Source organism: Brachionichthys hirsutus, chromosome 4 (assembly GCF_040956055.1).
Source record: "Brachionichthys hirsutus isolate HB-005 chromosome 4, CSIRO-AGI_Bhir_v1, whole genome shotgun sequence".
In the NCBI taxonomy this organism is placed as follows: Eukaryota; Metazoa; Chordata; class Actinopteri; order Lophiiformes; family Brachionichthyidae; genus Brachionichthys; species Brachionichthys hirsutus.
This window is the reverse complement of record NC_090900.1, coordinates 5,834,092-5,974,860: the sequence shown is the minus strand read 5'-3', so window position 1 is coordinate 5,974,860 and position 140,769 is coordinate 5,834,092. Positions and strand designations below refer to the sequence as shown.

The following is a 140,769-nucleotide window of genomic DNA, read 5'->3' as shown; positions in this document are numbered from 1 at the left end:
TAGCGCAAATCACTCTGACAAGACATAAGAGAAAGCTATTTTCCAGCAGAGTCTGAAAGCTCATTAGGATTCAACACAACGAGCCCAAACACCAAACATATTTTTATGCTGTTACAATTCTCTCCCCGTGTGCTGACGGTGTTTCTGTTGTGACTCAGATTCAGGGAGAGCAGATGGAAAGAGGAATGCAGAAGAAGGAGAATTTCCAGTCCATATTAAGAAAGGAGATTGCACAAATTAAAAAGGGGCATTTTAAATCGATGAATGTTAGATGAGAGATTAAAAAAGAGGCAGGGAAAGATGGATAGGAAACACTCTTGGCAATTATGGCAACTGATTTAAAAGCTGGCATGTTTGCTAGAGATGTGACAAATTGGACCAGACTAAAGAAATGAGGGAGTGAAAGAAGGGATGTAAGAGGAGTTTGCTTTATTAACAGCACAAGGAAATGGAAGATAGGGCACAAATAATTCTACTATATTTGTATATAGATATATATATTGTGTATACATTTTACTGCATGTATATCCCACTGCACACAGAGTATCTTGAAGCAGCGACTCAACATTTGATTCACAATTCTTTAATTCTCAGAAAGGAAGCTAAACAGTGCAGCAGTTCTATAGATTGATAGGAATTATTATAGGAGCAGTTCTATGGCTAATCAGAAAGATGGAGCGAAAGGAAGGCAATATAAAGGAAATATAATCAGCATTCAGTGTGGAAATAAAATTCTGAAAAACATTCTACAGAAGTACAGAGACTGAATGCTTCACTCTTCTATTATACACAATGAATTCTGGCTTTAGAGCCTCACTTTAACACTGAGGCAACCCAGACTTGTTGTATTACAGTTTATCTCCTCCATACCGGCCTTCCTTTTGCAATTGACATCTTAATGTTGTCTTTAATATTAAGATTGCTGATTAAAATGGCCTTAAAAGAAGTCATGCTTTCCAGTAATTCTAGATATAACTAACAGTTTGACAATGTCAGCTTAAACTTTTGAGAGGAGTATATAACTGTGTCCAAACTTTTCAATGGTGCAAAAGCAAAGTGAGTGCAAAATCTGTACGTAATAAACTTTCCAAACAGTAAGGATTTGTTGTGTGATATTTCACTAAAGAGTAAAATGCAACAAATGCATAAAGCAACTTGCGCTTAAATGGCTTGTTTGGTTTCATTTTATTTATCCAGCTCAGTCATGATGAGGTTCAGTCTGGATAAGCCATGGCGTTCATTTCACATTCTGTATGATTTAAAAGCATTAGTTTCACTCTGATTGCATATATCGTTTCATGGAAATCCTCCAATAATGAGCTTCAAGCCTGAACTGTATCCTTTACTATTTTAATGAGACAACCCACCATAACAAGGCAGAGAGGGAATGTAGGCTGGCCTGTATTTCTAGAAGAACATGTGCAAACAGGTACAGAAATGAGCAGACGAAACCTTAAAGGAATCAAATCACAGGAAGAACAGATACCTAATTGGATTTAGATTTTACAAGATATGAAGGAGACTGTAATACCACAGTTTAGGCTATGAAATTAAAATGCTTCATCTATTTTGTTTCCATTTTTGTCTATTACTGAAGTCCGAGACTAGCTAGTACACTTATGGGCCTGTAGGAAATTGAAATGAACTCATATATTGGCTGAGAGGAAAAAATGGAGTAGAACACAAAACCAATTAACAGCAAAAGAGACACAAATACCAAAGTTGAAGAACATCAGGAAACAGTATTAATCGAAGGGACAAACTCCCTGCTGAAAGAAAGGAAGAGACAAAGGCAGCTTTTTAAATATATGTTTTTCATCTGCTTTGTCTATGTCCGGTAGCCAGATCTGCAACCTGAGGCTAACCCTTAGATAGCATCTTAATTTCTAAGATAAAATGGATGAATCACTCTAACCCCCCTGCATTGGAGGAAGTAGCAAGTTCAATTACCAGATGGCAGATAAATTAGTGGGAAAATGTAGGGGGTGGAAGGAGACATAAAACATATGAAGGGTTTCGTTAGAAGAGTTTTCGGTTACAATTGAACCCTTTCACTTATCCTCACCTCATCCTCAGCCCAATTAATTTCTCATCCACCTCCCTTTTTTGTATTCTGTCTTTCACTCCTCTACATTATTATTTTTATTTTTATTTTTTTGACAACTACTCATCCCTTCTCCTCATTATGTTCTCTACCCTTTTGCTTCTGGTCAGTAACAAGGTGTTTTCTCATTTATCATTCTCTAGCTCCCGTCTTCGCCTCCCTCCCCTCACTCTATCTCTCCTCTGTCCTTATTTACATGTTGTCATGCCTTGTGTCTTTATATCTGTCTGAGGCAGAGGAGACTGCTTAATGCCAGTAACTAATGGACTCATGCAAACACAGACAGTCATGCATTACAGTCTGGAGAATGGTGGAAAGAGAGGAGGGAGGGATTTGGATTTGTGTCCCTGTTAATGATAAAATACAGATGTAGCCTAAAATACCACTCACAGATGTCAACCTTGTAATATGACAATCAACCTATAATAGAAATTCAAATATTTTGTTAAGCTACATCCTGAAACGTGTCCCAAAAAAAAGTGAGAAATCCATAAGAGACACATCAAATTGATGAATATTAATAAAACCAGTCCAGCACTGAATGATTTGCAGTTAATGTGCCTTGACAGTAAGAAAAAAAAAATCCTGAAAGCCTAAATAGAAGAACAGTGAGACACATGCAGAGACTCACTAAGTAGTCACAGAAGAGATGATTTCCTCGGTTCCAATCACTCCTTTCATGGACTGCATGACCGAACACTGACCTTCAATGGCAAACTCATTGCCAGTCTCAACGTAGAGCCATCAAACTTCAAGTCTTGCGTACCTGCAGCCATTTATAATGAAGACATTAACATTCAGCTCAGCTCTGACTTTATGTTGGAGGCAGGTTTCTGGGAATGGATGCACCACTAAATGAATTCTCAGTTATCTTGATGACTGATCTTACCTTTCCCACTGACAGGTCTTTGTTTCTGAATGGCCAAGCCAAACAAAAGATACACCATTACATGACAAGAGTGACTGGAAAAAACACTCATGGATCGCATGCTAAATCTTCAAGTTGGTTAAAGAAGGATGGTCAAGAAGCATTACAATGACATATGCTTTAAAAGTGTTATATTTCACAGGACCAATCAGGCCATGTGATCTGGAAGATTAGTTTTATCCAACACCAGCTGCTCATTTATCCTTTGGAGACGCATGGATTGCCATTGTGAGATAATGGCACAGGATGCCAGTCAGCTCTCTCTCTCTCTTCATTTACTTTTGTAATACGGGACTCTATTTTCAGATCCTGCAGGTAAAATTTATCCTGAAATTGACATTGTTCTCTGATAACTAGCAACTGCTGGAGAGAGAAAAAGTCACACAATTTAATTACCCTTGGGAGGCAGCGTTACAGCAACTGATGGTGTGGAAGCACTCGAGCACCTTTTCCACCTGTTGCTGGAAAAGCAGGAGTGTATCAGTTATCATTTCCTCTCCTTGCCTAATTCTTTCCCATGGTTCCAATTAAAACTCCTCCAAATCTGATGCCACCCCTTCAGCATGAGCAAGGCTTTTTCTTTTACCATCAAGTGATATGATTTGAGGCTTCAATGATAATTCATTCTCAGCTTCTCGGTGATGCATTGAACATGCGTTTAATCAGGCTTGTACACGGTCAAAACCGCATTGCATGTAAAATGTTAACATGATATTCAGAATCCTGCCTTTTAATATCCTTTAGTTATGTACAATTTTGCTTTTATATGACTTTTTTTGGGGGTTGAGGATACTTTTATTTACTTTTTTTTATCTACAGTCTTGTCTTGCTTATTCTATAACAGTGCATCATAGTTAATGTTATTCATGAAGTGGCGCTGTCTTTTAAAAACAGCACATTTCTAAAGGGTCAACTTTCAATGCGATTTTTGGAAAGTTGGAAACAGCCCACATGTAAGCCAGGTATTTAAAATCTGACATTTATTTTGTGTCAATACGATTTTATTTAAAATTCTAGTCAGTTTAATTATCTTTCATTTTCATATCTACACAGGTGAACAATATGTCACGAACTTCACTGGAATGTTCACTCACAGTTTATGTGATCAGCAGACTTTCGTTTTTCACTTTCCACTACACAAACAAGGACAATTTGAACTATGTATGATCATTAAGCACTTCTCTAAGCACCCATAAGCCCTTTCAGGTCTGTAAGGTCAGAGTTCACAAAAAAGACCTATGCCCTTTAATGACTTATTATTTTATGAGATTCACTGATTTAATTTCTTGCAGCTGCGCTAATCTATCATGCAAGCATTTATAATCTAATTGCAGTTTAATTGTAAGTGAAGTAGTTGACTCTGCCGATGACCTGGTCCCAGGAGGCGACTAAAGTGTTGAGTCAAGGGGGATGATTACCGTGATGTGGTTTACTTTGGCAGCTAAGAGCCTTGCAAAGCAGAAAGTTTTAATTAATTTGCATTCTTCTTGACCATTACTAATAAAGCTGCCAAATAGGATTGCTCCATAGGGTGTCTGGTCTCGGGCAGGGTGGGGGGTTATTTAACTGGAAAGACCTTGTGGCCAGTTACTGATCTTCCACTATGAACAAGGTGGCAGGAACATTTCATTCAGCGTGTCCACTGAGGGCAAGACGTTTTGAAGTCATGGTTGACACAATCATGATTTTCTTTTTACTGATTACAATACTTGTCTCGACAGACAAGCCATCAATGGCACTAGAGCAGGGGTGGGCAAACCTTTTTACTTGCGGGCCACCATGGGTCCTAAAACTTGACAGAGGGGCCGGACCAAGAACAGATGGATGGAGTGTTTGTGTGAGCGAATATAAATGACGCATGAAAGCTATAGCATTAAAGGATTTGGCCTTTTACAGGTAGCATTACAGGGAAAAGGTCAAACGAATGAGGTTTAATTATTATACAATTTTATTTAATGACATAATTTGGACAAGTTCGGCGGGCCGGATTAAAAAGACCAACGGGCCGCACGTGGCCCCCGGGCCTGGGTTTGCCCATGTCTGCACTAGAGGCTAATTTAATTGTCTCTTACCAGAATAAGTACTGCTGATGATTACATCATTAATGGGCACCAATAAAATGCCAGTGGCATATATAATATATATTTAATATATTTGCATATATTAAAATAGAAGTGCTGTAAAAAAAAAAAATCCCTAATCTGGCTAGTTTGAATAATGTATTGCATCAATGTACAGTAATAATGTCGGCCAGAGCCTGCTCATGCATGGATGGATGGATGGATGGTGTCATCTGATCTGCAGATAAAATTTCTAGTAGTTGATTTTAAGCACTTTGCTTTTAGCTTTATACACCATAGAAAATCCTAGTGTGCCAAAATCAGAATTCCACGCACTATTTTGTACATAAAGTAGTTGGAATGGATATAGGAAGAATGAATATGGTGCCTGAGTGTGTCTTAGTTACTCTGTTCCACAGAGAGAAACTAACTGTGAATGCTAAAGACCACATTTATGCAGTCACAAATGAACTGGCACTGCAGGGAGAGTGGGAGATGGAAAGCTCTCTGGACCACTTTCATTTCTGGATTTTGTCCTGAAAGCAGTTGCATCTGCGGGCTGCATGCAAATGGAGACAAAGTCTGTCTGTCTGCAGAGCTTGAGCAAACTGATGGTGTTTTATGTGCTGAAGGTCACTTTTTTTTGTAATAACACAAAATATTCCAGGTATTAGCAATGAGCTTCTTGATATGCTTATACTTCACTGAGAACTGCATGTTCAGCTTTTTGCATTTCATTTGCAAGTCTGAAATTGCCATGTTTAATATATACTGTTTATATGTATGCTCACTCTGTCGCTGCTGGATTGTTCTGACAGATTTAACTTTCCTCTCTCCCTCTTTCAAGCTGTTTTCTTTGTGCAGCCAGCTTGACAGTATTGATTAGTTTGCTATGTTGTTGTTTTTAAGATCACAGCAACAGAAAATAAAATGCAACAATAAAGTGTATTTTGCATTAGTTTGAAACTGCACGTCAAACTTCTTGCCCTTGTTTTGGTTGTGTGTTGTTTTGTTTGTTTCACTTACAGTAGGAAAGAATATCTAGGCTGAGAACAAACATGAGATGACAAACCATCTCTTTCCTCCAACAAAGGAGTTTTAATAAAGACGTCTAGATATCTTTTCTCTGTTCGTGTGTTCAGCTGTCTGTGTTTACTTCTTTCTATTTCTCTCTTCTTTCTTTTATTTATCATGTTCGCCCTGTTAAATACTGCATCAGGTCATGCGGAGTGAATTTAATTCATGTAATTGGAAGCCTGACGAGCTTTGTCTTTGGCTTTATTGTGGACTCCCTGGGTTCCACTGTTGATGCTGTGTTGCTGGGCAATGGGGCAAAAGTGGGACAGAAACCCATGACATCACTATGTTGCGCTTCTGTTTAAATGGATCCCACACTTGAATGTTCCAGATAGAGCTAAAAGGACAAAAATGTCCTCCATAAGCTTTTGGGTATAATCAGGGTTTTCATTTGATTTATAGTTTAATGCAATAATTTATTGTCCTAATGTTTCACTCACTCGGTTAATAACGAATGCAGTTTTGTGTTAACAGGCTGGAGTAACTACACTAGCATGATACCTAACCTGTTATTTAAGATAGCTATTACCAAGCATCATGTAACGAGGCGACAGCTAGCTCCTCCAAATTGGTGATTTTATCATGATTAACACTGACCTATTCGTAATGTATTATTTGCTGATTATCAACTTTGAAGATGCAAAACATTTTATAGCATATTTTATATTTCCTAGCTAAGGGTTAGTTTATAACCTAATGCCTAATTAATAGTCAAATACAGCTTGTAAAAGTTTCATTGGAATACATGAAACACCCAGAACATTCCAAGCCCAGTCAGCCATTATAAAGCAGCGTCCAGATTGTAATTAAAGGGAGAGAATGAATGGAGAATACAGATTGTGTAATGTTTTCGAGGGACATTTCACTCGCAACATTTGTTTGAATGCAATGGTGAACAGTTTAATTTAACGTGCCTTGCAGCATGTAAAACGATCCCATGATCATGAGTGGATGCATCTAGCAAACGAGAAAAGTGACAAAATCGAATGTGTTCTTTGGCGGGTCATGTTTTCACCCTTCAACTGTGTTTTGTGAAAACTGCAGTAGGAGTTTTTATATAGCTTAGAAAACGTGTTCCTTCATTGGATATCATGTGATGAAGACAAGCTAGGTTTTATTGAGTGTGTGTTCATCTCCTATTAAACACATTAAACACTTCTGAACACTGTTTTAAAGGCTGGACTCAAAGTGTCCCACCTTTTAAATATACAGTGCATTATTATGAGGCAATGTCCCTTCCCTCTTTGTGTACTAGAGATATACTGTAATACATTTAAATAAATAAATAAAAAAAGATTCATACTTTTCAGAAGCAGATAATTGAAAGACCTCATTATGAAAAATATAGTGGAACAAAATAAAGAAAAAGAGAGAGAGAGAAAGAAAGAAATTCTGCCAGATCCTATTAAGGCTGGCATCTTAGTTTTGGCTCACTGATCCAGCTCAGATAATCTGTCTCTCGAACATCTGTCTCCAATTACTCCTCTTTTCCACTATCGAATCTCTCATTGGCTTAACGGGTTATGAGCAAAGATTTGCATACAGCATGGCAATGGGCGATTAATTTCTTTCTTTTTTTCCCTTCTTCTTCTTGAAGACACAAAGAGGCTTAATGACAACTAAGGATAATTAAATAAAAAGAGAAAGCAGATGAGAAGGAGCAAAGAAGTTGTCATATTGCATCTCAGGGGATAAAGGCAACTGTTGCCACTGAAGCAAGCAGTTGGACAGAATGTCTCATGAGGGATTGATGCCACCTGCATGGCAGGCATTTTCCATCCGAGATTCATCCACCAGTAGCTTTGTGTACTGTCTTTATATTTTTTTAGAGGACATGAGACATGATATGGCTGAGTCAACAGTCTTGCATCTTTACAAAATAATGGCAGGCCATTAACATGTTAGCCAAAATTCATACTGCCTGATTTAGTGAAAAGACTGAATTTATGCCAAGCAAATAAAATCCTTCACAGATCCAATCCTGGTCAAACCAGGATTCCCTGTGCTAATGATATCCATGGGAGTCGAAAATATTGATGGGTAAAGACTGGCCACTGTGTACCCAACAATGAAATAATGCATGGACAAAAACTGGTAAAAAATATCCTTTTTTATGGCCATGAGTTCATGCTTGAAGTTTTTTAGTGCTTTGCAGCCATTTCATCAGTGTTTCCCTACTGGAATGAGCACAGCAGTTAAATGTCCCTTGTGTGAATGATTTCACTTCCATTGCTTAAAGGCTTCAAAATGAACATTTAAGAAACTGACTTCACACCCGGGCCCAATTTGTTGTGTGCAACATGAAAAGTTTTTGTCATCTAAGATGTAATTTATGAATGAGGGAAAAGACTGTTTTTGGTATATCGTGGATAATACTTAGAGAAAGATGAAAAATCTACTATTCCTTTTGCATGTTTGGGTGCCCTTTAAGGCATGTCTTCCAGGGACGAGGGGGGGGAAGAGATGAGAGAGTGCACCCTGGAGTAGTTTATCCGTTTTGAAGTTTAAACATGGTTGGGCTCTGAAGCTAGGCTGTTTGAACTGTGGATGAGTTAGATGAAACTCTTGAAACCGGCCTGCATGGTCATTGGGTCCGTTCTGTTATAGAATTGGAAAGCATCGTCTAGACTAGAGTCAGAATGTATACGAGTTCACTTTGAAGAGTACAACTATGTATGGGATAAATGGGGGGCTTTCTTACACTGAGGACAACCTTAAAGTTCAACTTTCTAATTTTAATCGAATCTTCGGCCTGCTACTTGTTGTTTCTAGACATTTTCTAACATCATTTACATGTATTAAAAGCATGAAAGAATTCCTATAACTATTTTTTTAATTTGCCAATATGTTTTCAGTCAGTTTTCAGTATGGGTGTTTCCACATATTTATGTATCACCTTCGGTTAACTCTTTCAGTTCCATTCACATCTCAAGACGTTTTTATAACCCAAACTTTCACTGCCAACCCTGACATTGAAATCTGCCTCTTTTCAACGGCCAATAATTCCAGAACAGAAAAATGATATGAACACACTTTTTTTTTTCTGATGAAAGAAGATACTTTAATCTTTCATTTGGTAGGCTTGGTGTTTGCATAGTCATACTAAAGAATATTCTGTGAGGCTTGGAAAATCGGGACAAATGCATGAAAAAACTGGGGGAGTCAGCATATAGCTGAGTTGAAAATGGCTGGCACTCAATGAGTTAAGGGAAACAGAAAATTAATTGCTGTCAGAAATAATAACAAGGCCACAAACTTCAATCAAGATCAGTGTAGCGAAACTTTTCTGATGTCTTCAAACATTAATGAACTAGAAGGAAACGGCTTGACAATTACATTTCTGTACTCATCTTTCTCATGACTACAAATGATGTTGAACTCTCAGAATGATTTATATTCATACTTTATCTGCCCTTTGTTTCCTAATGCCAAATCAGATGTTTGTGTGTGACATAACCATATATTTATTATTTGTGTCATCATCTATCTGTTCTGTAATTGTAGTATTATTCTCATTATTAAGAAATTAATGAATCTTTATTTTCTTTTTTTAGCACCTTCTCATGGAAATAATAACACAAATCAGCCACAGTGAAAATAAGTTGTGCTCACAATTTAGCAATTAAGTCACAGAAATCCTATAAAATCAAGAGACATAAAACATCAACAGTGATGCAACAGCAGGGCTATGAATTAGACATTGATGTCAGTGATGGAATAAAGAGGAATTAGAAAGGATATTGTGATTAGAGAGCTCACCAATCATGAGATAGAAAAACAGGGTCCAATGCAGTGATTAGGATTCATAGGTGGATGGCTTGATGTTTTTTGATTGCGTGGTCTCAAAGGCTGCATCCTAATTTGCTTCGGTTTGTGTTTGGAGGTTGTTTTTCTGAGTGTGTCACTGCCAAAGTGTGTCTGTCAATGTCTCTGAGGAAAGAAAACAACCGATAATTTATTTGGCACAAATGGAGACACAAACCTGGATATGGAAGAGATGTCAAATTTGTGTGTGTGTGTGTGTGTGTGTGTGTGTGTGTGTGTTACAAGTGGGACATATTTGAGATGTCGCTAGTAGCGTTGAGGGAGTGGGGGGAGCATTGCTTGCATAAACATACTGCGAGTATATGATAACCTAATCTCAAAGCACAGACATTTTCATGCAGGTGAAACCCTCAAACTGAACACATTTATGGGGGCTTGCTTGTAGAAAAGCCTAAAAGCAATACCACAGTTATTATTTGACTCCAAAATATAATAACAGTGCTCAAATCGACCTGCGAATGAAAGTGCTATCTAATGATAGCAAGGATAGCGTGCATGCAACTCTGATCTTTCATTCTCATCATTCTCATGAGCTGATCCTATGATAAGGATTTACACTTAACTCCAAAATGCTGCTTTCTAAGTATTGGTGGGTACCTCACCTTGGACCACAGTAGGGCACCATTATTCACAATTGGATTTGTTTGAGGAGTTTGTTTTGTGGTTGAGCACAGAATGGCACAATGTGAGAGATGAATTTTAATTTAACCAGTTAAAACCTCCTTAAAGTAATTGCAAACGCTTGTGGTTCCCCCTGCAGCTAAATCTCTGTCATTATCTTTATATTCTCAAAAATAACCGGTCATTTTTAGACACACCATGATAATTCGGACATTGTTAAAAGTACAAGATCATGGAAAATTGACTTTTTGTGGTTTTAAAACTAAAATACCCATCCCTAATCTGTCTAGATGTCCCAGACATGAGGAAAAAAGTTCTCCCTTTTTTGCCTTGCTCCTTCTATGAGAAAATATTTCAGATCTGAATACAATTATGACATCACAGTAGGATTCATACCTCCTCCAAGGTGGAGGCTCTACAGGTGCTCAGAGTTTTGTTCTTTCCACACATACGAGTAAAACGCTTGAAAGCCCAAGCCACACCCACTAAAAGCCAATTCCACAATTATCTTATTACTTATATTGTCATTAATCTTTTAATTATAAAAATTAATACTGTGTATTTTAAGAGGCTTTATTCAATGAAGGATTTAGTAAGTGGAAACTTCTTTGCATAACTTTTTTTTTCTGTTTATTCATGCAGTATTACACCATGTTATTTTAAGTAGAAACATGGAAACACTATTATAGGGTGTCAGAAATGCATGAAAATGTTTTAACCTGGACCACACCTTAATTGCAGTATGGGTCATTACAGGTCACATTATGCATGCAAGCATGAGGCATACAGCTCTGCTATATAATCACAGAGACCTCACCAAAGTGGACAAATTACCCACCTAGTTTGCCAGTGTCCTTACAAGACCTGTGACAATGAGGGCAAATAAAAAGAGCACTAAGGGTGCTCTCAGAGTGTTCTCATCGTGTAAAATAAAATAACATGTTTGCGGCTCGTAAATTCTAAGCCGTTAAAAGGTGCAAATTTAAATTGAGAGCTTCATCAAACATTGTTTATGAAACACAACAATGCAGCTGCATAGGCAGGAATATTTACCCTTCACAAGCTCCAGGATCATTTTCATTGCAGGAATAATTCCTTTTTATGTGATCGTATACTATCCTGCCAATGCTAAACCAATTTTATTAAGTCCGGCTTAATTAGACTAAAACTAGAAGATGCACTGCACTCGAAGGTGATGACTATTTTCATGAGATTAGTGCAGCTTTTGCTCTGTTTTCCATTTACTGACCTCAGAGGTCACTTAATGTTGTGTATCACGATTGTCCTCAGCACCCTTCAACTAAATCTAGTGAAAGAAACCGAAAATGTTCGGTTCTTTGCTGAACTCTAATTTCTTTTCAACAAAGCCCAATTCAAAACCAATAATGAAAAGCAATAGAATTAAGAATTACTCTTGAGGGTATTAAAGTCCTCTTTCCATGTTTTTTTAAGGTTATAAGAAAGCGAATAATGATTCTCATTCCCTGCAGTAAATTACTGCCCCCCCCCACACACACACACATACACACACACACACACACACCATCTGCACTTCAGAGGACTGCAGACTGTAAAATTACCTAATCAGAGAAACTTGTTAATTCTCAGCCGTTAGTCATCACACATAAACAAGGTGATACACACACACACACACACACACACACACACACACACACAAAGGCAAACGCATACACAACCACAAAAGCAGAACATAAACCTCTATTAAACCAGATGACATACCAAATGTAAAATAGTGTTTTGGAAGAAATGTTTGTGTGTATGAGTCCATGCGTGCATAGTCTCTTCCCTATCCCGTGAAAATAAAGAGTTGTTGATTGTTTATGAGTTCTTTACATATATTGGATACAGACTGAACAAGGCCATGCAGATCAAAACGTAAAACGTATTGTGCCAATACTACCCAGACAGGGCAATAATTTGTGAGCAACAAAGCATTTTAAATTTGCCGTCCTGCAGTAGTTACTGCAGCGCTGCAGTTTTGGACTAAAGATGCCAATAAGCCGTGGTAATGAAATATCTGTGAGCACTGGCGATGCAGTCGTAGTAGACCATTTCTGCAGCATCTATGCTGATCTGTATCTGTTGCCTAACTACATTGCCTTCGCTTTTCTTGTGCGATAAAGTTTTCCCTGAATGGAAGAACATAATCTTTATCGTGTACTATCATAAGAGGTTGGCTACGGCGCTGCCAAGTCAGGTTATCATGCAAAGGTTCTGGCAGTCATGGGTTTGGGCTTTTGGTCTTGTTCCTAATGTGCTGCTGCCTGTTTGGCCTTGCTCTTTTCTCCCATTTCTCTCATCTCATCCAACAGCCCATTAATCCATATTTACATCACCATAAAGAGGTTGTTCAGCAACAAAAGTGATCTGGTGAAAGGTCCAGCTGCAGCTTCACAGACTACATGACGCTCCCCTCCTTGAACCAATGGCTTTGGAGACCTTCAACTCGCCCTTTCCAGTGTGGATCATGTAGTATTTGTATGTTGTAGCTACTGTAAGTCAGCAAATGGACCAATTGGAGATGATGCACAAACAATAAATTAAAGATACGGTTTTATTTTATAGACATTGACTTATAAATCAATCGTCAAATTGAATCACCACACTCGAATCACAATGTGATGTACAATGTGTTCATGAGTGGTTAGAATTAATTTATGGCTGCTAATATATTTGCTATTAAGGCTCAAGGAATCCAGTGGGTGGCTTAGGGCTGAAAGTTCAACCTCAATTGTCCATAATATGGAAAAAAGAAGAGCAGAGACGCAGGCCAGAGATTTTAATTAGAACAAAGAAATGAGATGCATAAGGATCCACATAAAATACTGCTGTAAGTAGGTTTGTGGCACGCACTGTATCAATAAAGGTTTGATCTACATCAGGCAATAAAATATGGTGCCAACACACAAATATGGGCCAAAATGCAGTAAAATATGCCCCCATTTAATTATGTGTTTGCATAATTAAGAGACATAAATATGTATGGGTAAATGGTAATCCTGATAATGCAGCAGGACGTTTAGTTGAGTCACAACAGATTGCTATCGCCTGAGGTAAAGGAGATGCTTCTGTGAATATAAATGTCTCCTTTTCTTTTCATTCAGGTGAAAAATGGTCGTTTTGGCTTCGTATGGGATGCAGCGGTGCTGGACTACGTTGCTAACAACGATGACGACTGTTCATTCTACACCGTGGGCAACAATGCACCAGACCGGGGATATGGTATCGCCATGCAGCACGGCAGTCCGTACAGGGACATTTTTTCCCAGAGGTAAGAGATATGACAGTAACAGTCGGGAGTGACCTTGAATTCAGTTTATTATTTGAAGGACACGGCAAGTTTCATTGTCCTTGTCGTGATAACATTTGTTGTTGTTGCACTGAGATCTCCTTAAAATAAAAAAGATCTGATCTTCAGAGGAGCTCCTGAATATTGCTCCAAATTCATTTCATCCGAATAAAAAGAATTGTCACTCGCATAAAGTTTGCCCCCAATGCTGCTTGAAAATCTCCTGTGTAGGTCAGACTCCAAGCACAGGGAAGATTAAATTGTGCATCTATCTTCCGGAGGAAATAAGCGAACAGCACTTCTGTGTGGCTAAGCAGCTTAACCCCAGCATCAACCAGCGGTTCGCATTGAGGTTAAGAGAGTCTGACAACACCAGCTCGCAAATAAGTTAGCAGTCGACAGCACAGACTGATCCAAAGTGATCACAGTCGTTCCGCTGGAGTTCAGTCGGGGTTTGTTTGCTCAAAATATCTCATGGAGCAAGAAAATTATTCCTTCATGCATTCATTATTTTTTCTCCCCTGTGACTATTAGGATGCTTGATAACCGTGCAAAAGTCATTTATTCATTTACTGTCCTCCGTTATTTGTTTGCATTGATCTTTAAAACAGTGCTGTGACACGTGGCATCCCCAGACTCCAGGTCGAGTCATGTGGAGTGTTTCTTTGGAGGCCACATAAGCATCGAGTTTGAAGCTCGAATCCCGACAGAAAATCCGGCTTTAAAAACAGGCTTTATTTGGAACTAGCATAAGAGCGTCTTCATTAAGCTGCCATAACATTATACAGCTGATTTTATGTAATATAAATATATTACATGAAATAATCTGTCAGTATGCCATTGCTCTTGTGTCAAGGATGGGTTGATAAAATGCTGCAGGATCAATACTTTGATATTCGCAAGATACTCATTTGAAATGTTTTTTTTTTATCTCTGTTTATAGCTCCAAACCCAGTGAAGCGTTGTGCTCCAGAATATTGCCTCCTGTGGTTATTAAAATCAACAAGCAATTAATTGACAGAATTTATTCCAATTCCCTCTTATTATTTTTGGTGCGGCGTCTCACTCTCTCGGGAAGACAGTTTCAAACAGTTTATTCACACTTGTCCCTAAGGGTCACAGAAAAACACAGACATTATCAGGAGGAAGAAATGGTCACAGAAGTATAATTTATTTGTTTGTCTTTGATCTAAATTTTACATTTTTTTATGCTGATACTGTATCATACAGATTAGTGATGCTCTAACGCCAGAGAATATTTCAAGATGTTTTATTATATTTGTTGGTTTTTATCAGACTGGAGACTTGTTTGATATTTTGGCTTGTTTCTTTGTTTATCATCAAAGATGTTAAAAAAATATGTTGTTTTTTTTAAAATTATGGTGGAAAGGTGTAGCACAGTTTACACAACAACATTTTGTCTACATCAGGAAAGCGCAACATTCTGTAGCACGAACAAACCCAGACAATCCGCATCTGTATCTTTGGTGCTATTCTGGCCATAGTAGGCCAAAAGAGCACCAGTTGTGTTTTATCACAGCAGCCTTCCAGCCAGAAGCCTGTTTTCAAAAGTTACAACTTCTGTCCCCAAAAATGGTGTTCTTGTCTAAACAAATGGCTAATATGTAAAGAAAAGCTTTTTTGTCAATAGATTCAACAAAAAAATATATATAACTTTTTACAGTGCGCTAAAAGCCAAAGAAAACAGAAGCACATTGACAGTGTGACTGACTGAACTTTTATGGTTACTTAGATGGTATGTTCCATCGCAAAAACTAAACAAGCATGATCATCTTTAATATTGAGGATTAAGTTATGGATTACATCTACAATGGTTTCTGCCTGGTTACCGGTACTTTGGAGTTTGGATTGTTAACACTCCATTAGTCACGGCTGTAGAGACCTGTAAAAGAGATGCCTTTCATTTCCCTTTGATACCAGCAAAAATGATGAGGTTGTTCCATTATTAAGGAGCCAATCACAGCAACAAGCCGTGATGGCATCTGTCCAAAATAGAGAGGGGAATTTTTGTGGAACTAGTATAGAAGCCGGAATGTTATTTAGTCAACCGAATGACACGGCCTGTGATATCTAATGAAATGAGATGCCCGTGATTTTGCTGTGAATTTCTCTATAGATCCACTAAAAGTGGGTTTCTAAAGCAATGACACACATCGCAGCACGGATGAGGAAAGAAGCCAGCCGAAAATCACTCGAGTTGATGAAAGGAATTAAATCTGCTATGCCTGCACTAACCTCCTCAGTAAAGATGCTGCAGCTTCTGTGTCAGGGATTTTTTTAGACTATTCAAAACTTATATTTCAAGACTTGACTTGACATCGCAAAAGAAAATATCATCAACCTTGGGCTCATCTTTAATATTTTAGAGGAGCATGTTCTATACCAACATTACTTTTGATTTTGTCTATCACAGCATGTTCTCAGAAAACGAGCTCTCCATGGATGTATTATTGTAGTTGTGTTGTATTATAGGGTAACATGTAAATCAAACACAATTATTTGTAATCATTTGATATTAACAAGAAAAAAAATCAATATATAAATAACAGAAGACATGAAATTACATCCTCGATAATAATACAGTACAATACTAAAGATCCAAACAGTGAGTGATTGCGTTCGGTAATATGAGAAAGAAACCCCTGAAGAGTTATTTGTGTGCGTGCATTTATTCGTGGAGTCTGCATACTTGAGGAGTGTTTACCTTCTACAAATCCCTGGAGGAAATATGAGAGATGAAAAAATAACTTATTTTCTTTGACACTTTTAGAATAAAGAGAGACGGGCAACACCTGTGGAAAGAGACAAACCGCTGCAGCTTCATCGCTTTCTACCACTTTGGTTGTTATGCAAAGCCATTGCCGATGTACAAAGTGCAGCACCGTCTGCCTGTTCCTGTTTGTGTGAATCTGGCTGTATTTGTCTCCAATGTTGAACAAATAATGTGCGGCAGTGGACACGCTTGCATGCGTGTGTGTGTGTGTGGGGGGGGGGGGGGTGCCTGGTGGTCAGCGACTGATGCAGACAGCCTGCAGATTTACCAGAGTCAGGAAGCCGTAGCGTAAAGCGTTAGTTTGCTAATTTAAACTGACAGCTACTGACAAGTTGTTTTGAAGTGCTGAAGGGACATGATTGTGGGGAAACAAAAGTAAGCCTCATCTCCTGGGCACATATTGTTTTGATCTGTGTTATTCTGCAGGCATGAATGTGAACATTTACAATGGGATATTTCATCCATAGCAGATGGACATCTGGAGGCGACTGCCATCTCAAAAGATAAACTGCAGGCCAGACATTTCGTCGTGCATCCTGAACATGATCACTGTTTAGATTTCGATTCTAAATGGACGAGATGCCACTTTCTTATTGTTAATTGTCAGGATTTTAGTTCCGTGTTCCCAACAAATGTATTAAAACTAAATGATAATTGCCAGTTGGAATGAACAGTTGAATTAACTTAATTATATGTGGGGGGGGGGGGGGGGTGCCGGTGATATCACCGTGCAGTGTTTTTTCTCAATACTATTTTTAATTGTATGAATGAATGATTCCACCACTTGTCTCACAATATCGCAATTACATTTCTATTTTATTTTCTGGCTTTAGGCAAATGTCGCTTATAGGCTGAAGGCTGAATGGTTTTAAATTAGAGCCGCGGTGTGCTGTGTTTCCTTCAGGAGCCACGGTATTGCACGCAACGTGCTATAGTTGGGAGCCTAAATTAAGCATGCAACAGCAACAAATCATACTTAGAATCCTAGACACAACAACACCTCGGAGATCATGGGTTACGCTGTTGTAGTGAGCGCACGCCACAAGTTGGCTTCACTTTGTAGGAAGGACTTTAGCCTGTTGTCCAGCGACTCATCGCTTCCCGGCCTGGGTTGTATGACAAGTTAAAAATATTCTCCATCAGGTTCTGGGCGAGTGAGTGACGGCTCAAAGGAATGGAGCTTTTTAGGCCTGGAGTGGTTCGTGTTATATCTTATCTTGGTCAAAAACACATGTCCCTCCACATAAAGGGGATGGTGGTTTGACCAAAATAGACACGTTTCAATCCGAGATGAAAAACCTTAAATTAGAGAGAGACTGATGGAGTTCATTGCAGCGATGTTAAGTATGTTGTATGGCTTTCATACAAGCCTTGTGACAGTAAAAGGGATCATTTACTGCTGATCCCAGCTAATCTCTCTCCCCTTTCATCACTTTTTAAATAACGGGAAACGATGTAACGAGGGCAGAAGGCTCCAAATGTGCATGTTGGTGATAAATATTCACCCTATTTATTTTTTTCTCGCAAATTTTAAAGGGAGTTTAAAGGTTGTATAAATTAATATAGTTTCAACACGTTCTACATCTTGGATAAAAGATGTGTGTTATAAGTTTTTTAGAATGCTAATCCTTCATTATTTGTGTGTACGCATGGTCTGAGGAGGTTCTACATTTGTTCGTAGAGGAGTAAGGACATGCTGATGAATCAGATTTGTTTAACTTTTCTTTGTTGTTTAGCAAGATTCATCTTCATAATCTTCCCCAGATCAGCCACACACTGTGCCTTAAAGATGCTTAATTGAAAAGTTTGTTAACAAAGTGTTTGACATTGAATCCTGAGAGAGCGCTAATTGGGCTAATTAAGCTTTGCAAATGTTACTTAAGAGACCAAAGTCCCACGAGCAAAAGACCTTCTCTACCCCGTTGCTTGAGCTTCAGTTTAGTGGCATGCTGTTAATTGAAAGGGCATAATAGTGGATCAGTGGTTTGTGCCTCGCAGTAGGACAGTCTTTTATTAGAACATTGACCCCGCTTCGTTCCCTGTGGTTATTTGTGCTCATTGTAATTCCATGTCTTTCAAGGAATACATGTTGAGATACCCTCCATCAAGTACACTCCTGGACCTCTGTAGGGTCGGTATCTCTGTTTCACTCAAGAGACGAAATAAAAATATATATGAATTGTCTCTTGATTGATGATTTTGTCAGAAAATCTTTGGCGCTTGACTATTTTGAGAGCTTTTGTCATCAAAGAGCATCTTCCCTGAACAGCACCAAGATAAATCCCCCCAACGTATCTAGATAATGGTGGTGGTGGTTGCGGCTGAGACCAATGATGCTGATGAAATAGTGAATTTGGCCAAAATACAAATACTAGGAGCTGATGGGGAGATGTTAGGATTGCATTTTACAGTAGCATGAATGGGGAACAATGGAAATCATATGTAAAGCAGCAAAATTAGGTAACAACGAAGATGGGTTGCCGTGCGATTGGGTATATGTAGGGGGGAAAAGCAGTTTAACGAGACTGAGCATCTTCATCTCCACCTCCTGTCTTTTCCTCACATGTATAGGGAGTGGTTATAGGTAGATTATTATCACTCCACATCAAAGCTTGCATTCATATCTTGTGTTTGTGATGACCTAGCTCAGCGGTCTCGGGCCATTGTAGAACAGCACACAAGTCATCGTCTGATGCCGTTGAGTTTCCAGATTCGTTTTTTACGGTTTCATTGAATTTATGTTGATATAAATGATAACAAGCATTCCACCATCTCAGGGTGGGGGCATTGGGTTGCAGACTTCCTTACACGGTAGTCAGTCCAGACAGTGCTTAGAGTCTTTGCTCTGGTGAATCAGATCTCGATCAGTAGCTTAAACTTCGGCCCTCAGGTGTTGACTCATTCGTCTTAAGTCCTATGATGTCCATGTTGTTGAGAAGCAGGTTACCAGCAGGTATTTTGAAGATCCTGGTCCCTTGTGTGGATTCTTCGTGATGAGCCGACATAGCAAAAGGCAATAAGCTCATAACGTAATGCTTTATTGACTCTCCCTCACGTCTACAAAGCAGGCCAGAACTCAGATTCAGCAGACAATGTACTCGTATTGATTCAGAGTTCAAGGATACTTCACTTATTTACTGACGCAGTTGCCCAAGTTCAACTCTCAAGTTGATGATTGGCTTCCTTAATTCCTCCTTTTACTCTCTTTCCCCAGAATAATTAAAACACCTGCTGCCACGTAAGGAATCACCAAAATCTTTTCACACAACAACATTTTAATTCATCTGACCCTGCGCTCTTCAGAACCACAGAGAAAACTCCTTTTAGAGATGCTATTTTGACTTTATAATAAGAACATGTTTTTCATGTTTTCCGGCGAGGCAGCCAGAGACCACTGGTGTTGGCAGCTTTGTGTTAAACTAGTAACTCAGCTGTCAACTCAGTGTTCTTCTCATTTAAGGAGCTGACAGCCTGTGGTCGTCTCTGAGCATTTTGCATAACACCTCTGTGTCTCAACCCCCTCCCCCCTCCCCCTCTCCCCTGCCCATTATATTTGACATTATTTTTCAGCTATTTTTCTATGCATGTCTCTGCATTCCTCCCCACATTGCTTCTCTTATCTTTAGGCGTTACTTCCCCCACCCCAGCGCATCATCACTCTCTTCAATCCTTCCAGAGTTTTGGTGAAAAGGCCTCATCGCAATCTACCCCCTTAACCTGCCATATGCTGCAGCAAAGGCAAAAGCTGCCCAGCATGATCCCTTCAGGAATTTCAAACTCCTTTTACAAAATCAGAAGACAGCATCTGTGAGGATTGACTATCAATGACTGATGCTTCACACATCACTTTCATGGTGCGTGTCCTGTCCTGCATCAGTGTTAAATCTCCAGCTTGCAACTTTCTGTTAAAAAGCTGCTGCTGGCTGGCTGGCTGGCCTTCCCTTTTTCTCCCATGTTGTCGTCCATCCAAATGGACTATTTTATTGTCAGCCATCCGTCTCTTTTCACTCTTTCTCACTCAATTTGCATTCTTGCCACTCTCTCTAAGCCAGTCACATCTCCTCTCCCTACTGTATTGGTGTTCTCTTCCCACCTGACTCCTCACTGCAACTTCCACTTTTCACTGTATCTAAATTCGAGATGTTAGTGCTGCAGAAGTGACAGGGGAATCATAGTCAATGCAAAAGAGCAAGACACATTGCGCTTTCCCTTAGGTAGTATTTGGCTCTGTGATGATGCAGTACGCCTCATAACCTCTCTTAGAGAGACTTTGGAGGTCTGTCTCACAACTTTTCCCATTATTGAACTGTTTCCTGTCACGGTTGTTCATCTCACCGACACCACTCTATAGTTTAATGGATACAGCAGCAGTAAATACCTGCTATACTGGAAAGAACAACGCGGTGCATAGCCTACATTGACTGGGGTCTTATGGATGGGGCCGGGTATGACTGCAATCAAAACTTTATATATGGAGTTATTTTCTGCCCCATTGCATAAAATAACTATAACATAACTAGAGGGGGTTTAAAGCTGACTTGTTTTGATACCAATGACTTGAGATAACAGCCTTTCAAAACTGACTTTATATCCTATTGTCTGTCGGGAGCAGCTCTACTTTCTTTCTTTTCTTTTTTTACATCAAAAGTTGCTCCCGGCAATGGTGCAGCACCGTAGTGATAAACACTCTGGACAGCCTATTTTCACTCCAGTGGGGGCATCGCTGGTAACATTGTATCCTAATTACAACCGTCGCAATTAGGATATTGTTGAACATGAAGTTACATGAAGTCCTAAATGCTTATTGTTACGGTAATAAGGAGACACGCAAGTCCTCATTCAAATAAATAAAGAATGCAAAAATGTTTTTGTTTGGAAGAAATTTGATGCCAACAGTTGAATTGGTATTGTGATATGTGTGAACATTATGAACAAAAAAGTTAAAAATAAGTTATTTTCAGTGTCCAAAAACCCCCCCTCAACCTGTAGGTTTGAAGCTCCTTGTAAAAGACAACATATGTTTATTTATTTTCTCTCACAGGAAAGAGAGAGTGAATAAATGAAATGTACATTTATCTTCTGGCTTTGCGGAGGTGTAAATGGCCCTGACTTCTGGCTCTTGTTCAACTATCTCTGTTTTTTGTGTGATGATCATTCATCTTGAGTGGCCCCCAATGTTACCAGCTACATCCCCACTGGAGTTAAAACGGATTGTTCAGAGATCATTCATCATCATTCATCATTCTTTCTCTCCCTCTCTTTCTTTCTCTCTCCACTTTGTACCCTTTGATGCTCCAGTCCCTTTCTCCATAATCCATATCCCCATGGTGTCATTTTTTTTGGGGGGGGGGCTCGAGTCAACTAATAACATGTGATCATTTCACCATCAAGACTGCTGCCATAGAGTTGCCATGGTAACATCCAGTCTTCTCAGTAACTGCCACTGCAGAGAGAAGAGGGAGGCATAGACAGAGCTTACACACACACACACACACACACACAGCAGTCGCCCTGCACCACACGGGCATCCCTTGCTCATTTGCTTTAACAGCCAGTGGGAGTGTTAAAGTCATTACAGATTTCCCCAGTCAAAGTCAATGATCTCAAAGCAAGGTGATAACTCATTACACACATAGAGTTAATGCAACTCAAAGCACACCAGCTGTTTCACAGACCTGCTTACATCCACGGGGAGACGTGCTTGCAGACGCCACACCCGGACGCTCAATAACATTATAATAATACTCTATGTATACAGAATGATGTACAGAAGGACAGATGTTTCACTATCTGAATAGACACCCATTTTACACTTGTTCCATAATTACATTTCACTTACTGCACACACTTCACGCCCCGCACGCATGCAGCTGACAGTGACGTTGAAACTAACACATATATTGTACATTTTAGTGGATAATGATGCATTTAATTGGGTGTTAACTTGCATTGGACATCAGTATAGCAGCCCCCTTACTGTGCAGTGCCACCTCTGTTATTCAGACTCCAGTGATGCTGGTTTTGGTAATTAAAGTGATTTGTTTATTTTGCCTGATACATCAGGCATAAGTGTGCTGACTGAGGATGTAAATCTCAAAACAATTACAGCCCTTGAAGTGAAAGAAAAGATCACACACATCACTTACGTGTGTGTGTGTAGTCTCAATATTCTATACTGTATATTCAATCTGAAATTGAAGCAAAAAACATTGTTCAAAGAAAACACTATCTCTTCTCATGCTTTTTTTTTTAACTCCATAAAACCATGGTGAAGCTTTCATGGGGACATACATTGAATCTTCATCTGTACTGTTTTTAAATGCACCAAACTCCTAATGAGGTCAGTTTGTCATTATTTTCACTTAAGTAAATCCACTCAGCTGTGCTGCTGTTTGTTCACACAGCCAAGGCACAAAGTCTCCTTTGTGTTTTTCTTTAGGTGAGACAGCAGCAGACAAATTAGAGATCTAGCCTGATAGTACACTGCAGGAAACCTTTGACTCAACCCGTGTTTTTTTACCAGCCAGCTGACAGTGGTCTTCCATCCTGCCTGTCCACCATGCACGGGACAGAAGTACGCAAAAGCACATAGTAACCGCAAGCGTTTCATTTCCATCCATCCGACCTCAATCGTCTCATCTACAGCCGCTTTTCCGCCTGGCGGATCATGGGTGTTGCTGGAGCCTATCTCAGCTGACTACTGGCGAGAGGCGGGGTACACCCTGAATGCATCGCCAGCGTGTCACGGGGTCAAATTGGTGTGTTTTATTTCAGTGTGGGGGCATCGTAACCTCAGCCTGATGAACGTAATTTAAGTGCAGTTTTTTGCACATATGCGTGTGTGGTCGATTTAAGGGCCTATCGGTGAGGCAGATTTCGTATAACTTTGATAGGCCAATTAGTGCAGCATGATAGATGATGAGCTCCTCGGGCAGACGGGGTCATAATCGAGGGGAGAGAGAATCACTTTGTCCTGGCAAATCTGTTATGTTCTGTTCTCCCTTCATGTTTCACACATCCTATTCACATCCTAGTATTTCCACAGATGAAAGGCTCTTTCTAAAATGTTTGTTTTGGGTTCATCTTTGATTTTGTTTGGGGGGGGGGAAGCTATATTTTGCTTATTTTTGTCTTATTTGGCAAATTGTGATGACATACAATTAGTCAGAGAATTTCTAGTTTGTCTGATGGCTTTGTTGTTTCTCTCTGAGAGGATAATTACCTTTTCCGCTGTTTCTGTGCTTCCTCAAATGTCAACGATAAAGATCTTGTGAATAATTTTACCAAAAAGTAATTTATTGTCAGACAAATTGGGTTCAATAGTATTAAAGTAGATTAAGTCAGATAATTGATGCAGATTGTCTCAAGTGGCCCCAAACAAAAATGTCATTTGTGGCACATAAGAACAGTCAATATATGAACAGAGAACCATAAAGCCAGACTTTTCAGTCATGAAAAAGTCATCAGATCAAACAAAGACCCTTCAGACGTTGGCCAAATTCAAAGCAAGAAATCATGCCTGGATTCTTTGATAGGTGGGATTGCTTTTATTCCATCTCATTAACCTGCGAGTAATCCGTCTTCCCGTGTGTAGGGGGGGGGGGGGGGGGATCTGTTGTCCAAGTGTGAGTACTATAAACCAGCCTAGTTTGTTCTCCAGGCACTTTAACGTTCATAAAGTAACCTTTTCTGAACACGCCCGTAAAGATGCTGTCTCGTTTACACACGGGTGGCATTTAAAATCAAGATTGCAGCCATGTCAGCATGCATATTTACAATGTGTTGTCCTGCATGTAAGCATGACTGTGTCTGTTCTTCCAAGCAATCAGGCAAATCACAGACACAAGCTTTGTGTTTTACAGCACAACATTACAGTCCAAAAAGTAGCTCACTTACTTGATTGTCAGAAAATGGAGCAGGGCCCAGTGCTCTGCTAAAAAAAGAACCGGTGCATGATCAATGTAAGATGAGGGGTTTCTACACTGACTGGCTCTTCTCTGTAACAGCGAAACATATCTCCGACACTAAATCTTTTCTAATCTTCCCACAAATCTGCATTGGTCTGAACATTCATGCAATCACACCGGCAGTTGTTTGGCATGATCTCTTATTGGACTCACTCTATGGATTTGCTGTTCAAATTTCTTTTTTTTTTTATTCTTTATTATTCATGTCTCTCCTCTCCTCTCCTCCAGCATTTACAATCACAATTAGAATTTTAGCCATGTAGCTCCCCAGTTCTCCAGTCCCATCCATTCAGTTGACCCAGGAAGTGATAAGAGCTTGTCCATTAGTCTGTTCAGTGGATTGATTGTGAAATATGTTTTCGGTGTATTTTGGATGAAATTAATTTTGTAAGCTCTTTGCAGAACTCATTTGCATTTCGTGATTGATTTTAGTTAGTTTTTTGCATTCTGTATGGAGGAAGAATGAAGATGCGATATTGCCACTGTCATTTACGTCAGTATGATGTCAGTGAAACAGCAGCAGGCAAATGCCCCCCCCCCCCCCCTCCAAAAACTCTGTCCATAATTGCAAACATCTGTTTCGTGTCACTGTTTGCTTGGACATGTGTGAAGTCAAGTTGGTGACTGTGTTCATAAACGTGCATTTGCTCTGTTGGCATTAAATACTGTGGGGCCCTGTTCTGTGAGTGTTATCAGGGAGGTGCCACATATGCATAAACATGCACAACTAAATATGTTCCAGGTTGCTGTTTTCCTTTGTCTCCCCATTTCCCTGTGCCACTCTCTGTGGCAAATTGCCTTTTAAATATCCAACCAAATGCTATCAGAGCCTCAGTATGCCTGCCTCTGTGTGTACAGCCCACCTCCAAGCCAAAATGAACGACCCAGTTAAACAGTTAATCTGAAGGCTAACAGAGGGGCACCATCAACCTCTGAGCTGTATTCTCTCTGAAGCCATCAATCGTGGGACTAAAGCTCGTCTGCATAATGACATTGTGGCTGCAAAATATATTAATGTTAGCCATAATGAGTTTGACAGCCCAATATGGTTGTCAGAGCTCAGGGAGGACTTTCATCTTGCAAACACTGCCCTCAAATGGAAGAGAGGCGTTACGCCAGCAACAGGAAATGCTGCAGCGTTGTCTGGGCTTTGTGCAGTTGGTTTATGCAAATGCTTTTAATCCTGCATGATTGTTATGAAGCATTTTCAGTCTGTAATCAGTCAAATGACAGCCAGACAGCATCTATTATTATGCACAATAACTATGTGGACAGCTTTAACTTGCTCCTCTCAATACTGTTTGATTGCTGTACTTCATGCATCTACTCTTCAGCCACTCAATCAATGCCTGTAATTTAATGCACCCTTATTTCTCTTGTGTTCTCCTTCAATGGCCAGAAACATTGCAAAAACAAAACTTTATATGAATATTTAAGGACACAGATACAAATAGATAGATTAATACTGTGCCATCCTCACACACTCATGTCTTTTGTCTCCATCCTAGAATATTGGAGCTCCAGCAGAACGGGGACATGGATATTCTGAAACTCAAGTGGTGGCCTAGGGACAGCCCCTGTGACCTTTACAGCTCTGTCCAGACACGACAGCATGGAAACGCCCTGGACATCCATAGCTTTGCAGGCGTTTTTTGTGTCCTAGCAGCCGGCGTGGTGCTCTCCTGCCTCATCGCCATGGTGGAAAGCTGGTGGTCACGGAGGAAGGGATCCAGAGTCCCCTCCAAAGAGGTAGGAGCATGGATGGGTGACTGTGAGGAGGAAGCATGCTATATAAAGATGTAGAAGACTTGCAATAGAGTTGTTTTCCTATGTGTAGAAGTCTGATAGCGAGAAAAAGTCAAATGAAATGAAATAAAAGTTGATGAGGGACATGTCATGTAGCAGGGGGCAATTAGAGAGAAATGTGAAATGTCTAGGTATAAAGTATAAATTTGTTACTAGGCATGCAAAGGTGAAAAAAAATCCTTAAAATCAGGCTGCATGAGCGAGAGAAGGATTTGAGAAGTCTTCTTTGCGAAGGAGCGGTGACACCAACAGCGCTTCTAATCTTTGAAAACTTTCCATGTTAACAAAGTCACTTCCCTCGAGCTGAATTTGCACTGACGCAGCATCAGCACTACTATTCCAATCGCACAGACTGCAACTGTATTCGTTTGGCTTCTGCACATTCTGTCAAAGAGAATCCTGGAGGTGCTTATATTAGGCCTCCCGTAGCACAACTGACATTGATCATATGCAGAGTCTTCTGTTTTGGAATCTCTGCGAAGGGAAGGAAAAGTCAAACGGAAGTTGTTGTGCACAGATTCCTGTTAGTCCTTTCTAAAATCAACGTCAAATGTTCATTGCTAATTGGAAACAAAATGTTTTTGTTTATTCATAGTCCTCATTTGTCAATCTAAAGCACAATTTCTACTGGTGCCAAATAAGACACTTAATAACTGTCATGATGAATTCTGAATCATCTGACAGTTTGTGAGTTTCTCAGTGGCGTTATTGTTATTTTGCTCTTTCAGTATTTGGTCATATTATGTACGCAGCTGTCAACTCTTATTGATGTCCTGCATAAATTATTTTTAATGATTTATCAACCCTATTTTGAGGGCTTTGACTAGAATTCAAAAGAATCAGTGTCAACAGGCTAATCGATTACCTATTAATCTGAAACGTTCTTGTTTCTAGAGAAGGAAGGAACACAGACAAGGTTAAGAGCAGCAACAGTAAACAGCCTGGGGGCATTGGAATGGTGCAGTGTGCAGACTCAGAAACAGGTTCACACTTATAAACATGGATATTTATGCCAGCACTTCCACCAACACTCCACCTTGTAAATTAGCAGCAGCACCCTGTGAAATATCCAATCAGTCTATGTGCGGTTGATCACCTCGGCGGGGATATCATTTAAGACAATCAAACTTACTCTGCCAACATCGTCCCTTCGTAGAAACCCTGCAGTCTGCCGTGATGCTTCATTCCATATAGACATGAAAGGGGATGTCATCAGGAAATTTTTAAATGACAATGTCTTAAAGTTGCTTTTATGTGACTGCATTCTAATCACATGTGTTCCAGCCCTTATTCAGAATACAGCAACGCACCTTTATTTTGGCCTCTCCAATTCAACTGTTTTATCCACAGAAGGTTTTCACAAGGCTCCCATTCCAGCTCCCAACGGGACCCCCACCTCCTCAACTCCCATGCATAATTACGTACCTAAACACAAAGGGTGGGGGAGTGTTTAAGTAAATAATGTTAATTAGAAATGTGCAACTGCAGTCAAGTGCACCAAATTTGGTGTGGAAAAAACATGCCTCGAATTAAAACAGTCCGTTAGGTAAAAAAAATAAAAATGTAATCATGTCTGAAATTAATATTTTCACCTTTGGCTTTGAGTTAGTAACAAATTAGACTGAGGCATGTAGCATCACAAATTGTGTTTAGTAGGGGAAAAAAGATGACACAAATGGGATGATTTGGTGTCCAATTAATAATAATTGACTGATAAGATCCCCTTATCAGTTTTAAGTAATTAAGAAGAAAGTTTCAAAATCTTTATGAACCACAGGTTAATTCCAAGTCAATGAATGAACTGTTCTTCTGTTTTGGACAAGAAGCCTCATAAATTGTGCTGAGGAAGAACAATGACAGCTACTGGTAAAATACACATGTGTGTGTGTGTGTGTGTGTGTGTGTGTGTGTGTGTGTGTGTGTGTGTGTGTGTGTGTGTGTGCTGCAAACACCATTGAAATTGTTGCAGGCAAAAAGTGATTAATGACTTGCTGTAAACTTTCATACTGCAGTTCAGCGTGCCAACGGAGAAGCTCAATACCATCAACTTAGTTCATCTATTTATAACTTGTTGTTTGAGCTGTTTGTTAAATTGCTTTATTAATTAATTTTAAATGGATCCTATTAAATTCCTGATCAAATTATTTTTTCTTGCACCCATGTGGATTCCTCTTTAGAATATTAATGAACTAGGCTTGCAGACGTTTGCTTGTGTGGGCACAATCAGGCGCTACGAGGTCGGAATAGCGACGATAATATTGACTCAAAATACAATTTAAAAAAATTGCAGGGTGAATGTAATTTGTTCTCGATAAACTTTCTTTACTTTATTTTATATTGTGGAAGTAGATTAAATAGTAAGAATTAAACATATGTTGCATATCTGTCAGTTGATTCAGTGTCTAAGCAAACAGATATATTAACAACACAGCCAGAAATAGGTCCTTTAAATGTTTTAGATCACAAATAATTGCGTGCAATAGTATCATTACCTGTTGCAAAACTTTTATCCTATAGCCGTTTGGTTTGTGATCAGGCAGCAATGACCTGTTCTTCAGACGCAGCACACATCCTCTTCCCTCCGGCCCCCTGCTCTGTCATCATGTCTTCCACTGAGCAATCACCACCAAACCTTTGATTGAATCCAAGGTCGTGTTAAACACAGTGAGGTTTGGTGGCAACGTGCATAACCCCCCCCCCCCCCCCCCCCCGCCATCTTAATTAGCCATTAAGAGCAGCCAGCAGAATCAGCCCCTGGCTGAGTGTGCAGTGCAGTCAGGATGGAGGGACAGCAGGGATTTAAATAAGGGTAGTCTTTAATTCATATCGGTCTTATTTAAGGCTCCATCTAACAAGGTGTCAAGCAAGAAGATGACATGTGGAAAACAATAGTTAATATACTATGTTAATCCATCCTCTAAGTCATTTAGTATTTTATGTTGTTTCAAACTAGCAATTATAAAGAAAATGGTGTAAAAGGAAATGCACAAATCAAAAGTATTGGGCGAATAGTGGGAGCAGATAAAAGGGATGAGAAAAGTGCATCATTAGAATCGCTTCGCTGCTTTTCCACGGTGAAAATGAAGTCGGTGAAGTCAGCCATGAATGTTTTTGATAGTTGACCCTTGACAATTATCAAAGCACTGACCTATCGATTAGCTCAATATTAGCTCAGTGGAACCCCCGAACATCAAGGCCTCAGCATGCGCCAAACAGACCGCGAGATCATCAAACAGGATCTGACTTAATCGTTTTTCACTTGCACTTTTCTGTGTGCGGGGGCGGGGGGGGGGGGGGGGGGGGCTACATACAGTGGTTGTATAACATTCTGAAACCAACAATTCCGCAGAAATGCCAATTTCTATTTTTATTCTCCCACATAAGGAATGTCATCGCTTCATTTGCACATCTTGTTACAATAAGTGCAACAAGAATTACCGTACTTCCTTCAGGGAGACACTTCCAGCATTCTCCAAGCTGAAAACCGACAGCTTGTTTTTCATTTTGCAGAGATTTTTATTCCTTATTTCTTCCTTAAACCATCCATCACAATATGTGTGCAAACAGTGGGATTACCACGCTCAGATCTCAAACCATCTGTGCAGAATTGTTCCAAATGGGTGATCAGCTGCAAACACGGTTGGTGGGACGAGAACAGGAGCGAGTCCAGCTGGGTTCACTGCAGCATGTCCTCACTCAGCGGAGGGAGGAAGACAAATTTAAGACAAACTTCAAAATGGCTAATTAGATAAATTCCATATGATGCATTTCAACAGTTAGAAAAAAAATCTGCCTCTGCATGCCAGTTGGTCCTGGTGGAGAAAGTATTTTGTGAATGTCACACAACTTCCTTAAGTGAAATTAAAAAAGTGAGAGTCGCCATGAAGCTTGTAATTAACTCCGCCGCTTTCTGTGCGTTTCAATGACAAACTAATTTCCCTTTGCTTTACTGTCGCGGTGAGTGTCCGCGCCACTTGAGAGCATCCCACTGAGTCAATAGTGTGCAGCTTGTTTTGCATTTTTGCAAGCTTTTTTATAAAATATGAGTTTCTGTTGACCCGTTCTTTATGCGTGGGCCTAAGAACTTGGCTGAGTTAGATGCACTGGCACCAGAAATATCAACTGGGAGTGCAGACTTGCCATGAGCGCTCTGCCTCCGATGCCCTACTCCAACACAGCATCTCCCAAAAGAATGTGTATAGAATTATTGCGCAGAGAATTCAGGATATTATCAGTAGTTCTAATAGCTTCTAATTCTAATAGCTTTTTTTTCTTTTTACAAAATCACTGCATTGCAGAGAAATTCTCAACTCAACAAATGATACTATCTGGTCAATCTCCCCCTTTGGATTAAGGATCAGTCGGCATATGGTCCAGTCCTGTCACTGGGAATGCCAGATAGAGCTCACCTATCAAATGTTTGTTGAATAAACTTGCGATTTATCTGTATTGATCAATTTTAAGTAGAAAATCAATAGGCTCGCCCTCATTTGTCCTCCTTGGAGGTGACAAACAGCTTCCCCACACACCTAAAACACACACACACACACACACAATGAGCTTGCAGTCACAATTACCACGACACTTCCATCGACTCAGATATCATGAAACTCATGACTAACACACATTTGCATTTGTGAGACTCACGTTTGTTCCGTCTGCTGTAAACATGCTACTTTAGCTCTGGCGGTTTTCCATTTATGTTTTCCTCTATGGCACAGCCACAATTTAAGATGGATTCAATTCACTTAAAATAATTAAATACTGACACAAATCACGGCCGCGTTCATCCGTCACGTTGTACGGCCAGAACACCGTTCCCATGTGCGTTTCAAGCACGTCTCCTGGCACACGTGAAAAGTCACAATCCCCTGTTCAAACTCTATCTGTTTCTTACACATACTAAAACATGCACAATTACATGCTGTACATACATATAACATACATATTACATACATGCATATTTTTCTTCTTCTCACAAGTCATCCCTGCTGTTTTTTTTCATCATTCAGATGAATGATTGCAGCACACTTCAATCCTCATTATCTTGTGTTGATTATAGTCCATTTAGTAACAAAAAAGGTGCATCTTGCTTACATCTTCAGATTTTAGACGTCATCTTCTCTCTTGCGACTCTTTTCTGTGCTCCAAAAGCATCTTGACTCATTTTGGGTTGGCGACTTTGTAATGAAAGCACGTCCTATCTAAAGTGCACGTGGATGCTCTGGTGCTGCTTTTGGAACGCTAGATTTTACATGATTTTACATGATGCCCATTTCATTCATAGCAGGGAGGCTGTTTTGCTTGACCTTTTCTGACCTGTATTTGTTCTGCCAGAGTTTTGTGTGAAAGAGTTCTGTCATTGGAATCAACCACATCTCCAAAATCCAGGATTAACAGCAGCGATGCACATTGAAATATTTGCTAATGTCAGAACTCTTTCATGATGGTGATATATATATGGTGTTGACCATGTCTGGGTGTTGTTTTCTTTACATATTCCATAGATTTAGCATGAGAAGAGCAGGCACTTCCTGGTGTACCATCCTCTTCGGTCCACCTCAAACAGCTGCCCTCAGATTTTTATTTTTATTTTTGATTTTGTTGGTTTGGATGGAAATTGCTGCTCTTCTCATTCTAACTCTACGTGATAATCTGTGTCTTATGGCTCAATGCTCTCACATTGCCTTTTTGTTTTGTTTTGTAGATAAGTACTCTGTGTTGAGGGATGTAGCGGGCGAGGGGGGAGAGAGAGAGGGAGAAAGGGAGAGGGGGAGAGAGAGAGCAATACAAAATGCCATCTCCCCTTTCCAGGTATATAACTGTGTGGATGTCTCTCTGAGGACACAACACAGAACGACCTGCTTACCTGTGTGTGCTGACTGACTGCCATGTCTTTCTTCTCGCTCACTCCCAACCCGTCTGTCTCTCCAATTGTCCTTTCTCTCTCCTCCACCTTACCATCCATCCATCCGTCCGTCCATCTGCCTGAACTTGTCTGTCACACATCCCACCTCTGTCTCTGACTGTCTGATGTGTGTCGGCCTGTGTGTGTCTTTTTTCTGGCTCGTTTGAATTTTCCCACTCAACCTGCATGCCCACAAACACACAAACGCGTGTATATGAACCACTGCACACCTTTCTCCCATCACCTTGGCCCACTCTCTGCGTTCACACACACACACACACACTCGTGTGAACATCACACACTCACGAAAGACTCAGGCAGATGGCCCGTCTGCCAGGCAAGCTGTCAACCCATGCCCTCGCACCCCTAATGAGCACCCTCTTGCTCTGGGCGGTCAGACCCAGAACCAGATCCCCCACACTGCCAACACCACTGTCCCGACCTCCACCCATTACCAGCCCCCAGCATGCTGCGACATTCCCTGCGCCTTGATTGTGCAGCACTCGTACGAATCCAGCAACCCTTCCGAGCTCGCTCCCAAAATGAGAATGACCACTTTCACCACCTCGCCTCCCACTCCAAGGTTATACATACAATAATGGATAAAATTATACATTTTTGTTTCGTGATGCTTAAAGACAGATATTTCCTACGCTGTGAGATATGAATGATAATGCAGTGAGAGAAGTGATGGAAACCAGGGTTCAATGTTTGGTGTTCACAGAACAACAAATCTCTACTTGATGAAAAATTAAGCTCCTTAAATCCTTGTAATTAAAGCTGGCATGTCGCTGGATGATAATTTGTGCAATGATGCCTTTTTGCCATAAGAGGGCGCTGTCTCTCCATCTAGAAGCAACTAGATTTTCATATATCTTTCAGAATCAGAATCATTTTTGACCAGGCAGTAAAAAGTACATGTACTAAAACGTTATATACATACGTTTTACAAAGCTTTTTGGTAAATTTGTTGGCACAGAATTTGGCCTACATGTTCAGAAAAGGCGCCTTTGTGTGAGACAATAATAGAAGTTATAGATTTACCTATCTTTAGAGACGTTCAGTGATAAAATAGCATTTTGCAGAGGGCGTTATTGCAACAGGCAACATTACACCTCCCTCTCTTTCTTGCACCAGTCCCTTTCAATCCCCCCTTGCAGTGACTCATCGGCTTCCTTTCACAGACAGCAGACTGGCCATTTGTAATTCACTCTTCTTTTTCACTTCCCATCATCTCTTTGATTATAACCCCTCCTTCAAATGTGTAGTGTGTGTATGACAGTGTCACGACAGACGGTAGCGGCCCCTTGTTCTCTCCGTCCTACCGCTGTCCTTTTATTAGATGGCAACCAGGGGCCACCACTTTTGGTGCCCTCTGTTCATGAGCAAGCCACAATAGGTCCAGAGTCCCCTACAGACCCCCCAGACCCAAAGGACACGGTCAGTAAATCTACCTTTACCCCCCAATAATGTGTCTCCCTTCCTCATAAATCCCTGTTTGACTTTTCTCCAACAATATATCCATTAAATGAGACATGCCAAAATTAGACTCCTTACACCCGAGACTGACCCCCCGCCTCAGTCTGATAACGTCCACCAAGCTAGTGAAGTGCATTATGTGTTTTGTAAGCCACGTCCAGCCACATCCAACACCTTTCACCTCGACATCAACACCTCACTCATCACAAACTCAGCTCCGCTGAACCGCTGTCCACGTCTCCCTACCTAGTAAAAGCATGAACCCCACCCCCACGCTGAGTGTTACCATCATTTAGACTTGTGTGGATAAGTTATACTTAAGCATAGTCATGATAAGTTGTTTTTTTTAGACTAAGTTAAGTTAGAGCTTAAGTTATTGTCTGTGCATTGTGTTGGAGTTAAGATTGTTTGATTAAAGTTAATTCATATATGAATTCTATGACGTGGATTATGTGACCTTGTGGAAATTCACTTGAAAATGAGATATCAATCTCAATGTGAATTTTTGACATGAAACAAGAATACAGGTAACAAGAAAAAAGAGAACAATATATTTTGCATAATTCTTGAAGATTGTAATTCAGATATGGACATTAGATGTGTAGCACCTTGGAATCACAGCGCATGAAGGGGTGTGTCTCCTGACCTTTGTAGATCTGTGTATGTTTCTCTCTCAATATCCTGACCACAGCTCAGAGTGTGCTTCTCTATCCTTCCCTCCATTTTTCCTCCTCTCTTTGCTCTCCCTGATTTCCATCACATCCTTGTTTTCATGCGCCCATCAAACACGTTTTATTTTGAGTCACACTAACCTCTCATTCTGACACTTGATATGCCATGATGCGTGTCCTCGCCATGTCATCCTCCACATTGTCCAACACTATTATTCCTAACTATTTATACTGGCTGGATGATTACATCCCTATTGCTGAATACAAATTTCCCCCCATCCACTTCCTTTTTTTCAAAATATATGCTCTCTGCACTTTCTATCTTCTTTGTTCTCTCCATTTCCTTACTCCTCTATTCATTCCCCTCACTCCTTCTCCTTTGCCTCTTCTCTCTCCTCTTCCTTTTTTCAACTTCCCTCTCGTCCCCTTGAACATCTTCTGTCATTGTTCCCTCCTCCTGTCCTTACATGCAATCGCTTGGTCTTTTTCCTCTGCCATCCCTTCCTTTACTCTTTGCAACATCTTCCTCCCCACCTTAAATTCTGACCGACTGTATATTCCCTTCCTTTCAACCATTTACCATCACCACTTCCTCTCGGCCCCTCTCCTTTCTTGCCCCTCCCCACCTGCAGGACGATAAGGAAATCGACCTGGAGCACCTACACCGCCGGGTTAACAGCTTGTGCACCGAGGATGAAAGCCCCCACAAGCAGTTCTCCACCTCTTCCGTCGATTTAACACCGCTTGACATGGATGCACTGCCCTCTGCTCGCCAGGCACTCGAGCAAATCAGCGATTTCCGCAACACCCACATCACAACCACCACTTTCATACCCGAGCAGATCCAGACCCTCAGCCGCAGCCTCTCTGCCAAAGCCGCTGCTGGATTTTCCGCTGGTTTCGGTGGCAGTGGCGTCCTCCAGGACCACCGGACTGGCGGGGTGGGCCCTTTCAGGCAGAGGGCGCCAAACGGCGGTTTCTTCCGTAGCCCCATTAAAACAATGTCCTCCATCCCCTATCAGCCTACAGGTCCAGGACCCAACTTTGGCTATGGCAATGATCCAGACAGGGGCACCTCTATATGAGTCGTTGCCAAGGATACGGTTGGTTTAGGAGGAGGTATAGGAGGAGGAGGAGGCAGAGTGACTCGCATCAGTCATGGGGGGGTAGAAGGAACGCATTGTGGGCAAAGATAAATTGTCAGCAACACAGAGATCCGTGTATATACTAATCTTTATGTTTTCGGTTACTGCTTTGGTGTTTCCGAGGATGTCCAATTTGTAATTTGAGAAGACAAATGAGGTGAATACATTCCTTGTCTGCCTCTAAACTATGCTGGTGAGGTGCAAAAAAGGGAAGGGGGTGGCAGGGGCCTGTTGTGTTGTTGCTTTATTGTCGTTGTTGTGATTGTTTGGGGAATTATTCTGGGTAACATGTGTGAAAGGGGACTTCTTTTTATTCTTCCTGTTCTGTGATATTGAGGACAGCCTCACAATTCTATTTATCTGAAGGGTTTACCTGACGGTACACCAACCACAAGAACACTTGTGAAGTCCCGTGAGCACTAAGGCTTGATGAGCGCCGTTGGTGGGTGACTCATTGTGTCTTTAGCTAAAAAGCGACTTCTAGGGGCTGACATTGTTGAGCAGGTGTAATTAGTTACTTCATGAATAACACAACTGGTTTTGTCTGCAGCCCTTGGAATACACACAACAGTCCCTTGTGGTTTTAAAAAGGCTCCTGGAAGCTCCCACTTTTCCGGTTTTACTCTGCTTTTTTACATTGTGGGAGTCCTTATCTTTCGCTCGTGTTGTTTCACCATTATCTGGGTCACTAAATGTTCATTCATCTCTACACGGCGCCCAAATGATGGCCCGACAACACCTAAGACTCTACATCTGGGCAAATGCTGACACCATCATGGTGTAGCACTCTGGAAACTGCCAGTGTAGAATCACCAGTTTTGGTGTCACTCTTAAACTATCTCTGCCATTTGGTGCATCAGCCTGAAACTGTTTTCACCACTGTGATGCACACGAAAGACTCTTTGTCCGTCCCGATGCACTGTACCAGTGCCCACACACCTGTAAGTGATTGTATGTAGGTCTGACCTTTTCTTTTCTCACCTGTACTGTGCTATCTGCTTTTCAAGTTATGGTGAGGTCCTTTAATGAGACTCCGAGGGATTATAAAAAGGGATGATACAAAATAAAAAAACATGTCAAGGGGGAAAAAATAACTTGAAAAACAAACCTGAAATACTTCAAAAGGCGTATGCTTATTAAATGTATTTTATTGAATTTTATTTTGATTTTTTAAGAAAAGAAAAGAAAAAATATTTTAATGCGTGGAATGTGTTTTGGTCAGAAAGTTGAAAAAAATAATCTTTATCTGTCTACTTGGGTTATTTTTTTCTTTCATCAAACTTTGAAAAACTGCTAAATGAGTGATGTATTCTCTGGTTTTGCAACATTACTTCATTCAAAGATTTCCTTTTAGATTTTTTTTTACAAGATGAAAGCTCATTCTCTAAGGTCATGTCATCTTTAAGTTTATCAATAAGTTGTTATCAGTGAAATGAGATTAAGAAGCCATTGCCAATGGCATCTTCAGTACAACGCCTTATTTGTGAACTAGTTAGCGGCACCGTCCCGACTTCTAGTCAAACTCAAGGTTATCACGGTGCACTGGGAAAACTGGCAAGCAGCAAATCGGTGGTTGGGCTTCAAGGTCACGGGAATTTCATAAAGAGCAAACAGCCTTTGGAATCTCAATGACTGCCTTCTGTGGGAGGAGTCAGAAATATACTTCTATTTCATATCTGTGATGTTAAGGGTACTGTTTGTATAAATTGTTTTGTTTTTTTTTAAGTGCCAATTAATTAAGATGAGACCATTAAGGTGCATTTTTAAGGTACGGAAGGGGAAAGGTAGAAATATTTTGCGGGTTAAGGGGGTGGGATGGAAAAATGGAACCAAACCTTTTTCACTAACACTGTATTAATTATTGATAATGTTAGTTGTTTAGAACAAGTTTTCAGTTTATCATTAAGAACTAAAACTGCAAAATGTTGTGTGTAGAGAACTCAGTCGGGTCACAGTGTTTTGAGACAAGCATTCTTCTAGGCATTTTCTTCTTAGGCTACAGTATGGCTACTGAATGACGAATAGGACACAGACATTTTTTTATTTAGTTTAAATGATGAACACATTATAAAAAATGTATATTTTACATGTTGATGCTATTTTTGTTAAACAAAGCAAAGCGTTTATCATGAGGAGGTTGGTTTTTGAGTTTAGCAGTTACGTTACTGCGTCTTCCCTTGTTCCGTCCATGATCAACAAACACAAACTCTGCTTTCCTCACATCGTCCTGAATTCATTTTATCTTTTGCTGGCTAAATAACAAAAAAAAGTGGCAAGTTGATTAAAAAGGAAGCATGCACAAACTTGCTCTTGCGCTATCTGTTAACATTTTAATTTCATACATAGAACTATAGGATTTACTTGATAATTTTCAAAGATTTTATGATGTACAGTATTTAATATAGGCCTATTTTGTTGTATGTGTTGCATATTATTCAAATACTGAACAAACTGGGGCCTCTGTTACAAGTGGCAAAGCTTTCTGTGTATAATTTGTCTAATAAACAGGTTTTCTACAGTGGAATCGTATTTGTTGTTTTTGTTAGGATGGAAAAATTCTTCAAAGTGATTTTTTTCCCATTATGCTAATGACCGACCTTACATTTTTGCACTAAATCGTGTTACAAGCTGAGTTTTCTTGTGGTGAACAGGAGCACAGCAGCCTCAAAAGGAAACTGAAAAATATGTTGCTTTTTTGTTTTCATGTGACTCTTTTTCTTTTCCAGAAGAAATCGTTGTGAATTCTTTGTCCTCTTTCTGGTAAACTGACCTGACAGATCATGCCTTCCTCAAGACGGGCTGACTCCACCTGCAGAGATTTCATCTGGATACAGAAATATAGTTTCACTTAATCATCACGGATGGACTGAACATTTCTAAACATTTTCTTTATTGTCTGGGAACACTCCATGGATATTGAAAAGATTCAGGTATGTAATTATGGTTGCAGGGTAATGAGTGCTTGAAATTGCTAAACCTAATTCAATGAATGAGTCAAAAGACAAGTGTTTTTTTTATGTAAATGCCTGGGATCAGTTTATGTGTGCAATATTTTTTAAGTTCAAGCATGAGCTGAGCTTTTGTGTCTTTCGTTTCAAACAGGCGATCACTTCAAAGGCCTGTGTACTGCTGTTAACAGCTGGATATAGACACACTGCTGAGGACAACTGCTGTCAAGTTCAGTGGAGCACTAAATGGTAGTTGTCTATTTCAACCAGCGAGGGGCGCTATTTTACTCCATAGTTTTCCCCGTTGAGTGGCTATTTCAACATTTTCTTTTAAGCTGAATGGACAAGGTGAGATGATCAGATGTGTTAATGGTGTTTTTCATTCAACAAGTGAGCAACAATTTGTCATTACTGTACAAGCCAGAGGAGATATAGAAGTGCTTTTCAAAGCCTGAAACCTCATTAGTGTCTGCAATTTGTTCCCTGCGGAGAATAATCACACTTTTATTTGTTAGAAAATACACTGAATCTTTACTTGTGTGAGAAATATAGCATTATTTTAATCAAGGTATAGCAATGCCGCGTCATAGCAATACTCAAACATGAGTACAAGCATTACAAATGTCCTCAAGTATAGACATAAGTGGTATGTAAAGGACTGGATCAGAATGTAAAAGACACTTGTTGCACTTATGAGCTATTTGATGTGTACCAGATCTGCATATAATGCTACATCAAATAAGCTGATTATGCATTTTGTATGCAATTTGTTGATTTTCAAATGAATTTGTAATTTAAATGAGCCTATTAGATCGTAGGGCAATCTATTGATTTGTTCTGCCACAATATTTTCAGCAATTAAAATCCTTTTTAGTGCTATTTGAGACAATATAAAGATAACAACAACAAAAACATTAGTTGCGTCGCCTATACTTATTAAAAGCTACAGTTAAGTTATGAGCTCCCTTTCCAGCTCCCCTCGCTCCAGCCTGTTGTCCGTCGCGTCCCGGTCTCCCTGGAGATGGGAATGAAAAGCGGCAGCACGCAGACTCTCCTCGCGCACTGGAATGGGAGCCCCTTCTCTCCCCCCCCCCCCAGGCGTGACCAATGGAACATAGAATCTCCATTGTGGCTGCGACACTTTAATAATCGCTGGCTACAATATCCAACCTGTCGGTAGCCTCAGGAGCCCGGCGCAGGACACTGGATGGAAGGATTGTAGGTGGGAAGAGGGGGCGAGCGCTCGGCGCCAGAAGACATCCCCATGATGAATACATGAATAAAAAATAGGAAAGATTGATGTCCGGTTATCGCTGAAATTATGCGATTTCTTCCCACAAATTTTGCTTACAATTCCCAGCTGCAGAGGCCCCATGCACTTTTTGGAGAAATCTTTTAATCACACTTGTGTTTAAAAGGCTGATAGCCCTATTCTAATATTTATTCATTTAGTATTCCTGAATTATAAAAACAGGTTATTTCTCTGTACCCACCCACGCAGGCAGGACTGGGACTGGTACTGGGGTGAGCTCCTTGTCCCTTCATCATTGTGCTGCAAACATTGGGCTACTGTACCCACAGGGCTGGAGCTATTTCCTCTTATCCTAAACTGGGGCAATTAACCCATTGTTCATTTGTCTTGTCAGGCGTATAAAGTTAGCATCTCAGTAAGCATGGCTGCTTTGATCAATAGACTGCAGGTGGTTCTCTATAGTCTAATGGCTCCTTTGGCCAAAGGTTGGGCTGGCACACTCATTCATTCCACTTTGTGTCGACTCCTCTTGTTAAAATACCTTGAATTTCTGAAAAATGCAATTATATACTTATAAATATGGTCAGTTAACATTACATAACGGAGCAGGTCTATCTCTCTTTGTGTGTGTGTGTTATTTATAGCCTGAAAGAGGGGGATTTGTTGCTAAAGGACAATAAGAGATGGGATTTCATTTAACGTTGTCTGCGTGACTCAGTTCACGTGTGTGGTGCAGTTATTTAGGAATCGTAGGAAAGCAGAAATGAGACACGAGTAGATGTGAACGGTGCGAATTAAATGAGCAAATCTCACATCAGATACACAAACACATGCAGGGGTGGGGGGACAGCTGTGTGATGCAGAAGCTTGCCGGCTGTCTTTGTGTGCGTCCGGATAATGTTGTGAACCCAGACATGGTAGTATTATTTGTGTTTGTTTTCCGTGCAAACTGAAAGTAAATATGGAAATGGAAAGCTTTTATTGTCAGTGTCATGACAGTGCAACATTGAAACAAGATTCAATGAGTGAGCATCAGCTGCAGCACGATGAAAACAAGCACACCAGCTACACCCTGTCGATCCTCCTTTATAGTGTTGCCGATTTTATTTTTTCAAAGGATTTCTTTTCCCTTGTTCAAATGATGATAAGCGATGAAGGTGGATAAACCGCATTTGTAAATAACTTGCCAAAGAGGGTTACTAGGCACCTAAAAAAGTCTTCCAGCCACTCCTCTGCTTGCTGGGTTTGGGCCCCCAGTGCGCGTTATCTGACTCAGTGTGGAAGTGCTTTCAAGTGAGACGTGAGATCAGGCTGGGATTGGGCCTGTCAAGAGGGAGTTCTGGGGCTTTTTGCCTCAGCCCAGAAAGTAAGCTGATAACATATAGATCTACGCTTAAAGGAAAGCGAGGCTGAAGGGAGGGCCAGGATGACGGCGCTGAAGGGGAGATTTCTAATAGGTCTGTCAAAAAAAGATTTAACATGCCTCCAGCACTTGACACAAGGTCATTTTGCATTCATGGTGTGTTGTGTGGGAAAGATCAGGGAAGTCTTTCTGGCAGGAGTTCTTTTTATTTTCAACTCAGAGTTATAATTTGTTACGGTTTATCTTAATGTGACAAATCTGAGTGTCTGGAAACCCGATAGAGAATGTGTGCACCTGTAGAGGACGCATTTTAAACCTGTTAGAGTCTTCAAAGGCCCGCTAAGAAACATTACACTTTAATTTTTGATTTTGGCCCCTAAATGTCACTCACAGGGGAGAAAAAAAACATGACTTTACTCAACTTTTGACTTTAAATACCAACAACAAAATTCACAGGGATTCCGCAGACGCTGAGGAGGAGCAGGGGAAGCCAGCCTGAAACACAGGAGCAAACACAAGGAATCACAGGAAGGACACGCTTTTTGAACTGACAAAAGAAGTACATACACAAACTATATAAACAGGGATAATGAGACGGTGAGAAACTGGGATGAATATTCAGCGGGGAGCAGAAGAAAAGACACAGAATTAAGTCCCTCAAGAAAAATAAACCTTCAAGCTAAGGAAACACTTTCATGACAACAAACTTTGTCAATATTGTATGTTTCATGTATGAAGTTTACACAAGTTGAAGTTTACAGGACAGGTGAATACTTTCTTCCTTACACATTTAATAGCAGTCTCTTTAGTTGTAAGGTGAAGTCAGGGATTCAATTTCAATTTTATATGCACGTGTAAATGTACCACTGATTCCATAAAATAAATTAATTAAAAATAAAAACATTATTTTTGGTAGAAATTACATTATTTGTGTGCTTCCCTCAGTTTGCGTACCCCCCCCCCCCCCCCCCCACACACTGACTATTTTTGTCTATAAATAACTGACTGTTGCTTTAAGTGACATCACAAAGATTAAGTGACATCATTTGAACCTCTAGCATCCAGGAGCAAAGAAAGCAAGTTCTGACATTCCTTTCCATTCCTTTTTTGTTGTTTTTTCATGTTAGATGAGGTCCGTCAAGCTCAACCTAACCACCCCGTCACGCAATATTGAGAGGGAAAACAGATTTGTATTAAAAAATGTACACTATTAATGTAAAGAAAATGAAATTATCAATTGAAAGTATACTCACTTATAGGTCAGGAAATTGATCCCATGGAGAAAAAAGGCCATTTTAGGATGTATTTTACCAGCCTGTCACATAATTTATTGTGACGGGGTGGTTCTTCAACTCACTCACAAAACTGTCCAAATTATGTAATAATGTAGTTTCAACACATAATAAAAATCTTAAAGGTCCAATATTATGAAAAAACTCACTTTCCCCTTCTTTCTACACTATTATGGTGATTTTGGGTCCTTATCAACCCAAAACAGCAAAATAAACCATCAAGCCAATCCTTCGTAGTTTGTGTAGGTCTGTAATCAGCTCCTGAAACGCGTCTGGAAGAACTTACGCCCGCTGTGACGGCACAGCGGGCAAATGTGCACTAGATGTGCGTGCGTCCCTGTGTCTGTGTTCTGCCCGTCCACGCTCTGCTGCATTTTCCCTGCATCGAGTTTAATTTTGGTGGTAATGTTCTGGCGAAAATGGGCATGGTAGCGTGCATGCAAGCGTGCTCGATATGAACGACTCTTGCTTCAGGGTTTAGAGCGTTTCTTACAGAGCTGTTTGATACAGAAATGACGGACGCTGTCCTGCAGCATTGGTTTGCTATTTTGACCAAATCACAGAGTCATTTTGTTAAAAAAAAATGGAAATAGACTGAAATGGTTCAGAAATTAATGTTGAATAACATTCTCGTTTTGTGGACTAATGAAGGGAGTATGTTTTATTTCTAATTTTTAAGTCGATCTATATTTTTTTTGTAAAAACAATGGCACTGTTGACATGTGAAATTCATATTTCACAGATAATGATCATAAAAATGAAAAAAAACTGATTAAATATTGATGGTTTCCAAAAAAGGACATTTTACGAGCAGTAAAACATTAGATGTTATTTATTTTTTTAATGTACCATCACTCAAATAGTGTACATATTGTCCGTGACGGAGTGGTACAAAAATGGCTACAAGGTGTAAATCAAATGGATATGATTATTAAAGAATTTATTCCTGAGGTGGAAAAATATGTTTTGTTGGAGAATTAACATGTCCTTCATGTTGTGGGTTGTGCATGAAAATTTGGAAATGGCACCCGTTTTGGAGAATGACCCTGCCCTCAAAGTGGAGGAGCAGCGGCTCTACTCCGAGTTCCTCCCGGATGACTGAGCTCTCACCCTATCTCTAAGGGAGAGCCCAGCCACCCGACGGAGGAAGCTCATTTCAGCCGCTTGTACCCGCGATCTTGTTCTTTCGGTCACTACCCAAAGCTCGTGACCATAGGTGAGGGTCGGAGAACAAAGATCGACCGGTAAATCGAGAGCTTCCGCCTTTCGGCTCAGCTCTCTCTTCACCACGACGGATCTGTGCAGAGTCCGCATCACTGCAGACCCTGCACCGATCCGTCTGTCGATCCCCACTCCATCCTTCCCTCACTCGCGAACAAGATCCCGGGTACTTGAACTCCTCCACTTGGGGCAGGATCTCCTTCTCTGTTTCTGCCCCCCCCCCCCTGATGTGTACACATTTTAGCAAAGTTCACTTTGGAGCACGCTTTTTGAAGATGGGCAATCTGGCCAGCGTTCTCCTGAACCACTTCTTTTTCTTCTTCTGTGGCTTCTCTTCAGGTATTGGCCTCTGAAGATCTTCCAAGGTCCTCATGGCGTTGGTGTTGTCTTCCTCTTTTTGCTCCTCCTTCAAAGAGTCTTCCTCTTTTTGCTCCTCCTTCAAAGAGTCTTCCTCTTCTTGCTCCTCCTTCAAAGAGTCTTCCTCTTCTTGCTCCTCCTTCAAAGAGTCTTCCTCGTTCTCTGCCAGAAGGGGAGCCTCATTCAAGCCTGAGGTTCTCTCTTTGTCATTTTGCTGCGATGTGGAGGCCATGTCTTTCTCCGGTTGCTCCTCCTCTTTCCCCAACTGAAGGTTAGTCTCTTGAGGAGGAGGAGACGACTTCTTCTCCTGCTCATCCCAGCGACGTTCCAGGTCCTTCAAAGCCCTCTTAGTGCTGTTGTTTTCCAGAGTCTGTTCCACCATGGTCGTAGCGTACGTCGCCACCTCCTGTGAAGAATGATGAATATATTCATTAGATAGGATGTTAGAGTACAAGTACAGTCACACAGGAGCATGTATTACAGTACAAATAAAGTCAAACATCCTATCTAAGAGGAGCATTTCAAAAAAGCCCTTGCGTTCTTTCCGTTGAAAGTCCTTCGTACATAAATCATCGACATTTAACAACACAAATTTCACGATACAGATAAAAATAAAAGCAATGTTTAATTAAAGCCGCAAGCGGCGTTGTAGGCCCTCGCCGGCCGACAGGCCGTTGAGCTGACCCGCCGACGCGCGCCGCTTTTGTCCTGAGTGCTTCGCAAGTGTTTAGATTTGAGCTGCATGAGTAGCTCACAGTTTAGTCAAATCGTTATTTGGATTATATGGCCATCTGCCGTCAGGAGTTTCAATCCAATATGGCCGCCTTCCTGTGTGTCTGGGGGCGTGGCCACAATACATTTTTTTTTTGCCCTGACATGACGCATGTCTGTACCGAATTTCGTGGCTGTCCGACAAAGTTGGCGTCGGACCCCTCCCCATAGGAGGGGTTGCCATCGCCATGGCAACAGCGTAAAAACAACATGGTTACGATTGTGTTTTTTGATCGGGACCACATGAGGGACTTTTCTGGTAAGTTTCAATCATTTCTGGCAAAGTATTTTTTGAATTCCCATTCAATTTTTGTTATCGTTCTCTAGGGGGCGCTGTAAGGCTGATTGTCAAAGTTTCACTTTTAAAATGTCCAGGTAGGAAGGGTCAATAAGTGTTTAAAATCTGGTTTGGATTGGATTGTGTGTGTGTGCAAACGCTGACTCTGCAGTTTTTAAAATTATATCCAATATGGCCGCCTTCCTGTGTGTCTGGGGGCGTGGCCATAATACTTTTTTTTTTTTGCCTTGACTTGACGCATGTGTGTACCGAATTTCGTGGCTGTCCGACAAAGTTGGCGTCGGACCCCCCATAGGCACAATGCATTGTGATTTTTGTAGGTGGCGCTAGCGCCTCACTTTTTCATGCCCAATTTTGAAACACATAAAATAATTAATTTTTCGCCGGTTCTGACCTTGGTTCAAAGTTTGGTGAGTTTTCGAGCACGTTCAGGGGGTCAAATTGCCGTTTAAACAGCAGAACAAAGAATAAAGAAGAATAAAGAAGAATAAAGAATTAAAGCCGCAAGCGGCGTTGTAGGCCCTCGCCGGCCGACAGGCCGTTGAGCTGGCCCGCCGACGCACGCCGCTTTTGTCCTGAGTGCTTCGCAAGTGTTTAGATTTGAGCTGCATGAGTCGCTCACAGTTTAGTCAAATCGGTATTTGGATTATATGGCATTCTGCCATCAGGAGTTTTTAAGTTTCAATCCAATATGGCCGCCTTCCTGTGTGTCTGGGGGCGTGGCCATAATACTTTTTTTTTTTGCCCTGACATGACGCATGTCTGTACCGAATTTCGTGGCTGTCCGACAAAGTTGGCGTCGGACCCCTCACCATAGGAGGGGTTGCCATCGCCACGGCAACACCGTAAAAACAACAACAAGGTTACGATTGTGTTTTTTGATCGGGACCACATGAGGGACTTTTCTGGTAAGTTTCAATCATTTCTGGCAAAGTATTTTTTTAATTCCCATTCAATTTTTGTTATTGTTCTCTAGGGGGCGCTGTAAGGCTGATTGTCAAAGTGTCCCTTTTAAAGTGTCCAGGTAGGAAGGGTCAATAAGTGTTTAAAATTTGGTTTGGATTGGAGTGTGTGTGTGTGCAAACGCTGACTCTGCAGTTTTTAAAATTATATCCAATATGGCCGCCTTCCTGTGTGTCTGGGGGCGTGGCCATAATACTTTTTTTTTTTTGCCCTAACTTGACGCATGTGTGTACCGAATTTCGTGGCTGTCCGACAAAGTTGGCGTCGGACCCCCCATAGGCACAATGCATTGTGATTTTTGTAGGTGGCGCTAGCGCGCCACTTTTTCATGCCCAATTTTAAAACACATAAAATAATTAATTTTTCGCCGGTTCTGAGCTTGGTTCAAAGTTTGGTGAGTTTTCGAGCACGTTCAGGGGGTCAAATTGCCGTTTAAACAGCAGAATAAAGAATAAAGAATAAAGAATAAAGAATAAAGAAGAATAAAGAATTTTTGCAAAAACAATATAACTTTTTTTCTGAGTGTGCGATTTCTACACAAAATACATTTTCGGAATGGTCTCGACGAGGGCTACGCGTCTGTGGGGGCACACAAACACGAGTTGACGAGCTTCGCTCGTCAACTCGTGTTTGTGTGTGTGTGTGTCTGTCCGTGTGTCTGTGTTGTTTAGTGTCGATGTGTGTGTGTGTGTGCTGTTGAGTGTCGTGGGTGTGGGCGTGGGTGTGTTGGTCGCCCGATGGTTGACTCGCTGCGCTCGTCAACCATCGGAAGACAGTTACAAACACGAGTTGACTCGCTGCGCTCGTCAACTCGTGTTTGTGGATCTCTGTGTGTGTGCATTTGTGTTGTTTAGTGTCGGTGTGTGTGTGTGTGCTGTTGAGTGTCGTGGGTGTGGGCGTGGGTGTGTTGGTCGCCCGATGGTTGACTCGCTGCGCTCGTCAACCATCGGAAGACAGTTACAAACACAGTTGACTCGCTGCGCTCGTCAACTGTGTTTGTCGATGTCTGTGTGTGTGCGTGTGTGTTGTTGAGTGTCGGTGTGTGTGTGTGTGTGCTGTTGAGTGTCGGTGTGTGTGTGCGTGAGTGTGTTGGATGCCGAGGGTTGACGAGCTGCGCTCGTCAACTTTGTCGAGGGTTGACGAGCTGCGCTCGTCAACTTTGTCGAGAGTTGACGAGCTGCGCTCGTCAACTTGTCGTCTTCTGCGTTGCAAAAGCAATAGCCCCTTACGCCTAGTATAGGCGCTCGGGCCTAATAAAGAATAAAGAATAAAGAATAAAGAATTTTTGCAAAAACAATATAACTTTTTTTCTGAGTGTGCGATTTCTACACAAAATACATTTTCGGAATGGTCTCGACGAGGGCTACGCGTCTGTGGGGGCACACAAACACGAGTTGACGAGCTTCGCTCGTCAACTCGTGTTTGTGTGTGTGTGTGTGTGTCTGTGTGTCTGTGTTGTTTAGTGTCGGGGTGTGTGTGTGTGTGCTGTTGAGTGTCGTGGGTGTGGGCGTGGGTGTGTTGGTCGCCCGATGGTTGACTCGCTGCGCTCGTCAACCATCGGAAGACAGTTACAAACACGAGTTGACTCGCTGCGCTCGTCAACTCGTGTTTGTGGATCTCTGTGTGTGTGCGTTTGTGTTGTTTAGTGTCGGTGTGTGTGTGTGTGCTGTTGAGTGTCGGTGTGTGTGTGCGTGAGTGTGTTGGATGCCGAGGGTTGACGAGCTGTGCTCGTCAACTTTGTCGAGGGTTGACGAGCTGCGCTCGTCAACTTTGTCGAGAGTTGACGAGCTGCGCTCGTCAACTTGTCGTCTTCTGCGTTGCAAAAGCAATAGCCCCTTACGCCTAGAATAGGCGCTCGGGCCTAATTACTCAATTACCTGTAGCAGGGAGGCATTCTCCTCTTGGAGTTGGAGATTCTGATGACGACACTCCTTCAGATCATCTTGGAGCTGAAGAATCACTGTGTGCTCCACCTGAAGCTGGGCTTCATGTTCAGCCTGCGTTCTCTCCATAAGCGCCTGCCACTGCGCGTCTCTCATCTGAATGGAGATGCTCCGAATGTGGAGTGCAGCCCTGTCGTGTTCCTCCTGCTCCTGCTCCAGACGCTTAATCTTTGCTTGCATCTTCTTTACTTGTCTCTGAAGGCCTTTTTCCGACCTCACATCGCAGAAGGTGACAGAATTCAAGTCCAGATACTCGACTGGATATATTGTGGTTTCTTGCTTGGCTTCATGCAGCTCTCTTTCGACATGGCGCATCTTCTCCCTCAGGAGCTCCTTCTCGGCACTCCAGGATTGGCCATCTTTCTCTGCCTGAAGCTTGACAAGGAAAACCATCAGCAGCTTGCCATTGAGCTGGACGTTGAACCTCCCTGCATGTTCGCTCTGGGAGAGGCTCACGGAGTCATCCTTCAGCTTCTGTCTGAGACGGTTCTCAGCCACCGCCATTGTGTGCATTGTTTCCTGCATTTGCATGTGGAGGAAGCGAAGCAGATCCTCCTTCTCAACTTTGGTGTTGATTCTATCCGTCATTTGGTTCATTTTAATGGGACAAGTCAAGTTGCGTTGAAGGTGTGTCTTCTTCTGGATTTCACTGTTACCAGTGTCTGGACCTGAACCTGGGTCAAGCTTTAAATATATTTTAAGCTTGACCCATTCCTTTGATGTCTGGCATAAAGACATCAAAGGAAGAACCCGATTCCGTTTATGGCACAGCTGCCTTTGAGGCTTTGATATTTTTGTTGCTAGGATACCACCTCATATCAATGTGCAAAACACACACACGCACACACTATTATTCCTCATACGTATTATAATTATTACATTGTTGCAGGGTTGATCATTTCCCCGCCCCCCACTCTTTTCAGTCACGGAAATGTGAGGTCATGCCTAATCAGTGAGGCAACGACTCACCAGATTGTCCTTTTTTATTTTTTATTTTTAAATGCCTCCTGTAAGTAAATGGGGAAAATCCAGATTTCCGGCATCCGGATCATTCTCAATATTTAATGAGAACAAACAGACAGACAAACAAATAAATGCTGTCAAAAACATAAAGGTAAAAATGGATTAAACCTCCACAATCCATTCCAGATTATATGACTACTGTGTGTGTGTGTGTGTGTGTGCGTGTGTGTGCGTGCGCTCACTGCTTCCATTGGTTACTGCGACTCGTGCGCCACATTCAGCTCGCGGTGTAAGGGAACGATGTTGAGCGCGGGACCCCTGCTCGTGTTTCCGTTTCCTGTGAAGCCCTTTTTTGCCGGCATGGGCGTTCCATTCAGATGATCTGAATTGACAATGAGCGCTCCAGCTCCAGAAGCGCACACTGTTGGCCATGTTTTTCCCCTCTCGGCTGAAATTTTGTTAAGGGTTACACAGAGCACAACGTTTTATTGTGGCCCTCAACTTTGTTGATTTCCACTTCATCCCATTACAATTACACATCAACGTTTAATTGTAATGGGATGTTAACGGCGTGCCAAAACCTTTGACTAGTAGTCTGCTGAAGCCTGAAATGCAGTTTTATTTTAAATAAATACTGTAGCGAGCTCAAGGAGAAGAACCACACTGGAATTGAGCTTGTGTCAACAAGTGCCTTTATTGTGACACAGGACAAATTGACTGCACATGGATGCTGTGCTGAGGACATTCAACGCAACACCCCCCCCTCACACTGACTATTTTTGTCTATAAATAACTGACTGTTGCTTTAAGTGACATCACAAAGATAAAGTGACATCATTTGAACCTCTAGCATCCAGGAGCAAAGAAAGCAAGTTCTGACATTCCTTTCCATTCCTTTTTTGTTGTTTTTTCATGTTAGATGAGGTCCGTCAAGCTCAACCTAACCACCCCGTCACGCAATATTGAGAGGGAAAACAGATTTGTATTAAAAAATGTACACTATTAATGTAAAGAAAATGAAATTATCAATTGAAAGTATACTCACTTATAGGTCAGGAAATTGATCCCATGGAGAAAAAAGGCCATTTTAGGATGTATTTTACCAGCCTGTCACATAATTTATTGTGACGGGGTGGTTCTTCAACTCACTCACAAAACTGTCCAAATTATGTAATAATGTAGTTTCAACACATAATAAAAATCTTAAAGGTCCAATATTATGAAAAAACTCACTTTCCCCTTCTTTCTACACTATTATGGTGATTTTGGGTCCTTATCAACCCAAAACAGCAAAATAAACCATCAAGCCAATCCTTCGTAGTTTGTGTAGGTCTGTAATCAGCTCCTGAAACGCGTCTGGAAGAACTTACGCCCGCTGTGACGGCACAGCGGGCAAATGTGCACTAGATGTGCGTGCGTCCCTGTGTCTGTGTTCTGCCCGTCCACGCTCTGCTGCATTTTCCCTGCATCGAGTTTAATTTTGGTGGTAATGTTCTGGCGAAAATGGGCATGGTAGCGTGCATGCAAGCGTGCTCGATATGAACGACTCTTGCTTCAGGGTTTAGAGCGTTTCTTACAGAGCTGTTTGATACAGAAATGACGGACGCTGTCCTGCAGCATTGGTTTGCTATTTTGACCAAATCACAGAGTCATTTTGTTAAAAAAAAATGGAAATAGACTGAAATGGTTCAGAAATTAATGTTGAATAACATTCTCGTTTTGTGGACTAATGAAGGGAGTATGTTTTATTTCTAATTTTTAAGTCGATCTATATTTTTTTTGTAAAAACAATGGCACTGTTGACATGTGAAATTCATATTTCACAGATAATGATCATAAAAATGAAAAAAAACTGATTAAATATTGATGGTTTCCAAAAAAGGACATTTTACGAGCAGTAAAACATTAGATGTTATTTATTTTTTTAATGTACCATCACTCAAATAGTGTACATATTGTCCGTGACGGAGTGGTACAAAAATGGCTACAAGGTGTAAATCAAATGGATATGATTATTAAAGAATTTATTCCTGAGGTGGAAAAATATGTTTTGTTGGAGAATTAACATGTCCTTCATGTTGTGGGTTGTGCATGAAAATTTGGAAATGGCACCCGTTTTGGAGAATGACCCTGCCCTCAAAGTGGAGGAGCAGCGGCTCTACTCCGAGTTCCTCCCGGATGACTGAGCTCTCACCCTATCTCTAAGGGAGAGCCCAGCCACCCGACGGAGGAAGCTCATTTCAGCCGCTTGTACCCGCGATCTTGTTCTTTCGGTCACTACCCAAAGCTCGTGACCATAGGTGAGGGTCGGAGAACAAAGATCGACCGGTAAATCGAGAGCTTCTGCCTTTCGGCTCAGCTCTCTCTTCACCACGACGGATCTGTGCAGAGTCCGCATCACTGCAGACCCTGCACCGATCCGTCTGTCGATCCCCACTCCATCCTTCCCTCACTCGCGAACAAGATCCCGGGTACTTGAACTCCTCCACTTGGGGCAGGATCTCCTTCTCTGTTTCTGCCCCCCCCCCCTGATGTGTACACATTTTAGCAAAGTTCACTTTGGAGCACGCTTTTTGAAGATGGGCAATCTGGCCAGCGTTCTCCTGAACCACTTCTTTTTCTTCTTCTGTGGCTTCTCTTCAGGTATTGGCCTCTGAAGATCTTCCAAGGTCCTCATGGTGTTGGTGTTGTCTTCCTCTTTTTGCTCCTCCTTCAAAGAGTCTTCCTCTTTTTGCTCCTCCTTCAAAGAGTCTTCCTCTTCTTGCTCCTCCTTCAAAGAGTCTTCCTCTTCTTGCTCCTCCTTCAAAGAGTCTTCCTCTTCTTGCTCCTCCTTCAAAGAGTCTTCCTCGTTCTCTGCCAGAAGGGGAGCCTCATTCAAGCCTGAGGTTCTCTCTTTGTCATTTTGCTGCGATGTGGAGGCCATGTCTTTCTCCGGTTGCTCCTCCTCTTTCCCCAACTGAAGGCTAGTCTCTTGAGGAGGAGGAGACGACTTCTTCTCCTGCTCATCCCAGCGACGTTCCAGGTCCTTCAAAGCCCTCTTAGTGCTGTTGTTTTCCAGAGTCTGTTCCACCATGGTCGTAGCGTACGTCGCCACCTCCTGTGAAGAATGATGAATATATTCATTAGATAGAATGTTAGAGTACAAGTACAGTCACACAGGAGCATGTATTACAGTACAAATAAAGTCAAACATCCTATCTAAGAGGAGCATTTCAAAAAAGCCCTTGCGTTCTTTCCGTTGAAAGTCCTTGGTACATAAATCATCGACATTTAACAACACAAATTTCACGATACAGATAAAAATAAAAGCAATGTTCAATTACTCAATTACCTGTAGCAGGGAGGCATTCTCCTCTTGGAGTTGGAGATTCTGATGACGACACTCCTTCAGATCATCTTGGAGCTGAAGAATCACTGTGTGCTCCACCTGAAGCTGGGCTTCATGTTCAGCCTGCGTTCTCTCCATAAGCGCCTGCCACTGCGCGTCTCTCATCTGAATGGAGATGCTCCGAATGTGGAGTGCAGCCCTGTCGTGTTCCTCCTGCTCCTGCTCCAGACGCTTAATCTTTGCTTGCATCTTCTTTACTTGTCTCTGAAGGCCCTTTTCCGACCTCACATCGCAGAAGGTGACAGCATTCAAGTCCAGATACTCGACTGGATATATTGTGGTTTCTTGCTTGGCTTCATGCAGCTCTCTTTCGACATGGCGCATCTTCTCCCTCAGGAGCTCCTTCTCGGCACTCCAGGAGTGGCCATCTTTCTCTGCCTGAAGCTTGACAAGGAAAACCATCAGCAGCTTGCCATTGAGCTGGACGTTGAACCTCCCTGCATGTTCGCTCTGGGAGAGGCTGACGGAGTCATCCTTCAGCTTCTGTCTGAGACGGTTCTCAGCCACCGCCATTGTGTGCATTGTTTCCTGCATTTGCATGTGGAGGAAGCGAAGCAGATCCTCCTTCTCAACTTTGGTGTTGATTCTATCCGTCATTTGGTTCATTTTAATGGGACAATTCAAGTTGCGTTGAAGGTGTGTCTTCTTCTGGATTTCACTGTTACCAGTGTCTGGACCTGAACCTGGGTCAAGCTTTAAATATATTTTAAGCTTGACCCATTCCTTTGATGTCTGGCATAAAGACATCAAAGGAAGAACCCGATTCCGTTTATGGCACAGCTGCCTTTGAGGCTTTGATATTTTTGTTGCTAGGATACCACCTCATATCAATGTGCAAAACACACACACACACACACTATTATTCCTCATACGTATTATAATTATTACATTGTTGCAGGGTTGATCATTTCCCCGCCCCCCACTTTTTTCAGTCACGGAAATGTGAGGTCATGCCTAATCAGTGAGCCAATGACGAGTAAAATAATTGGTCCTGGGCTTCCCTTGCCCGGACGCGGGTCACCGGGGCCCCCTCCTGGAGCCAGGCCTGGGGGTGGGGCACGATGGCGAGCGCCTGGTGGCCGGGTCTTCACCCATGGAGCCCGGTCGGGCATAGCCCGAAGAAGCTACGTGGGACCTTCCTCCCGTGGGCTCACCACCCATAGGAGGGACCAGAGGGGTCGGGTGCAATGTGAGCTGGGCGGCAGCCGAAGGCGGGGACCTTGGCGGTCCAACCCTCGGCTCCAGAAACTAGCTCTAGGGACGTGGAATGTCACCTCTCTGGCGGGGAAGGAGCCTGAGCTGGTGTGCGAGGTTGAGAAGTTCCGACTGGATATAGTTGGCCTCACCTCGACACACAGCAAGGGCTCCGGAACCACCCTTCTTGAGAGGGGTTGGACTCTCTTCCACTCTGGAGTTGCCACTGGTGAGAGGCGCCGGGCGGGGGTGGCAATACTTATTGCCCCCCGGCTCAGTGCCTGTATGTTGGAGTTTACTCCAATAAATGAGAGGGTAGCTTCCCTCCGCCTTCGGGTGGGGGGACGGAACCTGACTGTTGTTTGTGCCTATGGTCCAAACAGCAGTTCAGAGTATCCACCCTTTTTGGAGTCCCTGGAGGGGGTACTGGAGAGTGCTCCTTCTGGGGATTCCCTCGTTCTGTTGGGGGACTTCAACGCCCATGTTGGCAATGAAAGTGAGACCTGGAGGGGTGTGATTGGGAGGAATGGCCCCCCTGATCGGAATCCGAGTGGTGTTTTGTTATTGGACTTCTGTGCTCGTCACAGATTGTCCATAACAAACACCATGTTCAAGCATAAGGGTGTCCATATGTGCACTTGGCACCAGGACACCCTAGGCCGCAGTTCGATGATCGACTTTGTAGTCGTCTCACCGGACTTGCGGCCGCATGTCTTGGACACTCGGGTGAAGAGAGGGGCGGAGCTGTCAACCGACCATCACCTGGTGGTGAGCCAACTCCGATGGTGGGGGAGGATGCCGGACAGACCTGGCAGGCCCAAACGTATTGTGAGGGTCTGTTGGGAACGTCTGGCAGAATTTCCTGTCAGAAGGAGTTTTAACTCCCACCTCCGGGAGAACTTTGACCATGTATCGGGGGAGGCAGGGGACATTGAGTCCGAGTGGACTATGTTTCGTGCCTCCATTGTTGAAGCGGCCGATCGGTGCTGTGGCCGTAAGGTGGTCGGTGCCTGTCGTGGCGGCAATCCCAAGACCTCTTGGTGGACACCGGTGGTGAGGGATGCCGTCAAGCTGAAGAAGGAGTCCTACCAGGCCCTTTTGGCCTGTGGGACTCCGGAGGCAGCTGACAGGTACCGACAGACCAAGCGGAGTGCAGCTACCGTGGTTGCTGAGGCAAAAACCCGGGCATGGGAGGAGTTCGGTGAGGCCATGGAAAACGACTTCCGGACGGCTTCGAAGAGGTTCTGGGCCACCATCCGGCATCTCAGGAGGGGGAAGCAGTGCACGGTCAACACTGTGTATGGTGGGGATGGTGCGCTGCTGACCTCGACTCGAGACGTCGTAGATCGGTGGAGGGACTACTTTGAAGACCTCCTCAATCCCACCGACATGCCTTCCAGTGAGGAAGCAGGGCCTGGGGACTCGGGGGTGAGCTCCTCTATCTCTGGGGCCGAGGTTGCCGAGGTAGTCAAAAACGCTCCTTGGTGGCAGGGCCCCGGGGGTGGATGAGATCCGCCCGGAGTCCCTTAAGGCTCTGGATGTTGTAGGGCTGTCATGGTTGACACGACTCTGCAACATTGCATGGACATCGGGGGCAGTGCCTCTGGATTGGCAGACCAGGGTGGTGGTCCCTCTTTATAAGAAGGGGGACCGGAGGGTGTGTTCCAACTACAGAGGGATCACACTACTCAGCCTCCCTGGTAAGGTCTATTCAGGGGTACTGGAGAGGAGGGTCCGCCGGATAGTCGAACCTCGGATTCAGGAGGAGCAATGTGGTTTTCGTCCTGGCCGTGGAACTGTGGACCAGCTCTACACCCTCGGCAGGGTCCTTGAGGGTGCATGGGAGTTTGCCCAACCAGTCCACATGTGTTTTGTGGATTTGGAGAAGGCATTCGACCGTGTCCCTCGGGGAGTCCTGTGGGGGGTGCTCCGGGAGTATGGGGTGTCGGACCCCCTCATACGGGGTGTCCGCTCCCTATATGACCGGTGCCAGAGCTTGGTCCGCATTGCTGGCAATAAGTCGGACCTATTTCCAGTGCGGGTTGGACTCCGCCAGGGCTGCCCTTTGTCACCGATTCTGTTCGTAACTTTTATGGACAGAATTTCTAGGTGCAGCCAGGGCGTTGAGGGGGTTCGGTTTGGTGACCTCAGGATTGGATCGCTGCTGTTTGCAGACGATGTGATCCTGTTGGCTTCATCAGGCCGTGCCCTCCAGCTCTCACTGGATCGGTTCGCAGCCGCATGTGAAGCGGCCGGGATGAGAATCAGCACCTCCAAATCCGAGGCCATGGTTCTCAGTCGGAAAAGGGTGGAGTGCGCCCTCCAGGTCGGGGAGGAGATCCTGCCCCAAGTGGAGGAGTTCAAATACCTCGGGGTCTTGTTCACGAGTGAGGGAAAAATGGAGCGAGAGATCGACAGACGGATCGGTGCAGCGTCTGCAGTGATGCGGACTCTGCACAGATCCGTCATGGTGAAGAGAGAGCTGAGCCGAAAGGCGAAGCTCTCGATTTACCGGTCGATCTTCGTTCCTACCCTCACCTATGGTCACGAGCTTTGGGTAGTGACCGAAAGAACGAGATCCCGGGTACAAGCGGCTGAAATGAGCTTCCTCCGTAGGGTGGCTGGGCTCTCCCTTAGAGATAGGGTGAGAAGCTCAGTCATCCGGGAGGAGCTCGGAGTAGAGCCGCTGCTCCTCCGCGTTGAGAGGGGCCAGATGAGGTGGCTCGGACATCTATTCAGGATGCCTCCTGAACGCCTCCCTGGTGAGGTGTTCAGGGCACGTCCCACCGGGAGGAGACCACGGGGAAGACCCAGGACACGCTGGAGAGACTATGTCTCTCGGCTGGCCTGGGAACGCCTCGGGATCCCCCCGGAAGAGCTAGAAGAAGTGGCCGGGGAGAGGGAAGTCTGGGTTTCCCTGCTTAGGCTGCTGCCCCCGCGACCCGGCCCCGGATAAGCGGAAGAAAATGGATGGAAGGACATTGTTGCAGGGTTGATCATTTCCCCGCCCCCCACTCTTTTCAGTCACGGAAATGTGAGGTCATGCCTAATCAGTGAGGCAACGACTCACCAGATTGTCCTTTTTTATTTTTTATTTTTAAATGCCTCCTGTAAGTAAATGGGGAAAATCCAGATTTCCGGCATCCGGATCATTCTCAATATTTAATGAGAACAAACAGACAGACAAACAAATAAATGCTGTCAAAAACATAAAGGTAAAAATGGATTAAACCTCCACAATCCATTCCAGATTATATGACTACTGTGTGTGTGTGTGTGTGCGTGTGTGCGTGTGTGTGCGTGTGTGTGCGTGCGCTCACTGCTTCCATTGGTTACTGCGACTCGTGCGCCACATTCAGCTCGCGGTGTAAGGGAACGATGTTGAGCGCGGGACCCCTGCTCGTGTTTCCGTTTCCTGTGAAGCCCTTTTTTGCCGGCATGGGCGTTCCGCGAGCCAGATCAAAAGGCTTGGGTCCCGCTACTAAAGACAAATGGAAACTGAGATTATCTGAATTGACAATGAGCGCTCCAGCTCCAGAAGCGCACACTTTTGGCCATGTTTTTCCCCTCTCGGCTGAAATTTTGTTAAGGGTTACACAGAGCACGACGTTTTATTGTGGCCCTCAACTTTGTTGATTTCCACTTCATCCCATTACAATTACACGTCAACGTTTAATTGTAATGGGATGTTAACGGCGTGCCAAAACCTTTGACTAGTAGTCTGTTGAAGCCTGAAATGTGGTTTTATTTTAAATAAATACTGTAGCGAGCTCAAGGAGAAGAACCACACTGGAATTGAGCTTGTGTCAACAAGTGCCTTTATTGTGACACAGGACGACTTGACTGCACATGGATGCTGCGCTGAGGACATTCAACGCAACACCCCCCCCTCACACTGACTATTTTTGTCTATAAATAACTGACTGTTGCTTTAAGTGACATCACAAAGATTAAGTGACATCATTTGAACCTCTAGCATCCAGGAGCAAAGAAAGCAAGTTCTGACATTCCTTTCCATTCCTTTTTTGTTGTTTTTTCATGTTAGATGAGGTCCGTCAAGCTCACCCTAACCACCCCGTCACGCAATATTGAGAGGGAAAACAGATTTGTATTAAAAAATGTACACTATTAATGTAAAGAAAATGAAATTATCAATTGAAAGTATACTCACTTATAGGTCAGGAAATTGATCACATGGAGAAAAAAGGCCATTTTAGGATGTATTTTACCAGCCTGTCACATAATTTATTGTGACGGGGTGGTTCTTCAACTCACTCACAAAACTGTCCAAATTATGTAATAATGTAGTTTCAACACATAATAAAAATCTTAAAGGTCCAATATTATGGAAAAACTCACTTTCCCCTTCTTTCTACACTATTATGGTGATTTTGGGTCCTTATCAACCCAAAACAGCGAAATAAACCATCAAGCCAATCCTTCGTAGTTTGTGTAGGTCTGTAATCAGCTCCTGAAACGCGTCTGGAAGAACTTACGCCCGCTGTGACGGCACAGCGGGCAAATGTGCACTAGATGTGCGTGCGTCCCTGTGTCTGTGTTCTGCCCGTCCACGCTCTGCTGCATTTTCCCTGCATCAAGTTTAATTTTGGTGGTAATGTTCCGGCGAAAATGGGCATGGTAGCGTGCATGCAAGCGTGCTCGATATGAACGACTCTTGCTTCAGGGTTTAGAGCGTTTCTTACAGAGCTGTTTGATACAGAAATGACGGACGCTGTCCTGCAGCATTGGTTTGCTATTTTGACCAAATCACAGAGTCATTTTGTTAAAAAAAAATGGAAATAGACTGAAATGGTTCAGAAATTAATGTTGAATAACGTTCTCGTTTTGTGGACTAATGAAGGGAGTATGTTTTATTTCTAATTTTTAAGTCGATCTATATTTTTTTTGTAAAAACAATGGCACTGTTGACATGTGAAATTCATATTTCACAGATAATGATCATAAAAATGAAAAAAAACTGATTAAATATTGATGGTTTCCAAAAAAGGACATTTTACGAGCAGTAAAACATTAGATGTTATTTTTTTTTTTTAATGTACCATCACTCAAATAGTGTACATATTGTCCGTGACGGAGTGGTACAAAAATGGCTACAAGGTGTAAATCAAATGGATATTATTATTAAAGAATTTATTCCTGAGGTGGGAAAATATGTTTTGTTGGAGGATTAACATGTCCTTCATGTTGTGGGTTGTGCATGAAAATTTGGAAATGGCACCCGTTTTGGAGAATGACCCTTCCCTCAAAGTGGAGGAGCAGCGGCTCTACTCCGAGCTCCTCCCGGATGACTAAGCTCTCACCCTATCTCTAAGGGAGAGCCCAGCCACCCGACGGAGGAAGCTCATTTCAGCCGCTTGTACCCGCGATCTTGTTCTTTCGGTCACTACCCAAAGCTCGTGACCATAGGTGAGGGTCGGAGAACGAAGATCGACCGGTAAATCGAGAGCTTCCGCCTTTCGGCTCAGCTCTCTCTTCACCACGACGGATCTGTGCAGAGTCCGCATCACTGCAGACCCTGCACCGATCCGTCTGTCGATCCCCGCTCCATCCTTCCCTCACTCGCGAACAAGATCCCGGGTACTTGAACTCCTCCACTTGGGGCCGGATCTCCTTCTCTGTTTCTGCCCCCCCCCCCCCCCTGATGTGTACACATTTTAGAAAAGTTCACTTTGGAGCACACTTTTTGAAGATGGGCAATCTGGCCAGCGTTCTCCTGAACCACTTCTTTTTCTTCTTCTGTGGCTTCTCTTCAGGTATTGGCCTCTGAAGATCTTCCAAGGTCCTCATGGCGTTGGTGTTGTCTTCCTCTTTTTGCTCCTCCTTCAAAGAGTCTTCCTCTTTTTGCTCCTCCTTCAAAGAGTCTTCCTCTTCTTGCTCCTCCTTCAAAGAGTCTTCCTCTTCTTGATCCTCCTTCAAAGAGTCTTCCTCTTCTTGCTCCTCCTTCAAAGAGTCTTCCTCGTTCTCTGCCAGAAGGGGAGCCTCATTCAAGCCTGAGGTTCTCTCTTTGTCATTTTGCTGCGATGTGGAGGCCATGTCTTTCTCCGGTTGCTCCTCCTCTTTCCCCAACTGAAGGTTAGTCTCTTGAGGAGGAGGAGACGACTTCTTCTCCTGCTCATCCCAGCGACGTTCCAGGTCCTTCAAAGCCCTCTTAGTGCTGTTGTTTTCCAGAGTCTGTTCCACCATGGTCGTAGCGTACGTCGCCACCTCCTGTGAAGAATGATGAATATATTCATTAGATAGAATGTTAGAGTACAAGTACAGTCACACAGGAGCATGTATTACAGTACAAATAAAGTCAAACATCCTATCTAAGAGGAGCATTTCAAAAAAGCCCTTGCGTTCTTTCCGTTGAAAGTCCTTCGTACATAAATCATCGACATTTAACAACACAAATTTCACGATACAGATAAAAATAAAAGCAATGTTCAATTACTCAATTACCTGTAGCAGGGAGGCATTCTCCTCTTGGAGTTGGAGATTCTGATGACGACACTCCTTCAGATCATCTTGGAGCTGAAGAATCACTGTGTGCTCCACCTGAAGCTGGGCTTCATGTTCAGCCTGCGTTCTCTCCATAAGCGCCTGCCACTGCGCGTCTCTCATCTGAATGGAGATGCTCCGAATGTGGAGTGCAGCCCTGTCGTGTTCCTCCTGCTCCTGCTCCAGACGCTTAATCTTTGCTTGCATCTTCTTCACTTGTCTCTGAAGGCCTTTTTCCGACCTCACATCGCAGAAGGTGACAGCATTCAAGTCCAGATACTCGACTGGATATATTGTGGTTTCTTGCTTGGCTTCATGCAGCTCTCTTTCGACATGGCGCATCTTCTCCCTCAGGAGCTCCTTCTCGGCACTCCAGGAGTGGCCATCTTTCTCTGCCTGAAGCTTGACAAGGAAAACCATCAGCAGCTTGCCATTGAGCTGGACGTTGAACCTCCCTGCATGTTCGCTCTGGGAGAGGCTCACGGAGTCATCCTTCAGCTTCTGTCTGAGACGGTTCTCAGCCACCGCCATTGTGTGCATTGTTTCCTGCATTTGCATGTGGAGGAAGCGAAGCAGATCCTCCTTCTCAACTTTGGTGTTGATTCTATCCGTCATTTGGTTCATTTTAATGGGACAATTCAAGTTGCGTTGAAGGTGTGTCTTCTTCTGGATTTCACTGTTACCAGTGTCTGGACCTGAACCTGGGTCAAGCTTTAAATATATTTTAAGCTTGACCCATTCCTTTGATGTCTGGCATAAAGACATCAAAGGAAGAACCCGATTCCGTTTATGGCACAGCTGCCTTTGAGGCTTTGATATTTTTGTTGCTAGGATACCACCTCATATCAATGTGCAAAACACACACACACACACTATTATTCCTCATACGTATTATAATTATTACATTGTTACAGGGTTGATCATTTCCCCGCCCCCCACTCTTTTCAGTCACGGAAATGTGAGGTCATGCCTAATCAGTGAGGCAACGACTCACCAGATTGTCCTTTTTTATTTTTTATTTTTAAATGCCTCCTGTAAGTAAATGGGGAAAATCCAGATTTCCGGCATCCGGATCATTCTCAATATTTAATGAGAACAAACAGACAGACAAACAAATAAATGCTGTCAAAAACATAAAGGTAAAAATGGATTAAACCTCCACAATCCATTCCAGATTATATGACTACTGTGTGTGTGTGTGTGTGTGTGTGTGTGTGCGTGTGTGTGCGTGTGTGTGCGTGCCCTCACTGCTTCCATTGGTTACTGCGACTCGTGCGCCACATTCAGCTCGCGGTGTAAGGGAACGATGTTGAGCGCGGGACCCCTGCTCGTGTTTCCGTTTCCTGTGAAGCCCTTTTTTGCCGGCATGGGCGTTCCGCGAGCCAGATCAAAAGGCTTGGGTCCCGCTACTAAAGACAAATGGAAACTGAGATGATCTGAATTGACAATGAGCGCTCCAGCTCCAGAAGCGCACACTGTTGGCGATGTTTTTCCCCTCTCGGCTGAACTTTCGTTAAGGGTTACACAGAGCACAACGTCTTTTTTGTGGCCCTCAACGTTGTTGATTTCCACTTCATCCCATTACAATTAAACGTCAACGGCGTGCCCAAACCTTTGACTAGTAGTCTGCTGTATTTGAATCTGCTGAAGCCTGAAATGCGGTTTTATTTTAAATAAATACTGTAAATACTGTATAAAAAACAATAGTATTGTTTGTTTGTTTTGTTTTGGGAGGGTAAGAATGCACCACACTCACACACACACACACACACACACACACACACACACACACACACACTATCAAACATGAGACGTGAAACAGGTAAGAATTCTAAGTTGCGCGTGCACGTCTCGCGCTATGCACGCTCCTGCACGTGCGTCCTGTGGGAGGTGCCGCCTGCGCGTGAAGCCACCCATTTGATTGTAAAGTTTTCGCGAACAGTCCAGCTACGGTGGCCGTTAATTACCCCTCTCGGGCATCACGGAGACTTCTCATTGGACGTCAACACGCGACCGGCGCGAGGAGGGGGGCTCCCAGGCGCGTGCCGCTTTTTAAACCGAAGTCGCGTCTTGAGACACCAGAGAAGGAGTCACATCCACGCAGCCGCGCCTCCCTCCGAGTGTTCTTTCTTCTTCTGTTAAATAAACTTTACCTCCGTTTTTGGAACCGTCACCATGGACGCCCGAAGTGTTGACGACTGGAGCGAAGGCGCAAAGGAGGTGACAATCCACGACTCGAGGCTGCAGGAAGGAGGGCAGCAGCAGCAGCAGCAGCTCGTGGAGTCCCACTATGAACCCGCGCTGACGCTCGTGGACAGCGGCAGTGACCCACGCGTCTGGCTGCAGGCTCTGGTGCAGCCTAACGGCGCCTGCGCGGCACACGCCACTTCACCCGACTACCTGGGCCACTCGCCCTGCGAAAGTCTCGGATCCTATCAGGGTGAGCAAATTCTGTTTGTTTGTTTGTTTTTTATCAATGGAGAAAGTTTAAAGAAAAATATTGCCTGCAAAATCACGAGCAACGTGTAACTGAGATGTGCAGCAACGGAGCAAACGTTCATTCTATTACACTACAGCAGTTATTTTAATGTGATGGATGCTAAATAGTTGGTTCCAGTTCATGAACTTTCTATTTATTTTTCAGAGAGTAGCTCCCCGGAGACGCACCCCAGCTACACAAACGCCAGGAGCCCCTCCTCATCCTCCTCATCCTCCTCCTCCTCCTCCTCATCTCCCCTCAAAGTCCGGGACCTTTGCCGTCTTAAAGGCGCGGTCGCCGGGCCCAGCGCGGAGTCACCCACGAGGCAGAGAGTCTCCTCTCGCAAACCCATTAACGGGGTCCAGAAGCAGAGACGCGTGGCCGCCAACGCGCGCGAGAGGAGGCGCATGCACGGACTGAATCACGCGTTCGACGCGCTGCGCAGCGTCATCCCGGCGTTTGACAACGACAAAAAGCTGTCCAAATACGACACTTTACAAATGGCGCAGATTTACATCAACGCTCTGGCAGAGTTGCTCCAAGGTCCGGCCTCCTCCAACAGCGGCGCCGTGGACGTCCTGAACGAGAACAGCGCGTTGCCAAAATGTGACGTTCTGTCAGGTGCAGCTGCCTTTGATGACGAGGAGGACAGGGTGTCCCCATCCCCGTCCCCGTCCCCGTCCCCGTCCCCGTCCCCGCGGATCGCGGCCGCCGTGCCTGTCCCAGGTAGCAGCTTACCTGTCCACGTGCCTTTCCGCGCCTCCTTCGAAGACGGCTCGTTTTCCTCGTTGGCTAAAGACGCCGCGACCCAACCGTGTTGCGCTCGGCCGGGCGGTGGGAGGAAGGAGTCCCCGCGGAGCGACGGAGAGTTCTCCCCGCGCTCTCACTACAGCGACTCGGATGAAATAGCGATGGAGTTTCACTGGAGTGAGGAGGAAGACCTCTCAGAAGTCAAGCTGCGCAGTCATCATCATCACCACCACGCCGCTTCTTTCTGAATGATTAGAAATAAATATGTTCAAACTGATCAGCCGGTATTTAAAGCTCTGCTCGGCCTGTTGCCTGTAACGAAAATAATGTCTGTAAAGTGTGTCAGTCATTTGTTGACAAAAGGCAGATTTAAAGGATAGTGTTTGCTTCTTCACAAAATTAATCTTCAATTTTAACAATATTCCTATTTTATCAACTTGTTACATAGACTAAATAAAACGATTTTATTCGATCGGCTTAATTCCTGTCAATAGATGTTTGCCTATAATTTCCAGTGTCCATGGAGACGTGGCTGGAAGACCCCTCTGCCATGTCGCGCGTAGCACTGCCACGGGTTCTCCCATCTCCCCCCGTTACTCTGACCAAAAAGCTGCCTTCCACAACATCACAATAGCATTGTTTATATTTGATTATGTAAAAAAAAAAAGAAATAAAAAATGTATCTATACTGATTTTCATTTTTTTTAGATTCATGGTTTCATTTGGTCATTTGTATCTGATGTATTTTGTTTTGCAACTTCAAAAGTTCATGATGTGCACTTTAAAAATGCGAGCCAGAGGCTTCAAACCATGATAAACAATATTGTTTTGCCTTGTTTGTTAGTGTAGTACTGCCAATTCCACGCAAATAGCCTGTAGGCTATTTAATGTAGCCATCATTGCTGCCTGCTTTTGTATTTCCTTTTTTTTTTTTTAATCTTCAGATGAACTTGTGTGTCATTTGCTTTCACTGGAAGAGATTGATTGACATGTATTTATTGATGATATTTTTCACTTGATTGCTTTTTATAACTACATCATTAAATGTGCTGAAAAATGTCGTTATTCCATGTTATATTAATATGATTTTGGGAATAAAAAAACAAACGAAAACTTATTTCTTTATCTGTTTCCATGCTTCTTTCTTAAATAACTGCAAACATATATTGTACTAATATATTAGTATTATCATTATTTATTAGTATTATTAGTATACTAATAATTATTATTATATTGGTATTTTATTTTTGAACGTAGGTGGGGAAACTTCCTCAAAAAACAGACGCACATCCAAAAAGCTAAGAGCTTTTAATTATTTATTTTAATTTATTTCGTTAACGAAGTCTGAAATTCGGTAAATTCAGAAGGCATTCCTGTTTTGCCGTTAACCTACGAGTGTGAATGCGCAATTTAATTACTTCTTTGATGACCTGCAGCGATATGCTGAAGTTGTCTGTTACTAAATGAACAGGCATTTCCATTCAGGCCCAATTACAGAAATCTAACGTGCTTGGCCTCTGTTCGTGTAATTTATAGTAAACAAACGGCAGCGTGCGACTCCTCCACGCACCACGCACTCGCCGGCCATATGCCGCAGGTATCCGCGCCCCCCCCCGTGACCCACGAGGTCATGTGACTGAACGTCGTATAGACGGTAATGCATTGATACACGTTGACGCAGATAAACGTCGTGTTTCGTGATGGCATCATCTTGTTTTCTTGCACTGATCTGCCCCGCACTCGGCGAGCGGTTTCTTTTCTTTCTTTCTTTTCTTTCTTTCTTTCTTGACCGTAGCCGTTTGGTGAATGGCACCCGCGCTGGTAATGAGGAGTGCGCATTAATGTCAGCCTATTGTTGGCCGGCTCGTGGGCCGAGGTGTTGGATGGCCTCAATGAAGCGCACGCTGTCAGCTGGTGAGCGCTGGCGGGTCCCCGCCGGTTCCCCCGAGGACTTGACTCGAGAGGGAACACACGTTTTCAACTAAAGAAAGACTATACCAAACACGCGCGCGCGCGTTTTCCTTTCTTTTCTTCTTTTTTTTTTTTACTTCTTTTATTCTTTCCATCAGGCTCAAACAAACACGCGCACACTGTGTTTTGCTGTGTTGCGTGCGTACCTAAGGCTGAATGGACTTTTCTCTTTCTCCAACTTATTTGTGACTCATCTTTAATTGTTCCAAAGCATCATGGATAATGGAGTGTGCTGCAAAAATCAAACAAAATAGACCAAAGTCGAAATAATTTATGAAGTCGAGCTCCCAGTTTGCTACCTGTCAGTGCACTCTCCCACCCCCCACTGTTTTTATCCAATCACAAGCCATGCCCCTTTGCTCGCCTCGTGAATGCATGGAATAAAGGGAATATAATGAGGATGTTGTGTTAAATTATTCACAGACTTTGCAGGTAGGGCTGTGTCTGCGCAGAGTTCAAGTTGCGGTGAAAAGAGATCGAGTTTCTGTAAACGTTTTAGAGAGATGAAATATTATGGATAAGGTATCATTCTCTCCAGATAAAAAAAAAAAAAACATTTTATCAGGCCACAATCAATGATGAAGTATTATTTTAGTTTATGGTGCCTTATTTTTGAGCTGGCTAAAATGCCATATTTTAATATGGTCCTGGGGGCGTTTTAAAATTAATAAAGTATTGTGTGTTATTCAAATAATTCACCAGATGTGACTATCAAGGACATTTACTTAAATTCATTAACCTTGTATTTAATTTTCTGAAAATAATGGCTGCTTTTGTATGTGGTTTGTCATGGTGGTAATGACTGAGCACTAACGAGCCTAATTCTAATGGTGCCTGCAGAAAGTGGGAGGTAAGATAAACAGAGCCTTCAACAGGTGGAACGCTGCTCAGGAGGTTTCTCTGTTTCACCACATAAATTCTTAATGCATGGATATTATGAAAAATAACAGACCGGGGGGAGTAAAGGAAAACCTTTCCTTCATGGGGATTTATTATTTTACTAAATGAAGCAAACAATGAAAAATGTTTTTGCACCTTCACTTTCAGAGTGGTTTCATTGCTCTATTATTTCTGTTTGTCTTGAATAAGTATTTTTTTAAAAGCACTATGTTCTGTTTTACCTCCACCCCAAGGCCTTATCAAGAACATCACATAATACCATAAACAATTGTAATACTTTGAAGCTCTGATATTGAAAGTAAAATTTGTCATTTTACACCAAACACAATAGGGTTAAGTACAGAAAATACAAGTTAAAGTACATATAAATGCACAAACAAAACAGTACATGGCACCAAGTTCATTGCAAAGTAAGTTCACAATCTATAAGAATTCAAATAACTATAATCTCCAACAGTTTTTATGCATATCAAGACTCATACAGAAAGTTCCATGACAGTCAGGAGGTGATAAAGATTCTGAAGATAAGAGATGTTCAATATATTTTAAGTTTCTAAAGTCAAGCTCATTTCATTCATTATATTCATAATATGTACATTCCACAGCTCTGTTTAATGAAAGGAAAGGGGCTCACTTCTTGTATGCGATAAGGGGAGGCGTGCAGTGTGCTGTCCAGAAAGCAACAGGTCTCTCTGGGGACTCAGAACAAAGGGAGGAACTGGGCCATAGTCTCCATCTGCTGTCCCAGAGAGAGCGAGGGAGAGGGTGGAGAGTGAGGGCACCATGGGCAGATAGAGACGGAATAATAAGTGAGAGAGAGGAGAAAAGAGAGTTGAGCCGATGGTAACATGGGACATGTTAAAGGGAGTAAGAGTAAACATGAGAAAGTACAGTAACATGTCAGAGCAGTGTGGGCACAGTTCAACTGTAAATTGGCAATCATAACTACCCCTTTGTTTTATCCCCCCCCCCTGAAATTAGCCTGAAGCCCTCGCCTCTCATTACACATATGCCTGTATCATCATGTCATACTGTAGCGTAACCTGGTGATCACACAAACACACACAATGAAGCTGTGATGCAATGAGCACCTGCTGCATTTCCTGCTTTCATACTCAGTGAAGCGATGGTTGTTAATGAGTTTGCTAAATAGTGCAGTAGTGCACACAAATTATTCAAAATTAATTAATTTTTATTTTATTTTGTTGTGACAACAACATTTTTGGGAATGCAAGACTGGACACACTGTAATGTCTTTTAGGATATTTAAAGCAAATGTATGTATAATTCAATATTTCCCCTCCTAAAACACATAAGAAAACATAAACATAAAATATAGAGCATATACAGTATAGCAGAGACATAAATTAAAATAAAAAGCTTTGTAAGTCATAAAAGTTAGACTAAAATGCAGACATATTTATATATATTTTTAAACTCACAAGATCATTAAGGGAGTCAGCCCTAAATAGTGTTCACCAAAAGCAGACAGCTAACACAGGTAGAAGAAGTCGATACAGTGAATTAAAAGTTGTGCCCTGTTTCCTTTGTTGTTTGATTAGCACTCAGGGGAAATTAAGATTTAATGTATATTATTAATCCCCATCAATAATGGGGAGCAGCTTGCGGGGTTTGGTACCTTGCTCAAGGGAACCTTGGCAGTGCTCAGGTGGTGAACTGACACCTCTTCAGCTATCAGCTGACCCCCCCTCTTGTCCCCAAGTCAAGTCCTCGTGGACTGATCTATACAGCTGACTTCTGACCAGAACACAGAAGTCAGACATTTAGTGAACTATTATAAAAATAAGAACTAAGATAATTCACCATGTGTCAGAGACCAAAACCTGCAACTTCTTTTTTGTTGTTTACGGGTGCCAAAGCTGAGAGGTCAAAAGCTTCTACAGAGGAAGTGACAAAACGCATCCTGCGGTTGCTGCAATGACAAGCAGTCCGCCCTTCAAACCGCGTTCGCCTGCATACACACACGGCAACACTGTCACACACGTAGCCTAAATACACACTGCCACAAGGAGGACGATCCTTTATCTCTGTGGTTCGCTCCATGAAAGACGTCCATGGGCGAAGCGGGGTCTCGCAGGGCTTTGTTCGGGGCAGAGTTAAGCTTTGTGTGTCCGCCACCTTCAAAGCAAATGTACATGAACACAAACATGAGGCTTCTTGGGTAACCGGGCCATTGAAGAGCAGCACAATGGTGCTACCAATTATCCACAGCGCTCAATGCTCCTGTGGAATCAGTTACATGGCTTAGTGCGCATGCTTGTGTGTGTGTGTGTGTGTGTGTGTGTGTTATTTTATATTATATGTGCATCCATTATCATTATTAACTAACTTGCCTTTTTGTAACGTTTAATCTCCCTTTATTCTACGATATTATCTAGCACATAATTATGGATGTAATTTTGATCGGTTGTTTTTCAAAGAATTACCATGGACACACCTGAACTGCAGCAGCGTGCACAGTGTGTGTGTGTGTGTGTGTGTGTGTGTGTGTGCTGTGCATCTCTAGTGTATCTGATTGTAGTGTAGATATACAGTACCTCCCAATAGGAAACACTTCAATTGCAAACTTTTCTTTATACACACTACTTCCAGTAAGGTCAGGTTACCAAAAGCATGGAGCCGGGGCTCCTCCGCTCGGGAAGAGACCACAATCTGAATGATTCCGCTCGCATGAAACAAAACCTCCGGAAGACTCGGAAGTGATTTGGCTGGAGGTGCTTTTCCGTCTTTTCCCACACCTTGGAACATGAGAGGGTTTTGAGAGGGGAGAGCGCAAAGAGATATTTTGTGCTTGTATGTTTGTATGTCTTCTAACATGTGAACAATTGTTTCTCCAACACCTACGCCCACCCATTCACTTGACACCACACGCCATTTTTACCACATATAATCTCCATTGGCCACCGGCCAGATTCACGCTTACTGTACAAACATGTGTGCGTACAGAAACATGAGTCATGTGCTTCCGATTGCCCGTCGGGTGAGTCACTTGTTTCAGATTTGTTTGGATAGATAGACAATGAATAAGGTCTATTTAAGAGTAATGTCAGGTATAAAAGCACAACATTTTGAAATAATTTATTCAGTGTTATCTTCAAAAATACATTCCTTTAAACATTTTTACTCTGATTCATTACCGGTACTTTTTTGGAATATGTCCGATCTTTAGTGTGTGGAAAAACTATCAGCAATTCAGTGAATTTAGTCTATGTGTTCTGCATAGTGAAGGATGATGTCATTTTCATTGTCCACTATGAGTCGTTAAAGACCAACTAGCATCCAAAAAATGCTTACTTCCTGTTGCCAGCAGGTGATGCTATCCATCACTCTCCCTGTGTGTTGCAGCATGTGATTAATCCCTAATTGCACGCTTTCACACTCAATTTGGCCAGTTTGAGTGCATAATTGCAGTCAAGTATGCTGTACCACTTCGCCCTGTTCACACACAATTCTGCTAAAACTGCAAAAAAAGAAAAGAAAAGAAAAATCATCCGGGTGTTGAGATTGCTTTTGCAAAATTTCAACTCGATCTGGTCAAATTTAGGAGAGTTTACAACACCTTTAAACCACAGAAAAATGAATATTAAATTAGAAATGGACAACATCCTGTTAGGTTTAAGGTCATCTTGCCAGCAATTTGGTAGATGATGCAAAATACACTTATACTAAATGTCATTGTAGTGGATGCAATAAACTCTGGGATATCAATAAGGAACCATTTTTTGGAGAATGCTAGTCTGCACAATATATATAGGTTCCTTGTACCTCTGATGCCAGGGGCCATTTGGCTGTTGGGCATCCTCAGTGTTAAGGCCCTAATGATGACAAGATTTAGGTTCAATGTACAAAATGCAAAATATCACCTGTGTCGTGCCTATGGGTTATTAATCATCCTTTAATTTAGTGTGATTGCCAAAGGCAAACTAAATAACTGAGATTTCCCAGTCAGTCGCAGACGCTTCTTTACCCTCTCCATTCCTGTTCTTTCCCCTCCACTCACCTGTTAAGTTAACTACATCTCCTATCCTCTCTTGCCCTCCCTAGACCCATTGTACAGTTGCCCCTGCAGATCTCCTTTCAGTTAGCTGCCCTACTCAGGTGAGGGATACAGTACATTGAAGGAGATTCTGCTTGTATTTGATTCCACTCCTTTTCATAGTGGTTGAAAGCCTGGCCTCCATGCCCCCCACCCTTTCTCCCTCCCTGTCCTACCCAGTTCCCAGGGGACCCTCACTCTTTCCTGGGCTGCCCTGGGTGGAACAGCCTCAGAGTGGGGCAAGTAGGGAACAGACAAGGGTATCACTTTCAGCCTCCCTGCTGCAGCCACACAGGACACAGAGCACAGACAGTGGCAACACAACCCCTCACCTTGCCTGTCTCCATCTCTCAGGTGCACTTAGACACACAGTGGCGTTGGTACATGCTCAAATTTACCTGCTCATCATCTCATACATCTTTGGAATTAGAGACATAATCCTATTATTTACAGTCTGCGCATTCAGCCAGCAATCCAGGAAGAGGTCAGACCACAATGGGGCTGTGGAAAGCCAATTCAAAGCAAGCACTTTGAATTGGCACTTTCATATCTAAGGGGAATGCAGGAGTTTAAATATAGAATGACCAGCGCAGCCAGTTGGACAAACATTTAATGCAGCAGCAGCGCTCACCACAGTAGAAACGCACACACTGAAATAGAGAATGGATTCTGTCCGGGTTCATGAACTTGAATGTCCTTGGCTTCCTGCATAAAGAAAGCCTAGCAATCACCATGAAGGTTGTGTTTTGTTGTTGCAGTATTTTCTAGACGTTCCAGACTACCACAGGGCAGGTTTAGGTTTAGCGTGGCTATTTTGATTTTTGGAAGAAATACTTTAATTATAAGCATTGAACAACTGAATAAATGAGCCAATAAGGTCAGCCGTACGCAACGAAAGAAAACCCCTTCTTACTGCAGATGCGGTAGCTTTTTAGCTCAATGACTGTTTGTTTTTGAGTTTATTTTTGATATCCTGATCTCCTCCCAGATTAGTGCTGCGGTCTGCCTGTTTTCACACCATTAACACCGGTACTAGCGGTACTTCTAAAAAAAACATACATGCTGTGAGGTAATTAGTCGACAGGGTCTGTTTTGGAGGATGGTTTTGACTGGTGAATCGTAGTCAGTAAAGAGCTGTTTCAGTTCTAATTGTCCTAAACAGCTGATTGATATTTTTGTTTTCTGCCACACAAAAATTAATTTCTTTAAAAATCATTCACTGATTTCGACAGAAATTAATTTTCATCATCTCTGTAACTTGCCACATGTCAACCTAAAGTATCCATACATCCACAAATCTGTAGACTTGATTTCATAACGGGGTCAACCGCACATAGTCTGTAACTGAGGGTACAATAGAGATCGGTTGAACTTGAGTTCCCTCTATAGAGTTTTTTGTTTCTGTATTGCCCTCATGGGAGGTCATGTTCTGTGACGTAAAAATGCACTTCCACACATATCTTTCAATGCATTGTGCTAATACTATCAGCCTTTTCAGTGTTTCTGTGTAATCTTATACTTGGTTCAATGGAAATTGCTATAGATGATCATGTTAAATCCAAATAAGAGAACAAACGTGCCATTGATTTGAAATTATTATGGAATTTATTGCGGCCAAATCCTAATATTACTAATTTCTCAGTGCTTGAGCAATTAATTGCCCCGAAAGGTACTGAATGAACATAGATGCACATACATTTGCACTGGCTGATGTCTTCCACTCTTAGGATGAACACGGACAGCGTAGTTTACTTTGACTCAGTACCGCAGTGCTGTCTGGAGTTCTTTATCAACGTCTAAAAAGAGTCCCAAAGTTTCTTCTTTTTTAAGTAAAGTTTGTTTCACCACAAGAATACTTTAGCAACATATCTTGACTTTTTGAAAAATGTTACCTTTAATGTTTGTTCGGTTAGGGGACAGGTAGATGCTGATTTTAGACATTTGTGATAATAATCGCAATGCACACATAAAAAAAAAAGGAAATCTGCAGCTGTCTGATGCCCATCTGCTGCTTTGGGTCTACCAATCGATCAGTCTACAAACCCATTTTGAGCTGCCAGCTGTAGCTCAGCACTAAATGGACTGAGTGTAAATAATGCCTTGGCTGCCCAGGACAGGGATCGCTCGTGTCCCACAGTGCCCATTTTGCCACGACCCCTCATGATGTGTGGCCATCCCTCCCTAATCATCTTATTTCCATCTTCCTCCTCTTAGCGACTTGTTGCATCCGTGTCCATTTTTTTGCACCTTCTACAGTTCTCCTCCATCTTTCTGTTCTGTATTTGGTCACTTTTTTTTTCTACTGCTCTACTTCCTTTCCCCATTTCTCCATCTTGGTGGTTGTCCTTGTCTTCCTTCCTCCCTCCCCTTTGCTCCCCATCAGTCCCCATCAGGAGGAACCTAATAGGAAATCAAAGTTTCTGGTGGAAGAATGGAATGAGGCTTTGCATTACCATCCCCTGGGTCCTCCCTGCTGAAAGAGAAGTGCAGAAAAGACTTTACTGGCACGGCAGAGGGGAAGGTTAATGCAGCAGATTGTCTTTCCCCCTTGCTCTCTCTGTATCGCTGTGTCCATTTCTTTCCAGACACATCTATTTTTTTATCTATCTTTTTTCCTACCTTACCGCGATGAACACTCACTGCTCATGCACTTTGCTTTTCTAAGAACGACCAGGTGAACCGGCTCCTGGTTGAATGATGTTTGCCAAGGTCATATCTGTGGTACGCCATTGCACTGGTTGCGGGATGGGTCTCAATGCGCAATGGAATCAGTTACATGGCTTAGTGTGTGCATGCATGTTAGTGTGTGGGGGAGTGGGGGTGGGGAGTGTCAGCCCTAGCTTGCAACCTTTCAAACTACTGCCCACGAGTAGCAATTGACTTCATGGCCCCCCAGGAGCTCAACAGGCACAATAGAATAGTCCTGCCTTAATGGATTTAGGTTTCTTGTCAAATCCGGCTGGTTGCATCCCGTCTCTATGGTTTGTTATCATATTTATCTTGTGACTATTTAATGGCTTAATTTTAGAGAAAAAAATGTCATGCGTGGAATTGCTATCGTTTAAAAGCAATTGACAAAAACACAAAAAACATTTGGGTAACATTGATATAGTAGAACCACGTTCATGCTTGCACCGATGCAGGTACAGGTAAATTGTCACATGTATCAACAAACCGGCAGAAAATTCATGCCTGGTAAAAGATTAGGCTGAAGCCTATAGCCAAGGTTGAGCAGTCCAGATCCTGCCGTGTTAAGCTGCTTAAACACACAGAGGTGGAAATGATTTAATAGTTGGAATGCTTTTGGATGTTAGGAAGCGCTGGAAAAGAGGACCATGGAGACAGTAGTCGGGAGACAGAAACCCACAAGGAAAGAGGAAGACTGTGTGTACCAAGACAGGTGATGAAGGATTTGAATCAGTTTATTCAGAAAACAAATTCCAACCCCCCAAATTGTTCTGTTACCTCTTCACCCCTACGTTCCCCTCACACCTACCCACCACCCACCTGCCCTCTGTACTCCCCACACAAGAGTTCAGATTCGTGGAAGGTGTTGGGTGTCTACAGTGTCACAACTAAACAAAACCATTTGAAAACAAAGTGGGCCGGTGAATGTGCCGGCGCAATCCAACCCCTCTCCTTTTGTGACCATAAAGAAAAATGGCTTCTCAGAATCAAGGGAATGGCGGGCGGGCAGGCGGGCAGGGGGGGGGCATGCCATTTCAGTCCACAGGTTATCCCCCTATTCACCCACTCAGACCTGCTTTTACCACCACCTCCTCTCCACCCCACACACACCCACACTTTTAAGTGCACCCTTCAAAGGTGAACACGCTATCTGAGACAGAGCTGTCTGTGTTTCTGCCTCCAAGAACAAGATACTCCTTTCCTCTCCCTTATTTCTTTGTCTTTTAAGCCACTTTCATTTACTCTGTTTCCACTTCATATTATCAGCTATCTTCTTATAATTATCGAAATACAATGGACCAAAAGTCACGTGAAATCCTTAACAACTCAATACTTGTAATCAAAACTTGTAATCAAACAATTATTTACTTTTTTTGAACTACATATTAGAGACTTTATCAGTAATTTACCAGATATCAACTTAAACTAGAAAAGCACTTGGAGTGACTCCCGACAACCAGTGCAATATGATGCCATACCGTACCAGATGATGGGATGCAATGTGATGCAATATCTTATAATGTCAAATTATAAGATGCAGTACTATTCAATACAATATCAAATGATATGATAGGATTTAGTATCAAATTCAATACGATACAGTACAACACAATAGCAAACAATATGAAATCATACGATGTAAATAAATCTCTGTGATGTCTCATTATAGAGCTGCATTTCCTGGATACTGCTTGGTCAACTTGCTGTCAGAAAAAAATTAACGTTTTTAGCACATCATACTGGGAAAATGTTGTAAGTACCAGTATCATTTTACAGTCATTGATCCTTTTATTTTGAAATGTGTAGTTGATCTTTTTTTTCTTCTTCTTCTTTATTTTAAACTTCTAGAAACACAAATAAGAACATAGGTCATTAGTCTTGCCTCCAATGCTGATGGCCCCTCTGTGTGTGTGTCAGTGTGAGGAACTGTCTGTCAATCATAGTTAAATTTAATTATTTTGTCGCCCCGCTGAGTGTGAGTGTGTGTCAGGAACTCTGACCCACACACATTCTTCCCCCCAGAGAGTGGAGAGGTCCACCAACGTCCTTCCAATGAGGGTCCACCTGACTAAGCACTGATCAGGACAAGGTAAGTGTGCACTATTTGTGTGCCTTACTGTCTGCGGGTATACATTATTTTTAATTAGTTAAATAATAGTGATAAAACTGTCAATATCTGATTATATTTTATTTCTAAATAGATCTAGAATATCATCTAAGACTGATGCGTGTGTGTCTGTGTAGGCGTGTGTGTGTGTGTGTCGTGACATTGTGTGACAAGTGGAAACGAAGAGGGGCAGGACCCCTGGGAGATCAAGTAATCCTGCAGGCAGTACAATGGACATCTATGGCTTTGGATCGTCTGACTATTGGAGGCAATACAGCGTAACCCATTGTCATGCTATAATGGCTGGTTAAGTCAGTGTTTGGGTTTTTCTGTCTGACTTTCAGAAACAACAGAAGTTTTGATAGAACATTCACTGCATGTCTGTGAACAGGCTTCCGTAGCTTGCACAGCGACGCAAATCGATGTATTATTCTCATCGTGGAATCACAGCCTTACTGGAAAGACCTCCAAGCAGCTTTGTGCGCTATAACTTTTCCCAGAGTACAAAATTCAAATGTCGTGACCTGTATAATACCGTGGCATAGTTTTTGCCTTCTGAAGAGAATATATTCTACACTGACCTCCTAAATCAATTTTCAGTTAGTACCAAACCAGCAGGAATGAACAAACCTTACCGATATGATCCAATAGACCTGGCTTCTGTGAATAAGCAATACGAGAAAGCTCATATTTTAATCGCATCCAAACAGAAAAACCTTGCACTTTATTGTCCCACAGGAGAGACCTAAAAGCTTGTACAATAACCAGCACCTACATGTGTCTGGCCCCATACACTCCACCACACACGGTGAGCTAAATTGATGGAGAGTAGCCCAAGAATGAAAATTAAAACACTGCCACCTTGTTTCTGAAGATGAAAGACGCAGATTAAAAGAAAACTGAGCGGGGCATTATTGGATTGGTGGCCGACACAATCGCATCTGTGCAGATTTGCTTCTGTGCTGTAAATGCGATTGTGGGCAATAACATGTCGATTAAGGTAGCAGGACTGAACTATTGGAGGCTGTGTGTGTGTCTCCAGAGGAGGCGATTAGATTAGTGAGGGCCAGAGTGGGAAGCTTGAAGGAGAGGGAGTGAATACTGATCGGAAGGTCGAGAGTAACCACTCGAAAACCTTATGGAACATCTGGTTTGGTTTATCTCTCATTTCTCCTTGAAAACATCAGATGGCTTGAAATAAACAATTTAGTGGACTTGTGCTTTAGTATTTTTTATATGTTTAACTGTCAACACAATAACCAATGTGGTACTTATTAGTTTTTAGCCCAGTCTTTTCCTCAAGCATCAATCCCCAGTCAGCAGATTGGAAAGGAGGAGAAATCCTGATCAGAGCAAAACATTTTCTTTTCTTTTTGCCAGAATGTACAACTACATTCAGACATAGCCTCTTAATCCTGTGTCCATAACCTCTGTACTCATGCATGCAATTTAAGTACAAGAAGTACAAATGCTGCTTCAATATATATTACTGAGAATGGCCTCAAATTGGAACTGAGAAAAAAAAAAAAGGTAGGTTTCCTTGTTGCAAAGGTAACTTGAAATGTGTTCTAGGTGGTATTATCAAACAATAGGTGTGTTACGTTCCAAGTCAAAACTTCTCAGGTTCCCACCTCCATCCGTCTACCTCAGACAACCAAGCCTCTCTGATTTGCACTCTTATCAGTCAGGAGACTGATTGGTGTGGATGAAAACATGACCCTTCTCATGTGGGGTCTCGAACAGGGAATTCTGGGTACATTGATTGAAACCGATAAAAGCTCAAGGAAGAGGATACAGCGCACTCACACAGAGACTCGCCTCCAAGTACACTGATCAGCAATGATAAAGCCATGTGAGGAGCTTACTGACTGATAGAAGCAGAGCGAGCCAAAAGGAAGTGGAAGAAAATAAAGGAACACTTGATTTGCATGATAACCTGATTTATTTAAGCTTTGGTCATTAATGAAACTTAACTTCAAAATAAATATCTTATATGCACATATGCATATTTATATATACCAGTGAGGCTTATAGGTGACAACAATCTAGCACAATAATGAAGGATTATGAAGTTAGGCAGAGGGACAAGGCAGATGTCGGTGCTGGTGAAGGGAAAGAGAGGTCAAGATCAAGATGATTGGAGAAAGGAGAGCATAATGGGGATCCAGTGCAAAGGGTTGGCTGACCCTTCATATCTGTGACACATTTAAAGCACTGGCATCTCCTATCAGAGCTCGGTAGCCAAGGATCCCTGTGAGAGGAGGAGAGGCTGAGGAAACAGAATATGACTGTAGCATGTCCAGTGGAAAAAATAATGAGAAGACGAAGGGGCGAAAGAGAAGAAAGAAGACGGGGTGGTGAAGGAAAAACATGTCGGGGTGGGTGCACACTATAAATGGCCCCTCCTCTTTACCTCACGCTTGGCTGCTCCAGGATGGAGAGAGAAGGAGAGTCAGAAAAAGAGGAGATGGGGAGAAGAATAGAGGGTCACACCACACACTGGGGGCTTTGTGGGCACTTATCAGGGAATGGAAGGCAAAGTCGTGGACCCAGAGAGGAATGGTAGTGAATAGAGAGGGGATGTGGATGTACGTTTCTTTCTCTGTGTTTTAGACTCGGAATGTAGAGGATGTGAAGCGAAATCATAATAGTAAGGAGCAGGTAGTGATGAGACCAGAAACAAGACTGGGAAAAGCAACAAGATGGAGAAGAGAATTTTGTGCACAACAAGCAAGGGCATAGCATCCTGTAGATCAATTTACCAATCTGAATGCACCTCTGGGGTAGAATGGGGAATGGATTTATAGAAGGAAGGAGGGAGCACAGGGACACCAACAAAAAGCGAGAAGGTCAAGGAAAGGTATTTGATATGGAAAGAGGAAAAAAGTGGAAGGTGGAGGCAGAACAGACCTGGAGGAGATTGTGTTACACAGCAGGAAAAGTCCAGCATCACGTCCATCTCAGACGACGTTTCACAGAGCGAGGGATGCTGCTGTGAGAGATCAGGACTCGTGGTGGAAAATGTACCGGGACACTGACAGAAAACGACTCTTTTCATTGTTGTTGTTTTTGTTCACTGTCGAGCTCCATCTCTCTGCCTTCGTTTCCCGCGTTGTCACACGCAGACACACAAACACACTCAGTCAGCAGCAGCTCCCAGATGCCCCGTGGTGCACCCACTGAGAGGGGTCATGTCAGACATCAACTCCCGTCGTGTCAGCTCTTTTTCTCCCACAATTCAACACAGCTGAGGCTGTCACCGTGCTATCCTCCCTCCCCTTAAAAAAAAAGAGAAAAAGGTCCAGACAATGCCCCCCCCCCCCCCAACAGAGGCCTGCACATATTTATGATTTACACAAATGCGCATGGACACACTCGACTTTTGAATTGATTTATGAAATACATATAATCAGATGCAGGAGTGTCCTAAAGGAGCCAGACACCTAACTAGTGTCGACCAACAGGGACGCTGATCCTGTGCCCACATTTTCATCTCAGTCATCCTATTACTTTGCACAGCAAAGAAACAAATGCACACAAAGACAAACAGAGAGGCAGTCACAGTTGGGTTTCGGATAATTTGCCAGAGGAGGAAATCTTGTCTAGTTTTTGTAGTCTGTTCCTACCCAGCCTCTCACCTCTTTGCTTCTGAAATAGTGTCTCCAGCTCATAGATCAATATTTTACAGTTCTGAGAATGCAATTTCGCGATTGGAAGTGGCTTCTTAAAATGTATTCCCTGGCTGTTTCCATTAGTGGTAATTTCCTCAAACTGTCTTGTGGTAATGTCATTGTACAAGTAAGTGTCAGTTCATTAGGGAGAGATTAGTGAGTGGGTGAATGGCCCCGCATGGTGATAGGAAAATAAGGCAGAGTAACAGAATAGTACGAGAAGTAAAGTGTAACCTGAGTGTGCAATATTTCAGAGAGAAGCTTTTCATAGAGTTTCATTATACTTACAGTGACTCCAGATATCATTTTGCGTGAAGAACCTAAACAGATTCAAGAGTATTTTCATTCCATTCTAGTTGTTACAGTGCTATCATATACAATATATCTTGACTTTTCTTGTTTGGGGAATGAATCCAGATAGGGCAACCTGGCAAAGTAAAATAATGAATTATATAGATCACAATATTACACATCTGAATGGCAAAGATATAATTGGCATTATTTCATTCAACAATTGTGGACAGGGGGACAATGCAAAGGCATGCAGTGTTTGTAAGGCAGCCTGGGGTTCAGGCATTGTGCCCCTGTCTTTCTGCATGTCTCCTTCTGTTTAATTAAAACACTATTATAATGTGACAGACCCAACGACATCATTTGCAACCACTGACCTCCACTGCCATAGAATAGAATGAAAAACAAAGAGCAAATGCAAAACTTTTACTTTTCAGAAGAGCCGTAAATAAACTTGTGTCTGTTTAGCTTGTACGACCCTTCCACAAAGTTTTGTGGATGTTGGTTGAGGTTTTTTTTTAATGGAAAATATTGAAAAGCACCCCCTATTGCAAAAAAGAGAAAAGAGGAATAAATTCCCACATCCACTTCTTTATTAAATACCGGTAGGTTATTTAATTAAGAACCCATGGCCTGACCAGATGGAAATTTGCCATGCTGCTTTTGCATAATTCATACAATACACTATTGTAGTAAAATAAGTTTGTAAATATTTGCAACATCAAAATTTAGGACTGCATGATCAAAATGTACGTTTTCGTTTTCATTATATACGGTATATATATAAACTTTGTTTGATTAGGTTTGATAAACAGGAGGACAATATAGAGGAATGCAACATGAACACTGACAAAGGTCAGTTTGACTGATGTGCTGTAAGGCAGCGAGGAGGATAAGTCATTGTCTCGTTGTGATTGGTGGGTTGTCTCGGCTGATCCCACAGCATCACCTTGAGCAACATGGGAATTCTCCCCTGCTGCTGCTGAGAGAGAGAGAGAGAGAGAGAGGGAGAGAGAGAGAGAGACGTTTCATGTGTGATGACTAAACAAAATAAATACTAAATAAATCAGATGAGTTTGTTGTCTTCCTTTTTGTGGCAATTGAAATCGTTAGCAACAAACATAATGGTATTTATATTATATTCCCATTGCACAACAAACCCTCTTCTCAGCTCATTCCATTTAATCAGACATCAGTTCTGCGCAGTTAAACTGGGTTCATACTATACATGAGTTTTGTAAGTCAAAATGACTGATGAAGTTGCCATAGTAATGAGCATTCTTTACAGTGAGTACAAGAAATGATTATGGATGAAGAAATCGTTGAGAAGACACAGCCAACATGGGCAATCTAGGCTTCATGGAGAACTTCTCTTTAAGAAATACAGTCAATGGAAGCCTCCAGGATCTCGCTCTCTCTCTCTCTCATAGTGATCCTCGTGATCATTAGTGAAAGTTTTTATGTATTTGTCCAGATTTGAACTAAAACGAAATCAACAATGACTGAAAATCATCAGGGGGACTCTGATTGTCCACAATCAGATTGGGAGATGTGAAACTGAAACCTGCATTGAAACCTGCAACGTTCCAGAATAGACTCCATCCATCCATCCATGCATGCATCCATCTATTGTTCTCATCGAAAAATAACAACTTCTAGAAATTATTCCTTGTAGTACAACTTTCATATAATATAAATAAGCACAAGTTCAGTTAGATTTGTAAAGCCTGGGTTTAGTGCTCCACCAATGAACAGTAATGCGCCAGCTAACAGAGCTTCCCATTTTCCTACATATTGTTTGAGATGATGAGTGTACATCTCTGTGCATTTCTTGGGAGTGGGTTAAAGGGGGGTGGCAACATCCCAGACATGTTACCACGGTGACAAGGTGCTCCCTGCCGCCGTCGGGTCTCGGCCAAGTTGGGCGCCATGGTGACTGGGTGGTGACTGGGTGGTGACAGACTTTGTGACGAGTCTGCTGGAACACTGTGGTTGAGTCAACCCTAGAATCGGGCAGGAACACACAATAATACATGAATTTGCACATGTTTTTACACATTGCATGCTTATTACAAGTACAGTACAATATTTGCGCATATTGATGTTTTTTGCATGTATTCTTTCTGACTATTAAAATGAATGAATGTTTTTGAAAGCAGCAGCCTGCCATGCCACCTGCTTCCATTTTGCACTGTGAATGCTTTTAATGTGGTGTTCACCTTGAACTAAATAATCAATTACAACAATCCACATAGGTAGGTGTGTGTGTGTGGGGTTTGTTTGTTTTTTGTGGTTGGAGCAGTTTTGTGATTTATATTTCTGTGTTGTTGCATTTGCGCTGCTCTGCTGGTCATACACACATAAAAAACAACAGAAAAACCACGACCCTGACAAAACTAAAATGATAAACAAATCCAAAGCATATATAAGCACTTGCACGCACACTCACGTGCACACTCATACAAACACACAAACCTTAGCCAGGAGGACAGGAGAAGGCAAGGAGCCACAGTTGCAGCATCCCACAGTGAGGGGTCACGACCCCTATCAGACTCTGTGTCAGTCTGCCTATTGTGCCCTGCATAGAGCAAAAAAAACACATACACACATATACACACATGCAAGAACTTATATGGTCTCCATAACGATGGTGAAGGCGGCAGTAAGGCGGCAGGATGGAGCCGTGGCTTTTCAATGAGAGGACCCAACCTCATCATCATGTACAGCCAGTATGCAAACCAAAGGTACAGGTCTGAGTACAGTGATGGTTTATAGCTCTGTGGGTCTAGAGCAACACGGAACTCATGCATATGCCGTGATACAGTAAATGAGTTTTTCACTTGTTGCAATCAAGTAAGTATAGAGATAATTTTGCTTATTTTAATGTTGATCACATAGAGAACATGAAAAAAACAATATGGGTTTTTTTATGAATCTTTTTTTTTTAAATCTAATTATTAGTAAATCTTTTGAGGTAGTCAGGTTATTTGTGTGCGTGTGTGGCGTGTATATGTGTGTGTGATGAAGTTGGAGTGGGATTTTCACCATTGACCATCGAGCACGACTGAAGAAAGAAGAAATGTGTTACTGTGAAATACAAAAACACAAACACAAAAGAAAGAGCCAAACCAAACGGGTCGGTTGACCTTTTCGATCGAGGTATTTTAGGGGACTATGCTGAGCTTTTATATTAGGGTGAAAAGTGGAGTACTTCAGAAATAGCTTGTAAAACAGTTGTTTGTCTTTGAAAAGCGTCATCCCAGAGATCACGGAAATAATGCCTGCCAGACACAGGTAAAGAAATCGCGCTTGCGCTCAATTGCATCAAATCTATGAGTATCTGCTGCCCTCTAGTGATAAAGTTAAAGTTGCAGAATTTTTGAAGCGTATCTTCCAACATTACTATACGTAAATGAAATTCCTCTTCCCATCCCCGACAACCAGCAGTGACAAATAATTATATGAGGCCATTTCTCTCAAACGTTTCTCTCAAGACCAGGGAGAAACCAACATTTCAATCTGTGGCTTGGCAGGACACCCCAAACTGGGAAAATGTGGATGTTACAGTAGCAGATGGAAACAAAAGCACTGTATGTACTGTACATGGATATAAAGTGAATGTAATAAATAATGTGCTGTCATCAGATGTAAAATCTCTCCATTTGAGGCTAGATACATGGCTTCTGAAATAAATATTTTTAGAGGACAACGTCTACTTGATCCAACCAGTTTTATTTCTTACAACTGGTCTGTAAGTGTGACTTTTTGAATGTGTTTATCAGGGGAAAGCATGAGGTTATGTGATTATTCTAGCCCAGACACAACAAGTGACTCAACATTGGATTTTATACTTTGAAGAGGGCACCTTTCCTTTAAGGAAAACTAAGTTCTGTTGTAAATGGTGCATTAGATACTTAACAATGGGTTCCATCATCAACTAGTAAGTCTTGGAATCTTTCCTTGCGTTAAGCTTCCCTTGCATCAGCAGTTGTACATATTATGTGTCTTTTTAGTTTATTGTTACTTTGCATCACTTCAGTAATTTATTTTTATTTTTATTGGTATTGTTACATGTCGATGAATTATGTACTAAGGACTTTCAACAGAAACAAGACCGCAAGGGCCTTTTTGAAATGCTCCTCTTAGACAGGATGTTTGACTGTACTTGTACTGTAATACATACTACTTTTTGACTGTACTTGTACTGTAATACATGCTACTGTTTGACTGTACTTGTACTGTAATACATACTACTTTTTGACTGTACTTGTACTGTAATACATGCTACTGTTTGACTGTACTTGTACTGTAATACATACTACTTTTTGACTGTACTTGTACTGTAATACATGCTACTGTTTGACTGTACTTGTACTGCTCTATTCATCATCCTCATCACCATAGTACGCTTCTCGTGTGCGGTATACTATCGGGGTGACTCAAGATAGTTCACCGTGGACCTTCATTATAGCTGTAACCGACGAGGCCTTTTAAAAGTCTAAAAGTAAAAGTAAAACGGAAACGGAAGAAAGAGACTATTTACTATCTTGACTCATGCGCGAGTTTCCTTCCGCCTCTCTGAAATCGATGAACGTAGCCGATCTGCCATCCCTCTAAGGCCGCTGGAGTTCGCGGGAAACCGGCTATGGCATTCTGGTGTTTCGAGTTTTATTGAGCGATTAGATTTCAACAACTACTGTAGAAAATGAAGCAGTGACACAGACTCAAACCACCGGCTTGCTTCCTCGGAACGTCTACCCGGGCTGCTACGCTAACACCCGGCGTATGCTAGCTTGCCGCGTCGCTGAACAGGAACGCCGAGCTTCATGCTCCAGCCAGGATAAAGAGGAATCCTCCGGCCGCCGCTGAGACAAAGGGCTTCCGCCTTCAGCCTCGGAACGGACTGCTAAAATGAGCACGTTCAACCTCGACCGATTTCGTTTTGAGAGAAAGGCAGCTGCGACTACAAAGAAAGATCGGGGTTGCGGGTCCACAAGCCCAGAGTCCGAGAAGGAGAACAAGCCAGGTAAAGTAGCCGATGCTAAAGCTAGCTTACATTAGCGGGAGGCAGAGTGGGGCAGAGCTCGGTCAACACAACGCTGGGATTCCACAGGAGGCTGAGGATGCTGTCGGGGTCGTGCAGGCCAGAACTTCCCCGTCCCTGTTTCTGAGACTCTTTCCACTGAAAACTTTCTTCCTCCTACAGACGATGCAAAATGACCCCGGCACGTTTCTGGTGCTATTCGGTCTAAATCAATTGTTTGTCGAATACATAAATAATTATGTCTTCATGTGTTTAGATTAATTATGTGATTGCGTAAATATCTGAATGTCTTTTTGGAATGGATCCAACCAGCAATGTCATTCTGTCGAATCTCCAGAAGAGAGAAACGCATCAACCAAAACAAAACAAATCCTGCCTCCTTATCGGAGAAGCTGCCCCCGACCAACCTGAAAGTTATTTTCCTTCACCCAAAAAGGAAAATTGTTTGTCAGTGTTCCCTAAATAAATTATAATGTAGCCACAGACTTTACAAATAGACAAGGCCGGCTGAAGGAGCAAATGTGTTCCCAGTGCTATTATATCTGCTGAGTTGTCTTTACCGGTTCGCTTTGCAGCAAAGGTTAAACCTGTTCCACCAAAGTCCCACCCCAGAGGAGTGGTGTTCGAGGAGGTCACGACTGTTGACTTGGTGGACGATGACCTGCGTGCCGAAACAAAGACCAAAACATCTTCAACAGGGAAATCAAAGTAAGTGTAAAGTAAAATCATTTTCACATCGATCGCTTCCACTCGGTCTCCATTTTGGTGCAAGGCCACTTAAAATGGCATGTCCAAACTCAAATGGCTTCTTTACTACCCCGTAGCGGCACGGAGCGGGACAGTGTGAGGGGTTTTATGCACCCGTCAGCGAGCTTGCAGTTGAAAACCTAAAGTAAAAAAACATGACCATTAATGCTGTTTCTGTTCCACAGGAAGGCTAAAGTGCATTTATACCACAGTGATGATGAGGATGATGAATTGGAAGAGAGAATGAACCGATTGCTGGAGATATTTCCTCACTTGTCAAGGACGGAACTACTGGAGGCGAGTCGGGCTGGACCCGGACCCTTTGCGTCTTTTTTTTTTTTTTTTGTCACAGAGCACGTTATTCATCTCGGTGCTCATTCAAAGCGCCTCGTTCTGTTGCATCTGCAGGTCACTGGGAGCACGAGTACATTTGATGGGGCTGTGGCTGCATGTCTCCTCTTGCATGGCGATAATGAAAGTAAGTAGGCGCAGAAGCACATGATTGTCAATGAGCAGAAGAGGGACTCCCTCGCAGTCATCGTTGCATCGGGGAAGATTCGGTTGTTGTTTGTCCAGAGGTCATTCAGCGATGTCCCGTTCTCTCTGAAGGCCGCTATCTGATGCAAAAAAATAAAAGAGGAAACTGTTGATGGAGATTTGCAGCAATTCCAAATACAGTAGTACCTCAGCTTACGAATTTAATACGTTCTGGGAGTAGCTTCGTAACGTGAAAACTTCGTAAGTAGAGACGCATTTTGAATGTAAATGCACTAATCCGTTCCAAGCCCCGCAAAAGTATGATATTTTTTTAAAATATTAATCTACCTGTTAGCTGTTACTTTTTGTCCTCTTTGTTTACTGGTCCTTTGCGGTGTTTTCTGCCTCGCGTTTCTTGAAAAACGGATCCGATGACGTCTGCTTTTGCCAGCTTTTGACAATCCGTCGGAAATGTGCGAGGCAGACGTCATCATAATGAGCAATAGCCCGACTTGTCAACACTTTTTCCGGGGGACACGAGGGGGACACGAATAGCGTGCTGGGATACACGCATACGCAACGGGTTGCCAGGCAGATTTTAGGCGATAGCCAATGGCAGAGCAGCTACGAGCAGCTATTTTTGACTTCGTATCCTGAAACGCCTTCGTAACGAGAGGCAATATTTTCCCATTCAGATACTTCGTAACCTGAAACTTTCGGATGTAGAGACATTCGTAAGCTGAGGTACTACTGTATGGGGTGGGGGTGGGGTGGGGGGGGGGGGGGGATACTACATCAAAGCCAGAGCATGTTGGTTTTCCCTTTTAGATAATTATGCCTGCATGGTTTGCTACTTTTCTCAGTTGCTGGCTGATGTGTCTCCTCAGGCCCAGATCAAAACAGGAAGAGAAAGCAGGACGGATCCAGCAGTTCTCAAAACAGTGGCGAGATGCAACCCAGAAAGAAGAGAAGGTCTTCAGAGGTGAGGTTTCTAGAGCTGCCCTTCTGTTTTAAGACGTAGGGGAAATAAGTGCAACTATTGTGAACCTTGTTGTTAGGGTGCCAAACTCCTCAAGGAGTGAAGCGCAATTCTCAAGACATTATACATTGCTTAATCGGTCTCGTTTGAGGAAGATTTAAAATTTCCAACGCATTGATCTGCCATTTCTAAACTAGAAAACGACAATCAGAGATTGCAGACCCTCGCCTCCAAAAGACTATTGGATCTTGTGAGACAGTAAACAGGGCTTCCGGATCAGAGGGGACAAACCTGCTCTAGCTTGCTGCTCCGGAACGTACTACAAGACTCCTTCTGGACTCTTTTTCCCATCATGCCATTCTTGTCCCTCCCTCTTAAAGTGGCAGTTTACAGCACAGGCACAATTCCAGATGTAAAAATAATTCTAGAATCTGGATCCAGATCCGGATCAACGCCATTCTCGGGGAGGACCGAGCCACGGACAGAACCTTGCTTGTGTAAAATTTTCAAGTTGATTGGGTTACTAGTTTTTGAGTTATGCGCTCGGACAGACAAACAGACAGACAAACGCACCCAATTGCAATACCCTTGCTTCCGCTTCGGCGAGGGTAATAAAAGAAGAGCACTGGGACGGGATCTCACTGCCGTCAGGGTCGGGGTTCAGAGAGTGACCCCCAGCTCCGTGCATGTCAATAAGGCTCATGTAACAATCAACATGCCTTTGGGTATTCCTTTCACTGCCACGTGTACATTTGTATCGATTTTAATTGGTCAGAGTTTGTTCCTCTCAATTTTCATTGACCTTGTTTCCTTGGTTCCTAAAGGTCTCTGATGAAGATGACGGTGAGAGCAATGAGCCGAGCTGGGAGAAGCAGGAAGCCATGGTCCAACGACTGCAGAAAAGGTTTCCTGACCAGGACAAGGAGGTGAAGACACACAATTAAACCCTGTTTGCGTCTCGATAGAAAGGAGAACGTGATGAACTGTGACTTTGGCCTGTTTATTTAACAGCAAATACAGAATCTCTGCCTCGTCTTTTCCGATGGGAATTCTCACCCATCCTCTTGTCTTGTGTTGTTAGGAGCTGCGGTTGGTGCTGCAGGAGCATGCATGGAATGTGCAGGATGCTCTGCAGGCTCTGCAGATGTTCTCAGACACTGGTGCGAACACAGCAACCGCCTTTTCACTGAAGTGTCCTTTAGCTTGTGACTTCTTCTTCAAATGCTGGTTTGTAATCCTTGGCTATCCTTCTGTTTTCAGACCACATCAGCATCAGTTCAAATGAGACAGACGGAAAGGAATCCGGTAAATCAAAGGCTGACATGTCGAGCACAAGCCACGAAAGGACGCAGCGCGGCCAAAATGGCGGATATATTAGTGAAGTAGAGGACGATACGGATGTTACGAAGGACAGCGAGGACAGCGACTCGGAAGACAGCGAAGATTCCGTAAAAAAGAAAAGTGGCTCTTCCACGCTGACTAAATGGCTGACGAAACCTTCTGATCCAGTATCCTCATCCTCCTCCTCCTCCTGTGTCAAGAAAACGACGCCCTCTTCCTCTCTGAAGCCATCCACCTCTGCCGCTACCGCTCAGCGGTTCATCAGCGGCACCAGCATAGCCAAGCGGCAGGCGGCGGAGAGCAAGATGAGAGTGCGTACCTCCAATAAATACGCCAGTTCTGAGGACGGCGACGACGACGAAGACTCAGCCGCCAGCGACTTTGAGGACTCTAATGACGAGCACTTCGGTGGGAGCGGCTTGACCGAACCGGAAAAGGAGATCCTGTCGTTCTTCCAGAACGCGTCTTTAGACGAGTTGTCGCTGATCGCCGGCTGCTCCATTAAGAAGGCCACGCGGATCGTGGAGCTGAGGCCCTATGGCAGCTGGCAGAGCTTGGTGAGACGCCATGCAAGTCGTTCCTTCCCGCCAAATGGAAAGTTTGCACATCATATTTACTCACTGAGGCCTTCTTTTTGGGGGAACATTCCTTATGATTCCACCGCGGAGATATTCACATTCTGTCTTTGTTGACGCCCCGTCATTCCAGTTTTGTCTGTTCTCTGAACGCCATCTGATCCACATGTCGGGTGGGGGGGGTTTATCTTTCGTCGTGCGTGGGTCTATTGTGGAACGTGCAGCCGTGTGTTCTTTCCTCTTCAGGTTGACGTGTTCCACAAGAACAACGGACTGTCATTCGACCTGATGCTCGGCTGCAAGGTCGTCCTCAAGGAGCGGAAGGTTGTCCGGGGGCTCATGACCAAATGTGAGAAGATTTCCTTAAAAATGGTCCAGCAGGTCACCGAGGTGATGGAGAAGGGCACGGGGGCCAGTAAGCAGCCTCGCATACTCAACAGCCAGTGAGTAAAACAAATGAAAAGCTTGAGCGAGTAGATCGTGAAGAAGTGAGACGTGGATCGGCTGCAAATCCAAAATATTTTCCGGGTGGTAAAACCGTTAACTCTTTAGTAAGTCAATCGTTTTGACATCTTTACCATCCAAGCAGAGTTACTCAAACCCGCGAGGCTTGTAACGGAGCGTCGACACGTCCTGCGTTGTCGTCACTGTCCTCTCGTTGACTGCGTTCTCTGATCATCTCCGAATGTGTTTTCACACACACTCGCGTGGCCCCGATTCCCGTTCTCATTCGTTCCCTTTTTCTTTTAGGCTCAAACTGAAACCCTATCAGCTGATTGGTCTGAATTGGCTGCTGCTTCTGCACGAGCACAAGCTGAGCGCTATTCTCGCTGACGAAATGGTAAGGAAACCCGGCGGGGGCGTCGTAGGGCTCTGTGATCTGTCTGTGTTTCATATCTGACTGGGAAGTATCCGAGTCTTTATTCTTTTCCTCTCTCTCTCTCTCTCTCTCAGGGTTTGGGGAAAACTATTCAGGCTATAGCGTTCCTGGCCCAGCTGTACCAGAACGGAATAGAAGGTCCTCACCTCATCATCGTGCCGGCTTCCACACTGGGTAACCTCCACAAATAACACTAACCCTAACCCTAACACCCCCCCCCCCCCATAAGATGTAAAATATCTCAAGAGTACACTTCTTGGTTCTTTATCAATGGAACGTCTCGGTGATTTGTGCTGCTTTCGTTCACTGTCTTTAAGATAACTGGGTCAGAGAGTTCACGCTGTGGTGTCCACGCCTCAAAGTTGTAGTCTATTACGGTGAGTCTGAATTCAGCGGTTCAAGTTCAAACGCTGTCCTCTGGATGTGACCCCTGCGTTGACCAGTCCAAATCCGCACCCGTATGGGTTTTAGGCTTTCATTTGAGTGATTACAGTTTGTGTTTGGTTCCTCCCGTTTAAACTTTACTCACCTTTCGATGGTTATTATATCGACTTTTGAAAACGACTGTTATTTGATCTATAGAAAACGAGCGCTAAACCGTGAGCCAATCCAGTGCGTGTTGAGGTTGAGACTAGGCTTGTGTGTGTGTGTGGGGGGGGGGGGGGGGGGTGTTCCTGCCTATTGCCTGCTTTTGATGCAGTGCCGTTGTCTTCTTGCCGCTGTCCTTGCTTTCTCAGTGAGTTTGTGCTTGCATGCTCCGTACAGGATCTCTGGAGGAGCGCCGCTACCTCAGACACGACATCCTAAATGAAGTTGTTGATTTCAACGTCATCGTGACCACGTGAGCGAACGCTGTCTGTGCGCGGCATCTGTGAAATGATGTTCTATGAAATGTTTCCTCTCTCGCCGATGAAGTGGTGCCACACTGTGCCTCCACTCAACTCGAGCCACCTGTCGCTCACATCTGAAAACAGTTGGTGATTTACTTGACTTTTCTTTTTTTTTTTTTTACTTTTTTCCACAGGTATAACTCGGCAATAGGAAACGAGAGTGACCGCAGCCTTTTCCGCAGGCTGAATCTGAAATACGCCGTGTTTGACGAAGGGCACATGCTGAAGAACATGAACACTCACCGCTACCGCCACCTAATGGGCATTAACGTTAGTTCACTGACATTTAGCATTTTTCCTTTGTCCGTCTATCCAGACTTGTTTTACGTGACGGTTCTTATCTCTGTCTCCCCCTGCAGGCAGAGCATCGATTGCTGCTGACAGGAACTCCCTTACAGAACAACCTCTTGGAGCTGATGTCTCTGCTCAACTTTATTATGCCTTCTATGTTCTCCAGCTCCTCTGCTCAGCTTTCCAAAATGTTTTCCAGGGCAAGTCTGAGACTGTTATTACACTTTAAACACTGGATGGATAGAAGCTTTTTTTTTTTCTTTCTGAAGCTACATGGTACCAAAAATTAACATGTACTTAATTTGAAATGGCAAGCAATTCCTCCTCCTTTCAGGTCTAAAATCATTCATTTTATAAATTCCTCAAATTATTGCAGTATTGCTTGAATTTTTATGAATTCTTTTTTTTTTTTTTTGATAATGAGGACAAAAATGTTATAACAAGCCCAATAAATATCAAATGTTGATTTACTTTTTGCTCACCTGACTGTTAAATGTTGGTTTATTTTATTTTGCATCAGAAATCGCATGAGGAGCAGAGCCCCTTTGAGCGGGATCGTATTTTCCAGGCCAAACTCATCATGAAACCTTTTATCCTCCGGAGAGTCAAGAATGAGGTGGGATGATCTGGGAATCTGCCATAAAAATCATTCTAGTGTAGCTCGCTGGTTTTAGTCAAGTCGTGTGACGCCAGAAGATGCACGCGTCACCGGTTTCTACTTAATGGTGCTTAATGGTCTGTGTTTTGTTTTTTTCCAGGTCCTCAAACAGCTGCCAGCCAAGCAGCAGCGAGTTGATTCCTGCGCAATGAGTGACAGGCAGGAGGCTCTCTATCAGACCCTCTTTGAAAAAATGAAGGCGCCCACCAATGGCCAGAGTAGGCTCACTGTGCAGCACAGCTCTCTTATTTCTACCAATAAATGTGGTTAATACTTACCTTCATGCCTTTTCTTCACAGAGCGCGAGTTGTGCAACGTGATAATGCAGCTGAGAAAGATGGCGAACCACCCTCTTCTTCACAGACAATACTTCACCACAGAAAAGCTCAAAATCATGAGCAAACTCATGCTAAAGGTCAGGCCTGCTTCCTGATTAGCCGTTTTAAGCTTAGTTGTTCGCTCTATTCATCTTTCTCTCCCACAACAGGAGCCAACTCACTGCGATGCAGATGCCGCTCTGATCCAGGAGGACATGGAAGTGATGTCAGACTTTGAGCTCCACCGTCTCTGCCAGCAGTATTCCTCCATTAGTTCCTACCAGCTTGAAACCGATCTCCTCCTCGACTCGGGAAAGTTCCACCGCCTCACGGAGCTGCTGGCCTCGTTTAAAAAGAAGGTAAATTCAGATGTGCTGTTCCAGGTGGGCCACATTTAATCCGCTGTCTTGGCACAAATGTCACAGACCATCCATTTTATCATTTTAATCCTGCAGGGAGACCGAGTGGTATTATTCAGTCAGTTCACCATGATGCTTGACATCGTAGAAGTGCTGATGAAACATCTGAAGCATCGTTACATCAGACTGGATGGAACCACGGCCATAGCCAACAGGTCAGAGAAGCACAGTTTGTCGCTCTAAACTTCACCGAAAGCTGGTGGCACCCACCTGAAAATGTAACCCAGTGCAAACAGGCATCTGGGGTGATGCCATATTGTTCACTCATCTTCTTAAATGTAATTTCAGTTGTGTTTGGTTGTAATGTTTCTGTCTAATTGATTTATCTCTTGAATAACTCAATGTGGCAGTGAGTTGGTAAATGACGTGTGTTAAGTGAAGTGGTCTCAAAATAACGGCCATGTTTGGCAGCACATTTCTGACGGCATACCGTAAAGCCAGACGCGCTTGATTTCTGATGTAAATCCTTTACCCCGCAGGATTGTGTTGATTGATGAATTCAACACCGATCCGGACATATTTGTGTTCCTGTTGTCAACGCGTGCCGGTGGTCTGGGCATTAACCTGACCTCGGCTAATGTCGTCATCCTACATGACATCGACTGCAATCCCTACAATGACAAACAGGCAGAGGACAGATGTCACCGTGTGGGTCAGACCCGGTAAGCTGACACCCAGAATAATATTATTTTAGGCCATAGGAATGAAAATATCTTGTTTGGAATCTCATAAACTGAATGACTGAAACCTGATGAGGTCTGGTTGTGGAATTCCCTGTTTTTATATCTGTAACTGGACCTACAACAGTTTAGTTCCTTAACTTATTCAATGCCATTGACATCTTATTAGCTTTGAGATTGAATTCTGCCTCTGTTCAACGGCCAATGACTCCAGAATGAAAAATGATAGGAACATACTTTCTTTTTTCTGATGAAAGAGGAGACTTTAATCTTTCATTTTGTAGATTCGGTGTTTGCATAGTCAGAGGACATAGTATTCTGTGGGTCTTGAAAAGTAGGGCAAATTGAGCCGAAAACTGCTGGCATTGAGTGAGTTAATCAGAGATTAAACGGTCTCCCTCAGAGCCCTTTCTCAAAGTATTGATTCATCCCAGTGACTAATTGAATTTGCTCTGGGTGTCAGAACTGTGCAGGTGATCAAGATGATCACGAAGGGCAGCGTAGAGGACTGCATACTGCAGCTGGGCCAAAAGAAATTAAAGCTGGAGCAGGACATGACCGGTGCCGATCAGGGTAAGGGCCCACACACACACACGCACACACACACGCACACACACACACTCGCTTTCTTCAGTGTGTAGATAAATAAATATAATATATTGTTTGAATTATACCATGCAGGTAAAATTAAACAGGAAAAGCAGTGAGCATATCGATGGGTAGTTTTGTCCCAATCTCTGTTTCGTGGTGTATTGTAAAGCCAAAATGCATTTCAAATCTAAAATTTGTTCTGTATTCCAAATCATTACAACTGATTAAAGTCTCAGTAATCCTACATTGTGTCAACAAAATTCTGAAGGTCACAGCACACAAATTTACAAGATAAATACAAGATAAATGCTAGAAACCCGCAGTGTGGAGAAAAAAGAAAGAAAAAAGACAAACAAATGAAGACATAAAGCAGCTTTTAGTTCTGTAAGCAATGCAACTGTTGCTTAAGGTCAGTACTCGGTTGTTTATCCATATTTCTCGACGCCTTCTGTCTGGACCGGTTTTGATGCAATAAAATAAAATGTTGTTTGTGCTTCAGGTGATGAAGGAACCATAACTGAAGACATGGCATCTTTAATCAAAGCCTCCCTGGGTCTTTGATGCTTGGAACTTTAGACTTTACAAGAACATTTTCTAATGGTGTTTCTGTGATTCTGGGCAGGCTTGAATGTTCTCAGTGAACACACACTTTTTCTTTATAGTAGAAAACTACTGAAAAACATATGCTGCCATTTAAAAACACTGACTTCTGCCCTCCTTTGATCGTGAGGGCAAGCAGTTCCATTCTATGCCAATGATATTCATATTTGTCAGTGAATTAATTCCCAAAATAAATAAGGCATTGAATACCTAAACAAATGTTAATATTAATTGACTAGGAGATGGATCTTTAAAATAGATTAAGAGTCAGTTCTGCATGCAGCACTCTGCTTCCACTCATGATAAATCCACCCTTTTCACTGATCGGATCTTGGATCGCTGCAACGCTACAAACATTCCACAGCTCATCTGGATTTGAGCAGTAATTCACATTACCGGTACATGCCCGACGGCGCTGCTTGTTTTTGAATGCAGATGCAGCTAGTATGGGACAGCGTTTCCCTGATGTACGGTTTGGGGGCATTATGAGGTTAGAGTCCCTCGGAATGAACAATTTTAGCATTTGCAAATAACAACCTCCTGAAATACATGGAATAAATCAATTTAGAAATAAATAATTTTGTATTGAGCTGGATTTGCTTCTTGATAGTCGTATTTATTGCCTCGTATTTATTTCGGGAATTGTTTCATGATCATTTATTTACAAGGTAGGCATATTTAAATATTAAACATGTGGCGAGCGATTTGCAGGGACGTGATGAGGTTAGCGTGAACCTCCAGGAAGGCAGGATGTGTTGGAGAACATCACTGACCTTTCTCAACATTCTAAACGTAAGCTAGTCTGGAACAATGGATGAAAGACTGCTTGCATAGAGACATCCCCCCCCAGCTATTTGACAAACATGTTGTGAAAATCTCATCACTCATTGATGGTTTTCTATTTTACCAATCCCGTTCAAATCATTCTGACTAACGAAGGCATTTCAAGGTTTCTGAAGAATGTTTTAAGAGAAGCGGACTGACCTCTTTTGATATGTGGTTGTGTGGCTGTAGTTGATGCATTTAATATACAAATGTTCCAAAATATGTGGGTGTCTTGAATAAATATGTCATGTGAATTGATTACTTCTACTCCTTTTGTATTGTCTTAATAACTAAGATTTCAGGAAGTTGATTCTGTATTTCTGTACTGTATCGGTGGTCCGTTCTGTTCTCTTGACACGTGTTACTGTTAAAGCTTTTATAAACTCATTTGTTTGTTTATAAGGTTCCTGTTTCAACTGAATAATAAAAAATGGAATAAATGTTTGTGTGGTGATGATGATGAATATATTTATTAGATAGATAGATTCAGCATTCAGAGGAGCCCGTCAAAATGAAAATGTTCTGTTCTTGTGATGATACTGTATCAAATATTATGAATTAGGGAAGCTTAAAATGCAAAAGTAAGTGCTGTTGCCTCGCAGCAAGGAGGTCGTGGGTTCGAATCTGACTTGTGGCCTTTCTGTGAGGAGTCTGCATGTTCTTCCCCATGTCTGCGTGGGTTCTCTCCTGGTTCTCCGGCTTCCTCCCACCAACCAAAAACATGCAGCTTCAGCGGATTGGTGACACTAAATCCATAGTGGGTGTCATCAGAATATTTTTTAATGGGAAGGTCCTTGCTCTAACTTTGACCTACTTATGACCAACAAATGGGATGGATGGCTATGGCTTCCGACCGACCTTTTCCTGGTCAATGATTACGTCCATCAGTTACGTACACTGAGGGGTTGTATAGCGCTCTACGCAATCTAGTTAATCTTTTAATAGAAGTTTAATGACATTCCGTTCCAGAGACGAGATGAAATGAAAGAAAGTGTCCTCTTTGTATTAAAGGAATTTAGGTATGAATATTGAGTAGCTCATAAAAAGGGTCAACTCAAGGTGGCATTCAACCAGAAATGTTTATTCCAAAATCACTTCATTTTGATGTGTAAAGTGGGTTAGAAAAGCTTTGCCAAACTGTGATGCATTAATACATTTACATGGGACACAACTGGCAACACTGTCGGGACATCCAATCCAATACGTTGACAGATGTTTCGTCTTAAAATGCAAGTCAAATATTTATATCAATTCAGTGACAATGAAAATCTGATGCTTTAACATTAGACTTTACAAATGGAGATGATCATTAAAATCAGTGAGACATTGTGGTTCAGTAACCTATGCGGTGGGAGAGTACCGTCCACACCTGAAGCCTGTCAAGTGAGCATCGCATTTGATGGTGTAGGTGTAGTAGAGAACACCTCTGTTCAGCCGACAGCTTACAGATCGAGTTCCACGCTCTGGGAAGATGAAGCACGTTCCCGCCAAATCATTGTACAACACATCTCTGTCCCAGATTTCCATCCTAAGCTCCTGACCCACTTCCACGGAACCAAAGTCATAAGTCGCATTCCACACTGGGTTATCATCGTCCCTCACCGTCTCCGTTTCCTCGTATATGTCATGGTAGAAGATCTTCACGTAGGCGTCTGTTTTGGTGAAGGTGTCTGCCTTCAGCCCTGAAGCTCTGTGGATCGCCAGTCTGAGCGTTCCCCTCCCGGCCCTTAGGGGGCAACAGTTATAGTCCAGGTTTGGAGTAGGGGAGCAGTTCTTCATAGCAGAGTGGTCCTCTATCAGCTGGCTCGCTTGAATGTGCTCTGTGACGATGCTTCTCAGATTAGCACTGATCTGTGGGTCTTCTACCAGATGATGCAGAGGTAAGATGCCATAAGAGACCACATCGGGGACGTTGTGGACCCTTTTCATCCAACCGTCGTAAATTTCAGATGGCTCCTGCAGGTAGAGGGCGTTGGGAAAGTACTGCTCCCCCCCGATAATCTCAACGTTATGAGACATAAAGCTTCGGTAGAAGCCCGTGCTCATGTTACCGTTCAGCAGGGTGTCACAGATGTTGGAGAAGGATGCATTGATAGGGAGGAAGCCTAGATCCATTTGGAGTTTAACGTTTAGGCAGTTTTTGACCACTGACTCAGACAAGCCCGTCAGAGTGGTCAGGCAAGTCCTGAAGGCAGTGACTAGCCTCACCCTACCGCCCAGCTTGACCTACGGGAGAGACAAAGACAGACTGAAGCCTCCATCGGCTCTGACATGAGGTTCACAATGATTGCCCGACACTACTGAGTATGGAGGGTAGAAAGACACGGCGTCAGCCCCTGACCTGGTTGATGTAGTGAGTCCCGTAGGTTTCTATCAGTCGTCTGTATTGGGCTTTGTCCTGGCTTGTGTTAAAAGTCTGCGGGAGTCTCTTCAGATGTCTTGTGAACTCGGCACTCAGCTGAGAACGATCAGCCAGCCTGTAGCTAAAGAACACAAACAAAGGAATACAGACTCCACCTATAACACGATGTTCTAAACGTTCAAAATCAAGATGTTGCAACTTAATTTCATGTTTCCCATCCTCTTCAAACAATCTTTTTTTTTAAATATCTAAGTTTTAATATCTGGGTTTTAATTGATTATTGATGAGGGCTTTCTTCTGATAATATCCATAATTGGTTACATTGAATATGCAAATGTTCCTAAAAGGTTGTAATATGTCCGAAGTTATAAAACGTCAGTTCTCTTTACCTGTAGCAGGCGCAGCTGATTTCATGTAAGGCAAAAATAGCCTTGCCTACACTGTGACCTGAACGAGCAAATTTAGCCAAGTCCGATTGGCTTCCTTCCAACACTGCACTGCCGATATTCTCCAAACTCAAACCCAGACCCCAGTCGTTGTTGAGCAGGGAGGTGGAGCTGTGCACCAGTGATTCCACGGAGTGGTGGAGGGCACTGGAAAGCTGCTTGCTGCAGCGGCTGATGGGACGCCAATCAACCACTGCTGCTGGGAGCTTCTGAATCTTTGGGATACAGGTGGGGGGGGGGGGGGGATGGTTAAGGAAAAATAGCTTGGATAAAAACAAGTAGACATTTAGACAGGCGGAGGACACTACTAAAAGAGATAATAGAAATAAGGTCAACGTTTTTCACCTGTTCTTGGAAAGGGTTTTGACACAGTGTGCAGGTGTGGTTGTCAACTAAATGACCTTTGACATTGATGACATACGCCCCAGTTCGACGCATCCGCACCACATTAAAACCTTCCCCTGCGAGGTTGTGGCCCGGGACAAAAGGAGCCTTCTCACACTCTGACTCTGATCCAGTCTTACAGTCCCCGGCACTGCAGACCTCCAACATACCCAGTGAAGCCAAGGTAAACAGGACATAGTGGCTCCACTGATATTCTGAGGCTGGCATGGTAACCTGAATGAACAACAGGCAAATAGTAAGTCACATTATTTGCCTTCCGGTTTACTAATGCGTTGACTGCAGGGATGATGGGAATCTAACAATAAAAGATGAATGTTGACATATTAAACTTGTATAAGCTTTTAATCCCCTCTTCTCAATATATTGGACTAATCCTGCCATGAACATTTTAAAAGCTAGCACATCAGACAAGAAGACAGATTTGCTTACCTTGGATGGTTTTTTTCTGTTTTTTCAGATTGTGTCTTTGTCTTCTTGAAGGAGTTGTTAGGGTGTAGCTCTCACTAGATTCCGACTGCTGAGAAAAATAAAATTGGCGTGCCTCCCTCGCTTTGCTGACCTCTTTGATCATAAACGATGACTCACAAACTGGCTGAACTTGATCCTGCTGGAAATGAATTCCCAGTTGAGAGGGTTTTGGCTTTGCACTGAAAGCCTACTGCGTGCACACTTCTATCCGTCCGCTGCTTTATGAAAAAGGACGAGGAGGGCGTTTTTCTGCTTCAAGGCCGTTTCCACCCCTCTTCCTCTCTCTCTCTCTCTCTCTCTCTCCCTCAATGCCCTAACAATTTCCTCAGCATGAGTGGGTTTGTTTTGATGTTCATGCCCCGGCTCTATGAATCCCTGACAGCTGTGTATTAGTGTGTGCATGTGGGGGAGGGAGATTGCTGTACATTCATGAGAGGAAAGATGCGCACTCGTGTGAGCACTGTGTACGAGAAATGGCAATGTGTGTGTACGTATGTGCACTTGAGTTTACAGCGCTTCTATGAAGTTCGTGTGTGTTGGGGTGGATGTGTGTGTTTTTATCTGAGCCAGCCTGTCTGTGTAGTGATAACCTTGTCAACACTGTGGGGTCAGCACTGGCAATGGCTATTTATGGGTATGGGTGGAATGATGTGGGTTTATCAGCAAACTCTTGTACTCTGTGCAAAAGATTGCATTCCTGTAGACTCAGAGGAAGATTGGCCGTTTTATTTGGGGGACGATTGTGTGTCCTGATACCACCTTTACAGATGCAAGGATGTTTTCCAAGAGCAAGTGCACTTCAGCATCTGATTTATTTGTTCATGAAACCCCTTTATCGTGGATTGTGGAGACATGAAATGTGTTTTAATATGCATTAATAAAACATGGAGTACTCTCGTAAGCACTCTGATGATAGATTAGACGGGGCAAAACAAAATCATGTCCCGTTCCTCACAGTGTAACAAAATGTATCAGCAGATCATCCAGTGTTTTATAACGGCATAGAAATGCATAGCATAAACTCTGGCGATGATGTCACCAAGATGATGTCGCTTTACTCAGAGCTGCCAAATGCAATGACACCATCAAATTTTTTGGAAACCTTATTTCGAGCATTTGCAAAACATATTATTGAAAATTCTGATTTTCCATTAAGTTCTATTTATTGATCTATTTTATCTTTGGATAATGCTAACCATCTCCTCCCAACCGGAGGAGCAGGTCAAAGGCTCCACATTCGGGTCATCAACTCATTATTTTTACAGTCAACTAATTTGTCTGATATTTTAGCAATTAATGGGTTAGTCTATTCGTTATCCAAAAATAAATATTAGAAATGCTCATGATTTTCCACAATTTCCACAACAGTCCCAAACTCACTGTTTTAATTATCTATAGCAACAGGTCCTTAAATGTAATCATCTAGACCAGCAAAGGTTTGACATTGTTGCTTGAAAAAGGACTGAATCTATTAATCCTTCATCAAAATCGTACTTGCGTTCATAATTAGGAGCAGCAAGGTGCTACCCACTGTGCCACCGTGCTGTCCTACTTAAAGAAAAAGCCGTAAATAATTAGGAGTATTTTATTAGAGGTGTTTTGCAGTGCAGAACAATTTAATCAACACACATTTATAAATCATTTTTCTTTTCATGGTTAATTCTTTTTTCATTGACATTCCACATATTGGCCTCACGAGGACAGCACTGGTTCACTGCGGCTCTTTGTGCTTTGTGTCCATTTGTAATTTTAAAGCCTGCTTTAAAGACAATGACAAGAAACCACTTGACAGATCACATTCCTCTTCCTCTCAGGTATTTGTTTTTCTTACACTTGCTGCCTTTCCTCCTCTCTGGCATACTCTTCTTCCATTCCACTTATTTCCTCATAGCCCGCGTTTCTCCGAAACCCAAAAAGCCTCCTCCTCTTCTTCACCACAAGCACTGCTACAATGACCAGCACCGCCACCATGCACATCACTCCAATTGCCAGCCCTGTCTTTTGTCCATTTGTCATCCGACTATCTTCCATCGGAAAATTGCTCTCCATTTCTTTGGAATCCTCTAGACCGACGAGTTTCCATGTGTTGGTTGGCCCTGCTCTGATCCAGTTTTTTCCTCCTTCACTTGTCACCATTACTGTGTTCATATATTGCGTGCTGACAAGTGGAGGAATCGTGAAAGGAGGCAGATTGACTGGGAGTAGCTGTCCACCTGTGAACACTCCGGATTGGACACAGTAAAGAATTTCGCACCCATCACTCACTGATGCGAGATGCTGACTGAACTCGGGAGGGCAGCGATGTTGGGACCCAGCCAGCGGGTTGCTTGACTCGCAACTGAAGAGGCCTCCAAATTTTACAGCGTATTTGGTACCAGCTTCGTAGTCGTCGCTCACACAGATCACTTGGCCATCTGACAGAAATTTCAATGGAATAAAATTTGGGGGGCAGCTTTTGGCATTGGTGATGGGGTTCAAAAGAGAAGGGCTGTATATGCCTCCAAACAAATACCCTGAGTTTTGTGGGCTCTCTGTGGTTACAGAGCACCAGTAGGTGTTGACGCGAGCAGATCGGACATGGAAGTTGTCTTGACACACTTGACGGTGGCAATGTGAAATATGCAAAACTCCACAACGATAGCTTTGGTCATAACAATCGTATGAACTGTAACCCTCCTGTCTGGTCTCTGATCTCAGTAAAGTTGGAGAGTATGGCGAATGACAAGAGAGCTCACCGGTTGCAGGGTTTTTATGTGTGAGGGCATCGCATAGTGGATCTGCATCTGTAGTGAGTTTAACGCATTCTTGGTAGATACCACCAAAACTAAGGTTTGCAGATGCCCCCTCACAGGATTCATCATTAAAGTTAGCTTGGAAGTTGAAGTTCTTGGAGTTTACATCAACACATCCAGGCCTCGTGTTGATCTTATAGTATCGCCCTATGGCCTCACTCACCTCAAGAGCCACTTTTCCAACTGTAGGCTGTGGCAAATCAGGAAAGGTATTGGCATTTATAAAGTAATGTAGAGGAAAACCTGACCGATCAATAGCAACCAGGTTGTTCCTGATGCTTTCCTGCCAGTTCTTCAGAGTGATTCCAGGATAGAAAGGGGTGCTACCATGGCTTTGGACAAGAGAGTACTGAATGTTGGACTGATAGGCTTGAAGAGATGAGCTCGTCTGAGTCGCCTGGCCACTTATGTCAAACTTGAGTTTGTCAAAAAAGTTGAGGCCTGCTTCTGCTTTAATGGCGGAGCTTTGATTCTCTGACACGTATGAGGAACTGAGATAGTCTTCTTGCACCAAAGTAGCCCCGGCATCAACACTGGTGATGACATGGGTTCCGTAGTCCAAAACCATCTTCTCTGAGAGATATTCTGCATTCTTTGTTTGGTTGTTAACAATTGCATCCGCTATCTCTTTTGCTTGTTGAACAAAGCGCGCGTCCAGAGAGAAATCTGGATTGACTTTAACTGTGTAGATTAAGTTACGAACCTTTGAGAGAAAAAGATAACATGACTTTTATTAGCATCTGCAATACTTAATTCGGTTCAATTATGTTTAATTTATTTTACTCGTTTGCTTCAGGAACTCCTGATAGAAAAGTGATGCTTACTGTTCGCCATATCCGGTAAAATGCTTATAGCCACTTAACATTTTTAAGTAATCCAAAGCAAAATAGCGAAATATTTCAGATTGCATATCAAAACAGATTTATGAACTTTTTATTTTATTCATCCAAACTATTTAAAATAAAATAATTAAAAACTCACTTGCACTCTGCTGGTAACTGAAGAGTCTTTGACCTGATGGGTCTTCATCCTCTGGTTCTCTGTAGAAAATTTACCATTCAGCAGCGAGAGGAAGGACAGGTCCGCATTAATGGTGTGCGATGTGGAGCTTTTCTGTTCTAACCAGGAACTAATTATCTCTGAATTTGTCTCCAGTCCTGTCTCCTTGCGCGCAATGACAAATACCTCATCTGGGATGAGGTACATGTTGTCCTCGGTGGTTCGGCACTGGAAATAGCTAAAGTTCATCACTCGACCCGCATCCATGTTCCTGAGGTTGTCCCAGCCTCCGCCGGGCAACACTTCCAGTGCTAAGTTGGTGGAGGTTTGACATTGCCGGAGCCCGTTGGTGGAGTGGCTGAGAGGGAAAGAGCGAAGAACAAAGAGAACCAGGAGACTCACTGCTGCCTTCATGATTGTTCTGTCATTAAGATATGACAAACTAATATACTGTTCAACCCAGGTTGCGCCTCCTCTAGTTCGCTCACATGACCGATCTTGTTGGGCAGGTCGTCATCCTGCTTTCTATTTCAGATCTGCATTGTTGTTCCTCATTGTTGTTCCTCATTTTTTTACTTGAGACCTACTTGCGATTGTTATGTCTACCTCTAATAAAAGGGAACTAACAGCACATAAGATAAAATAAGTATTATATAATGTTGTTTATTTTGCACATTTGCAATCACGAAGCATGTCCGCAGAATATCTGAATGAGTCGTCGCCCATTATTTTACAGATCATTATTCAGTGTTTGAATATTTGGTTATGAGAACTTTTATACGTATCACGAGAAAAGCACTTTGAGAGCGCAGACCTTCGCCAAGCAGCTCATTCTCTTCTAAATTAGATTTACACATCTACACGGTGATCCGGATCGTCATCAGTTCATAAATTGTTCTTGGTATCTTTATGCACCAAACATGAAAAGTAAAAGTGAATTGGAGTTTAAGTGCATTTTTAACTCATTTCTGAATCCGTAAATTGGGTTTTCAAAGTTAAAATGTTATATTTTAACCCCACCCATGACTTACAGGAATAAAGAACTGGATCAGAGCAGGGCCAACCAACACATGGAAACTTGTCAGTCTAGGGGATTCCAAAGAAATGGAGATCAATTTTCAGACAGAAGATAGTCGGATGACAAATGGACAAAAGGCAGGGCTGGCGCTATGAGGAAATACGTGGAATAGAAGAAGAGTATGCCGGAGAGGAAGAAAGGCAGCAAGTGTAAGAAAAACAAATACCTGAGAGGAAGAGGAATGTGATCTGTCAAGTGGTTTCTTGTCATTGTCTTTGAAACAGGCTTTAAAATTACAAAAGGACACAAAGCACAGAGTGAACCAGTGCTGCCCTCGTGAGGGCAAAATGTGGAATGGCAATGAAAAATGAAAACCTGTTTTAACCATGAAAAGAAAAATGATTTATAAATGTGCGTTGATTAAATTGTTCTGCACTGCAAAACATTTCTAATAAAATACTTATTATTGCTGTCCCTTTTAAAGATTATTCTTAAAGTGGGACAGCACGGTGGGTAGCACCTTGTTGCTCATAATTATGAACGTGAGTACGATTATAATTAGCAGCCAACCATTTTGATGAAGGATTAATCGTTTCAGTCCTATTTCAAGCAACAATGTCAAACTCTCAGAGTCCAGGATCTCTTCTGGATCATCACATTCCCCAAAACAAGGAGAGTAAGAATAAGGTTGAGGCCACCCGAATCCTGGACTCGTTTTGTATTCGACTTCCTGGTGTGTGTGACGTATTGCCCCCCCCCCCCCCCTCGCCCTTCAAAGCATGTGACCACGTGGTCTGAGTCAGCGCACCAGAACAGATTGGACACACTTGTGACGCAGAGCGCAGCTTCGGAGAAACATAGACGCGACATAAAGGCCGAGCCGCAGCAACTCCGTTCAGCCCTTCCGTCAACATGGACTGCGGGATCGTAACGTCCAAGACCATCCTCCTCTTCCTCAGCTTGGTGTTCTGGGTGAGTTTGTTTGTTTGTTTGTTTGTTTGTTTCTCTCCAGCTGCGGCTGATTGGATCCGCTGTGACGCCTTTTTTTGTCGCTCTTTGAGGTAGAACTCGGCACCGACTCGATTAAACAGATCAATCCGCCATGTGTAACATGGACTTCCTTATTTCTAGTGCGCGTTCACGCGGCTCCAATCTGCGCGGTTGATCAAGAAGAGTAAAAAAATTAAATAAATAAAAGGAATCAACTTCAACGTTTATTGAAGGCGTTTCATCCAAGAGACGTTAACTCGGCCTGAATAGCCCAGAACCCACGCAGACGTGCGTGTTTTTTTTGTTGTTTTTTTTAGTACGAAAAGTGTGACACATTTCTGGGAATTGTTGATTCCCCCTCCTCTGACCTCCAGAGGTCACGGTCCCATTCCTCAGGCCACTTGCCATGTAATGTGTGTTTTTCTGACTGGGCAGCTGCAGGCAACATATTAATACCGTGTAATGAAAAGCTTCCATATCCGGAGTTCCACTGGTAAAAACAGAAAGCTACACTGAAACATGATCCCACAGCTGAGATCTCATTAAACTATCAGCGACCATCCACATAAATTTGTCCGATTCAGTGATTAAATGGCGGTTGTATTCTGTGAGGTCTGGCGAGGGGATGTCCCCATTTGTCATCATTATTGTGAGATTAGTTGAATTAGCCTGATGTTGTTGTTTTTTGTTTTTGTCTGTCTGGCCTTCCTACAAACACACAAGTATTTATTTCAAGTTTTTTAAGTTTCCGGATTTTCTATGTGGATACATTCAGCCTTTAAATTGGAGGAGTCTTGTTTTATTGGATGAATTTGTGATTTCTCTGTGAGAACGTATTACCGGTGGTCTTCTCAACATCTGATTTTGAAACAACTGTAAGGGGAAAATCAAAGGTCTCCAAGGTGAATGTTGTTTGGAGCAATATGAACACTTTCTCCCAGTTTTAAGCGAGTTTGAAAACCTGTTCAAATATTCAGCAGTGCATGTCTCCTGCTGGGGCCCACTGAACTCGCCCTCGGCATCGCCTCAGAGGTTTCTTGCATTCCATCGTACCGGTCTAAACGTTAACGGGCCTCTTGGTGCTGCTTTTTAGGCACAAGATCAGAGTTTCTTGAAAAAAAAGATGAAGCAGCGGGCGGGGGTGCATCCCGTGACTGCAGTGATTAACGATAGTGAGTCATGCGGCTGATGTGGAAGAGCAGTGATTGTTTGGCCTCAGACAAAAACGCAGGCTTTCATAAGAACAAAGAATCTATAACTTAGCATTGCAGAGGAAGTAAAACTCAAAATGGCAAATGTTCAGACTGTTGTGAGAATTGGTGCTTCCTCTATTTGCTACTAATTCAGTCGATTGGGGTTTCCTATACTCAGATTCTTGATATTCCACTTTTATAGAAAAGCGGGGTTTTCCACAAACAGCCTAATTTGTCAGTAAAATCCTTTTCGTTTTAGATTGTTTGAATTACATCGATTTTAGAATGGCAAATGTTTTTTTTTCTTTTTCGTTATTCTGTATTTTCATCATCTTGATTTGACAGGAAGTCGGTCAAAGGGAAGACGGGACAGCTACTGATCATTTAATCAATACTTTCGGCTCCCCGTTTTCTTTGGGACCGAGTTGTGGGACTGTGCTTTTTTATTTTTTGTACTGGATCAAAGAAGGGTCACTAGGACTGCACTGCAGACCCCCCCCCCCCCCCCCCCACTGGTCTTGTGATTGGTGGGCTTGCTTTGCGTGACTCTTAGAGACCCGATGATATGACGAAATACAAAGTACTAACGGTGACCTTTACAGCTTGTGTTTGTCACATGAAACCACAATTGTGAACAAAAACAACCTTATTTCTTTGTGTTATCAGACATGATCCGCTTCCGTTTCTCCATCTTGACATTTTGGTTTTAAGGCTGGAATAAAACGTGTCGTTGCAGGACAGGAACAAATGATCCGGCAAAGCTAGTAACGGTATTCATCAACGAAGGACTAAAAACGGCTCTTTCCTGGTACCTTGTTTGGACTTTAAATACACGATATGATGCTTTGAACTACACGAGATAAACACAGGTGCCCTCCATTTGTGTCAGAGGGTTTGTTTTTTGTACAGTTTTCCTTATGAGGATTTTATAAAAGGTGAATATCTTTTTATTTTTGACTCTTTGGCCACAGATCTGAATAGTTAGAGCAGAAATTGTCTAACACAGGAGAGCATGCCTTATTTTAGCTCTTAGCGCTGTACCTAGCACATTGCTTCAGAGGGGGGGGGGGGGGGCTTCACAGATGAGCACTTCAGCAGGACTCTCCTCTTTTATAGATTTAGTTTTAACCAAACATTTGTGTAAAATTCTCGTGGGGTTTCTTTCCCCTTGCTAAACACAAAGGTGAAACACTGACTGCAGTCGTGTCGGTTGTTCGTCAGCGTTGTGACATGTGACCCATCGACGTTTTCTCCTCCCTCCCTCCCTGCCTGCAGGCTGCAGGCGCTGCACTGGCCTACGTCGGGGCCTACGTGATCAAGAGCTATGACAACTTCAACAGCTTTGTTCAGGACCGGTACAGCCTGGTCCCGGCGGCGATCATCATCGGCATCAGCGTGGTGATGTTCATCATCGGCCTGGTGGGATGCTGTGCCACAATCCGGGAGTCCAAAGTCGGCCTTTGCTTTGTGAGTTTCTCTGTGTGTGCGTGTGTGTGTGTGTGTGTGTGTGTGTGTGTAGTTCTGTTTTCTCTTTAGTCTTTGCACTCAATTCTCTCACTCACTTTCCTCACCAAGTTCTTCCTGATCATCATGGGGATCTTTGTGGCTGAAGTGACGGCTCTGGTATTCAGCTTCATCTACCGAGGCAAGGTGAGTCCCGGGAACGTTCTCGCAATGCTTGCTGCTGCGCCGCGTCACATGGCTGCCTCTCTTGTATGTCCTTCTGTTTAGATGAGTGACGACCTGGAGCGTTCGATGAATGCAACCTTTATCAAGTATGACGGACAGAACACCGAGTCCAAAGCTGTGGACTACCTTCAGACTGAGGTCGGTGTTGCTGGACACAAATAACTTTCATGCCTCTCCTGCTGACTTTCATTTCCCTCTCTTCTTCTCTTCAGTCAGTTTTTACTGCCTCAGATTTGGACAAGTGATTATTGAGTAGACGATCAATCCTATTGTTTTGGGTTTTTTTGCCTGCCCTGATGTCGAGGTATTTTGTAAAACATTCTGAGAGTCTTCAAAAATAAATCTTACATTAACAGTCATTGCCTTCACCCAAAATGTTCAAACACATTGAAGTAGAAAATAAAGCGATGGGCGATGGCATCGATTCAAACGACGCAGAGCGTGAGTGAAGTAGACGTAATGTCACACCTCACTGAATATCCTCTTCACCGTGGCTCACTCGTCATCATCATCGTCCGACGATACGGTGGTTCTATTCGGCTGTTATTTATTCTTCTCGCAGCCTCGCGCGTATTCCGGAGCGCCTCGAGTCTTGTGTGAACTTGTATTTCTTTTTCTCTTTGCCTCCACACAGTTGCGGTGCTGCGGCGTTGGAAATTTCAGCAGCTGGTACAGCACTAACTGGTTTGCCAGCCACAACAACATGGTCCCTCTGTCCTGCTGTAAAAACGGCACCGCCTCCCAGTGCACCGGCAGCCTGGCCCAACCGGGTCTGCTGAATCTGCAGGTAGGTCGAGCAGGACGCCCCTATGTATTTCCAAACGTCGACGCACAGCGCACGCCACTCCCTCTGCTTTCCTTCTCACTTTGCAGGGTTGTGAGCCCAAGCTGAACGACCTGTTCCAGCACGTGTTGACTTATGCCATGCTGGTCGTTCTGGGTTTTGCCATCATCAAGGTAAAAATGATCTTGTGTGATGACGGGGAACATCATTCAATGGAGCACTCACTCGCCTGCGCATTCGAATGGAAGGGCACTCCTGATTGGCCTCGTTAGATATCGTGCAATAACGGCCTCGTGATGTAATGTTCCTACGTTTGTCCTGTGAACATGCAAAGTTTCAACAATGGATTTAACAAAGTTGCGCCTGGCCTTCATCTTTCAGTTCTTCGGAATGCTGAGCGTGTGCGTGATCGCCTGTAGGAACGGCAACCGGAGGGACGGCTACCAGCAACTTTACGCCTAAGCCCGCATCATCTCCTCGTTTTGCCTGACATGCAGCCGGTCACTTACTCAGCGGGGGCACAGAGGCATCCAGTTTTATCTGATGGCACAAAAAGCACACGCACACATACACAGGATGCAGAGGAACACACTAGCGCGTACATTTTTGGGGGTATTGACTGTTTTCCTCTTTGTGGACATGTATATGATCGATTATATCTCTATTGATTGTCTAGCTCAAATGTTATGTTCTCTTTTACGGGCGTCCTTTGTAGTTTTGAAATTAATTCAAAGAGAATGTTAGACTTTGTTTTTCTGAGACTTTTTTTTTTTTCCTTTAAAGCATCTTTTAGCTTATGCTAAAACCCAAGCACAGCTGCCATCACCCTGAAGGACACACGTGTTGACTTGGTAGAAGACTCTTCTCCGGGCTTCTCACTCTGCTACGTCATGTAGATATTCTTTTAAAGGCAATTATCTTTGGAATATGCTTTAATAAGAAAGGGCTTCAAACTTTATTTTAAGCTTTTTGTGATTGAACATGAGGATACTATTTTGATCTCTGGGTTAGGTATGCATAGAGGTAAACATGATCAGTGAACTGTTGAAGATGTCTACGTGGTTTGACTTGGGTTGTTGTTTCTAAATTAAATAAATGAATATTTCTGAGTAGTTTGGTGCATTTGTCACATTATTGTTTTTTTTATTTTATGTTTTATCCGTGCCCGAAATGGGATGCTTTTCAGCTGAAGGATTAGACGTAAAGAAGGTAGAGGACTTCAGGTACCTCGGGTCAACGGTGCAGAGTGATGGAGAGAATGTGGAAAGGAGGTGAAGAATCGTGTGCAGGCAGGCTGGAGGAAAGCATCAGGTGTGCTCTGTGATGGGAGAGTCAGCGAGGATGAAGGGGAAGGTCTGCAGACAGTGGTGAGGCCAGCCATGATGGACGGCTTAGAGACGGGGGGGGGGGGGGGGACAAGCCGAAAGAACAGTAGTAGAAGTTTCAGCTGAGGGATGTTGCAGAGTTTATATTCAGAGCATCACGTGGAATGTGTCACACCCTGCTTATCTCGCACCTCCTGACTGTTGATAAAGAGAGCCTCACTGCCATACATAGAGTCCTCTTCATACTTAACCCTTAGAGATCCAAGGGCCTTACTTTCAGTGCTGATACAGTACATGATCGGTCACCTGTTGATAAGGCTGCAGAACTATCACCCATTTTCAGCAATCGGTTTTATTAAAATGTTGAATTTTTTTCCTGCTTACATTGATAATACATTCAAAACTCATCTCTCACATTTTGCATGTCAAGGTATCCATTAGCGTTTGCTGCGAACTGCAACATTGTATCGTGCTTTGTAACACTCGCGGCTATGACGTCGTTAAGGTGCAGTACCGAGAGCATCCAGCGAGTGGTGTCGGAGAGCAGTCTAAAGTTTGAAGTTGCAGTTGTGGCGGCGACGGGATCAAACCCACATTTAGCGGGGTGTAATATATTTATATTACATTACATGTGTATAGATATACGGGACGAGTTTCAGGAGTGCACTTTTCAAACATTGCTTTACTTGTGGCTTTGGGAATTAGCTTTGACTGTTCTCAAGAGGTTTCCAAATTCCATGGTATAAATATTCATTCCTGATAAAGTTTTATATTTTGTTTCATTTAATTTTTCCATGAAATGGCTGTAATTGAAATAATTGAATCATAAATCCACGGTGGAGTCGATGAGTTTTTACAAAACTTCAATGTGAGATTTAACTAAAGCTATATTTGATCGGCTTTGGGGGGGGGGGGGGGGGGGGGCATGTCTCATTGTCATGTGTCTGGTGACGTCACTGTTGCCTCCTTTTTGCCACCTTCTTTCAAACCCCAGCCTTCCAGTTTTGAATGCTGGTATTTAACTTTAATTCTTATGAAAAACATTACTGTATACATAAAACCTAAACTTACGAACTTAGTTGTCCTCCTGATTGCTTTTGTAATATCATTAGGCTGCATCTTCCTTCTTGTGCTCATATTCTGCTACCTTAAAGGTAAACATTTGGGAGTGTATCCACTGGAATTAGCCGCTCATGCACATGATTTGTTGCAGCATTTGCTCTCCGCTTATGTAACCTTTGCACACCTGCAGATGACCCCCCCCCCCCTCCCGTCTCCTCTTTAGGCGATCGCCTCATTCAGCACAAATGAACAGCAAACAAACCGATTAATCCAGATGTTGGCACACGGAAACGTCAGCCAGACCTCTAATTTATTTATTTATTTTCCTACTTAGACGAGGATGTTTGGGAGGAAGGTAACCCGAGGTCGACACACACACACACACACACACACACACACAAAACACTGCTTCTGCCAGCTTGTTGTAGATCGACGAGAGACCCGAGAGTTTCTGTGTGTCTGTGCAAAGTTCCCAGAACTCTAGTTCGGTTAATTCCTTCAAGTCTTGCTTGAAGTTTCTAATAATAAATGCTTTTTCTGGATTTGTTTTGTTGCGTTGACATCCGTTTATCTGTTGGATGAAGGACTTCTCTCCCATTTAAGAAACCACAACACAAACTAAAAGGAACCGGTTCACTGCCAACGTCTGGAGTTCTTCCCATTCACCTTTCTTCTCAGGTCAGATGAGTAAATGATAATATTCATCGTCAAGACCAGGAGCAGGTGGTGCTGACTGTGTTTGTGTGTGTGTGTGTGTGTGTCTGTAAATAACCATCCACCACTGACACTGTTACGTCTCCATGCTATCAGATGCTATCAGTGCTAATTAGAGGGGGCAGAAACAGACGCAGAGAACAAAGAATAAAAAGAGCAGCTGCACTGTCACAGTATCATCTATTATCCATGTAATCCAGTTAAAACGTTTCATCTTCACCACTTTGAGCCTTTAAAGAAAATGACTGCTCCTCCTCCTCTTCCTGGTTCCTGTTATTTTCTTTTTCCGCTTGTATTTTCTCTGTTTCTGTGTTTACCATTTTTAGCAGTGACCAGGGATCTTTGGAAAGCCACCAATGGCCAATGACCTTTCCTTTACCTCCAGCTGCTATTTGATTTGAAGTACTGATGAAATAACCTGCTCTTCATCATGAAGACTTTATTCTGGTCCGTAGAGCCTTTTACTTTCTGTAATGTTTTTCTCATACGACGTGGGAAGGATCTGTGATTGAAGATACACTTTTGAACTGCTCAGTCTGTGATCACAACGAGACCTTGGATAACACATCTAGCTTCTTATGTTTGGCAAATGATTCATATCAACTTCTGAATCACACCCATAGAATCTCTGCAGAATCCCTGCAGCATCTCTGCTCCAGCTCGTATAGCACCTCTGCATGCATTATCACATTCACTATGATCTGCTTATTCTCTCTCTCTGCAGATGCTCATCAGAACCCAAAGAGACCTCGACTAACCAATGCAGGCTACGGCCTTTTATAAGTCCACAGACTGTTATGCAACACAGCTAGAAGACATTGCAAACCCGCTCCCATCTTCACAAGGGTGTATATAAATGGTGCATCAGTTCTCTCAGCTTTCTGGAGTTATGATTTGGGCAGAAGCAAAAACATCAGGCAGTAATTAAATACTCAAAACGTGCAGTGGTGGGGTTGTGAGAGGATTATATTTCTTAGAATATCATCATAGGGTTTCTGTCTTTTGTAATCAGTGATTTAATTGATCAAACAAGGGTGCCTATAATCAGAGAGCGAGAGAGAGAGAGAGAGAGAGAGAGAGTCTGGCGGTCGGTGTTTCAGCACCGGGGTTATCTCCTCTCAGATCCCTCCCAGTCCCCGGACAGGGCGAGCGGACACCGGACTCTCCGCAGCCACCGACCGCTGCCTGATCTCGTGTCGGCGGATCGTCCCCGGCGCAGACTCGTTCCACCGGAGGATCGTCCGAAGCACCGATCGCCTTCACACAAGAGAGGGATGCGATCGTGTTTTACTTTCTTTGCCTCCAAGGATACCCCCCCCGGATCTGTTTCTGCGCGCCGGGCTGTGGCTGCGTGCGCGCGGATGCTGCTGCTGTTATCTTTGCGTGCGTTCTTTCTTCGCCCTCTTGTTATCGCGCACCGCTCGGATGCCGAGATAAGATGATAAGATGATAACGCCGAGCTTCTTGAATGCAAAAGAAGACGCGCAGATCTTCGTGTTCAGGTAAATACATTTATTCTTTCTCTTTGGAGATTATTTTTTTTATGTTTGACGTTCCGCTGTTTCTGAGGCGTTCCTGCATGGAGTCAGCGCAGAGTCAGACACACAAAGGCAAAGCCGCCTGAAGGATGATCGATGATCGATGCAGCTTCTCCCGTCTGAACCAAAGCTGCGATGTGGAGCTGCGACGGGTCGAAGCGCACCTGCGTACCGACCTTTTGCCCTTAACCTTAAAGGGCAGCTTTAACCTGGGGTGATGTTTCCTAGAAAGTTCACTGTGGATCAATCAATGTGTTTCACTGCAGCGCTCCCAGAAACTTCTAATGTATATCCGTACAGGATTAAACGATGAAACCCACACAGAGAACACAAACCGCCATCTCCAGTGCTTATGAATTATATATAAGTTAGCTGAGCGCTGCACCTCCACCCAGCACCGCTGTCCCCCCCCCAGGCTTGAGTTCTTGCAAGCATGGGATCGGGTGTTGCGAGACAGTTCATCTTTTGATGTTTTTCTGTCACTGTGAGACCTTGGGGGGGTGAACATATGAGTCAAATGTCAGGGGTGGGGGTGGGGGGGGGCTGTATTCACTTCAAATTAGACAGAATGACACGATGCAAAGCGATCCAGTTCTATTAATAATAACCACGGCTGTGATAATCGCTTCCATCCTGAAATGTTAACTGTGTCATGCTGCGAGATTATGAAGCGTCGGTGAATTAATTTTCTGAACCCATTGTCCTGCTGATGTAGGTTAGGGGTCCTCTGTCATTCGTCGTCACTAATGCACCCTCTCTGCTGCTGTGTACACCTTGATCTTTATCTTCCAGCAGCAGATGTGAGTCTGTCTCCAGCGATGCACCCACGGCCTGATGCTGACAGCCCTACATTCAAGAGAAGGCAACAAGGAAGATTAAATACATTCACATGCAGGGAGGACCACATTTCCAGGCTTTGACTGCCAATCTCACGGTGAATGGACTTATCTTCATGACAGGCTGACTCTGCTGTATTATGGAAGAAGAGGAGGACTTTATAGAGTCTCACTGGATATAAGTCACACAAGCCAGTATCTTTTATTTTCTCCTGCCTCGCTATCGGAGGCTTCGGCTGCAGGGTCAATCAGGATTATAGCAAACGCCACGGAACGCAACTCTCCGCCCGCTGCTGTCCCGTGATGCATCTACTCAAGTAAGAGCAGGATCAGCCTCGCAGAGGGCTGTTTCTATGGATACCCCTGCCCTGGGTTGTATTAATAAGACTCACTGACGTTCTGTGTGTGCGTGAATAAAAGGCATTGAGAGATTATGAACTCATTCCCTGCAGCGGGCCGCGGCGTTCATTGGAGGTGTAGAAAGTCATCACTGATGTTTTTTTTATTTATTGTGGATGCTCCAACGGTGCCTTTTTTAAGCAATCATTATGTGTTATAAGACAACAACAAAGCACCTTTAATCAAGCTTGAGGCCCTGCAGGAATCCTTCTGTCATCTGTTCTGAACAGCTCCAGATTGAGTTACCATGGCCAGACAAGACACCCCACTCTTCCTCCGTGGTTTTGACCTGGGTGTTAACTTCGTCGACCATCGGCCTCTTGGGACTGGAGCTACGGGCCTGGTTCTCTCGGCTGTGGACCAGCGCACCGGACAACGTGTTGCAATTAAAAAGTTGGCGATGCGTGACGCTGTGACGGTCAAACATGCTCTACGGGAGGTCAAAATCACCCGGTGGCTGCACCACGAAAATGTGGTGAGGGTTCACGAGGTGTTGGCGCCGTATGGTCGCCCATTGACCAGAGACCCCACTCAGCTCAGTGCTCTGTACATCATCCAGGAGTGCATGGAGATGGATCTGGCTCGGCTGCTGGAACACGGACCATTACAGACAGGTACAGGAAGCAAAACTGGAATAGAAAACTTAAGCCTTGTACTGAAACATGAATTTTCTTAAATTTTAACAGAAAAAAAACCCAAGTTGACTGCAGTGTGGTGCTTCATGTTGACGTTGTTTTGTTGCTGCGCTGCTGGTTTTGTTACCTCCGCCGAGGAGGTTATATGTTCTCACCTGCGTTGGTTTGTCTGCCTGTCAGATAGCAAGATAACTCAAAAGGTTCTGGATGGATCTTCATGAGGAAATGTTGCAAATCTTACCAGCAATAGTTGATTAAATTGTGGTGATAATCCAGAAAAGATCTTTGGACCTGATTCCAGAATATCCTCTGTGCTTTATCAGTATTTTCAGGTTCTACCGTTCTATGTGATGACCTGTATTCCCTAGTTATATCTTTAATACCTGAGTCAACAGATCCAGTTGAAATCGGGGTACATTTTCATAACAGAACAATTTTGTTTTTGGACACTTTCAATAATATCTCTCTTATCCACAAAGGAGGTTCTGTTTTTGCTGGCTTTTACCAAGACACTGTTGAATTAGTCATGGGCAAACGGATTTGTTGTATCTCCAATAGCTACAGATCTAGATCCAGAAGAATCCATCATTACTGAAAGTGTGACTAATAATGAAATGAATGTGAATCCAAGGTTTGTTTTCATGGATAAGGACTCTAAAAATATAGATAGCACAAATGTAGGTATATTATTTTTGGTGTAAATCACAACATAGGGAGACTGAGGTGCTTGGCGGAGGTCTGCGCTCTCTGAGTGCTTTTCTACTTTACAGTGTAATTTACTGGATTTAGTCACAAAGCTTTTGAGAGACTCACATAACCAATCAAGCTGGAGTAAAATGGCAAAAAAGGGGTAAATGTTTTTTATTTCCTTGAATGCATCGACTGTTTTTGAGCTGCTATTTAATTACAAGCGTGAGAACCGACGCAGTCTGCTGCATGCTGATATCGTTTTGCCCCCGAACAGGACACGCCACTCTGTTGTTCTACCAGCTGCTGAGAGGACTGAAGTTCATCCACTCTGCTAATGTCCTGCACCGAGATCTGAAGCCTGCCAACATCTTCATCAACACAGACCAACTGCTGCTGAAAATCGGAGACTTTGGACTGGCCAGGATAGTTGACCCCCACTATTCTCATAAGGTGAGACAGAGAGAAATGGCTTTGTGTTTACTTGCATGCAATGTGGCGTATTTTCATTCTCCACGCTAAATAGCAATCTGACTTCAAATACTGGTACACGAACAAGTACTCTCTTAGATTTTTTTTCATTGTAGTGGCTTGAATATTATTGGTTTGGCGTATTTCTGTACTCAAATAGTTGGCCAATTGCTCAAAGTGATTTTTGTGCGGCAAATTTCGAGGCGTTGCCAAGAGTTCCTATGAGCAGGGATATGCGTGTTTGTGCGTGGTCATGGAGAGGAGGTCTTATGAAAGGCGATCTTTGTCAGTCCAGGACACGGGAACATGGATCAGCTGGGTGCAGACACAGGGGTGCATTTTGAGAAGGGGGGGGGGATGAGAAATATCAAGACATGGAGGGTTGAAGGAAGGAGAGGTGCAAAGTACAAAGGCAGAAAAATCATTGTCAAAAGTGTGAAATGAAAAAGGAAAGGAGAAACATAAAAAAAAGTGATAAAGGCAAGGCAGGATGTCAGGTTTACAAGCGTCTTACTCGGTCCCCCATTCTATGTGTTTGTGTATTTGGATATCTTTTATCTCACACTGTATCTACAGAAAGTATTTGTGTTCGAACCCAATGTTCCGGGTTGAACTGTGCCATGAGAGAGACAAATGGATAAATAGATTGATGATAGAACTATTTATCTGCCCTTTTCTGGTGCTCTTCCTTTCAAGACTGAAGTTCGAGTCTTTTTGTTGTTGTTGTTGTCACAGTTTCATCAACACGTTACGATTGCGGTGCGTCACAATGAGGCTGTTTGACAAGCTGTTGAGATGTACGCATCTGAATACAAGGACAAGCATTTGCTCTGGAGAGAAATCAGACTCAAAGATTAAGAGGCGAGAGAATGAAAAATGGGGTTGGGGGGGGGGGGGGGGGGGGTGTTGTTTGCCGTCTGCACCAGTAGAAACTTGATGCATTTATAAATGCGTATGTGTGAGTGTCACCTACTGAGGCAGTGCTGGATGTGCCCAGAAATAATTCATGACCTGGATGAAGGAAAGAGAAGACAAAAAGGGGAGGAAAGCAGAAAGAAAATGGAGGAAGTACGGGAAAAGACAGGTAAAAAGATAAGCAGAGCAGAACTAGCTGTTCGAGAAAGAGATGGAGGGATGAAACAGGTGATAAAAGAGGTGAAGTGTGAAGAAACGAGGAAAGGGAAACATTAGCTGCTGAGGTGGACGCAGAAACTCTGAGGTGAATTGATATAAATAGAATGGATGCAGGGCAAAAATTTTGAGATGATGACACCTTGGAGAGCAAAACAGAGAAGGGGGGCTAAAAGGAAGAGAGGAATCATTCTTTTAATTGCGAATAACTGATTCCAAAGTGAAGCTCAATGCTAAATATGCACTTCTTCTGCAATGTTCAAATCTGTTTGTATAATTAACCATTATAGTAATATTCTGTCCTCTACTTTTGATAAAAAATATTACCCCCCCCCCATCCCCTTCAAAGTCACTGGCTATTAAGAGCTTGCTATGAAGCAGAATGATCAGCAAAAAGCACAGGCAGTTAAAGGCAGTAAGAAGACAAGGTGTTTGTATGCTGGACAGGGCAAAAGTCAATATGTTTTGGTCAGGGAATATTATGCAGTGAGTACAAATATTTCAAGACTTTGTAAGTTTGCAAAGGAGCCATTACCAGAGTTGGAGATAGTTTGATATACACGGAGGCAACAACAGGCAGGATCCTCTTTACCATCTATATTAACACACCTGCCTTCATTTAAATGTGCCTGCTTGTGTCTCATATCCATGCACTTGTGCTATTCTTGAGACCAACATTCACAGTGAATGTAAGTCTGTTAAAAGCAGATGTGGGGGGGGGGGGGGGGGGGCGATGACATACTCCGTGTAGTTACAACAGCAGAGCATCAAAGGCATGATGTAACTAGTGAACATTTCAGGTAATGGATCCAGAAGCCAGCGCCAATCTTCTTTCAGATGAATTAAAATGTTAAGATTCCCAGTGGGGTGCTTCCACCCCAGCAGCATCTGGACTGTGATTAACGGTGGTAATTTGTACACCTTGTATACGTGCACACAGTCTCACAAGTACACGACTGAATGGCAACAATAAACTAATGAGTTGCATGCTCATCAGTAATATATCTACAGTATGTCATACTGATGTTCTTTAAATGGGGCTGTTTCTCTGTCTGTCCCCCCCCCCCCCCCCACCCCACTCACCCCCTCACCCCCTCACCCCCCCTCTCCAGGGCTATCTATCTGAGGGTCTAGTGACTAAATGGTATTGTTCACCCCGTCTGCTCCTGTTTCCCAATAACTACACGAAGGCCATAGACATGTGGGCCGCTGGCTGCATACTGGCTGAGATGCTGACTGGACGCATGCTATTTGCAGGTACTTCCACTCTTTTTCAACCTCTTGCGGTCAACACAACTCTGCCATCGTAACCTTGACGTCCTGCAGAAATGATCAGAATTGTTGATCAAAAATGTGTTTGTGTAATCAAAATTTGAGCCATTGGTATTCAGTGGAAACATGACTAAAAGTACTAGATCTTTCTGGATGTGCTTCCAGCTATTTCTTTTTAATATTTATATTTATGCTTCTCATTTTTGGTGCAATAATTAAATGTATCTGTGCAGTCACATTTAGTGAACTAAATATATACATTCAAAGTACTTTTTAAAGGATTAACATTATAATAGCTCACATATATATACACACATTATTAATTTCTGTATTATATTATAGTATTACTATATTAATATTATAGTAATATTACTATTACTATAGTATAGTATTATATGGTACAACAATTTACCTTCTTCTTCCTCCTTCGGCTTGTCCCGGAGAAGAACTTTGCTGACCTGATGGCCCAGGCTGGTGTTGAAGCGATTCGATTAATGCAACACCAATTTACAATTTGCCTATAAAGCCTAAACGAATAAGAACATTGACATCAGGTTTTGTTCAAATATATTTGCACAATCAAATCAGTTTTTGAATCTTTAGGTCTCTTGTTAAAAAATAATTTAAGCAGAGATGTAAAAAAAAAGGTGCCAAAGACTTCATCTCAAGGTGACATTAAGGGAGCGCTAAGGAGTTGTTCTTTCCACAGTGTCCTTCACCAAACATACTTTATTCTCTCGCTGCAGGCTACTTCTTTGTCTGACCAGAATAATAATGATGATGGAAATATTCTCGCTGTCTGAAGCAGACGTAGTTCCTCCTGACAAGCTGATTTGACCTCCACCATCCCCTCTACACCACAGGAGAAATGGCACCATGAACACAATGGGGCCATCTGGTCCAATGGTGTTGCTTCCAGCTAGACTTTTCACAAATAGCAGAGTAAAGACGCTTGCCTTCATTTTGACTTAACTGCCAGAGTTTACACGGCACAGCACATTTTTATTACCAAAGGGGGGAAGCGTCTGCCACAGCCACTTGCTTGCTTATTTCCACAGGGTCGTTATTTGCTGCTATAACACCACCTACTGGCAATCCAGCAGCTTGAGGGCGACTTTTTCCGAGCAAATCTGAACTATCCCATTCATGGGAAAATGCCGCCTCACTGGTCGGCCCTGAGCTGACAGATTCAACCAGTTGTATCTCTCGTTACCCCACAATCATGAGGTTTACAGTAGTTTTTCCTCTGTCAGCTGCTAAAAAGGCAGCGTTAAGGTCAATGGCATTTAATTCCTGCTCAAACAATGATTATTGAGTATTAGCATTGGGTCATAGCAGATTGGATAAGTGTCTTGTAATATTAGAAGGCTGTGGGATATGGAATACAATCTTTGTTATGAATCTGACCAGAAAAACGGTATCCCTGAAATCTCAGCCTTTACTCTGCTATTAGTGTTTAGTTGAGGGTGAATTTACAGAACAATAATTATAGAAAGGAGGAAAAACTGAAGATGCATGAAGTCTGGCACCTACATTCCTTTTTTATTTAATGTATTACTTTTTTTTAATCACTTAACTGCTCACATCTCCAGGCACTTCCTGCTAGATTCTCATTGGACTCCTTTTTACATTGATATAACGCTCTCTTGTTTCCTGTCTGCTTGTTTCTGATTGGTCGGTTTCCTTCACCCAGGAGCTCATGAGCTGGAGCAGATGCAGCTGATTCTTGACACTGTGCCTGTGTTGAGAGAGGAGGACAGACGGGACCTAAAGCAGGTGGAACCTCAATGGCTGTCACGTGTCTACAAACTGGCAGTTAAAATAAGAAACAGGATGCTGTCACGCTTTGCAGCTTTATAATGGAGCAAGCTTGTTCCACTGCAGACAAGGTTTAACATAGACATAGTTCTGTCCAACAAGGACCTTTCCTGAATTTTGCTTTCAAGTAGAAACTGTTTTATAGTTGCAATTAAATAAGCGGTGCACCTTGGATTAAAATTTCAAATGATCTGTTTCTGCAGGATTTTAACTCCACTGCCATCTTTTCCCAGGTGATGCCTTCATATGTCAGCCCTGAATGGGGACTAAAGAAGCCCTTTTCTGAATTGCTGCCTGAAGTGGAAGCTCAGGGTGAGTCGGGGGGGGGGGGGGGGGGGGGGGCTGAGTAGCTGAAAGAAGAATTAGCACAAATAATGTGAGCATTGACACAGGGCGAGGAGATGAATGAGACTCACGGCTCACACATTATTTCTCTTCTTTGCTCCCTCCGTGATTCCTTCTCCTCCGCTCAGCTGTGGACTTCCTTGAGCGCATCTTGACCTTTAACCCCATGGATCGGTTGACAGCTGAAGCGGCGCTGTCCCATCCTTTCCTCCAGGAGTACGCGTGCCCAGATGATGAGCCCACCTCGTTCCATCCCTTCCGCATTGAAGATGAACTGGAGGACAGCCTTATTACTGAGCACAGCCTCAGTAGCAGTCAAGCCTCCAGCATCCACTGGGACAGGTGTGTTTGTCCCGGTTATCATCCGTCCATCCATCCATCCATGCACCCAACATTTATGCGTAATGTGCTTTATGCAATAATTCTGAGAAACCAAAATGATTTAACTTCTTAGACTAATTTAAATACTTTTGAAAATATCTTCCCAGTGTTATTGCCTTGCCAAGCGATCGGCCATACGAGTATGAACCTGGGATTTTAATTTGTCCTGTGATTTCTAGCTTTACGTATTTTTTGATTGTTTCTTTGCGTGTTTTGTTAAGAGTTTTCTTAACTCTCTTTGGTTCTTTTATCTCTGCCAGAGGTGTATGGTCAATAATGAGGACTTTCAAAAAGTTTAAGCATTTTATAAATACAATTCCGGGACAAGTTGATGAGGAAGCTGAACAAAAACAATTCCACAGATCTTCCCTCTAATAGTTCCGCTGCGCTCCTCCCTTGAGGGAGGGCGTACGTTGAAATCCAATCTGTGCTTAACATGTCGAGGAATATCTATTGTGCGTTATACGTGTAGTGCGTCCTATTGTGATCTAGCGTGATCAGTATTACTGTAATCAATAAAACTAAATGTAAAATATACACCAAAAATACATACAGTTCCAACTATGAACAAGCATACTAGACTAGATATATGGGTACTAGAGGAATAATAACATGAATGTTCTTTTCTGCCTTCCTGTAGGTACAGGAACAGGTTATCAACAGATGCATCCTGCCAGCAGGCGGGTGGCAGTTGCCATTGCATGCCTCCCGGCCACAATACTTCTGACCTGGGAGACACCACGGAGGATGAGGAGGTGCAGAGAGACCCCCGAGCCAGCTCCACCTCATTGCTAGAGGAGGCTCAGGTTATTGTTATTATCTATTACAGCAGAATACCATGCTGAAAACAAATTAAAATCATTTGCCCTCGCTGTCTAGTTTTGAACGTTACGTGGTTTCAACGTAAAATTGCTGTTACAATCTAACATGACATTCAGTAATAAATATAAATGCTGTTCAATGTATCACCCCCCCCCCTCCCATCCGTCTCATATAGGTCGACCCACGGAAATATTCCCACAGCAGCTCGGCTGAACGCTACTTGGAGAACTGTCACTCCTCTCTGGAGCGGGCCTGTGGTTGGGCTTACGGGGAGCTGGACTGTGGCCGTTCCTGTGACTACAAAGTGGGCTCCCCTTCCTACCTGGATAAGATTGCCTGGAGGGAGGGCAAGCCTCAACACTACTCGGAGCCTAAGCTCATCCTGGATCTTACTCATTGGAAGCGTAACACTAACCTCCTCCCTGTGACTGCTGAGCCCATCGATTGCAGCGTACAGGACATGGAAGAGATGGAGGAGGAGGACGCTGACATGCAGGAGACGGGGGATTTATTTCAGGAGATCTCCCGCTGGGTTGAGAGCACTCAGTCTCGACTACATTCTCCCAGTCTCAGTCAGTCTTTGGAGCCAAGTTCACCTTCCTGCTTCACCTTCTCTCCTCCTCTCCCTCTTTTGCCGACTGACCTCCCTACTCCCGTCTTCCACTACACCGAGGTTGTGCAGCAACCATCAGTTGAATATGATGAAGACAGACCCGTAACGTCTTCCTGCAGTTCACTTCCCTCACTTTTCCCCTCCTCTCCCCTTTCTCCACTTCCTCCTCAGTCACCTCAAACGGTGTCGCCGCTTTTTTGTCCCCGAGAATCTCAAGCCCTGTCACCCAGTTCTTCTATTTCTCAACCGATGAATGGGAACTCAATGGAGTCGCTCCTGGTCAAACAAAAAGAGAAGCTGTTCGACCTGGATATGTTCATATCCAGAGCACTGAAACTGTGCAGGCAGAACAAGGAGAAATGTGATGGGAGAAAAGGCAAAGAGGGAGGATGGAAGGAAGAAAGTCAAGAGCCGAACATTAACTTAAAACTCCCCAGGCTTCCGGAGCACAGGACTCCCCCACCACAGGCTCCCAATTCATGATGATGAATTTCACCTTCAGGTCCGCCACACCGCGTCAGAAGCAGAAGCACTTTCAAGTGATCATAGTACTTCACACGAAGAGGGGTTTCCATGGTAAAATGATGCTGCTTGAGTATTGCATTTATTAATCAGACCTGAGAGCCGGCAGCATTTGTTTTTGGTTAATATGGCAATGACACATTCCATGCTGTGACAACAGCTTTGTTAAGAGGTGCTGTCAGCCAATAAGAAGATGGAAAGCAATGAAGTATAAATATTCATCATCACCGACAGGTGTTTTCTCAAAACCAATTATTTTCAGAACTAATCCGTTGCTTAATTACTGTAGCATTCGTCTTAATTTTGACTTAATAGCAACTTTTATTTTCTGATGTCAGCGTGTAGCCATTGTATGTGAAGAGGGTGCCTTTATCGTCAATAATGCTGCTACGTAATAATGTTTATTAAATGCAAAAATAGCCAGTGTGTTTTTGTTACTACATGCCTTTTGAGCTACTATATAAAAAGTGTATTTGTTAGAAAGCCCATATTATTAGTTTGGTGTTGGACGGCTGAGACGCGTTTCAGCCGACAATTGTTCGTTTCTGATGTAAGTTGTCACATATCCCATGTTCCTGAACGCACCGTAGTTCTCCGACGCCTTTGAATGCGCCATCTCTCCGTGTGAACTGTGAAGCGTCGGAGTTGGAAATATAGTTTCCCTCTCAGGACGGTAGAATGTCGATATATCGTGATTAATCTGTCTTTACAGATATTCCCTGTTTCCCTCAGTTCAGCGCTGCGCGTACACGCCAGAAGGTTAGTCTAATTACGCTGTTAGCCATTATAAGTCGAACGCTACTGTGCTGATGTGTGCTTGTTTAGCCGGGCATGCTAGCTAACAGTGTCGCCGAGTTACGTCGTATGAGCCATATTATACATCCTAATGATAAATACAGCCCTTTGTTCCAGCAGTTATTGAATTGTGTTGATAGCTATAATGTTTGTTATTGTGTTATTACAGACCACAGCAGAATAAATCAACCTTAAATCGGACATCTGTATCCGTGTCCTTTAATGGGGACGCTCCTCCATTACACCTTGCCATTTCCGGAAGACAAGCCTCTCTTCCTTTTAGTAGTGATTGTATATCCATTTGTTATTGTCTGAGACCCTTCTCTTCTGCCCAGCAGTGGTTTTTTTTTTTTTTTTGCTGTGGGTTTCCTACCTTTGTCTCTCCACTGACCACCTCGCACCTGTCTCCAGACATGACAGCAGTCATGTGGACAGCAGTCTTTGTGACACGCTTGTGCCTGATGGGAGTCGTGATAAATGTTATCCCTAAATGCATTGTCTCTGCAGGCCTCTGTGAGTTGTGTCACGATGACCACAGTGCCTGCCAGCCTGGACAGCCTGCGTGTTCTGCACCGGAGCGATGACTACATTGTGGTCGACAAGCACTGGGACATCCGCATTGACAGCAAGATGTGGTACGAGAAGCTTACCGTCCAGGCACAGCTTCGGCACCGCTTTCCTCAGCTAGCAGACCCCAGCACTTACTATGGATTCAGGTCAGTCGCAGTAATCGTTTATTCGTTCGCAGCATTCACCGTGCTGATGAAAAGTAATAGTTTTATCATGTGTTTCAACCGGCGTGAAGGTTTTGCCATCAGCTGGATTTCTCCACAAGCGGGGCGCTGTGCGTCAGCCTCAACAAGGCTGCTGCCAGCCGGGCAAACCGCTGCTTCAGGGACCGAAGTGTGACCAAGGCCTACCTGGCACTTGTACGTAGCACAATCTCAGTGACACACACACACACACACATGATAGAGTTATTACGATAGCGCTCTTCCCCTTCTACAGCAGAAATGTGTTAAACAAAGAAGCCTGTTTCCCAGGTGCGTGGCTGGGTGGAAGAAGAGGAACAAACTTTGGACTTTTCCATTGGCAAGAACTCTTCAGAAGGAAAGACACATACGATGTGCATTGAAGGGACAGAAGGTACGCTAATCTGTCTTGACTTTGTTTGTGTTTGTCTTTGGAAGTGATATATATATATATATATATTATTGAGGGCGTATGGACATATGTCACCCATTGAGCAACGTTCAGCATGATCTTTAACAGGCAAACAGTACAATGAAAAAGTAACGTTTCAAAATTTTAAGGGAGTAAGCCTTTTTTAGTCATAAAAAAGTCTTAGATATTTATTTTCACTCGTGGAAAACGGAGACAAGTTAATTATCCTGCTGCTTTGCTTCTTTTCAGGCTGTGAGAAGCCCAAGCCCAGTAAAACGGAGCTGACGGTATTGGAGCGTGGCTTGTATGATGGAGATCCTGTCACCAAGGTGCTTTTGCAGCCCCTCACTGGTAACGACATTTATTTGCTTCTTTGTCATTGTTGTGAGCGATTTTATTTTTCCACCTTGTTTAGAAACAAACTATTATAGGACAAGCGATGGCATTTATATATAAAAAAAAAAAAAAGAAAGTGGATCATCGTGACCTTACATCTTTCTTCCCTCGCACACACCGCCCCCCAGGACGAACCCACCAGTTGAGGGTCCACTGCGGTGCAGTAGGCCACCCCATCGTCGGAGACTTCACCTACAGCTCGGGCGTGGACGATGCTCCCTACCGCATGATGCTGCATGCTCACCTCCTACACATTCCACTGGACCCCCAGCCCCTGCTCGTCTTTGCTGGAGACCCCTTTCTCCCCACAGAGGATCCCAAGTGGCTCCCGCAGCGCTCGTTACGAACACTGGGAGGAACTGTGAACGCGCTGCTGGAGCGTAGGGTAAAGGAGGAGAGGCGTATTGCAGAGGAGGTCAGAGAGAGGAAGAGGAAGGAGACGAATGGAAGAAGCAGGGAACAGGGGGCTGCAGAGGAGAGCGAGGAGCAGAGGATGCAATGTCAGCAGTGGCTAAGAGAATGGGCTGGAGACTGAGGTTTTCTTGTGTATTTAAATGTATTTTTGCTGTTTACTCATAAGGTTCATGCTGAGCCTGCGTACGCCATCTTATTGACCCCTGAAGTTGCATTTAATTCCTCTGCTACCCTACCAATCTGTATTTTTGTGAATTTTACATACATTGTGAACAAAAAGCCTTCTGTTATTGCTAATTCTTTATTAGCTTTGACATTCAATGTAATTTTTGGTAATATTATGTTATCAAAAAAGGTAATAAAAGCTGCCATTTTACACTTTAGTCAGTAAAATATTTATATCAGTTCAGGATGATACTAGCTTTCCAAGCGCTGAGGTTTGGCCATGTTCCTTGTGTGTGTCCCAGGGCCCGAACCAGAAGGAATGTGTCCAGTCCCTCCCCTGGTGGTGCCCCCCCCCACCCCAAGCCAATCTGAAACCCCTGTGGATCAGTTTACTATGTGTTGTCTCTGGCCCCTTGTTAATTTTCTACTCAAGCCTATACTGGAAGCCTGAGCATTCAATTTGAGAACTGCTGCAATGTTTTTAATTGCTTAATATTGACTGATTGTACTCTTTTTGTAGTCTGTTTTTGCTGTAATATGAGTAAAATAGTTAAATATGTATGCATATATTGCTAGATTTCATGTTTTCTGTTTTGGCATGGTGTCAGGCGGATGGCAGTGCAATGTAACCATCACAGTACAGTGACCAGACACAGGTTATAATCTGCATGTGGACCCAGTTTCTTATATTTTCTTATAGTGGTGGAACATTATGAGTTGTCCATGCTGGGGCCTTGTCATTTTAATTTGGCAATCGCTTTTTTCATGATAATGGTGAAATTATTTTTATGGTCCTTTCTCGCACTGCTGAAGGAAGTGGAAACGTTTATTTATTCTGCGTCTCTGCCAAATCCACCTCAAAATGTCGTGTTTTTTCTATCCTCCACACAATTTCACCAAAACCCATGTTTTCCAGAAGTGATTCAAATGAAGGTCTTTTACCGTAATTACGGTTGTTTGCCGTTCTCCAAGTAGCCTGCGTATACCATAGCTTTTACGGTAACCACGACAAATCCAAGCGTTGTGATTGGCTGAGGGGACGGGCTCCTCGCCACAACATTCAGTCGCTTCATGCTTCCGTGAGGAGAAAGACAATAAGATCAAACAGCAGCATTTGTGTTTTACTGCGCACTCTAAATGTTATATAAACAGTAAACCACGACAGTAACTGCAGTACTATTACAGCGAAGAGCAGGTCAGTCGGGTGGCTCGTCTTGTGGAACTGGAAAGTGAATGCGTCATCAAATAACTTCCCATTTCTGCTGCAGGAATGAGCGAGTATTGATGAATGGCAGCGTGTAATTATTGAGGCTAACAATTATTAGTTTGGGAGTTCCGTTTCAGTTTGAGGGACATTTACAAACAAATAGGGCTATGGGCTCTTTGTTCACAGACGCTGGCTCCTTAGCATGGCTCGTTTTCGTGGTGAATGTTAGCATACGTTTCGCTGTCAGCTACTTTTTGTCTGGCTGGGCTGGGCAGGACGACGCTAAGCTAATGAGCTAGCTTAGCTTCCTGCTAACTAGCGTATTGCCTTCCTGGTTTTCGTTTCTGTGTTGACATTGTTAGAAATGTTTCATTTTCAGCAGGAACATTCGTATCTTTCACTTCCATGTTGCTACAAAGAGGAAGCAGGAAGAGTCAAGTTAAATTATCTTTATTTCTGGTAATTGGGCTTAAGTTAGAAGCAAACAATTCGAGTTGCAGCCAGTCGAGTTGTGTTGGATGTTCACACATGGATACAAACAACATCTGCTTTTCTACTTTCTTTTAATACTTGATTTGATGCGCTTTACATCTCCTGGAAATACTTGGGAAGCTAAATTACATTTGAAATACCAGTAAATATTATTATTATATAGTTATAGTTATAGTTTGAGCGATTTATAATTATAGTGTAACTATATAATAATTATAGTGACACTATAATTATAGTTTGACACTATAGTTATAGTGTCAAACAATAATATTGTGATTTCAAGGAGCTGCAGCAAGTTGTGTTTCCCCTCTGAGATGCAGTTTAACAGACTTTGACCCTTTAAAGCCCGAACCATGAAGTTCAGAAAACTCTAAGTGTTTTAATTTATTTAACTTTTGCTAGATCCAGAATTTTTTTTCATAGAAAATGCAGATGCATGTGTTGGCTTGTATTCAGGGGAAAAAATATCAAACTTCTGAAGTAGAAGTAGTAGAAGTGTTAAAATCCTGAAAGAATAGAGTAGAATAGAAAGCCTTTATTGTCATTGCATAGTGGATTTAAAGTTCAAGTGTATCAAATATGATATGTTTGGCTATGAATGGTGAGGAATGTTTCTTGGTGCAGCATGTAACAGAAGGTAATGACGATAATAAAAGGCAAGCTACAGCGCTGTGCCGTGAGATATGTCTGGATTGTTGCTGCTGCTTGCTCAGTCCTCCACTTGTACCATGACTTATAAGAGTATTTCTCCAGTTTATTGGAAGTTAGCTTGTTTTGATAACGTCTCTTTTCCCTTTCTCCCTCACCAGCTCTCCACCAGCGGACCTTTCCAACCAGTAACACTCCACCATGATGTCAAGGTTGAGAACAGCCTGGTTGCTGAGGCCTTGTGTGTCTGTTTGCAGAGGGGTGCACACAAAAGAACGGGGCAGGCCCCTCATGCTCAGCCCCCGCACCAACAAGGTGAGTTTATCACTGGCGTATCGTGTGTGTGTCGCCGTTTACTGTCAAACACAGGACGGCTTTATTAGCATGCATTTCAGCATGTTAGGCCATTATGCCTCCTCCTTTCACAAGTTTTGAGAATTGTTCTAATTCAAATTTGTCTATGATGCAACATTTGTAAGAAATGTCAGAATCTCGTAGTGCGTTTTAAAGTAGAGAAGTTAATCTTTATAAAGTTGACATAAACGGTATAATATGTGGGAATATTGGAATAATTTGTCCTCTCGACCACGTCTTTGGTTGCTACCAAGAGACTCATCTTCCTTAAATGTTGATCTGTCTTCTCAGCCTTTCTGATCCTCCATCTCCAAGTCGTTGTCGACGTTTCTGTTATCCCTGGATAAGAACAGAAGACAGCTGTGTTCTCAGACAGGAAGTGAATGTCACTCAGCTCCCGTCTTTTATTAGACTATTCATGAACAAAAATACATGGAAGCTAAACACTTAATATAATATATCTATAAGAAGTGGATAATACCACAAATTGGTATTTAAACTCGATCACTGGACACAGTCGAATGCTTTCAGTAGAGTAGTGCTGATTGAACAACATATAACTATAAAGTAGTCAATCTCTGTTAAACACCTCTTAAGACAGTGATTTGTACTCAGGAAAAACAAACAAAGCAAAATATAAATATTAATGGTGTCAACAGAAATATACTGTTTACTTCATGACACTGTCAACAAGATGAAATGAAACAATTGAAATAATTTTCTAAGATTACGCTGTGTGCGCATAAAATCTCTACGGTTAAGTCCTTTTTGGTCAAATGTGTTCCGTATGCAATTTTGTGTTTAAAGAGAACCAAAGTGAAGTATGCTTGGTTTGCAGCGTGTTGCATTGAGCGTTGGAGAAGTGGGCAGTAAGGTGAAATGCTCCGTCAGCATGACTCGGTGGGCAGAGGCGCGTGTAGAACGTGCTTTCACCGCTTCTCCCTCATCCTCCATGGCATTACAGAATCGATGCTACACAGACTCCTGCTTGTAACTTCAGATAGATTTGCGCTTGACACAAGGTTTAAACCCCTCATTCCTCTTTTCTTCACCACAGGGCATGGCCTTCTCCCTCAAGGAGCGACAGATTTTGGGGATTCATGGTCTGTTACCCCCAAAAGTGGAGACTCAAGAAATTCAGGCGCTGCGCTTTCAGAATAATCTCAAGAAGATGACTGACCCCTTAGAGAAGTATGGGCATATAAAATGGAAAATAACCACAGTTTGATAAATACCTAGAAAATAAACAGTTGTTTTCGTATTTTTCTGTGCAGGTACATTTACCTGATGGGCATCCAGGAAAGGAACGAGAGGCTTTTCTATCGGGTGTTGATGGAAGATATCGAGGAACTGATGCCGATTGTGTACACTCCCACTGTCGGCCTGGCCTGCTTGCACTATGGGCACATCTTCAGACGACCAAAGTAAGCATTCAGCAAAGATGTATAAAAAAAAGAAACTGAATCTTAAGGGACATTTTTATGCATCTTTGACTTCCGATACGGATGTGAATGTAAAATACTTTATTGTAGGTGAGGTGGGGTTTCTATTATCTGCAGTGAGTAGAATCTTACCGAGATATTAAAATAGTCAACAATGTTGTTGTTGTTGTTGTTTTCCTCACCAGAGGCTTGTTCATCTCTATTCTGGACAAGGGACACATTCGTTCCATCCTGGACAACTGGACAGAGCCTGATGTTGCGGTGAGAATGTCAACACCTTGTCTTGTCTTGTCTTGTCCTGACTGATACCGTGCTTCTTCTTCCATCTTCTCCCTTTAGGCTGTGGTGGTAACTGATGGAGAACGCATTTTAGGATTGGGAGACCTCGGTGTTTATGGGATGGGCATCCCTGTGGGAAAGCTTTGCCTGTACACTGCCTGTGCCGGCATCAGACCTGAGAAATGTCTGCCTGTGGTGATAGACGTTGGCACCGACAATGAGGTGGGAAGTCTGTTTCCTTCATTCTCTCGTGTGCTTTAGGGAAAGCAGGATAGCTCACCGTCGTTCACACGTCTGTGTCGCACTGCTCCCAGACTCTCCTTGAGGATCCTCTGTACATGGGCCTGTACCAGAAGCGAGATCGCACCCAAGCGTACGATGATCTGATGGATGAATTCATGGAGGCTTTGGTGGACAAATATGGACAGGACACGCTGATCCAGTTTGAGGACTTTGGAAACACCAATGCCTCCCGCATACTCAGGAAGTACAGGGAGAAGTATTGCACCTTCAATGACGATATCCAAGGTTCATAAAAGCCTTCTCACTGATCACTTGGGAGTTTTACATTGTCAAAACGCTTTAAAAATTGAATTAAATCTAGAATTTAACAAGGTGAAGCGATTCACTGTAGCTGCTTAAAGCACCTTCTTGGACACCCTGTATGTTTTCACCCATTCCTGCAAAGAGCAAATCCTTTAAACCCTTTTGACATTATGTGCCCATTATTTTATTTCACTAAAACAAATCCAGAAACTTTTCATTTGTGTGTGAAAAGGGTCAATGAAGGCAAAGCTTTTGTGACCTTTAAGCCCAATTCCTTGAAACATTATCAGCTGTTGGTGCCTGAGTTATAACGTATGGAGGTGGAACTTTGTCATAGCCATTACTCTGTTATCTTCATGCCAGCGATGTCACACTGACGTATTCCACCGCATCGTTCCAGGCACGGCAGCTGTAGCCCTGGCTGGTCTGTTGGCAGCTCGGAGGGTCATCGGTAAACCCATCACTGAACACCGGCTGCTTTTCCTGGGAGCTGGAGAGGTAAGATAATATTTATCTGGTAATGAATCGATTAGAATGGTCTTTTTCCATCCTTCCTTTCAATGGGCAAAGTGTTTAGGCTTTGTCCATTTCTTATTTTCTAAGGGTGAAAATGTACTGAGGTTACAGTTTATGTACAGGGGCCCGTTGACTTACGACCACAATTTGTTCCGAGGGATGTCTCGTAAGCCGACTTGGTCGTAAGTCGGCCATTGTTAAATTACTCTAAGTATGTCATGCTGTGTCACGATTCTGTAAATGAGGAGTAGAAAGAGACAATTTCCTCTCGGTAGACATCGTTGGTGAGACGGCAGAAACTGTCCTACACCCTATTCGCTCGCTAGCTCTGTCGTAAACAGACAAGACAACAACAGACCAGTGCGGTCGTAAGTCGACGCCCCCCCCTGTATTTTGAATGCTTATAAAGGTGACTTTATTTTATCTTTAGGCTGCAGTTGGTATTGCCAATCTGATTGTCATGGCGATGATGGAGGAAGGGATGGATCAAGATGAGGCCGGGAAAAGGATCTGGATGTACGATAAACACGGCTTACTAGTAAAGGTTGGTACATGTGACATTAACAACCTGGATGGACAGCTTCCTGTTACCGGTAGTAGTTAATTTTAGTGATTTATTGTTTCCTCAAATATATCCCGTGTGACTCCAGGACAGACAAGAGGACATGTTCCCGAACCAGGAGCCATTTGTCCATGCCAGTCCAGGGAATGTCCAGAGCTTCCTAGATGCTGTCAATACCATCAAACCCACCGCTATAATTGGTAAAGAACTTTTCTTGAGTAACACTCGCAGGAAAGTGTGGAATATGCAAAAGAAAAAAAAAAGAATTATAGATTTACATGCTCTGATTTGTAGTGTTGATCTTTAATTTTATCCGAGCAGGAAGTTTACATTATTAACATAACCTTGTGTTTTTGGAATTAGTCTGTTTGTTAGCAGGATTACGGAAAAACTGCTGGACGGATCTTGATGAAGGGAAATCTGAAGATGGATCTTGGTCTAACTTCGATCCCATCAAATTTTGGTGATCTCTAAATTCACCAAAAATCCAGATTTTTCCATTTACTTATAATTGAGGCATTTTTATTTTTAAATCCTATTTTGTAAAATACGCATTCAAGTCACTCACTAAAAAATCACAGTCATAAAGGGGTCCGATATGCACTATCATGAAAAATGTCTTCTGGCTCTGATTCAGAATGAGCTCAGGAAAATATTCTACATTTTAACTTTGAAAACTCAAAAATCAGTTAAAAATACACATCAACTCCGATTCATTCTTACTTTTCACGGTCGGTATATAAAGATACCAAGAACCATTTAGAACCCTTTGATGATGATCCAGATCACCATTTGGACGGTGTAATCCCAATTAGGAGGGGAATGAGCTGCTTGGTAGAGGTCTGCGCTCTCCGAGTAACTTTCTAGTTTATTATTTATCTGGTATCTTGTGTAATCTTTTCATGGCTTAGTGTGCTGAGCACCAAATTCTTCTCTTCTTCCAGGTGTGGCAGGCGCTGGACGACTGTTCACCCACGACATCATCAAGTCCATGGGAGCCCTGAACGAACGACCAATCATCTTTGCTCTGAGTAACCCGACCACTAAAGCGGAGTGCACCGCAGAGGAGGCCTACACACTCACTGATGTACACACTTCCCTCTGCTTCCTTTCATTTGTTTCCTTCTGACCGACTCTGAAATTAAACTTTAAGGGTTCCTGTGCAGACAGATCGCTTCTCCTGGTACTGCCCGGTACCTCTTGCTCTTCACCCATTGCCATTCTTTCAATCTCTGTCTTGTTGTTCCACAGGGTAGATGTCTTTTTGCCAGTGGCAGTCCATTCGATCCAGTGACTCTAAGCGATGGACGTATCATCACACCCGGACAAGGAAACAATGCTTATATCTTCCCAGGTAAAGGAGACAAAAAAGAAAACGATTACAGTGAAAATTGGGCATGTTTCCATTCACATATTTTGATTTGCACTTTGAGTTATTCCATGAGGAAATGTTAATGGGAGGAAATAATTTGAAACCCCTTTTATCTGGTTCATTCAAGTTTTTAGATTTTCTTGAAGGGAATTTTTCCTTTTAAGAGTTAATGTGTAAATAAGTTCAGAAAGCAGAGTAGTAAGCTTTTCACTTGCATGACTGAGGAGACGAAGAAGCTCTGTCCACTTTTGGCATCTTCCTATATGCTCCCAAAAGATTCCCATTCCCGGAGGAACGTCTTTCCTTTTTTCACTTTCACCCTCTGCTGCTGTTCCTTACGGGCGTCCGTTCATACAGTAACCTGCACTGCCCTCTTCTGATGAAACAAGGTTTTGCATAACCAAGTTTAAGTTATGCAAAACCTTATTTTTAGGAATGCCATTAATGGAAATGCTTTTGATTTTTAATTTTTAGTTTAAATTTAGGTTCAGTTGGCACTAATGAATGCACCAATGGGGGAAATACACATTTGGATGATGGAACAAAATCAAACGTGTATTGTCTCAATTGCAGGTGTTTCCTTGGCCGTGATTCTGAGTGGAGTGAGACACATCAGCGACACAGTATTCCTAGAGGCCGCCAAGGTCTGACCTCGTCATTAAGTATTTCAAAGTTTCTCTCTGAGGTTCTTCATCTTGTCCACAGCCCACCCATCACTCTGTGCTTGTTATACAGTGGCATATAAACCCTCTTGAACCTGTTGGCGTCTCCTTTTCCTTCTCTTTCCAGACTCTGACTTAATAACTAACAGATGAGGCTGATTCTTTTTTAGTTTCTTCTACTTCTGTGTTCTCCTGGCTTTCACTGGGCTTCATTAATTCTAGGAATCACAACACGATTTCTTTGCCAGCACTCTGTGTTCAGTTTTAAAATGTTTTATTTCACAAAGATGTTCTGCAGGCCAGCAATACGAGCGCTAAATGGTTTTGTTGGTTCTGTCACTTTAAGCACTATTAAAGTGCTTAACAACTATAGAGGGATTGAACAATCGTGGATTTTGGAACTTATATTTACCTAAAAGTCCTTTTATACTCTTTCCAGACCCTTGCAGGGCAGCTGTCTGATAAAGACCTTGAAGACGGTCGACTCTATCCTCCTCTCTCCCACATCCGTGAGGTGTCTCTCCAGATGGCCGTCACGGCAAGTCTCCTGAAAATAACCTTTTCAGTCAGCGGCTGTGTGTTTCAGCTTTAGATTAACCTTCCTCAAACATTGAATCAGAAGCAACCGGGCTTCTGTTTGAAGATTTTTACCTCCGTTTTGGCTGGTGGTAACTTTGAAACTCACTTGCTTACAACTCTAACTTTTGAGGATTACCACGACACACATGAAGGAGAATCGACACAAGCAAGCCCAGAACGCTTCCTGTTCACATTTCATCTAATTTTCAAAATCCATGACCCTGTTCCACCAAATACTGGTATGCATGTAACATAAGCTACAATGTTAAGCTAGTTAGCTTTGAATCATTTGAAAAGATAAAACTTTAATGACAGATTAAGTGTTTCACCACTCATCATTGCTTTTGTTTGCATCGTATTGCCCCTCAGTATCAGTCAATGCTAAATGTTGTCTGTCTTCCTATAGGTTGTGGAATATCTCTATGCTAATGGGATGGCATTCCGCTACCCTGAGCCTGTGGACAAGAACGCTTTTGTGCGCGCGACTGTGTGGAACACCAACTATGACTCCTTGCTTCCAGAAACCTATGACTGGCCAGACGTCAGCTTCAGTCCCAAGACTAAGTAGAAGTAGGACAAACCCTGGAGGGCCACCTCATGATAGGAAATTACAGTGTCAGACTCTTTTATTCAAGCATATGTTTTCACAGTACATGTAGTCAAGGTTAAAATGGGTTTCTACAAGACAATAGAAGTTATTCTGTGGTTTGCTCAATCATATATAATCTGGAAATAAGGTTAGCCCTGTGTTAGGACATGCTGTGTACCATAGTGTCTTTTTCACCTGTATTTTAAAGGTGAGTCACTCCTTTTTATTTATTTTTTAAGTGTGTGTGTGTGCACTCCTGATTCGGATGTTATACTACGTTGCAGCCATTGTACATGTCCTTCCACTTACGTCCATTTTTAAAGCACAGGTTTAAAAATGCAGCGGATGCAGCCTTTTCACATCAAGTGGGTCTTTGGTGGTCGGTTACCCGACCAATGATGTAGTCAGACACATGGAACATGGCTGAAGACAGCAGAGGGTTGAAATATATTTTACCTTTCCAGAGCAAAGTTACTAAATAATGAGGGAGTATTTAAAGCAGGACCTCGGAAATTATATTTAAATTCTAGGATTATAAGGTTAAAAAAAAAAATCTAACAAAATCCATTAGCCTTATCACATTAATATTAATATTTATTTTATTTTCTGGTAGTATTTTGGTCTTTCTCTGTTGTTCCAAATCCCTAGAAATGAACTATTTTGCCTCTGTAATAAACAAATTCTACACACATTTAAAGAAAGTGATGCATGAATGAACATTTTTATATTTAAACTATATTTTATTAACTGAATATGATATTTCTGCTGAAATAGTATTTATAAATTTGTACGCAGTACATTCATATATATGCATGTTGGCAGGTCAGTTTGTAGTTTTTGCTTTTTTGAGATGTATTTAAGACAACCTAACTAAACTTATTTTTTCACTCTTCTGATATATCATGAGTATTAATATGTCTCCTGCTCTTTATTATAGTTCACAAGACAAAGTGAACTTTGCAGTTCCAGTGCTACCTGATGAATGTAGTCGTAAATTTAATCCGGCTATCAGACGCAAATTATTCATTAGTTACTATCTTTTATTTTATCTCCTCTGTATCTGTGTTCAGACGGATGGGCTGAAGTCAACTATAATGAACGGGGAAACATCAGTTAAGTTTATTTAAGCAAACAGCCACTTTAAAACTACCCAATGGTGTAATTCATTTGAAATATTGTCTTCCAGATTGTGTTTAAGGTATTGCTGGTATTGGTTACTTTTTAAACCATGTTTGAATATATGTGCTTGGTGTGTGAAACTGTAATCTCAGGATATTGCTATTGTATCTGTACTGTGGGACGAACTAAAACGCAACAGTACCATGAGATGTATGTTGCTTTTGACAGACTGTAACCTCAGTTAAATATATTTTAGGGGCAAAGTTGTTTACGCATACATATTACATTTTTATTTTTATGTTTTTAATGCCATGTGTTATTCATGTTTATCCAGCTGGTAATGTAACTCCTGTTTCCTTTGTTGCCTCAGCATATTTACTTGCAAAATATTTGTACTGGTTCATGGCGTATAGAAAAAGAGTAGAAGTACCATTATCTTTGATTGTTGAATAAAATGTTTTCTGTGAGTTATCTTTGCAACAGTCTTGTTCTTCATCAAATACAGATGGAACACATTCTGTAAAATGCGCCAGACATTGTTTTTTTCTTCAGAAAATAAAGATCATTTTAACTTTAAAACTCTTTCACTTCATTTTATATTCCGGAAAATATGAATGTACACTTATTTTTTACTTTCCAAAATTGTAATTATTACAAACATGATTCAGGTTACCACGCCACACACTTAAAATTACCGCTTCAAAAAAACCCGACGGAAACGCGTCAGCAGTCGCTCGTTCCACGTCATCACTGGGCGACAGTTTATGCTAGTGACCATGGCGCTCTATTTGATGCGTAGTTTAAAATAGGTTTTTAGCGTTTTTCTCGTAGCTTCGGGGAGATGAGCATGGACCTGACGTTCCTCGGGACCGGTTCGGCCTACCCGTCCCCCCACCGCGGCGCGTCGGCGCTGGTGCTGCGGGCGGAAGGGGAGTGTTGGCTGTTTGACTGCGGCGAAGGGACCCAGACCCAACTGATGAAGAGCCAAATCAGAGCAGGCGAGTCCGGCGCTTCAACGCTGCCCCGAATATTAATACTAAAAACGAACTCTTCATGATATCGTCAAAAAAAAATAGAACTCATGGGGTTTTCATGTAATTTACTTATTTTTTTCACTCTACTGGATGAAAATTGTGCTCTGACTACAAGTTAATGTCATAATGTGGAAGAACTACATTCAGAAATGTACCTGCGTGAAAGTATGCGTGTCGTGTCTCCTCACCAGGTCGAATCACAAAGGTCTTCATCTCCCACTTGCACGGAGACCACCTGTTTGGTCTCCCTGGTCTTCTGTGCACTGTGAGCCTCAACACCAACCCGGACGCCCAGCAGAGCCTGAAGTGCGTGGACATCTACGGGCCCCGGGGCCTCCGACACTTCCTCAGGGTGACGCTGGGCCTCACGGGCTCACAGCTGCTCTTCCCGTACGCAGGCAGGTCCAAATGGATAAGAGCATGCTGCTCTTATGTGTGTGTGTGTGTGTGTGTGTGTGTGAGGGGGGGGGGGGCAGGACACACACAGAATCACATATTTCAGAGAACTTACTTCTCGTCTTCCCTTTGTGTTATTCTCTCTAGCCATTCTTTGCTACATTATTGTATTATATACTTGATTCTAACATCCTCTTCCTCTGAACATTTCTATTATTTCTGTCTCTGTAGTCCATGAGCTGGAACCCACATCGGATCAGAGTCCGGAGGAGGGCCAGCTCAGCCTGGAGGTGTGTGACTCCTTTTGTTGTTATTTCTGTGTGATGATAAATCACACCCTATTTCTCTATTTAGAGCAAAGCCCGACACATTGTTTCTAGGGATGGGCTGATATTATATATATATATATATATATATATATATATATATATATATATATATTGGCAGTACTAGATATTTCTCCCATAACAAGGGGGTCCTTGTGATCGCTAATGTTTTGTGTGTCTTCAGATGACGGCGGCTTGTGGACCTCTGCACCCACAGGAGCAGCCGGGCACGACGGTCTCCCTGGATGTCTCCAGCGACTGTTACTTCCTCTTTGAGGACAAGAAGTTTATGGTCAAGGCCTTCAGGCTGTTTCACCGCATCCCCTCATTTGGCTTCTGCGTTCAGGAGCACGATCGCCCTGGGAAACTGAAGACGGATCTCCTGAAGGAGCTCGGTATACGCGTCTTCTGTCTGTTTTTAGTTACTACTGCTGTACTTTCGGGCTTGTCCCGTGAGGCGTCGGCACAAATCCATGTTCTCCACTTCACCCTGTCCTTTGCATCGTCCTCCCCAACACCAGCCACTCTCATGTCCTCCCTCACTACGTCCATGTATCTTCTCCTGGGTCGTCCTCTAGTCCTGTTCCCTGGCAGCTCCATCCTCAGTATTCTTCTACTGATAAAGTCCCTGTCTCTTCTCTGGACATGTCCAAACCATTGAAGTCTGGTCTCTCTGACCTTGTCTCCAAAACGTCCACCCTTCACTGTCCCTCTTATTGTCTCATTTCTAATCCTGTCCAACCTGGTCACTCCCAAGGAGAACCTCAGCATCTTCAAAGGCTTTCTATAGAATCTAGATCTACAAAGACACAATGCAGCTCCCTCTGACCTTCCCTGTACTTCTCCATTGCTAGCCTCAACGCTAACATAGCGTTGAGGCAATGATGTATATTTTAAGTTGATATTAATGCATTTTGATGACTGCATTATACAAGTGACAGTATTCCAGGTCTTGAATGTGACGGCAGGAAATATGGCACAAACATTTAATCCTGATTTTTACAGATTCTTAGAAACTTCTCGTCATGTTTGTGAATCATGTGTGCTGTTTTGTCCCCCCAGGCCTGAAATCGGGACCGCTTTATGGGAGGCTGAAAGCTGGAGAGGCTGTGACTCTGTCCAGCGGGCGTGTGATTCTGCCCCATGAGGTGCTGGAAGAAGCTACTCCCGGGAGGAAAGTCTGCATTTTAGGGGACTGCAGCGCTGTTCTCGGGGAAGCACCGCTGGCCTTGTGCAGCGGAGCGGACATTCTGGTTCACGAGGCCACCCTCGGAAACCAGCACAGGGACAAAGCGGTGGATCACGGACACAGCACGCCCGGGATGGCGGCGGCGGTTGCTCGGGCATGCTGCGTACGGAGGCTGGTGCTGTACCACTTCAGTCAGAGGTACAAACCCTGCTCCCTGCAGAAGGACGAGGACGAGGACAGCGCCTCGGAGCTCAAGAGACAGGCCGAAGATGCTCTGCAGGACAGCGGCATCGAAGTGACTCTCGCTGAGGACTTTCTGGTTTTGCCCGTTCTTCTCAGAAGATGAAGGCAGTGAACTGCTGGTTTGCTTTGGCTTCAGCCCATCTGAAGTAAAAACGGGTGTTTGTTAAATGTGCCTCTCGTATTGTGTGGATTTTAGCGAGCATTTTGTTTACTTGGCTGTTTAAATAATTTATATTCCAGTGGTTTAAAATAAAGGATATTTGCAATTTTTCTGTGAACATTTTTACATTTAACATTTTTGCATGACAAAAAAAAAAAAGTGATCAGATTAGAACTTTTTCCAGAGCTTTATTTCTGGATCTGTACACAAGGTATTAAAGTACAACAGAAAATACAAAATGTTTAACAAAAGAGGAAAAACTCAATAGTTATGTACAATTCTTATAAACAATAAAGATAGCATGAACATTTCTCATAGTGACATATTTGATTGTCTATTTCTGGATATACATTATTCAGTTTTGTAGGTTTTTATTCACAACGGTGTTTGTTTTCTTCAAAGGACTTCAGAGTTCTCTTTTTCAAAACCACAATTTTTTTTTTCTTTTCCTTTTTCCAACTTAGACACAATACAAAATATAAACTAAATTTGTTTAGTGCTTGCTTGCTGCACACACAAGTCTCATATCGGAGATACCAATAAAATCACATTTTCCAGAGTTCACAGGGTGGTGGAAAAACCTACTTCTACTTAACGGCCTTTACATTCTGACAGTTTAAGTCTTTGTACCAACCACAGTTGAAATAAATATCACTGCACTGCTAAAGCTCGAGCTCAGAGGACCTACTGCATTCTGCACATCGCATCAAAACAAACTAGCTCTCCGCATTCAGCGCAGCAGCCGTCCCGTCACCATCAAGACGAAGACATGGAAAAATATTTTTTTTTATCACGGTAAGATGAGCATCTTTTACACACGGCCGCAAGGTTTGAATGTAAATTTGCTACTCTGAGTGATCAATACGTCTTCGGGTAAAGCCGTTATCACTGGTACACACTTGAGAATGGGCCACGGCATGCAAGCGTGCTTTCAGGCGTGTCCTTGGGGGGGATCATGGTTTTTCTAAAGCGAGAAAGAAATTCAAACACCAAACTTAACCGGTTAAAATGTAAAACTAAATATCTGTACATATCTACAAATTATTGCCTTTTGACAAGGAACCAACTTAAAATATTTGTATTAATACAGATTCACAAGTGTCAGAGGTCAGTTAATAGACTTTTAAAGGCTATTTGCTAATTATTTACATGAAACACAGATGTGAATGTTCTGATGTTTGGGCTACATGATCAAACTTAAGTGATTATTTTTATAGGCATGGTTCATGTCTGTACACACATGATGAATTACAAGATCTATGGACATAAAACACGCTGTACCCCTGAAAATAAACTAATTATTCATAGTACAATGCATAGATAAATTAAGTAAACACTTCTACTGCATCCAATCAACTGACAATGACCCGCTAAACATTTTTACAATTCACAATATGGACTTCAGTCAATAGATAATGGCTCCATTTCTGCTACTAGTCTCCAAAACAGCTCAACTAGATCATACAAGGCATTCTCTAGTCAGTACAGGTCAGACAATAGTTAAAACACGATAAAGAATAGAGTGGCTTTAAATAAGGAGATAATACTGCTAGCAGGTTTACCCGAGCTTCCCGAGTGGTCTGGTCTGGAAATGGCATTCATTCTAATTGGGTCATTCATTTAGAGGAATTTTATCTTATTTTTATAAGATATTCTTATAAGAACGCGTGCCGAATAGAAGGATGATGAAAGTGTCGGATCGGAGGCGGTTAGAAAGAAATAAAAAACGGCAAACATTCACTTGTTCCAGTTTGGCAACTTTGAACAGTTTAAAAAAACATAGAAAGAAACAAAGCAGCGGACACACGACGGACCAGCTTCCACAGGAAACACAACAAGCAAACCAAACTGGAAGGCTTTAGCAGCTGAAGCCACGACAATCCCTCGTTTCCGAGCTAATCTCCGTGCTATTGTAGTGTTGCTCTTCATCAAATGTCTACGCCAGGTTGATTCAGGGGCAAATGAAAGCATTTGCACCGCCCTGGTTAGCAGAAGGTACCTGTAAACCAAACACTAATAAAAACAA

At 42.9% G+C, this 140,769-nt stretch overlaps 12 protein-coding genes across 12 annotated transcripts in view; 8 read left to right on the top strand and 4 right to left on the bottom strand.

Annotated features, from left to right (window-relative positions):
• grid2 (glutamate receptor, ionotropic, delta 2) overlaps window positions 1-35,635 on the top strand; it is a 275,340-nt gene extending 239,705 nt beyond the window's left edge. Inside the window, exons 14-16 of the mRNA XM_068738374.1 lie at window positions 13,741-13,907; window positions 26,195-26,435; window positions 35,183-35,635. Coding sequence (XP_068594475.1) covers window positions 13,741-13,907; window positions 26,195-26,435; window positions 35,183-35,635 — 861 coding nt within the window. The remainder of the gene's footprint in view (window positions 1-13,740; window positions 13,908-26,194; window positions 26,436-35,182) is intronic.
• Window positions 35,636-44,021: 8,386 nt separating this feature from the next.
• LOC137918071 (trichohyalin-like) lies at window positions 44,022-48,691 on the bottom strand. Its single transcript, XM_068760817.1, has 2 exons — window positions 48,038-48,691; window positions 44,022-44,534 (listed from the first exon to the last, which is right to left on the bottom strand). Exons 1-2 carry the CDS (start codon window positions 48,689-48,691, stop codon window positions 44,022-44,024), a joined length of 1,167 nt encoding a protein of 388 aa, XP_068616918.1.
• A 10,642-nt stretch (window positions 48,692-59,333) lies between these two features.
• On the bottom strand, window positions 59,334-60,764 carry LOC137918070 (inner centromere protein-like). Its single transcript, XM_068760815.1, has 2 exons — window positions 60,111-60,764; window positions 59,334-59,876 (listed from the first exon to the last, which is right to left on the bottom strand). Exons 1-2 carry the CDS (start codon window positions 60,762-60,764, stop codon window positions 59,334-59,336), a joined length of 1,197 nt encoding a protein of 398 aa, XP_068616916.1.
• A 1,560-nt stretch (window positions 60,765-62,324) lies between these two features.
• atoh1a (atonal bHLH transcription factor 1a) lies at window positions 62,325-63,626 on the top strand. Its single transcript, XM_068738751.1, has 2 exons — window positions 62,325-62,589; window positions 62,794-63,626. Exons 1-2 carry the CDS (start codon window positions 62,325-62,327, stop codon window positions 63,624-63,626), a joined length of 1,098 nt encoding a protein of 365 aa, XP_068594852.1.
• A 20,348-nt stretch (window positions 63,627-83,974) lies between these two features.
• On the top strand, window positions 83,975-94,755 carry smarcad1a (SWI/SNF-related, matrix-associated actin-dependent regulator of chromatin, subfamily a, containing DEAD/H box 1 a). The gene is made up of 23 exons (XM_068761087.1): window positions 83,975-84,094; window positions 84,688-84,815; window positions 85,040-85,151; window positions 85,263-85,332; window positions 86,219-86,313; window positions 87,135-87,236; window positions 87,392-87,470; window positions 87,571-88,208; window positions 88,473-88,669; window positions 88,977-89,067; window positions 89,181-89,280; window positions 89,424-89,483; window positions 89,872-89,947; window positions 90,131-90,266; window positions 90,356-90,487; window positions 90,808-90,903; window positions 91,046-91,163; window positions 91,245-91,360; window positions 91,433-91,621; window positions 91,718-91,836; window positions 92,161-92,343; window positions 92,825-92,934; window positions 93,452-94,755. Exons 1-23 carry the CDS (start codon window positions 83,975-83,977, stop codon window positions 93,511-93,513), a joined length of 3,129 nt encoding a protein of 1,042 aa, XP_068617188.1. The 3' UTR covers window positions 93,514-94,755.
• A 722-nt stretch (window positions 94,756-95,477) lies between these two features.
• Window positions 95,478-98,088, bottom strand: prf1.5 (perforin 1.5). The gene is made up of 5 exons (XM_068738379.1): window positions 98,020-98,088; window positions 97,531-97,803; window positions 97,129-97,400; window positions 96,719-96,860; window positions 95,478-96,603 (listed from the first exon to the last, which is right to left on the bottom strand). The coding sequence occupies exons 2-5, from the start codon at window positions 97,795-97,797 to the stop codon at window positions 95,719-95,721; spliced, it is 1,566 nt and encodes a 521-aa protein (XP_068594480.1). The 5' UTR covers window positions 97,798-97,803; window positions 98,020-98,088; the 3' UTR covers window positions 95,478-95,718.
• Window positions 98,089-99,640: 1,552 nt separating this feature from the next.
• On the bottom strand, window positions 99,641-102,263 carry mpeg1.1 (macrophage expressed 1, tandem duplicate 1). The gene is made up of 2 exons (XM_068738489.1): window positions 101,832-102,263; window positions 99,641-101,553 (listed from the first exon to the last, which is right to left on the bottom strand). Exons 1-2 carry the CDS (start codon window positions 102,261-102,263, stop codon window positions 99,886-99,888), a joined length of 2,100 nt encoding a protein of 699 aa, XP_068594590.1. The 3' UTR covers window positions 99,641-99,885.
• A 1,394-nt stretch (window positions 102,264-103,657) lies between these two features.
• On the top strand, window positions 103,658-108,635 carry tspan36 (tetraspanin 36). The gene is made up of 7 exons (XM_068760635.1): window positions 103,658-103,839; window positions 106,326-106,517; window positions 106,626-106,700; window positions 106,782-106,877; window positions 107,374-107,526; window positions 107,613-107,696; window positions 107,905-108,635. The coding sequence occupies exons 1-7, from the start codon at window positions 103,780-103,782 to the stop codon at window positions 107,983-107,985; spliced, it is 741 nt and encodes a 246-aa protein (XP_068616736.1). The 5' UTR covers window positions 103,658-103,779; the 3' UTR covers window positions 107,986-108,635.
• A 5,009-nt stretch (window positions 108,636-113,644) lies between these two features.
• mapk4 (mitogen-activated protein kinase 4) lies at window positions 113,645-123,090 on the top strand. Its single transcript, XM_068760633.1, has 8 exons — window positions 113,645-114,011; window positions 114,997-115,172; window positions 117,434-117,578; window positions 119,287-119,369; window positions 119,645-119,723; window positions 119,885-120,098; window positions 120,778-120,943; window positions 121,135-123,090. The coding sequence occupies exons 1-8, from the start codon at window positions 113,645-113,647 to the stop codon at window positions 122,053-122,055; spliced, it is 2,151 nt and encodes a 716-aa protein (XP_068616734.1). The 3' UTR covers window positions 122,056-123,090.
• A 120-nt stretch (window positions 123,091-123,210) lies between these two features.
• On the top strand, window positions 123,211-125,588 carry rpusd1 (RNA pseudouridine synthase domain containing 1). Its single transcript, XM_068760634.1, has 5 exons — window positions 123,211-123,605; window positions 123,695-123,818; window positions 123,933-124,035; window positions 124,303-124,404; window positions 124,578-125,588. The coding sequence occupies exons 1-5, from the start codon at window positions 123,367-123,369 to the stop codon at window positions 124,982-124,984; spliced, it is 975 nt and encodes a 324-aa protein (XP_068616735.1). The 5' UTR covers window positions 123,211-123,366; the 3' UTR covers window positions 124,985-125,588.
• Window positions 125,589-127,576: 1,988 nt separating this feature from the next.
• Window positions 127,577-135,862, top strand: me2 (malic enzyme 2, NAD(+)-dependent, mitochondrial). The gene is made up of 14 exons (XM_068760872.1): window positions 127,577-127,690; window positions 128,787-128,920; window positions 129,004-129,153; window positions 129,357-129,432; window positions 129,511-129,672; window positions 129,765-129,978; window positions 130,397-130,494; window positions 130,943-131,056; window positions 131,163-131,274; window positions 132,019-132,161; window positions 132,326-132,428; window positions 133,020-133,090; window positions 133,548-133,646; window positions 134,094-135,862. Exons 1-14 carry the CDS (start codon window positions 127,577-127,579, stop codon window positions 134,253-134,255), a joined length of 1,752 nt encoding a protein of 583 aa, XP_068616973.1. The 3' UTR covers window positions 134,256-135,862.
• Window positions 135,863-136,216: 354 nt separating this feature from the next.
• Window positions 136,217-138,808, top strand: elac1 (elaC ribonuclease Z 1). Its single transcript, XM_068738573.1, has 5 exons — window positions 136,217-136,393; window positions 136,621-136,827; window positions 137,057-137,115; window positions 137,336-137,546; window positions 138,214-138,808. Exons 1-5 carry the CDS (start codon window positions 136,237-136,239, stop codon window positions 138,684-138,686), a joined length of 1,107 nt encoding a protein of 368 aa, XP_068594674.1. The 5' UTR covers window positions 136,217-136,236; the 3' UTR covers window positions 138,687-138,808.
• The last annotated feature ends 1,961 nt before the right edge of the window (window positions 138,809-140,769 follow it).

What these genes read in the sequence shown, in the direction of transcription:
- LOC137918071 (XM_068760817.1), bottom strand. Translation starts at nt 48,691, where the DNA reads ATGACGGATAGAATCAACACCAAAGTTGAGAAGGAGGATCTGCTTCGC. An exon ending in AGAATGCCTCCCTGCTACAG is followed by an intron (nt 44,535 to 48,037) that starts GTAATTGAGTAA and finishes CATTCTTCACAG; the next exon opens with GAGGTGGCGACGTACGCTAC.
- LOC137918070 (XM_068760815.1), bottom strand. Translation starts at nt 60,764, where the DNA reads ATGACGGATAGAATCAACACCAAAGTTGAGAAGGAGGATCTGCTTCGC. An exon ending in AGAATGCCTCCCTGCTACAG is followed by an intron (nt 59,877 to 60,110) that starts GTAATTGAGTAA and finishes CATTCTTCACAG; the next exon opens with GAGGTGGCGACGTACGCTAC.
- atoh1a (XM_068738751.1), top strand. Translation starts at nt 62,325, where the DNA reads ATGGACGCCCGAAGTGTTGACGACTGGAGCGAAGGCGCAAAGGAGGTG. An exon ending in AAGTCTCGGATCCTATCAGG is followed by an intron (nt 62,590 to 62,793) that starts GTGAGCAAATTC and finishes TTTATTTTTCAG; the next exon opens with AGAGTAGCTCCCCGGAGACG.
- smarcad1a (XM_068761087.1), top strand. Translation starts at nt 83,975, where the DNA reads ATGAGCACGTTCAACCTCGACCGATTTCGTTTTGAGAGAAAGGCAGCT. An exon ending in CAAAGTTGTAGTCTATTACG is followed by an intron (nt 89,484 to 89,871) that starts GTGAGTCTGAAT and finishes TGCTCCGTACAG; the next exon opens with GATCTCTGGAGGAGCGCCGC. An exon ending in TGAGCAAACTCATGCTAAAG is followed by an intron (nt 91,361 to 91,432) that starts GTCAGGCCTGCT and finishes CTCCCACAACAG; the next exon opens with GAGCCAACTCACTGCGATGC.
- prf1.5 (XM_068738379.1), bottom strand. Translation starts at nt 97,797, where the DNA reads ATGCCAGCCTCAGAATATCAGTGGAGCCACTATGTCCTGTTTACCTTG. An exon ending in ATCAGCTGCGCCTGCTACAG is followed by an intron (nt 96,861 to 97,128) that starts GTAAAGAGAACT and finishes TGTGTTCTTTAG; the next exon opens with CTACAGGCTGGCTGATCGTT. An exon ending in GGACTCACTACATCAACCAG is followed by an intron (nt 96,604 to 96,718) that starts GTCAGGGGCTGA and finishes TCTCTCCCGTAG; the next exon opens with GTCAAGCTGGGCGGTAGGGT.
- mpeg1.1 (XM_068738489.1), bottom strand. Translation starts at nt 102,263, where the DNA reads ATGAAGGCAGCAGTGAGTCTCCTGGTTCTCTTTGTTCTTCGCTCTTTC. An exon ending in CAGTTACCAGCAGAGTGCAA is followed by an intron (nt 101,554 to 101,831) that starts GTGAGTTTTTAA and finishes TTTCTCTCAAAG; the next exon opens with GTTCGTAACTTAATCTACAC.
- tspan36 (XM_068760635.1), top strand. Translation starts at nt 103,780, where the DNA reads ATGGACTGCGGGATCGTAACGTCCAAGACCATCCTCCTCTTCCTCAGC. An exon ending in CCAAAGTCGGCCTTTGCTTT is followed by an intron (nt 106,518 to 106,625) that starts GTGAGTTTCTCT and finishes TTCCTCACCAAG; the next exon opens with TTCTTCCTGATCATCATGGG. An exon ending in TGGACTACCTTCAGACTGAG is followed by an intron (nt 106,878 to 107,373) that starts GTCGGTGTTGCT and finishes GCCTCCACACAG; the next exon opens with TTGCGGTGCTGCGGCGTTGG.
- mapk4 (XM_068760633.1), top strand. Translation starts at nt 113,645, where the DNA reads ATGGCCAGACAAGACACCCCACTCTTCCTCCGTGGTTTTGACCTGGGT. An exon ending in TGGACGCATGCTATTTGCAG is followed by an intron (nt 117,579 to 119,286) that starts GTACTTCCACTC and finishes TCCTTCACCCAG; the next exon opens with GAGCTCATGAGCTGGAGCAG. An exon ending in GCCTGAAGTGGAAGCTCAGG is followed by an intron (nt 119,724 to 119,884) that starts GTGAGTCGGGGG and finishes TCCTCCGCTCAG; the next exon opens with CTGTGGACTTCCTTGAGCGC.
- rpusd1 (XM_068760634.1), top strand. Translation starts at nt 123,367, where the DNA reads ATGTTATCCCTAAATGCATTGTCTCTGCAGGCCTCTGTGAGTTGTGTC. An exon ending in AGCACTTACTATGGATTCAG is followed by an intron (nt 123,606 to 123,694) that starts GTCAGTCGCAGT and finishes ACCGGCGTGAAG; the next exon opens with GTTTTGCCATCAGCTGGATT. An exon ending in CCAAGGCCTACCTGGCACTT is followed by an intron (nt 123,819 to 123,932) that starts GTACGTAGCACA and finishes CCTGTTTCCCAG; the next exon opens with GTGCGTGGCTGGGTGGAAGA.
- me2 (XM_068760872.1), top strand. Translation starts at nt 127,577, where the DNA reads ATGATGTCAAGGTTGAGAACAGCCTGGTTGCTGAGGCCTTGTGTGTCT. An exon ending in ATGACTGACCCCTTAGAGAA is followed by an intron (nt 128,921 to 129,003) that starts GTATGGGCATAT and finishes TTTTCTGTGCAG; the next exon opens with GTACATTTACCTGATGGGCA. An exon ending in AGGCCTACACACTCACTGAT is followed by an intron (nt 132,162 to 132,325) that starts GTACACACTTCC and finishes GTTGTTCCACAG; the next exon opens with GGTAGATGTCTTTTTGCCAG.
- elac1 (XM_068738573.1), top strand. Translation starts at nt 136,237, where the DNA reads ATGAGCATGGACCTGACGTTCCTCGGGACCGGTTCGGCCTACCCGTCC. An exon ending in AGGGCCAGCTCAGCCTGGAG is followed by an intron (nt 137,116 to 137,335) that starts GTGTGTGACTCC and finishes GTGTGTCTTCAG; the next exon opens with ATGACGGCGGCTTGTGGACC. An exon ending in GGATCTCCTGAAGGAGCTCG is followed by an intron (nt 137,547 to 138,213) that starts GTATACGCGTCT and finishes TTGTCCCCCCAG; the next exon opens with GCCTGAAATCGGGACCGCTT.